The following is a 124,882-nucleotide window of genomic DNA, read 5'->3' as shown; positions in this document are numbered from 1 at the left end:
CCCTCCCCCTTTTCACCCAGGCCCCCAACCTCTTCACATCTGGCGACTATCAGTTTGTTCTCTGTACCTATGAGTCTGTTTCTGTTTTGTTTGTTCATTCACTCTGTTCTTTAGATTCCACGTATAAGTGAAGTCATATTGTCTACCCTAATCTTGAAGTTAGTTTTAGTCAATCTACATGGTGCGGTACTGACATGAATCACCTTTTTCTAAATCTTGAGTAATAAGGAAAATGAACAAGTTGGGTGGAGCTCAGAAATAAACAGAAAATACTTAGCATGTACAGGCTTGATTGAGACTGGTATCAGCTTTGAAGGAGGAGGGGACATATTTGTAAACAATTTGCAAAATGGCTGTTGCAAACAATTTGCAAGCAAAGCAGAATGAAAGGTGTGCTGTAAGTATACAAGTAAGCAGAGTAGAATTAATGTTTTTATTTTAAAGAAAAAAGAAAGCAGAATTGCTTGATTTCTTATGCTTCGAAGTTCTCTCTTGTCTCTCTACAGTAGTTCATTATCTATCCAGCCCAGAATTCTATATACTAAGGGTGGAGTGTAGACTTTGTGCTTTGTAGAGTACTTTACTGGGCTGTCTTCTTGACATGATATTTTGACTCACTATGTGAATTCTGACTAATTGCTCAGTACCTTCAGGCCACTGGTTTCCCCCAGCAGTATAGTAAGTGCTTACTTGCAAAAATGTTCATGTATGAAAATTTGTGTGAAAAGACCCACTTAAAGATAATTCATAAACATACCTTAGAATTATAAATATTCTTTATATTAAGAGATAAATTTTAAAAGTTTTGGTTTTCACATAAACTGTTAAAGTATCTTCATTACCCCTTCCCTTTTGTTTCCTCCACTTCTTCTCAGGGATTAAATTTATGATAATTACCTATAGGGTTGCATTCAGAATTTGAATAGATTTCTGCAAACCCTTTAATGGTTCCTGCAGGGTAGGATAAACTCTCTCTCACATTTACAGCACTATGATGTTTTCACTGATCTGTTTGGTGATTCCAGGTTTATTACCCTAATTATGAGCTAATGAGCATAGAGCTTTGCAAGGAAATTTGCATTACTTACTTAAGCAGGACAAATTATCAGCTTAACCAGGATGAAACAACCCTTGTTGTTTGAGACCCTTTAGCTCACCGAAAGAGGTGCCTATCATCTAGCCAAGTTAAATCAGCTTTCAAAGAGTGCTGACTGCTACCTTGAAAACAGTAACTCTAAGGCAATTTTAAGGAATTTGCTCAGCAGGGTCTGAACGTCTTTAGAATCCCTTTCAATTCGGGTTCTCTTTTAGCCACCTCTATACCTATCTCCTGCTACTAATACAAAACATGAAGGAAGCTATTGAGAGGTCTCTTCACAACCAAAACAGGAGTGCAGGAATAATTTAGCAAAAAGAAAATATAGCCAAAGTGCAGACATTTTACACCAAATATGAAGCTTTCTTCTCTGAAAGTGCAAATCATTACATTTTTATATTTTTCCTGTTGGAGCCAGAAAAAAATAGAGCTGTATGTTTTACTTCCATATCTCTTCCCTTCATACTTTCTCATACAGAGAAACAACTTTGGGATTTGTTTTGGAATTCATCATCACTTTAATTAATCAGTTAAAGGCCTCAATTTTCCATTCATTTCTTCTTTTCAAGTGTATCCTTCTTATATTAAGTATTATCTTGAGAATTCTCTGAAAAATAATGCAAAGTATAATATAAGGGGACCACCAGGATGTCCCTAAGAGATTGACGAGAAAAGGTGAGTAAGAAAATTAGTCAGCTAAATTAACTAGTTGTTTTAGAAGACATGCGACCTTGAGTGCCATCGTTAGCACCATTCGTTATTTGACATTGTCATTATTCTACCACCTTCTTTCTGTGCAGTTTCACCGTGTCAGCTTTGATTTCCCCTGTACTTATTTTTTTCCCCACTTACAGCTATTATATCACCTCCCAGGAGCATTGATTTTTAGTCAGGTGTCACAAAATTCCCACTCATCATTTCCTTGCAAGCATAAAACTGACTCTTGCTGCTAATGCTGCACCCTTTCATTATTTCAGAATTAATCACTTATTCCTAATGGCCAGTTCTAGCATCTTCCTTCCCTGTTAAACTCAATGTTTAATTCTTAAATTTGTTCATTGACAAACACTGAAATAACTTCCTATCAGTGTGCTTGGGCAAAAATAAATCATTAAGAGGGCGAGGGAGAGGTAGATGATATAAGCATTTGTTTTAAACAATCAGGCATTTGTAGACCATCTATTATTTGTCCAGAATTGTAGTAGATGATGTTGAGGGGGTGACAGAAATATAAGATATCATCACTCCTAACCTTTATACTACTTAAAATCTTGCAATGTAAAGCAATTCTGAAGGGAGATTTAGCACCTCCACTATAAAGTCCACTGTCTTTATGTTTAGCTTAGTTTTAACTTGCCTCGATTACTTTAATAATTTAGAAAAATTCAGTAAATCAGTAACCAGTGGAGGAGGTTTTTTGTTTTGTTTTTTAACAATGTAGGTAGCAATGATTTTTAAGGCTTCAAACAATAAGTTGACTTTCAGAAACAGAAATAACAAGTGTTGCAAGGTGAAATTTTAGTATAACTCTCACTAGAGGATCTTACACACCCATATAAAAGATACAACACATCTCTTAAAAATTGGTATATATATACCACTGCCTCACCAATTTTAGATTAAGATTTTTTTAAAGAACAAATCATATTTTTTAATCTAAAATGACCTTTAGCAAAAATTCCTAGAAAGGAACTATTTTACAATAGTATCTGTCTTAATAGGCATAAAGTCCATGACTGTTTAAGATGGTCATATAAATTCACAGGACACAAACACATAGAAGGCATAACATATATACGGGCAGAAAATTAAGTTCGCAAACTCATTCTAGAAAAAGTGCTGCATACCTCATTGCTGAATATCACTATAGTCACTTTTGAAGTACTCCCCTTGGGAAGCTATACACTGATCCCAGCACCTAGTCCAGCCTTCAAAGCAATTCTGGAACTCTTTTTCTGGGATGGCCATCAGAGCTGTCGTCATATTACCCTTAATGTACTGAATGTCATCTGAATCTCTATCTTTCAATATTTCCTTTCTCTTCAGATAAAGAAACAAGTCATTGGGGCCAGATCAGGTGAGTAGGGAGGGTGTTCCTATAGAGTTATTTTTTTACTGGCTAAAAACTCCCTCACAGACAGTGCTGTGTGAGCTGGTGCATTTTTGTGATGCAAGAGCCATGGATTGTTGGCGAAAAGTTCAGGTCATCTAACTTTTTCACTCAGCCTTTTCAGCACTTCCAAATAGTAAACTTGGTTAACTGTTTGTCCAGTTGGTACAAATTCATAATGAATAATCCCTCTGATATCAAAAAAGGTTGACGAAACCATTGCAACAAGTTCATGAATGTAATTGTCCGACCTCGTAGACAATCTTTTTAAGAAGGACATAGCAGATAGTCCAAATATAGCCAGTCACTTCATTTTGTCAAATGTTATACACCTCCAGGTTGGAAGTGATAAAAACAGTGATTTTAGGTGGAAAGACTAACTATAAGGGTTAAGAGGACTTTGTGTCATGATTTATTGCCATTCAGATATTTTTAAGCTTCTTTTTGAAATACATACTAAAGAATAATTTTCAAAGCATGTAACATGTATAAAAAAAGTACTCTAAGAGAAAATGTTATTTCTCCAAAAGAATAAGTGAAGGGTTGGATTACAAATGATAACCAAACCAACCCAAATGATTATAAAACTGTATGACCTTCACCTGGCAAGCTGCCTACCTGTCTCTTTCTTTTTAAAATAATTTGTTCTTTCAGGGTCGTTTCTAAGTTTTCCTGAAGTTCATCTGGCTTCTACTTCTGAAAGGCAGCAAGTGTTATTGGAAAGAACACCAAAGTGATGGAGTTATGGTCGGAATACAAATTCATATTGCTCTCCTTGGGCAGGTTGCAAGCTCATTTTCTATAGTAAGATGTGAATAATTCTGAAGGCCATGTTGATCCTATCATATGAATATTGTTAAAATAAACCAAGGTAATGGATTTGAAAGTACACTTAAAGAGACACTTCATCCAAATGCCAAATGATATTCTGTTCTCGCCATAATTCGTGAACTTCTGCTTCCCTACGTTTCCAATTCATGAATTCTGTGTTTACATATGGTATATGTAAGCTCAATTAAACTTGAAAGCACTGTGGGAAATATCATTGAAATGGTAGTGGGATGCATTATAAGAAAGAAAAGCTTGAAGAAAGGACTTTTCATTTTGACTGCTAAGCATTCGTAATGCTTGATCAGATTTTTCAGAAGTTTTCTAGATAGCTGTTGCTGTGTCAGATGCCATTTATAGTTTTGAGTATCCTGAGTTTAGGGTTTGACTGAATTATATTGGTTTTCATATATTTTTTTGACTGAATTATATTGACTCTTATAAATATGTCCTGTAATTCTCAACATACTATATTCTTTGATATTACCAGAAATTAATACAAAGTTTTCCTGTATTTTTTTCTATTGATTCTAGTACACAATATAGAGTACTTTGGTACGTACCCATCCCTGTGCAGCCTTCCCTTAGGGGAATTTCCTGCTTATTTAGCTATTACTATATTATTTATTCTGTTATATAAAATGGGCAGCATATAAAACCTACTCTACAAATAGTAATACAATACCAGAATGCCATATACCTAGGATAGATTTTATTTTATTTTCCTTATTCTGCAATTACTCTTAGCAATTTTAAAAATTCCAATTTAGTTTGCGCTATTACTTAACACAGAATAAAACATAATATTGGGCAGAAATTGATATATTCAGTAATTTTTTTCACCTGCAATATCTGTGCTTGGCAACTGCGATTCTACTATTTAACTTGAAAAACAGCAAACGTTTCTTACTTGATTAATGTGACTTAGAATTACTGTTTTATCCTATGAACTAGAGAGACCTACCCCACCTCCGTTAAAAGGGCCAGAGAATATAGAGTAATTGACATATGTATTAGCATTTTTTTCCTGGAATACTTATTATTTTCAATCTTAATGTGAAGCATCATAGAGAAAAATGCATCTTCAGGGCTTTCAATCTGGTGTTTCTTTGGGACTGTGCATCATGACCAACACGCTTATGTACTCAATATGTGCTTGTGGGCTCAAAATAAAATTCCTTTATAAATAATGAATCTTCCAATCAAGATATCTTAAAATAAAGACCTAGCTTTTCCAGTTACATAGAGAAATAGGAGTCTTGCTTAAGATTACCTTGCATCTATGCTAATATTGCTCAAGATTTCCTAATCGCACAAAAATGTATGCTTCAGCCCCATGGAAACAGAAGTAGATTAACATGATTGCAGTAAAACCTCAGAACTGCAGCAAATTATTCAAAATATTAGTTTCCCTGTATTTCTAAAATCGAACCACACATGTCTACAGAATTTCTAGTTCTAATAGTATAAGGTTCTTCCTTTGTGCGATCCTTTCCTTTCTTTTTTTAAAAATGAAATTGCTAACTAAATATTTACCTATATATTTTAATGTTAAACGCATCCAAAATACTTCAATTGCCTAATTTTTCAGAAGACCTCCTTTCTTGTGTGGCGGCCATTTCACACTGGTTTTTGCCCTCAGTCATTCCTTCTTTCAAACAATTAAGCTGATTAACAATATTATATATAATGTTCAGTAAAGTTTTTTTTAATTTAAAACACAACATGAGATGAACTGGAATATCTATAAAGAACAATAATTGTATATATAGGAAAATATATGAAAAGCCCCTTGCATAGTAACCAACTTTGGAGATGCCACAATAATTGTTAAACATTATTATTCAACAGTCTCCCCACTCATTCCTGTCAACATCTTTAATAATAAATTTAAGTCATTATAAGAATTTGAAGTTCCTTTTGAATAAAAAATAGGATACATCATATAATTCAATTTTTATGTCATACTTATTTAAAATCAGAATAAAATCCATTTCCAAAGGTATAGAGGAAAACAAGAAATAGAGAGAATACTTCATTTTGTTAACTGTCGACAGAGCCAAACTTTTCCTGTTGCCAGGAAATTCAGAGATGCCATTTGAATCCCTTTCCCTAATAATGTCAGAGCTTACTATATGTATTATATTTTGCTAGCCTATATTGTTTTAGCTGCATTTCTCATCTGGGTTTTGATTATCTTTGTTCTAGGCTATTGTTTCTTGGTTCAGCATTCACATTCAAGACCCTCTTCTCTACAGATACATTCATCTAAATGCTACTAACTGGTTTCCATTGCTGAGAGCACATAATTCTTTTCTGAAAATCCCTTAAGTGCCTGAATTGGGTTTTGAGGTCACCTATCAACATTCCTGTTGTTATACCTAGCTGTTGCTCTATTTTTCCTTCCTGCTTCTCCATGACCAGGTCGTTAGCCACAGTCTCATCTACATTCATTGCTAAACTTTTTTCAATACTCAACTCAAAACCCACTTTATTCCTAAAGACTTTCTCATTTTTGTAAAGGCAAATGGAGCCCAAAGGCCATTTTCAGAGATATCATTGCATACCTGTTTCCAACTTGACCCACGCACCCTTTTCCCTACCTAACATGAGTTTAGAGATGTGTTATGTACAATCATGTGAGCTTGATCCTATGTATTTAATGTGACTTTTTTCTTTTATCAGATTACCTCAAATATAGAGACTGCCCTATAACACATACCTTAGGATTCTCCCACAGCTCAAACGCATTTTGTTATAAGCAATGCACACTTTTCAGATGGTTCATAAATAAAACCTACGTGGCTCTATGACCAAGTGCATAGATCCATGGCTAAGATGGCAAACACTAACCTTCTCCTGTGTGTCTACAGCTTTCCAGCGTCCACAACTCACATTAATTCTGTCTCCTATCTTTTTAAATGACTGATAGGATTGCCAGATGTGTAGGAATATGATACTGAGCATTGGCAAGTGGGGCAGTGAAAATACAATCTTTGGGATAACTGTTTTTCTACGTTCTTTCATATTATTTTAGTTATTTCTGTACTCAGTTGCATTGTTCCTGCTTGTAGTATTTGCTTTACTTTTTCCATAGTCTTCCTAATCTTTAGTAACAAAGACATATCTGCTGGATCGCCAGTTTATTAGTTTAGCCAAAAGCATCGTGGCACCAGAGGCCAACTTAGGATACAACCATAAGTCTAAAGTCTTATTAGAAGATATCACCAGAGTTCACAGAGAGGCATGCTAGTCACAAGCTACTAATAGAGATGACATCTTGTTACCAGTTTGCCTTTGTACACAAGGCAGTCTCTATAACCTTTGCACACAATGAGGTGGGTGCTTTGGATCCCAGGTTAATTTTTCTAGGTGGGAAATAATTTCAAATAAGGTAACCTCAAGTGTTCACATAAACAGGCAGGCAAGATAACTGTGGAATTAGGAAATAAGATGCCGAAGTGGAGTAATTCGAAATGGCATGAAGTCCCAGGATAAGATCAGAGAAAGTTCCCTTTTCGGTTGATACCACTTCTGGGATGGGAAATGGCACCTTGCTGTGGTCAGTATTTATTGTCTGTGCAAGCCAGAGACAACTCTTATCTCTGGTTCCACAGTGCGAAAGCCTTTGAAATAGACTTGGGTTACCCAAGAGAGTGCTGGAGCAGAGGAGATGGCAGAGGACAGTGGCAGCCCTGCCAATTGGGTAGCTCTAGTTAGGGGTATGTCAGGATTATCTACAGGTGGCATTTTCCATAGTAGGAAAGCTGGTTCTGGCTCAGGCTTCTGAATTGGGAAATTATTCCTAATATTTTCTTTTTAATTGAATGTCCAGAGAATGGTATATTTATTTACTAAAACTGGGGTGCAATTGCTTAGCAGAATTAAAAGTCTCCTTCATAGATATAGTTCAGAACTTCATGTATATGGACTTATTTCTCCATTCAGTCAGTTGTAGTTCTTAAAAATACAATTCCCTTACTTTGGAGATTTTTACATGCAGCGTCCTAGCTAAAATACCTTTCCTCCTCCTTTCTTCACCATAGGTCCATTTCATGCTTTGCAAACTTTCTGTAAAACTCACTCCAGAATTTTCTTCCCTATTCTTATGTCTTTATTCTGTAAAAATAGACACTGAGCAAACAAATAGATGCTGAAGACAACAAAGCACCTCGTGTCTGTAAAGATAAAGAACTACAGGCAAGAAATGGGAGGCATAGAGCTTTGCTATTCATGAAAAGAGAAAATAATGCCCTTCTGAAGAAAAAAAAAAAAGACATCCAACGTGATGTTCATCAAAAATCCACAGAACAACAACAAACAGGTGATGTCTATGTCATGGATTTAGATTTTATAGAAACCCAAAGTGTCTTAGATTTTAGAACTAGAGGCAAACTTCCAGATCAAATACGCCAATCTCTTCACTTGACAAATGAGAGAACTGAGGGTCATAAATGCCAAAGGTTCACCTCCAGGCCACACATTTAGTGAGAGCTGCCTCCTCGCCCTGCTCTCCTTTTACCGTATTTGCCGGCGTATAAGACGATTTTTTGGCCCTGAAAAATATGCCTCCAAGTGGGGGGTCATCTTATACGCCAGGTACACTTCAGATAGACTGCCCATAGTGCTTGCCCCATGCCATAGTGGCCTCCCAATGCCGGCCCACTTCATTCCACATACCGTTCAGGCATCAGCAGCGCTGCTGGGTGTATGCTCGGCTGTTATGCGATTTTGCTGTTATGCGATTTTACCACACTCACAAAATCGCACACAGCCGACCATATAACAAACTCTGTATTTTGAGTGGAAATGTTAGGGGGTCGTCTTATACGCCGAGTCGTCTTATACGCCGGCAAATACGGTACTTCTCTTTCTAAACCGCAATATCTCCCTCAGAAAAGTTTAAGCATGAAAAGAAATAGCTGTGCTTAAAGGTATGTATATATACCAGCTGGTCATTTTGGAATGTAAAAAACAAGGATAAAAACAGTAAAAAAAAAAAAAAAATTGGAGGATGAAGATATGTATAATTTAACCTAGATGCTAGTTATCCCAATCATATCACTTTTTAGAAGCATATTATAGAACGTTTTTAAATAAATAAAACAGACCCACTGCTGTGATTTACCACAATCATATACAGTGAAAACCTCCTAGGAAGGCAATAGAGAGTAGAAACTACTTAACCAGTTTTCCAATACATTCTTTACTCATGTAGTATTTTCCTGAAATGATTTTTTTTTCACTGCTCATAGCCTACTTTTAGACCATTTGAAAATTAGGGCTTCATTTTTATCTTTGAAAATATAATTCCAATATAATCTGTCTTCGGAATCAAGCTATGATACTTAGGAGACTGATGCGCCCCACAGAAAACTTTTTGCATGGCATCTGATAAGGAGGTCAGTTGCTATCTGCAGATGTGAAATCGCCTGGGAATCTCCCAACCTCACTTAATAAATGACCTACAGACCTGGCAAGGAACACGACTGTATTCCTCATTAACCAGCCAGGGCCATTTGGTAATTGGAATATCATCTGGAAAGGACAGACACCCAGGATGCCTTCAATGTAAAGTATATTCAGGCTTGCTTGCCTGGACAAATCCCCAGTAGAAGAAAATGTGTAGCGTAGTTACTTGGATGCCATGTAAGGAGTTATTAGCCAGCTGAGCAGAGTGAGTGATGTTTAGTTGAGACACCGTATGGGCACAGAACCCCGGGCAATTTGGCTTTCATGTTCTCTACTATTTATTTGGCAAACTCAGCCATCGTTCCTCACTTCTCCCTGTCGTATCTGAAGCAGTCATCCTGGGGTGAGATGATTTATTATGTTTCACATAGTATGAAAGAGCTTTCCAAGGGAAACCAGTCCTCTTGTCAAACATGACGAGGTCAAAGAGGAGTGGATGGCAGCACCAACTCTGACCTGGCCTGACTGACCTCGAGTTCTGGCTTCCTTGTGTTCCCGAGACCTTCCTTTGTACGTTTAGATGAGCCCTCATCAAGTTGCAACCTCTTTAGATAGGGGAGAGAGAGAACGCCATGAGACAGAAGCTTCATTTTCCTCAATAAGCTGAGAAGCTATGAGGGTTCCAAGGAAGAATGGCACTCAGTCATCTTCTTTGTTTACTGCTTCTATTTAGGGGAAAGTCAGGGTTTCCTCATCCTGATAAAGGCTGGTGAGGCGAGTGAGTATTCCCAGATGACTCCTTGGTTTTTAGGTTTCTTTGTTCCTCCTGTGTCTGATCTGCTTTATTCAGGTCAAAGTTAGGGAATCGGCTGGAAAGAACTTCTCTAGTGCAGCAGAGGTCAAAGGAGGAAAGACACATGTGTGCGCGCACACACACATATGCACACAAATAAGTGGGCTGTTTTGTTCTTCCCGGTGTCATAGTCAGTCTTTGTGATTTCCTTTGTGCTTTTAATCAGGACCAGAAGTAGGGCATGGGACTAGGACAAGGAGGTTACCATTTGAAGGTGGTAATGGAATGGGTTACATTTGTTCCATTTCCTATGTTCTTTACATTTATGAGATCATTATCACGAAAACGGATTTGTGCTGTGCCATTTCCTGTTCTTGTTACAATCTTTATTGTGACAAGAAGGTACCAGGTTTGAATGCCTGGTGTTATATTTAACTGTTTCCAATAACTGCTGTGTAGCATGCCTTTTCTTCCCATATTGTGCTGTCTGCACAACTAAAGGTAGTGTTGCCTGGGTGTTTGAATGATGGTGTCCCGAGTTGTCTTGAGGCTCTGAAATGTCAGCGTAGGGATGCACACCTTCTTCCCTCTGTATCCCAATCTAACCAACTGGAAAACTTTCACAAGAGGCCCTGATGTGCTACTGTCCTCTCTGCATAGACTCCAGATGCCCATGTTTCCTATCCCTGACTCTTCATTGCCCAAGTGACACTCCTAGTGACAGTCAGGTTGTATAACTTAAGGGGCACAGCAGCACAGTTTCCAATTATCATCAAAGAATTTCCCCAGCATTACCATGCTGAGACTTCAGGCTGTTGATACGGATTAGATCAAAAATAGAACATGGTATAATAAGAACCTTTGCTTCCTGGCATGGACTAGAATCAGAATAGCTAATGGTACCACACTTTCAAGCTCTCCTTTTTTTTTTTTTTTTTAAGTAGGTTTAGTTTTTGTGAAAGCTGCTGAATTGACAGCTCAGGATACTATGGATAGAAAAATCATAAGTGTTCCTTCTTCGCTCTTCCCAGTATACCTTTGGCCTGCCCTGGAGGAAATGTCTCAAGAAAAGAGAGGTTAGTTCTTTCTCCAGATACTTTTAATCTTTGAATTCAGGAGTAGGAGTATTATCCAAGCTGCTTATTATGAAAAATGTATCAAGACGTGGCTCTGTGTTCCCTAAGATGAAAGCTCAAATTGACAGATCACTTCATACAGGCAACTGCAAAACCACCCAGCTAGAGCCGATTTTGAAATTATGTGCGTCTTCTCATAAGTGAATTCCTGAGCACTCCAAGTGAGTTTTGCAGTGCATTGTTTGTGGCTTAAGTTTTTAGGAACTCAGCTTTTAGAGGAAGAGAGGGTAGAGCATTTGCTTCATAACCAGCACTTAGGAAGAATCTGGTCATTGCTACTGATGACCGATGTGTATTTCTTGATAGCAGAGTTCAGAGCAGTGGGGCTGCCCAAAATGACCTAAAGACTTCAGCCACAACTTGAGGGATGGTGGACATCCAAAGTCTTCCAAAACTTGGCAGTGGTAAAAATTCCCACCTTTCACGATACTGTACTTATCTAGTATTCATAAACTTTGGGGTGAGGGTCCATCATACATGTTAGGGAAGTTCTGAAACTCCTGAGATTCTAAATAAAATTTTTTGTGAGCATAAAAACTTTTTTTTTCTCAACTGTACCTTCCTACTTTTTATCAAATTTTCAAGGAAATCTGTGACATCCCACATTTTGAGAGCCACTGCTTTAGACGGTCAAGTCTCATTCCTCACTTTTCTCTAGTTCTGGGACCAACTGTCACTAAGTGCCACTCAGAAACCACCTAGAGAAAAAAGGCACTAGATCACTAACAACATAATAATGTCTTCTTAAAAGTAAGCTATTAGAGTACATCTCTAATAATGTGCATACTCATCTATGAGCACCGTTCACTTTAAGGAAAGAAAGAATTCCCTTTAATGAACACTATCATTTTAAGAAAAGGAAGCTAAGAAATAGATCATCCAAGCTATAAGGGATGGAAACCCATAATCAAATGTAACAATTCCCTCTGAGAAATAACCTCTGAGTGCCAATACAAACATAGCCACAATGCCTGCTCTAATTTGACGAGAGAGAGAGAGAGAGAGAGAGGCTAAAGAGAACGCCTCCTCCTTTTCCACCTAATATTGTTCTAGGGAGTTCATAAGGTCAGGAACTTGACACTGGTTTCGAGTGGAAGCCAGTCAAGCAGGATTTCTTTGCCCTCTGGACAAATGGTTGGCCTACTTCAGGAATTTTGAATAATTATTGCTGTTCTCTTCAGCCAGAAGTTTACCTTTCACAAAGAGAAGAGCTTGTGGCATTAATTTAATCCCATTGCCTGAGTGCACAAAATCAGTTTTGCTCTCAGAGTTATTATTCCTAATTTATAAATCTGAGACCTGGTTTGTCTCACTCTTTGGGTCCTCATGAAAATGAAGCACTCATGGTGTTGCTTGGAGCCTGACTTAATGCCCAGCACCCTGGAAGGAAATCCGTTCACAAATATGAGGCATAGGAGGAGCATATTGTTGCTCCTGCTATGTGATACGTCATTTTTCTCTAAGGGGCTTGGAGGCAGCGATTTTGTACCCGCAACCATGACACTTAGGAGTTTTCCATCCTTGCTCTTTTCCCACTTAAACTACTACTAATAATTCCCAGATAACCTTGTAGTAGCTGAACAGTCTGTAACACCACAGAGAGTAAGACGTCAGTCGTTTGTGCTGAGATCATTATTGTGTTGTGATGAAGCAAGTAGTTGAATAAGCTAAACCTTCCATAGTCAGATGCTTAAACAAAATTAGTATTTAAGTTGATTTGTAGTGTTGACAACTACTGGCCAAAATTGCCAGCAGCTCTATTTTCATCAGAAAAGCAAGGTTCCCTTCATTTTTTAACTCCCTCTTACTATTCCTTGGTGATTTCTATTGTTTTGGAATCATTCTGTACCATACATAACGAGTACCATTAACCATATGGGATTACCCATCTAAATTCCCAGGGAACAGAGTCGCTGTGGATATTTTTATGTCTCCTATATTATTGCCTTAATGCTGCCTCAGATTACTAGAATGATTTTCATCAAGAATCCCCAAGCAATTGATATTACAGAAATTATTCTACTTCTAATGGGAAGCTCATTACCTCTGAGGAAGAATATATTATTGTTGCACAAGTTCCGTATTGACTTAAAAATGTGTATTATACTTTGATCTAGTATAGAAAAATCTTGTCTGTCTTTTGGTAATCTGTGAGGATTTTTAAATTTTGGAATGTGTGTGTGCGTGTGTGTGTGTGTGTGTGTGTGTGTGTGTGTGTGTGTGTGTTTCATAACATCAATTAATACAAGGTATTCTGTCTTTTAGCCCAGTGAAAACATACACAGCACAAATTGCTAATTTTTTTGCAACTTATGCAATTGACCTTGTATCCAATTAAGGCTAGTGTTTCACACAGGTAATTTCTCAGTACTTTTGACTCGTGTTTAATGATTGCTTTATCATCGTTTCAGTACCAAAAAGGGTTTCTAGATTCATTAAAATATAGTTTAATTCAGTGAACTCATACAATTTGCCTTGGTGTCTTATAACTCAAAGTTTTCATTTGCATCTTTATATTACCATTTCATGAATGTGGTAAGAAAAAAGTTTTAATGACATTTACTGATTTGCCAAGTGTTTTGAACTCAGATAAAATTAAATATTGACAAGAAACATCAAATTAGTATTTGATTATGTGATTTAGTTTAACTTTTGAGATGTGACAGAGTTAAGTTTGGGGGCATGCTCTACTTCAGATTTTTTTTTTCTCACAGCATGTATGCTAGCCCACGTGAATTGAAGTTGCCTCAAATTGAGAAAAATCTGATTTATAAACTTTCACTTTATTTGCTCAAGAGAATCTAGATATTTTTTTTTAATTGAGGAACAGTGTGTTTTTTCAGGACCCATCAGCTCCAAGTCAAGTAGTTCTTTCAATCTAGTTGTGGAGGGCGCAGCTCAGTGGCCCATGTGGGGATCGAACCAGCAACCTTGGTGTTAGGATCACTGTGCTCTAACCAACTGAGCCTACCAGCCACCTCCCTTTTTTTTTTTTAACTTTTTTTTAACTTATGGTAAGAACACTTAACATGAGATCTACCGTCTTAACAAAAATGTAACTGTACAATACAGTAGTGTTGACTATAGGGTACTCTGCTGTGCAGATCTCCAGAACATATTTTTCTTGCATAACTGACACTTTATACCCTTGGAATAGCAACTTGCAATTTCCCCCTTCCTCCAGCCCCTGGCAACCATCATTCTACTCCTTGTTTCTGTGAGTTTGACTCTTTTATATTCCTTATATAAGTAGCATCATGAAGTATTTGTCTCGCTGTGATGGCTTATTTCACTTAGCATAATGTCCTCCAAGTGTATGTGTTGTCCCATATGGCAGGATTTCCTTCTTTAAGGCTGAATAGCATTCCGTTTTATGGATGGATATACCACAATTTCTTTTTCCGCTCATCCATTGATGGGCATTTAGGTTGTGACCACATCTTGACTATTTGTGAGTAACACTGCACTGAACGCAGGAGTGTAAATATCTTATGGAGGTACGTATTTCAATTATTTTAGGTAATTACCCGAAGTGGGGTTACTGGATTACAGAGCAGTTCTAGTTTTAATTTTTGAGGAATCTCCATACTAGTTTCCATAGTGGCTGCACCATTTTTATATTCTCACCAATGGTACACAAGGGTTCCAATTTCTCCACTTTTTTCGCCAACACTTTTTTTTTTTTTAAATAGCCATTGTAACAAGTGTGAGGCGATATCCCATTGTGGTTTTTATTTGAATGTCCCTGATATTAAAAATATTTTCATATGCTTGTTGGCCATTGATGCCTTCTTTAGAGAAATGTCTACTCAAGTCGTTTGCCTATGTTTGTTTGTTTGCTATTAAGCTCTAGGAGTTGAATATCCAAATTTGACATTTTATAAAATAGCTCCTAGGATAATAATGATTTTTATATAGTTAAAAATACTTTTGTTAGTGGCATTTAAATGAACACTGGGAAAAAATTTATTTTTCCCAGAACGTTGGTATTAGAGGCCTCAATAAGACAAAGTTAAGTCCTATGCTAATTTTTAAGTAGTTGTGTTATCTCTGTTATATCTTAATTCCCATCAGCATACAAACACCTTAAAGCCCATATACAAAACAAATAACCCTCCTGTGATGGCCATGGAAGTTTGCCATTCAGTTCTGCCTTTAAGAAAGCTCTCGCTGATCAACTTCAAGGAGCTCAGTTAGCTGAGAGCCTCCAGGGGCAACACCTTTGGGATCCACTAGAACATTTAAACCAATGCAGGGCTTGTCCCAGATAACCCTAGCCAATCACAGCATGGCAGGGCTCCTAAACCCTGGAGATTCTGCCTCATGAAGGATTCCTCTAAGAGTAACCTTTATGACAGAGCTCCCTGACTGAGCTGAGACTTTCTCAGACCTGTGCCATAGTCTCTTCCCACCTAATCCCCTTCCTGTCCCCTCTCCTTTCTCCAAAGATGCATAAATGCAAACAGATGTCAGACCTGCTTCATTATCTAACTGAATTCCCTGCCTAGCCCTGTTCCCCCTCTATCTTTCAAAAACACTGTCCCCCCAAAACCTCTTGTACTTCTATATGCATTTTGTGATCTGCTTCCCAGACGAGCTAACTAGCACACCTCCCTTGAGTCCCAAATCCCTCTCTAGCTACAGCCCCATTTCTTTGTTCTGCTCTGCAGTAGACCTTTGCACAAGAGCTATCTAATGCTGTGGTTTCCACTTCCTGTTTCCTGCTTACTTGTTAACTCCCATCTGTCTGTATTCTATTACCAGTGTTCCTCTGAAAAAGCAATCGCCACTGAAACAACCCTTCTCCATGGTACAAATCCAGTGGATACTTCCCTGTCCTCTTATGTTGTCTCTCAGTGAAATTTGACATAATATTTTTGAAGGGGAAGGAAAAGTTACTTTTCATTTGCAAATCAGAGACAACACCAAGTTCTACTTAAAAATATGGCCTTTAAAATTAGATGCCTTTGATTTTTAGCCTAAGATCCACCACGTATGAGCTTTGTAAACTTGGAAAAAAATGGCTATTTCACTGTGCCTTGGTTTCCCTGCCTGTCAAATAGGGTAATAATAACACCTACCTCTTGAAATTTTGAAGATTAAATTAGTTTTTTTGAAGATTCAATTAAGGTAGTTAAAGCATTATTTGGCACAGAAGTTGCTGGCAATCATTGTTATTATTCAATGACACATTCTTTTCTGGTTTTTTTTTCTCCTACTTCTGGATGTTCCATCTGCATTCTTCTTTGTTCCTTCTTATAAATGAGACTTCTAAATGTTGGAGCACTCCAGAGCATGGTCACTTTTCTAGCTATACTTCCTCCTAGCCCAGTGTAGTTGCATGTCACCCAGATGCCATTAGCTCCTTGTTTAGACTTGATCCTTATCCAACAGTGTATTTGACATTTCTACTTGTATATTATAAACATATCAAGTTTAATATATGAAAAACAGAACTCTTGATAACTCCCCATCTTGTCAAAACGTGTGCCAACCTTCCCCCGCCACCATTTTTTTTTTCATTTGCTCAAGTTGAATATCTGAGTCTATGGTTTCTCCCTTTCTCTTCTCTACTATGACCACCTGGGCCTAAACCCCATTACCTCTAGCCTGGATTATGGAAATAGTCATCAACCTGGGCTCCTAGCTTTCACTGTTGTTCCCCTCTACAGTGGATTAAGCACACAGCTGCCAAGTTGATCATTTTAATGTTGTAAAATTATGTCACTCCCCTCCTTTTTAAAACCCTTTTTTGGCTTCGGAGTAAATTTGGAATAAAATCTCAATATTCTCCTTTGGACTACATAACACTATATGATCTGGTCCCTGCTTCCTTTACCTACCACGTCCTCCCAGATTTATTTGTTCATTATGCTTCCAACTCTACTGGTCTACTCGTTGCTCTTTGAACACGCTAAACTCTTATCTGCTTCAGAGGCCTTGGATCTGCTCTGCCTTCTCAACACAATGTTCTTCGTTGGCTTTTTACCTGGCTGGTTACTTCAGTTCAGATTTCAGGTTTCGGCTCAGATGGCACCACCCCTGGAAACCGCCCCTGACCAGCTATCTAAAGGAACACATACTACCCTTGTTCCTTATTTTTCAGCCTTTTCTAGCACTTTTGAAAATTTTCTATCATTTGTTTGCTTATTATCTGTCATCATTCCACACTAGAATTTCATCAGTTTCAGTGGAGAGACCTTATCTGTCTTATTCACTTCTATATGCCCATCACCTAGAACACTGCCTGGTACACAGCAGGTGCTTCATAAATATTGCCTCAATTGATAGATGACAATCTTGGCAGACAGTGAACATTTTAGCAAAAGAGTGACATAACAATGATTAACATTTTAAAGGGACCACTCTTGATACTAGAATATAGATACTCATAGTTCTTAATGTCTGCACTAAAATTGTAGAAGTCAGGCAGATGAACAAAGTGATAATATAAAAAAGGTTAAAAATAGAAATATTAAAAAAATAAAAAGTTAACATGTTTCTCATGGACTTCTACATAACATTTAGGTTATGTTAAAGTATATGTAGATATTGGGGTAAGGGGAAGTTAACATTTTTTTAAGCATTTACCTCGTAGCTAAAGCTTAGCTAGGCTCTTCAAATAAATAAAAGAAAAATAATATATATTTGTCAAAACATGTTTACATTCTACTTCCATATTAGATTAATTAAATTCAGCTGTAGTATTTATGTTTAAGTGTAAAATAGAATTTTTAGAATGTAATACTTTATTTCCTTTTGTTGTAAAATAATACTTGATAAATTTCTTACATAATTAAAAAATGTGCCTCTTAAAATAAGAGCTTAGGAACCTATAAAACATTTTCCATTCAGGGGCTGATGCATTTTACATTTTAATACATTATAAATCAGAAATAAAAATTATGCCATGTTTCATTATAAGTAGACTACATTCCTGAATATTTGCAGTGACTGCATAAGGTAAAGGGAGGCATTAAAAAGATAAAAATGACAGCTATCATCTAAACATTTGCTATACAGAAATGATTTGCTAAGGGCTTTTTACCAATAAGACTTCAGTGCAAACTGTCCCTTTTACAGATTTTAAAGATCGAGGCTTAGAAAAGTTGGGTAACTTGACTAAATGCACTCAGTTAGTAACTCTCTCAACCAAGATTTGAATCCAGATCACTGACTTCAAAGCTCTTAATCACTGTTATGGGCTGAATGTTTGTGCCTTTCCCCGCAAATTCTTATATTGAAACCTTAACCCCCAATGTGATGGCATTTGGGCAGTAATTAGCTTTAAATTTGTTCATGAGTGTGGGGTGTTCATGATGAGATTAGTGGCTTAACAAGAAGAGGAAGACAGAAGTTTTTTAGTTTGGTATAGTCCCATTCATCTGATAGACGATTGGATAAAGATCTGGTACATATACACAATGGAATACTATTCTGCCATCAGAAAAGATGAAATAGTGCCATTTGCAATAACTCAGACAACAAAAAGTCAAGAGCCATATGATGTGGGATGTAAAACTGAAAGCAACAAAGGAACAAGCAAACAAAAAAAGAAACAAAAACTGATAGAATAGTGTAGTGGTTACCAGAGGGTAAAGGGGGAGGGGGTGGTAAAAGAGTGTAAAGGGGTGCAAATATATGGTGATGCAAGGAGAACTCCAGGGGGTGAACACACACTGTGATATATACATGACGTATTACAGAATTATACACTTGAAACCTATGCAACTTTACTGACCATTATCACCTCCAATAAACTTTAATAAAAAAAAATAAAAAAGAAAGAGGAACACAAATCTCTTTTTCTCTCCTCATGGGCATGCGCTGAAGAAAAGCCATATGAGCTTGTAGCCAGAGGGTGACTATCTACAAGCCAGGAAGTGGGCTTTCATCAGGAACTGAATCTGTAAGCACCTTGATCTTGGACTACCCAGTCTCCAGAACTGTAAGAAATAAATTTTTCTTATTTGTGCCACCCTGTATATGGTATGGGTCACAGAGCCCCAGCAGACCAAGACCACCACATTGCTAGGTAATCATTATTTTTGGTTCCCCAGCATGAAAAGGGAAGTCACCTTTATGAGAAAAAGCTGAGGTGTTTTTTTTTGTGTTTGTTTGTTTGTTTTCTGCTCCAGCTCTAATAGTCAAACCCACAATGGATTTTTCTCTTGGTTCAAATAATATTTTATTAGAAATTAAGTTGTAAAAGTATATGATAAGCTTCGTCACCAGAGAGACCTAGATTTGTCTCTGCAGAGTTGTGGTTGAAGCTCTGTGGGATCCTTCAGTATATCAGACTACAGCCAACTCTCTGGGGTACCTTGCTTTCATGAGCACTAAAACTCTGCACAAGTATTGAGGGGAGGACTTGAAAGGCCCTCTGAGCTGACCCAGCCTCTGACTGTTCCTTGTCTGTGCTCTCTAGTAGGAGATTTTCTCAGATTTTCACTTACAGCCAGAAGCAACTGTACATGCTGCCCAGGCAGTACTTTCAGTTCCCGGAGGGATGAAATGCCTCATCATCACTCAGCAACCACTTTGGCAGGCTAAAGGGTGACATTGATTGGCTCTGAACAAGTGAGTAAGAGAAACAGTATCCAAACCTCAGGAGGAAAATATGATAGGGGAAAAGAAAAAAAAAAGGCAAGCCCCTTTTAACCCAGTCTTAAAATCTTTCACAGACCCATAAAATAAATGCAGATCCATTTGCAGTGGGAAATCCAGTTACTCAAATGAGGGTTCCAACAAAGTCATCCTTAGAAAGTGACACATTCGTTATTTTATTCATTCATTCAATGTTTAGCGAGCCCCTATTATGTGCCGAAAGCTGTTCTAGGCTCTGGGGATACAGCCTGAACAAAAAGTCCCTGATCTCAAGGAGAAAGACAAAAAAATAGGTAATATATCAGGTGGCCATAAGTACAAGGAAGAAAAGTAAAGTGAAGTAAGAAACGGAGTGTACCGTGAGGAGGGAGATGCATGCTGTTTCCACATGGTGGTTCGGGAAGGAAGGCCAAATTGATAAAAGACCTGTGGGAAAGAAAGGGGCAAGTCTTCCTGATGTTTGTGGAAAGACAAACTAGCAAGAGCAGGAAGGTGCATGAGCCTTTTGAAGACATCCAAGTGGTTGGAAGTAAATGAAGCAGGGAAAGAGATGCAAGGGCTAGTGTGGGGCCAGATTAGGTGCCCACCTGAGAGGCGTGTGGGACTTAAGCTTTACACTGAGCAAGATGGAAACTGATTGCAGGGTCTTGTGCGAAGGAGGCACATAATAATGGATCACAATTTAAAGGGACCGCTCTGGATAAAATAATCAAGGAAGGATGCTGAGAAATCAGTAGGAAGCTATTCCAGTTGTTCAGAAAGAGTTGGTAGTTTGAACCAGAGTAAATGCAGGGGAGGTCATGAAAAATGGTCAAATCTGGATATATTCTGAGGGCAAAACTCACAGGCTTTGTTGATACCTTGGATATGGGGTGTGATAGATCAAGAGAGTGGCTTACGGCTCATCTAGGGCCATGTATGGAGATCAGAAAAATTGGAGGAGGAATAATTTGATGATCAATAAATCAAGAGTTCTTCTGTAGATACCTAGAGTTCAGGGGAAAAGGCCATACTGAAGATATAGTTTTAGGAGTTGTCCCTAATAAGGGACATAGTTAAATGTATGAGCCCGGAGAGACCACCAAGGAAGTGAGTCACAGTGGTAACAGATTAAAGTTGAGGGTGTTTAGTGTATGTCCCTCATAATGCTATGAGGTAGATGCCTTTATTCACCACTTAAAGAAACCGAGGCACAGAGAGGTTTAAGTAATTTGTCCCAGATCACACAGCTAGATAAGTGCAAGAGACAGGATTCAAACATAGGCAGATAAGTTCCAGAGTGTTCTACAGAAAAAGCTAAGGTTATGCATCACCAGTTTCACACATTGCTTCTGCTTCAGTGCCTGCACTCCTCAGGGATGGTCATAACAAGGAATAAAAGTTAGGTCAGAGTTTTGCACCATTGAAATTCTAGGCTCAAACAAGCATTAATACTAGGAAACAGAAGAGCCATAAACAAGTGCTTCAAAACAAAGCGTGTGCGCACGTACACACACACACACACACACACATGCACATACACATGCACACACACATACACACGCACACACACACACACACAATCAAACAAACCATCTCTTAAGAGAAAGGCAAACAACCCCAGGGAAAAAACAATGAAACTTTTTATGTTATTCTGTTTATCCAATTTTATCTATAGATTGTAAGATGCCTTTCAATTTTAGAAATCTAAAAGGAGAAAAAAAGTGTGTGTCTTAGAGTTGGTGAAATACAGTATTTTAACTTTTACAGCAATGTGGCTTATTTTGTTCGGTTCTAAACATTATTTCACCAGAAATGTATCGTTCTTAATACATACTCTCCATTATATTAAACCACAATGCCTCCTCGTTAATAGGAATGACTTTCTTCTCTAGGAAAAATATTCATTGAAGGCACCAGTAAATCCTTTATTTTTAATCCTTCACTTATCTTATTGTATGTATCTCATAGTGATGTTCGTAATAATGGATGATGACCAGCCTAAGAAACAGATACATATTTCACATTGTTTTTACCGAGGACAGGTTCTTTATCACATTCTCTTGATATCTCTAATATAGCAGGGACTTGGTACATCTTTGCTAGAATAATAGAAGTTTATGTTTAATAGTCATTCCTAGTGTCAAAATATTACCATTTACATAACTGAAACACATACATAAAGCTCTCTTTTTGTCACTCTGAATTTTGCTGATCTGGTCAAGTGCTAATGTTTCTGAAAGCAAACATATTCCTATTGCTCGGTTAATCTGTGTATTGACCACGTTTCTTCATCTCAGCTCAAACCAAGCATTTCCCCCTAGAGAAATTGCTGCCACTATCCAGGGACAGCAAAGAGAAGCTACATTTCATAGTTTAATTACAATAGTAGGGTAGACCTTGAAGACATTACGCTAAATGAAACAAGCCCAACACCAAAGGACAAATATGGTATCACTCCACTTATAGGAAGTACTTCGAAGTGTCTAATTCATAGAGACAGAAAGTAGTGCAGTGGTTACCAGAGGCTGAAAGATGGGAGGAATGGGGAGTTATTGTTTAATGTGTGTGGAGTTTCAGTTTGGGACAATGAAAAATTCCTGAATAGCTAAAACCCATTCCTGAATGGTTGTACCACTATGTGACAAGACTTCATGTGGCTGAATTGTGCATTTAAAATTTAGCTTTTTAACAATTTTTATGATATGTGTGTGTGTGTGTGTGTATTTTACCACAACAAACAAAAAAACCTCATGCACACAAACTGTATATCAGCTACATTGCTTCATCCTTCTTTAAGTGGTTTTCTAAAGGCTTGGCAGCAAACGTGGGGATGCCTGTATTAAAGATAGATGCATGCGTGCACACATTTGCCACCAGATCATGCTTCTTGTCCCCAAACAAATGATCCTCTCACCTCCTACAAACCTGTCATCAATCCCAAAATTTAGTTTTCCATATATTTCAAACATGAAATTAGCAATTGACTTTAGAGTCTGCCTTAACTCAGTATGTGTTGACTCCTGACATGAAGGCCCACATTTGCCCTGGCTTGAGATCCAGAGGGCTCCTTTGGACTCAGTCTATTTCCCTGTGGGTGGTTTACAATGAGACCTAATCACCTGCTGGGAGAACCTGAGAGGCTGTTTGAGAAAGCCACAGGAACAAAGTTCCCCAGGGTTGGTGGGTTAAATACTGGATAATTTAGGAACCCCTCCCCCTTACCTGTGGTTTCACTTTCCATGGTTTCCGTGTTCCACTGTTATCCATGGTCAACAGCAAATTGAAAATATTAAATGGAAAATTCCAGAAATAAGTGATTCAATAAATAATGTGTAAGTTTTCAAGTGTGTGCCTTTCTGTAGCATGATGAAGTCTCGCTCTGTCCTACCCAGGATGTGAACCATCCCTTTGCCTAACACATCCGCTCCGTATACGCTACCCACTTAGCGGCCATCTCAGCTATCAGATCAGCTGTCATAGGACGCAAATGCTTGTGTTCGAGCAATCCTTGTTTTACTTCACAGTGGCCCCAAATCACAAAAGTGGTTATGCTGGCAATTTGAGTCTGCCAAAGAGATGCTGTAAAGTGTGTCCTCTCAGTGAAAAGCTGAAAGTTCTCAGTTTAAGAAAATTCAATGGTATGCTGAGGTTGCTTAAATCTACAGTAAAAGCGAAGTCTTCTATCCACGAAATTGTAAAGAAGGATAAAGAAATCCATGCTAGTTTTGGTGTTGCACCTCAAATTGCAAAAGTTACAGCCTCAGTACATAGTAAGTACTTAGTTTAGTGGAAAGGCATTACATTGGTGGAAGACATGAACAGAAAATGGACTCCAATGGACGGCAATGTGTTGCACTAGAAAGCATCGCACCTGTCCGAAGACTTCAGCAAGGAGTCCCCTGAAATAAGTGCCCACATTCACATAACTTTCATGACAGTATATTGTTATAATTGTTCTATTTTATTATGGTTGTTAATCTCTTGCTGTAGTTAATTTATAAATTAAACTTTCTCATAGGTATGTATGCATACGAAAAAAAACGTAACATGCATAGGGTTTGGTACAATCCATGGTTTCAGGCATCTACTGTGGAATCAGATAATGTATTCCCCTTGAATAAGGGGATGACTGTACAATTTAACATCTTTTTCTCCTAGCACTGGAATATGATGAAACGGCACATAACTTTGCTGCCTGGAAGATCTGGGTTCAGTCCCTGCCCCTGCCCCATTAACCATGTGGTTTCGTGCAAGTTCTTCCTTTTAGGACATCAATTAGGGGGCAATCTCAGCCTCCTAATCTAACGTTGGATACATCAGTACTTATTTTACTCCTTGTTGTGAATATAGACCTGCCATGCTGGGCACAGAGTAGATATTAACACTTAAGTTCCTGTCTTGGCACGACCAATAAGAGTTTGGATCTTGAGATTACAATTATGGGCAATCAATAGCTAATCCATAGCCAGTCTGTATGGAGAAGGCTTTGCCCGTCAATCCTGTGGCAGAAAAAAATGAATCTATAATACTGAGGACCATCTATTATAATGAAGAAAAAGCAAATTGTTATGTAAAACCCAAACTATAGGTACTTTGGCTCTTATGGGGAGTGACCAAACTCATCAGTAGAAATCAATCAACCTTGTTCCCTTTCCTGAAGAATCTAGTGAGCGACGGGGGGTTGGGGGGTGGCCAGAATAAAGCGAAGTCTAGAATTTCAATGCATCTCTGTGGGACTGCTGAAAGGACCGATCAGGAGTACATGGCCCATTGTTTAGGCTGACATATTGATGTGTCTTTTGGTTATGAAAGGGTGGCAAGCATCACTGCTCTGCATAAAGGGAGGGGGATAGAAATTTGAGGAAAGGTGAAGAAAAGACACTGTAAGGCTAACTACAAAACCCCCCTTGTTATCTCTAAACCTTTAATTAATTAGAAAGTGCTACACATTCACATGAGCGGTGTGAATGATATTTGAGGGGGAAATCAAGGAGGAAGTTCTATATTCTGTTTCAGGGGTGACATGGTACAGTCCAGACAGCTCTTGGGGAGAGCATCATAATCCATAACAAATTTGAAGCAGCAATTCAGAGCCAAAGTTGACCAGCAAAGGCACACACCATCCTTTCGCTCTCTTTCTTTCCCCTCCAGAATTTCTGGGAAAACTATGGAAAGTGTTGGACTCCCACCATATGTGGGGATAAGGTTCAAGTCCATCCCATTTGAATTGGGCCACCAAACCTCAGTCAATGCCTGCGATAGCCTAGTAGTAACGGATGGGATTTTGGTGGGAAGGGTGCTCATGCAAGCTCTGATATCATCGTATTCCCCTGAGCAAAACTCAGGATGGCAAAGCAGGGATATCACTCTACTGTCTACGTATTGCAAAGGAAAGATCAAGTCACCTCTGAAGATGTTTATGTTTTTCTATCGAGTTCTTGTTATAGACACACATACACTGTAATTCCCGTTTCTTAAAGGAAACTGGCTTCAAAAGAGAAAATTCATCAAAATTCCCTTCCAAAGTATTGGTCAGCTGCCAATTTGTGTATTTCAGATCTGAGCTCCCAGTTTGGATAGGAACAAGATATTCATAATTGCATTAAAGACCCCATTTTATTTCTTGGAGGCAGAGGAAAGGTGTGCAAGGAGACAGGTGCTTGCTTTTAAATACAGTTTCATTGGAAAGTTAGATAAATCTCCCTTATTCATTGTATTCTCTTTCACAGTTTGCTCCCCCCACGCTTTGACTGCATAGAAGTGTGTTCCTATGTTACAATTTAATCACTAACTGTTAATTTAAGACTAATAGACCTCTAGATGGATATCTAATTTAGATACTATTTTTGTTTCAGTACTCAGACTTTTCCTTTTTATTTATTTTTCACAAGTTATTTTGATATTAGTGAAATAAACTTAAGTGTATTTGAGTTATTTCCTCTATAGACTTTCAGTAACTCATTTTATAGCCTGACAGTTTTTTGAAAGAATAGCTATGCTAAGGACAATGCTTGGAATATGGTAGGTTCACAGTAAATATTTCATTTTGAAGGAAACAAAGATTGACCAAATGAGTGAACAAACTAATAAATATACTCATATTGAGAGCTGGACACATTTCCAGGGAATTGGCCAAATGCTCTCAGCTTATGCACATATAAGTAACAATTCCTCTCTCTGCCTAACCACTGTATCACGTCCCCTTCAACAACATTCCCAGGGCCGGCCGAGTGGCTCAGTTGGTTAAGAGCTCGCTCAAGAGTTTGAGCTCTGAGCAACAGCGGTTCGAGTCCAGCCCGAGCTGAGCAGCCGCTGAGCTGCCAACAGGTAGCAGGATGGCTCAGCTAAAACAAACAAACAAACAACATTCCCGACGACAATGTGCATGCACACACACATGCACACATACACGGGCATCAGTGTGTCTGTATAAATGTTTGTCTCGGTAAGTGGGTACCTAAAAATTTTAGAGTTTTAGTCTTAGATTTAAGGGTTGAAGTCTAAGAAAGGGAAAGGAAACTCTTCCTTCAAATGCCTCCCTCCTTGCTTAGTGAGCACTGATTGAGTGAATGAATGAATGAATGAATGAATGAATGTTTAACTCAGGCTACTACTTTCTTCCATCTGAGCTCTCTTGCCTACCCCAAAGGATTTTTATAAATGGGTATGAAATTGAGATTGATTTTTAATGACACGTGCTTTTATCTATATTACTCTTTTCTCACAAAGCGATGGTAAAGATTATATTTATGCAACTTTATTAGAGATCAAATGGAAGTTCTTTTTCTTCTCTCCCTCATTCCCTCCTTTCTTTCAACAAACTATTTTCTTTGTGGGTCTGTGTGCTTGTGATTAAATAATTATAGCACTGCATCCAAATCTTGAATGTACATTGTATTGTCAATGTGTAATATTTCTTCATTTTGTGATTAGAAAAAGATACTATATACATAGCACTAAGGGAATTATAATGGGTATAACCTGAATACAATGTTAAGGTTATTAATACATGGAGATTACTGAGATTTCTATTAAAGTTTATACTTTAAACCCTGAGTGGCTTAGCCCTTTTCTTGGTACCAGGGAAATATACTCGTATACTATTAGGCCATGCGCCATCAAGACAAACAAGTAAAGAGCAGAGGGTGCCGAACCTGCCGCTGGTATGTGGGACACCAGCAGAAGACTCAAAGTAGCCTATAATACGTAAGGCTCTAATGTATGCCAGAAATACAGGCTGGAGTTGCATTCACCAAATAAAAATAAAAAAATCCTAAATACTTGTGTGAATTTAAAGAGACTAAATCTATGTTCAAAGGATTGGTGCAGATTAATATACTTTCTTTCTTTTTTTAACCAGGAGAACAAAAGAAAAAGTGTTGGCATTTGTAGTTTGGCTTAAGTTCCAGGAACCAGAAACTGAAGGTGAACTCTGATTCTTTCCTGGCTTTTCTGCGTTGTTTGGAGTAAAAATGGACTAAATACCATGAGTAATATGGAAGTTCTCTGAAGGGTAAGTTAGTGCTCTGATTAGGACTTCTTTTTTGATAATTCAACTGGAAACATAATGGAGAAACTTTGCCAGGGCAGTTTCTCAGAGATGGAAGTGATATGCAGAGTCACTCTGCTTGGAACTTCATCAATTTATTCCTAAATCCTGGCAGAACAAATTCAACACTTGCTTGGTCATTGCTGTTGCCTTTTCATGCTTAGGAAACAAGGCCTATTCCTTAAATAGCCACTCTCACCGTCCTTCACTCCACAACACACCTTCCTCTTTCTCTGTGCTTCCCAGTTCAAGCTCTGTAGAATATTCTACTCACAGGATTTCTAAAAAAATAAGTGATACAGCATGTTGTGCTTTTCTCTGAGAATATGCTTGAAGTTTTGAGTTTATGACTTATAAAGTTTCCATTGCTATTTCTTTACATTCCATTTTTTATGAAGATAGTATTTGGATAAGGTTTTATCCTATGAGCTTTGGTGATTAACAGTAATACAGATTACATTGGTATAACACACACTAGTTGTCATATTCCTCATCAGAGGAGTTCAAAATATTATACTTTAGACATCTTGGCCAAAATCCTTTTTGTGTACTAATGCTGGCTTATATTCAACTAGTTTATTTTCATTATTGAAATACCTAGAGAGCTGTGTAAACTTAAATTTCCCTTATAAAGAAAAGTATGAAAATAGAAAGGACAGGGTTTGCTTCTTTTATACATTTTCTTTGGAATCACCTAAAAGAGTGCTATGCTTTTGGGCTCTGGCAAATTCTATCAGGGCCTTGCATCCTCGCATTACATGGTCAGATGGATATTGTGTTTTAAACCAAGACTAAGAAAAGTCAATTGTAGATAAACAATTGATGCTACAAATTAATGAGAAGAGCACCACGTTTTAACCATGGTTTAGAACTAACTTTATGGCTCTTCAGTTTTTCCTTGAGTTAGGATCCATATTTTATTAAAATATATCTTAATCACTCTTTCTGTATCCAGAGTATCAAAAATAATAGTAATTGCAGAGGGGCTTTACTTCTACAAATTTCAAGATAAACACATCTGATATAACAATTTAAGGTGAATTTTGCATGTATAGAGCAGAGACATTTTGGTCAATTTTTCCTGATTCAGTAATAATAATAACATTCCAATTGATGGAGTTCCTTAATAAGCCACAGAAAACTTCCTAGAAGTCTTTTCCCTACTTTTGTGTGATATGATATTAAAAAGCTTAGGGAAAAGTTCTAGGACAGTTTTAAATATATATATCTTAACAACGAAATCAAGGTATCCTTTCTTTTTTTACTTCAGGTTTTAAAATCTTTAGCTCCTTAGATAAAGCCCATGTGGATTTTAGAATCTAATAATGTCATCTATTGTAGATTAAAATTTGTTTTCACTTTTATAGCTAGAAATAATTAAAAGTCTCCATTTTAAATCATTCACAATATGGACAAATCATTGAATGACATTTCTAAGAATTTCCTATTTAAGTAGGAAGAACAATATAGACCACATAATTTTCTTGATGTTTGTAGTGGTAAAACCCCTTCACTATAGTGATTGTTTGTTTTCTGTAGGCATAGTTACAGAAAAATTGATTAGGATCAAAATAAGGATCCTAACCTACTGAACGTTTTCAAGAACCACAAAAAAGCACTGAAATCCATTGTAAATTATGCTAACACCTGGTTACAATTTGATGTCTTCTCACCAATTTGTAACTTCTTCAGTTGTTGTTAATCAACAGTTGGTTTTCCACTGTACTACCTCTTGCATTTGTTTCCAGGGCCTCTGAACTAGTCCTCAGGGACTTTGGAGCCTCTTAGGTTTGCCACTAACATAGGACCTTAGGTATGCCTACAGCGACATGGAAACCCTGTGAAGCCCCTCAGATGTAACACGTGACAGTGAGAGGGGATAAAATTATATCTAATATATAATATGACTCTGTCCTTAAAATTTCATTATACAATTCCAATTTTGGCTCCTTTTTCCTTACACCAGGAACCTGTTCTAGATGACCTGTCTACCTCCAGTCTTGGCTCTGGCATTTAAGGCTGTTTCTAGCCATTTTAATCAGTTTTGACTTTGGGAAATCTTGTCTAGTGTCTTCATTTGCCATTCACAGTTCACACCGTCACCCGAATGTTTTCCGAGATTCCCACGTGTTTCCAAACTTGAGTAAAACCTCTGTGAAAGCTGGAACTATTCTTATACTTCTTGGCAGAATTCTATGCGGGCAACTGGACTTGTTGGCCATAGGTCTCTTAGTCACAGCCACAGGTAATCCGTTTCCTTCTTGGCTGTTAGGGAAGGGCCTGATTAGCCAATCCAACAAATTCCACACCCCACCCCCTGCTTCCCTGGGTTAGCTCTCTGCTCCTGCCTCAGGCTTCTTGCCAGGTTGCACAGAGTATCAAATTAAACGATTAAGTTTTACCTTTGCAGTGGAGCCAGCAGGGGCACAATGCTGTTTATCTGCCGTCCACTCCATAATTGTCTTTTCTACATCAAAAGTTCTGCTTCCTTTGACTTGGAGTCGCTCTTTTTCTTCCCCGAGAAATTTACCACTCCTCCCATTTGTTTATAATGAATTGATGAATGTGGTGATTTCAGTCAAACAGTTTTAACTCCTTGTTCCCAGTCACATAACACATCATTGAGTTTCACAGTTGCGGGAGATTTAACTTCAGCAAATGAAAATAAAAATCTTTTCACCTGTCCAAAGAGTCATGTGCTAAACCTATTAGAGCAATATGAACTGGATGGTTAAGAAAAGTTAGATGTTTACCATTTTCACAAATATGGGAACTTTATTAATTTCCTTTTAGTCATAGAGTTTCACTTAAAGTGGATGCTTTTTTTATAACCATCTTTGCCGAGATTAGAAAATATCTAATGAAGAAGTAAAATGTATACTATGTCAAGTTACGTTTGGTAAGAATGACTCATCTTCATGACTTCTGTCTTAAAGAGTTCAGTTGGGCGGCCAGGTGATTAGTAGGAGTGGGTTATTTACCTGGGAGGACCTGGAAAGCTTTTTACACAGTGTCAACAGGATTGTTGTTAAGCAGAAAGTTGGCAAACATGGGAAGGTTGTCATTAAACAATGTTGGGATTCAGAACTGTTGACGTTTATTTGCTTTTCAACTCTTCAACAGCTCATGGAGAGATCCAAGCTATCTAAAAAGAAAAGGCACATGCATCATTGCACTTCTCCCTCTCCCTTTTTAAAGCTTTGGCAACCCTAAAACAGGGTGAAACAATCCTTTAAGGCAAGGGCTTTTTCACGTGGGCTTTTCCACAAATAGGCTTTGGGGGGGGTTCATGAACTCCTGCAACTATACGTGGCATGTGGTGTATAATTATGTGAATACGTACAGTCTTCTGTTTGGGTGGTGTGGGAGGGTGGCCCATCTTTTATTAGATTTTTTACAGGGATCTGTGAAACAATACGCTTTACAGGCTATTACTGTAGGGCCTCACTTGAGCAGCTTTAATAATGGGGGTGGGGAAGGTGAAAGAGGACACTGGTATGGTGCATGCTTCTTCCATACGCAACCTTTAAAAGCCTAGCCAGCTCGGTAGGTGGGAGTAAGAGATGGAGAACCCTGGCCACTGCTGCAAAGGGAGAATGGTGTGCTGGGAGCAACTCAGCAGAGACAGACACAGCTAATATAGCCCCCCACCCCACCCCCTCAAGACAGAGCATCAAGAGACCCTTATCCTATTTACCTAGACAAGAGATTTTAGCTTTTGGTACTCATTGAAAAACTGACAGCAAATGCTGCTTTTCTTAGAATCTCATGCACCAATTCCACCAGGTGCAAGTGGGTTTAGGTCCTATTTACTGCTGTGCTTGGCTCGTCACACAGCTCTGAGGCCTATATCCAGAGACCGCCCCCCACTACACAGCCCTCTATTTGCTAAATAAAGAGAAATTAATGGATCAGGGCTTGTGCTCCTCCATTCTCAAATCTGGATAGTTTTCCCAAATACAATCAAGGTAGCAGCCTTCAGAAATGGCAGGCCAGCATCGAAGATTTTATCTTATTTCACAGTAAGTGAACATCAGAGATGCGTCTTTCCAAGCTGGGTTGCCATGTTGGACTCTTTCTACCTCATTCATCCGGGTGGACCCACAGCCAAGCCCCCGATGAAAACAGGAACAACACCCAGTTTTGTTCCAGGAGGCCGGCTCCAGCATCTTTCTCTGCAAGGTAGACCTCTTCCTCACAGAGCTTCCTTTTTTCTTTCTTTTTTTTTTTTGGTCTTATGGTTTCTTAGGTCAGAGACAAGTTAGTTGAAACCTATATTCTTCTTTGGGGTTCTGGCTCACGTGTAAATTGTTCTTCATTTGCTTCGTTTCCTCAGGAGATGACTCTGCTGGTGCCTTATCAGCTTCACTCCTTGCAGCTTATAAGCCAGGGACTGTTGGGTTATTCCCTCCCACATGTACCTTGGCACTTGCCCCGCTTTTTTTTTTTTTTAAAGTGGGGTGAATCAAACTTACTTACCATTGAAGTTTTAATAACATTCTTAAAATGGGTTCTTTGGCTTCCCACAACCCTTCTAGCTAAAATGCATGCACACAGACACTGTTTCCACAGAAAGTGAGATTTTACTCATCAAAAGGTCAAGTTATCACAATTCACTGGCGACTAATCTGCTTCAGCAGGGCTGGATCTGTGCTTGCATTTTAAATAGACCTATGACTGCTGATGCTATCAGAGGTTTTTCCTTAACTCTAAAAATTATCCTTTAATATTAAAATAAAAACAGTTTTGTTGAAATACAAACACCTTGGGTGTAAAAATCTGGATAGTCATTTGGATATAATTGTGACAGTGACAGTGTGTTGTGAAAGGTAATCGTACGGTCTCTGATTTTTGTGAACTTCAGATAACAAGTTGCCCTGTAAAAGGTGAACAGATTTTTTACTTTTGCTGGGTAAATATATTAGCTTCCTAGCATTGCGATAATAAATCAGTGGTTTAAAAAAACGCGAATTTATTTGCTTAACAGTTCTGGAGATCTGAAGTCCACAGTGGCTTCCATTGGGCTAAAATCGAGGAGTCAGCATGGCTGCATTCTTCCTGGAGGCTCTGTGGAAGAACCCATCTCCTTGCCTTTTTCAACATAGAGACTACCCATAATCCTTGGTCCTAGACCCCTTGCTCTGCCTTCAAATACCACGGCACGATATTCAAATCTCTGCAACCCGCCTCTCTCCTTCTTGTAAGGACCCTTGTGATTGCATGGGCCCACCTGGACAATACAACACATCGTCCCCATTTTAAGATCCTTAACTCAGTCACACCTGCAAAGTCCCTTTAATCATGTAACATCACATTCACTGGTTCTAGAGATTAGGATGTGGTCATTTTGAGGGGCCATTATTAAGCTTACCACAGTAATTTAATTGGGGAGGTGGTGGGGAAGGAATCCACAACATAATGCTTGCTCTAAAGAAGGTATTTCTTTAAAATTTCAATAGAAATAAAAAATATCTACTTTTCATTAGAAAAATGAACCCCAGCCAGGTCAGAACTGTGAAAGTCAATTCAAATGAGAAACTTTCCCATCCAACTCCACAAATGTATAGACTAGAGCCAGTGTAGACTAGAACATTGAGAAAATACAACAGCTCTTGGGGTAAAAGAAGGTGTCGAGGTCATTTCTTCCTAGTCTGTGATTTTCTTTGCAGATGTTGCAAATAAATCAGAACTAGGATGCAGGCATGGCACATGTGTTTAGTATTCTCCAAGCTGTGCTGAAAGCTAACACGCCATAAAAACTGTTCTCTATCCTTCTTCCCGGTAAAGGAGTTAGGTAGCTGGTTTGCCCTGCAGTTCTGACTTTTCCAAGTTGTGTAACTTTATGCTTTCAGACATATAAAACAATCGAGGCCGTGCCCAGTTCTTCAGGTGGCTGACGATCGTCCTTTCCCTGTTCCCTCTCAGTGCCTTCCTTCCCGCTGATGATGAGTGACGTGCGACAAAGGTGGAGCAGGTGTGCGGTGTCTGCCCTTGGCGGCGTGTTCAAGCATGACTTGAAGAAGGAAACTTGACTTTATTTTTTTTTATTTCTTACAGGAGAGGGAAACCAAAGGGATGACAGGCTCCCATAGGAAATGCACACACACCTGGTTTTTTTGGATTTGGTGCTTTAGGCAGTTTCAGAAACAAGCCCCAGAGTAAAACCGTCAACATGAGAACACCTTTGTGCTGTTCAAAATTATTCTCAAAAACGAAGTCGCACTTTCTGACCAGGTGCAGGATAATTTTTCCCCCCTTTTTCCTAAATGTAGGACTAATTTTTATTACCTTTCTGAGCAATAAATCATTCTTTTAAAAATCACATTTGGATAAAAAATTGGATAAAAATCACATTATTTGGATAAAATAATCGGGGAGAGAACACTGATCATTTTTAAACACTGATATTTCTCATAATCTTTAAAGACAGAATGGAAGGCATTTTGGACAAATCTATTGAAGCAAGATTTAGATAGAAGTATATAAATTATGTTGGCCTGTATGATAAACACCTGTTCAGAAATTAGCATCACTACACAAGAGAGCCACTTATCTGATATTTTTGCCCGCTTTAGGCCTAGATACAATTGTGTGCTGGTAAATTTATAGAAAAAGGCTCTTCAGGGGGAAGAAACCCCTGATTTGTAGTGTTTGCTGATTTCTATGGTGTTAGACAATACTCCCACCGAGGTCAATTTCTAGGAACCACCCTGAAGTCATCGATGGCGGGGATGAGAAGAGATGGGTGCAACAGGCTCTCCTGAGCGGGTGTAAATGTCTATAAATAATATAACTGAGAAGATTCAGATAGATTACAGCAGGATATAGTCAGAATGATTGAACCCCAACTTTGAAAGGAGAACTATGTGTAATTTTGCTATTTGATAAACCTTAAGGATATATTATAGGATCTGAAACCAAGAACATAATTTCTGCCTTTGGATGGTCTGGATTTTTCTTTGTCTAAATTCTGGCAATTGTCTTTCCCCATGTCCTATCCTGGTCATTCTGGGAGTCTGCATCTTGCTTCAGGGGCTTTAGTAAAAAAACACAGGAAGGCCTGAATTCTTATTTATACATTGGACCCAAGTACAGTTTTTATATATGGATTTTTTTTCTCAATTGCTCTGTGTGAAGGACTTGAGTTCCTTCCAATATCAGCTGAAAATGCCAGATGCCTATTTGTTTGTGTGGAAATTTCCCCAGACTGTAGCATTTAACTCTCTGACCTGAGTAGTATGTGTGCGAATTTTCCATTGTGTTGCATTCTCTGCTGAGCAGTGGCAAATTTTTTAAATTTTATTTTTATTTTATTTTGTTTTACTAATAATGCACAAGAGCCCCTGTCTGCCTCCCACCCTCAGGACTGCCTGAGACCTGGGGCAGAGAATTCCCAGCTCCGGGCTCCTGCATTAGAGATGTTACTCTAGTTCTCTGCTGGCTGTGCCCTTTTTCACTGAGTCTGTGCCCCCTCTGGTATGACTACTGTCTGAATTCCAGAGACCCCAGAATTCTACACCCAATAGGCACTGAGTTTATTGGACCTACAGTAGCCCCTTGGTTTTGTCATCATCCAAAGGGTAGACTGTTCTATCTCCCATGATTTTGATGATGGGTAGCTGTTTTTGTTGTGGACATAAGCATACTATGATGCCTCCTAAATGTGAACCTGGCTTTCTAGGTCAAGGACATAGGTTGGAACATATTAATATTTCATTTAAGTGGTCGTTGGCTTAAAGTTTTAAATATTAAGGCATATAGTATATCGACCTCCATTTGTACTTTTGATCCAGATCCTGTGACTGTTAGGGCAGAGCTCCCCAAACCACAGGAAAAAAGACAAGTGTTACCTTTTCTCCTTTAATTGTAGACAATCTAGGTAAGTAAGGATGAGGTTTTAAAGAGGGTTAAGTTCCAAGGAAAGAGGCATGGGCATGGGAGTTAGTTTATCAAAAAATAGAGAGCTACTGATTAGTGTCATTGTCAGAAAGAATGTGGCCAACCTAGCCCTGGGAGCTACCATGAGGACACACATCGATGCCTAGACCAGCAGCAAGACTCGTCCATGGCAGCAGTCTGGTCTTAAGGACAGAGACCCCTTGGCTCCTCCTCATGTACCTCCTAACGCTTCCTGTACATGCCCATTATCTCCTCCCGATGTGCTCAAGAGAGCTAATGACTGTCCTGGGGGAGGCGTTGCAGGCTCCTTGGCGTTGTGGAGTCTTGTGTCACTAGTCTCATCTCGTCTACCATGGTCAGTCTGTGATTTGCTGAGCTCCACCAACCCATGGGCATTTAAAACTCCTTTGGGTGGAAAGAGTCATTTTCTGCATGCACCTTAGGCTGAATGTAAACTTTCTGATTGTATAAGCACTGTGGTCCTTTCTGTGTCATGTCATTAAACTCCTTCTCCCAACTGCCCAGCTACAGCAGCTCTAGGACATTACAGTATAATTGCTGCCTTCTCAATATTATGTAGGTTACATATATGAACATACCATTTCCTGAGGCTTTTTCAGCAAAGCGTATGTCAGGGTGGGAATCTAAAATAAGACAAACTCTAAATCATTTTGTTCTCAAAAACTGGTACTATGAAAATTCAACATCAGAGCTATCTCCAAGAAGACCTTAGTGTCTGTGCAAATATTAACAATATTCACTTCAGGGGCGAATGCTTCTTGTCAAAAGGATATCCTAGTATTTTTAAATTAGTAACATTAGTAAGAAAAAAATGTATGACCTTAACTGTGAAAATAAATAAAAAATCAATTAGCCAGGATTTGGGGAGCACCTGAGTCCTGTGAGGTTGGCAGTCAAATATGACAACATCCCTGCTTTTATGAAGTTACTCGTTAGGGAGAGACAAATCTAATACACCAAATCAAGAGTGGAAAATGAAAGATAGTAAATTGCACTGGACTAGCATGTGGCATTTGAGTGCTATAGGCAGTTGAGACAAGGAGGAAATCCAAGGAAGGCTTTTTGGAAAATGTAGGCTGTCAGCTATGTCTTGGAAGCTGTGTAGTGGAAGAGAGAGAATTCCAGAGGATGGGAACATGATAAGTGTGATAGTTAATTTTATGTGTCACATTCACTGGGCCAAGGGGTGCCCAGATATTTGGCCAGGCATCATTCTGGGTGTTTCTAGATAAGATTGACATTTAAACCAGTAGACTGAATAAAGAAGAGGGCCCTCCCTAATGTGGGTGGACCTTGTCCAAACATTTGAAGGCCAAACTATTGGGTTGTCGGAAAAGTCATGACACAGTTTTTTGCAACGAAAACCAGAAAAAATACGTCATGACTTTACCGACAACCCAATAGAGCAAAAAGACTGACCTTTCCCCGAGGAAGAGAGAATCCTTCCTTTCTGACTGCCTTCAAACTGCAGCATATGCTTTTTTTCTGCCTTCAGACTCAAACTGAGACATCGGCTCTTCCTGGGTCTTGAGCTTGTCAACATTTAGACTGGAACTTCCGCCATCAGCTCTCCTGGTTCTCAGGCCTTCAGACTCAGACTCAGACTGAAACTGCTGACTCACCCTGCAGACCGTGGATGATTTGCCAGCTCCATAATCACATGAGCCAATTCCTTTATATATATGTGTATATTTTCTCATCCTATGGGTTCTGTTTCCTCGGAGAACCCTATATAACACAATAAGTAAAGCCACACCACTTTTGCAAGACAATGGAAAGTGTGGTCTGCCAAAATTAGAAAGAGGAAAGATGTGTGTGGAAAACTTCAAGATATAGTAGATTCGATAGAGCAGAAGATGAAGTGTTAACAAGAAGGGCTTGACTGGCAATGCAATTAACATACCCTACGCCTAAGGTAATCACACTCTCACTTGTCAGTGTTGTCACTCTTTCCACTGAGCCCAAATTTGAATGAGAATTTCATCTCAGTACTGTATCCCCAGGGACTCATTTCGCATAGGTGCACTAGATTCAACATTGTAAAATGAGCTGGGGATCTGGCTGAAATGCAGATTCCGATCCAGTAGGCCCAGGGCGGATGGAGCCTGAGTTCTGCATTTCCAAGTGGTGCAAACGCTGCTTGAGGACTCCACTTTGAGGTGGGGAACATCCCTTGTTTAGTTAATGCTGCTTGAACTAAGGAGTAACTGAAGAAACACTACCTAGCCTCTGAAGAAATAAGGCCTGGCCTGGGGGGCGGGGGAGAGGGGGGAGAGTACAGTACATTCTGGAATTGTTTTTGAATGGTTCTATGTGTATTGTCCTGTGAATGGGTTACCAAGAATTTACAAAATCATAGAACAAAAGTTAAGAGGACCTCAGTAGTCATCCAGACAATGTCATTTGAGGTAAGCTACAATTTGAACAGCCGTTTTGCTCATATTAAAAGAAATAGCATTTTAAAAAATTTGAACGCTGAGACACATTTGATGTAATTATTTATAAAATGCTAATATTAGTTGTAATTAGCCTAGGAAAAAGCTTGATAGGAAAGAGATCAGGGGATTTAGGTGATTCACCCAGAACCTCTCAATTAGATTTTCTCCAGGGCAAGGTTAGCATAGAGATGGAAATTCCAAGGAAACTAAGTGGCAAGCCTTTTGAAATCAAGAGCTGCGGCTCTCTTGTCAAGACACTGGGTAGAAAAGAGTAAAGCACAAGTGCATGATACATCCAGTAGGGATTGTCTATTTGGAAATAAATAAAAGGAATAAATAATCTGTCATTGCCCGTAACATTTCCAGAAAAAGGATATTATAAGAAAGAAGGTGAAAATTAAATACAAAGAAATAAAAATGAGGCAAAAATCCAATGTATGCTCACATGAAAATATTCAGAACATTGTGATATATATACTGTGACACTCAAAAGAAATGGAGGCCAAGAATAATTTGGACAATTAATAGGAGTTTCCAGTAAATAAGGCACACATATGCATGTACACAGACATGTGCTCACCTCACTCCCCTATATATTTATGAATTTTGTTGTTGTAGTTCAGGGTTGAGCTATGCTAAACAAGGGATGATAAAGTACAATTAATTGTGCCTGTGCTTGTGCTGTGAGTTGTTTCAAGTGATGGGTTTAATGGAAAGAATTAACAGGAAGTTAACTTGAATTTCCATGTTAACACTTACTAGATTGGAGGCATTCTGTCTGGATTTAGTTAAAATACCCTTTCCTACAAACTTCTGAACATTTGAAATATACCAAACACTGTGCTGGCTGCTTCAGAAACAACCTATCAAAGAGAAGGACTCAATCCTATTTAATTATTTAAGAGCTCTGACTTAGATTTCAGACCTGGGTTCACCTATATAGGATACATCACCTACTTGCTGTATGACCTTGAGAGACTTATTTAATCTTCCTAAGTTTTGGTATAATAGAATGGGATTAATAACAGTGTCTACCATTGTAATGCAAGCAACAGAAACTGACTAACTTAAAGAAGAGTGGGATTTAGTGGGAGAAAGTGGGGTAGCTCCCAATACCTAAGAAATGGAAGCACAAACAAACCTCCAAAGACACAGAAGCAGAACAGTGACAGAGATCTAGGTGAAGACACAGGGACAATCTCTTTGGGGAGCTGTACCCAAAAGAATCAGCTCCAACTATGTTCTGTCCTTGGGCCAGATTTCTAGGATTTCTAGCTGATTGGTCTTGCCAAGTGAGAGTAGGGAAGGGGAGAAGTGCCAAACCACCCCTTTGCACTTAGAGCCATCGTTTGATGGTCCCACCAGAATGGTACATGACTGGGATGGGCAGATTTCCCCCAAAATCAGTGACGTGCTATCAAACAATTGGAAAAGGATGCTGGACTGGCAAAAACAACAGCTGTTTACCACCGGTACTTTTTTTTATTAAAGGATAACAAAAAAGTGTTCTTTCTATGTTAGTTTACTGATCCAATGCTGCTGACATCTTTCTGCACACCTACATCAGGGGCTCAAATATTAACCATTTTCAATTAAAGGCCAGGACACATTTTATTATACAAACATTAGTGACAATTTTAGAAGTCTTAGCTGTTCATTCTAAGTCATTTTGCAGTTTCACAGGGATGTAGAAAGGCAGCTAATTTTAAGTAGATGCTTCCTTGCTGATCATTTCATTTGCTAGAATGATCACATTAAAATCTTTTTTGGGGGGTATGTAAAAAGCATACACTTTGTATCATGAAATTTGTGGAAAAAACAAACATTAAACATTAAGAACATGCACTTAATGTTCTTTTTTACCTCATAAAATGTAAGAATTTTTTTTTTTTTTACGTAGTGGGATGTTGAAGCTATTCAATTTTCACTTGAAATCACTAATGATCCATTATAATTTGAACTGTAATCTGGGTTTGGCTTGTTGTATTTTCTCCTTGGTATTCATTGATGTGGAAAAGGGGTAAAGAAGATGTCAGGTGTTAAATATAATTAATGTTAAAAACAGATCTGATGAATCAGGGTGTTATTTCTGAAGAGAATGACTCAACAGAGGCTTGCCGGTCACAATTACTAAAAATTAGTCATTCTGTGAGATGCTTTTGCTGATACTAATAGATAAAACACCTTTGAGGGAAACCCTTTTGAAAGTGTTACAATACGACCTCAGAAAAACATGCCTTTCCAGATACAAAACTAGTTATCAATTCATCCAAGAAGATGTGAGCAAAGCTTTCTTAGAAATTAAGTATCACTGAAAAGTTCATTTATGAGCAGACTTTGTCCCCTAGCTAGGTTCTGAGTAAGCGATTTTTGCTCTGTACTTGGCAGTCCATAATGTTACTAAAGACGAAGGACTTGAGCTGTGTTAACCTCAGCTTCCCAGTCTGTTTAATGGGAACAATATTGGTGCCTACTTCTTAAGGGTACAATATTAACTGAAGTGAAGCATGGGAAGTACTGAGCATAGTACTGGATACATTCCAGATGCTTAATAAACATTAATTAATAAAATTATTTTGCAACAATTTTGCAAGCATCTAAAGATTCCAGTAATTTTCCCAATGCGTTTGGGAAGTCTCTTTAATTTTATCACACCAGTGAATCTCATCTTCCTCTTAATTGACGTTGCAACCCCTCTCCCCTAAGACTGTCAAGTTCCTTTTCCAAGTCATCTTTAGTGAGCAATCAGCTGAATCCTTCCCTGTCAGCTTTTTATGAGGCAATGAACTGGCACCTCCCCCTCGTCTTCAGGCCCTAGGTGCTAAGAAGATAGATCAATTACCTTGACACTTGTCCCTGTTCCTCAGGGGCATTGGCTTTCCCGTTTTGCCTCATCACCTTTCCAAAAATCTTTTGTTCTCACAATTGCCAACTAATATTGCTCTCACAGTTTGCCCGAAGATGTACAGGCATGCCCAGTGATGATGGGTTCCTAAGAAAGGACTTGGAGTCCTTGACATCAAATTTATACTGACCTGGATAAAGTAATGACAAAAATGGCCTGTTTTGGAAACATTACGTAAATTGCAGAGAATAATGAATTCTTAGTCTATGATACATCCATGAAACAATGCTAAGAGATGTCCCTGTGGACTTTTTTTTTCCACACTACTTGAACTATAACTTTTTTTAATATTTACTTTCTTAAGATCTTAGAAATAAACTTAGGTTTGCAAGGGAACACTCATGTCTGAAAGGAAGCGTTCTTAAGTGACCATATTATTTTGCTAGATATGTCAGTTGTAATACCCTCCACCTCATGCTCAATAGAGCCTAAGGGGTCATGGGGCAAAGTTTGGGTGATTGATTTTTTTAAGCTATCAGGACAGGACAGTTTTTATACCCAGGAAGAAAAAAAAAGAAAAAAAATCTATTCTTTGAAATATTTTTAGCTAGTCATTTGTTGAGTTTCTACACCTTGTTAAATACAGTAGAACATTCTTCATTTAAATAAAATAAATAAAACATGTGACTTAGGTGTTATTTTTATCTCACATTTTACAGAATGGGAAACTAAGATTTAAAGAGTGTAGATACTTGCCAAAGGTCACAGCCAACTTAGTTCCAGAGACAGAAATTGAATCAAACTCTTTTTAAATCCAAATTCAGTGTACTTAATTCCCAGGCCATGCATGGCATGACATCTCTTCTCCATGAAAGCTAATTTCTTTTTCCACAGAGGTCCTATATGTGGCTCTACTAATGTTCTTTGTGGAGTTTTATTTTGCTTTCTCTTCGTGACATGTCATGGATTAGCATTCTCATAATGTGAGTGATTTAGCTTCAGATTACTCTTCTCCAAATGGAGGGAGTGGACAAACCTTAAACTGAAGGCAGGGTTGGAATGTCAAAGCCTCAGAGCTTTAAGGGACCAGAGAAAATCCCCCCAAGAATCCCATGGTCTCCGGGCTTTTTTCCAGGTTCAGCCTGCGTGCGGGACTTCATTGCTCCATCTTGCCTGCTTCTCAATGGAATAATCTTTGTTTTGGATCCTGTTCTTGTATGCTGCTCAGTGGACCTGAAAATTGGAGATTTCCTTGCTTCCTGGTCCTTCCTGTGCCTGAGAAACAGACTTGGAATTCTCCTTTTTTTTTTTTTTTTTTCTCTTCATTCAGCAAAAGGACTGCCCCACCAACTACCATCCCTTGTTTCAGTTCTTGGAACCCAGCCTGGGCCAACAGGCCCCTTGAGAAAAGAAATTTAACTTCCCTGGCCTATTTCCTTCCTCAGTAGATTGAAGAACTGAATAGAGAAAAGCTTCTTAATATATACTATATAATACTAAAATTTACTTAAAAAAAAAAAGACAACCCCTGCATTACTATCATTTGAGACAATTTATATAAGCTAACATATAGGATAATTATAAGAAAATAAACTATTTTATTTGTTTCCCCTCTCCCCTACTGAGATTAAGCATAAATAGTTGCTTGTATGAAATGAATCTTTACTGTTCACATGTGTGAATGCTTGTGACAACACTATAGGCCCATGATCGTTACTCACGTGTATACTGTCACCTTCGATTTTTCTAAGGCAGAAATTGTATATAATGCATGTGGCAAAGACTGCTAGCCGTTCACCAAGATCCCTCTCCTCTTCTTCCTGAGTACACAGCTACCCTGTATTTCCCAGTTTCTCTTGAAGTTTAGGTGTGGCCACGTACTAGAGTTTTTGCACCGGAGTACTCTTCCGTGCCTTTGCACCTTTGGCTTTCTGAGAAGGGGCTGAGCCCAGCTACCACTGAAGGACTGCACAGAGCTGAGTGCCGCTGACCTGAAACTGTCACCCTGGCTTGTCACCTGAAAGAGAAATAAAGTCCTTGTGCCCAGAGATGCTGAATTTGGAGGTCTATTTGTTATCACAGCATAGTCTGTCCTAACGAAAGCAATGTAGGTGTGGTCTTGAATACAAGTTTCTTAGCTAGGGAGCATGCTTAGTAGAAGCAAAGTGTCTGCCATGTCTTGCTGTCACCTACTCATCTTCGTGTAAGCAATAACTCTTGCAAAGTGGCCAGTCTTTTGAATATTGGTAGAACATGAAAACATAAAGTAAACCACTAAATGTTGGTAGAAAAAATAAAGTGAAATTGAGTGTGTCTAAGAAGCTAATCGTTCTTAGCTTAGAAGGTGAATGTTTTTTTATAATTTAATAGTAAAATGCCAATTTAATATCAGTATATGAATAATTCCACCTAATGATCTATATAAATGAAGAACAGAAGACTTAATTCTTGAAGTGTTCCAGCAAATGCTTCAACCAGGATTTTAAAGATAGCTTTACAGCTAACTGTGGTCCTGAACTTACAATATCAGTCATATATGTAGGGATTATTTACATTATTTAAATTTATACTTTGCCACAGTTCAGGTAGAAAATTATATATGTATCTGAAACCTTGGTGATTTACACACATGTATAGAAAAAGCAATCGCTTTATGATGTATTCCTGCTAAATATTCTTTGATTGGTCCAAGTCTGGGATGAATTTATCTGCTTGACTCTCTAATACTGTGATATTAGACCACATATTTTGGTATCTTACATTGCAAAATTCTAGAATATAGAGCAAGGAGCAAAATAAATAAATGATATTATTTCTGACTGTTAAATTCTTCTGATAGGCCAAAAAATGGTCTCAAAATATCAGGCCCTAATCCTTAGAATCTGTAAATATTACCTTAAATAGAAAAAAAAATGGGCTTTGTAAGTGTGTAAGTGAGGAGATTGTCTCAAATTATCAGAGTGGACCATAAATGCAGTCACATAGATTCCTTTAAGCGGGAGGCAGAGAGCTTTGACACAGAGGAGGAGGAGGCAGTGTGATCACAGAAGCAACTTGGAGAGATGAAGCCACAAGCCAAGGAAAGCTGGAAGACGCCAGGACCAGATTCTCCCTGCGAGCCTCCGGAGGGAGAATGGCCCTGCCAACTCCTAATTTAGGCCCAGTGAAACTGATTTTGGACTTCTTTCCATTAGAACCATAAGATAAATTTTTATAATTTTTAGTCACTGAGTTTGTAGTCATCTGTTACAGCAGCCACAGGAAAAACACTCACGTTCATTTTTCAATGGCTGAGTTTATATCTATGGTATTTTATTCCAAGCCTTGGGAGACCTAGGTGTGTATTCCTTTCCTTTGGCCTAGAAAAGGCAGGTGTGCCTTCCATTATATTGTGGATTGTTGGGATCTTTAGGGGGCACAAGGCAAAGGGCTTCTCCCTTCTCCAGCTGAGTTTAAGCCATTGAAAATAAGAGAGCATGCTAGATAGAGAACAAATTGCCAATTTTCTCACTGCTAAAGCCCATTTGGAGAATGGGTTTACTAATAATGAACGTCAGGTGCAGAGAGACACCTGCCCTATTCTAAGCAATGGGTAATGTCGTCCTCCTCTAAAACTTGGGGTTTGAAATAGGAGAGTGGAATGTATGCTGTTTGTAGTCACCGAGCTCTCAGGAGAATGAGAAGATAAAAGGGCTGAATAAAATTACATGACTCCTTCTCCTGAGGGCAGAAATATCAGGACTGCTGTGCTACTGGAGATCCCTCTGCATGACAGGAAATATCAGGAGTGAGGATGAGACATTTCTGATGATCCCAACCCAAGATTATAGGCTATCCATGGGCAGAAAAGGTAGAATACTAGCCTTTAGAAGCTGATTGGAAGATAGCTTAAAGGCAGATGAACAGCCATAGCTGTTCACAGTCCAAATTTATATATATATATATATATATATATATATATATATATATATATATATATAATGTTTAATAATTATCCATTTTAATAAAATGTTTAATAAATTAAATATTATATATTACTTTTTGGACATTGACTGTGTCTAAGATCCTAAATGAATCTGCTGAAGTCTGGTTAAGTCTTGGGTATTTCCTGAGTTTGCACATGGACGTTTCATTACATATCCCTTTTTCAGACTTCTGCTTAATATAGTCTTTCAATAGAAACTGTCTTTGTAAATATATTTGTTAATATGCCCCTAGAAATGTCACTCTTTCATAAACAGATACTAAATTGCCTATTTTTCTTCCCAAAATGATTCTTCCTTTAAAATTAAAAGAACATTGGTTTTAGTGTTAAAAGCTTACAACCTCAACATGTGGTCTCAATAATCCAGCTGATATCTATTTGTCTTTGTAGATTCATTTATTCTTTTTCCTAAGGTGATTTCAGCAAATTGTGTTATTTGTAATAGAAGTTGCTTGTGTTTCTACCTTGGGCCCGAACAGATTGAGTAATAACATTGACAAATACCTTGAACTCACATAGCACCTTTCACCCTAAATCCTTTACAAATGCCAACTTATTGTCTCCGCAATATTCCAACTCTATCTGGTAGGTTGCTGATCTCCATTTCATCTAGTTCTTTTCCTGGAGTTTTCTCCTATTCTTTCATTTGGGACATAGTTCTTTGTTTCCTCACTTTTGGCTGTCTCTCTCTGTTTGTTTCTATGTATTAAATACGTCTGCTGAGTGGCCTTATGTACTAGGTGCCCTATGGGGCCCTGGCACAGTCTCCTTGGTTACCTTCTCCAGGTGCTCCAGGAGTGTCCCTTGTGTGCATGGTGTGTGCCCTCCTGTTATAGTTGAGCCTTAGTTGCTATTGGCACATCAGTGTGCAATATTGACCCTCAGGCTAACTGGCTGTGGGGTTTGGCCACATCTACAGTTTATGGGCTGCTGTGTGTGGGACTTCCTCCACTGAGTAGGACTCAGCCCAGCAGGCTCTGGTGCTTGTTGAGACCACCCTTTGTGTTTGTGGCTTTTGGGGCTAATTAGGTGGTGCTGTGCTGTGGTTGAAGCCAATCTCCAAGTATGTTGGTTCTGAGGCCTCTTGGGAAGGGCTCCAGTGCAGGCCCAGGTCACCCACTGTTTGTGACTGGCCAGGGACTACCTGATAGGAGTTACGAAGTGATCTGCAGTTGTTCACTGCCTGTGCTAAACCTGGAGGCACATGGGAGAGGCCACATTGTGAACAGAGCTCCCCTGCCACCAGTACCAGGTGTGGGGTAACTCCTGAAAAAGCAGGACACCCCAAGGGGTGCTGCCACCTGCTGGCTCACTTAAGGTGCAGCCACTGATAAAACCTCGTGTGGCATGCAAATTGGGTGAATTAGGGTCTCAGGGAGTCACTACAGTGGGAAGAGTTGTGGTCACCAGGTTAATGTAGATTTTGGTTTGGTGCCAGTGTTGAGCCTGGAGCTACTCAGGAAAAGTCTCAGAGCACACTGAGGCCAGTCACCACCAGCCCGGGGCCCACGGACTCTGATAGTTTTCCAAGAAACAATGTAATTCAGTTGGGCTGGCTTCTCCCTGGGAAACTGCCTTCAGCGTTAGGGACATTGGGTGACGTGGCATCCCAGGGAGTTAGCAGGGTGGAGCAAGCGGAGCTCACCAGACCAATCAGATTCGGATTTGGTGGTGTGGGGGCAGGCTCAACATAAGAAAGATGGCGCCAGCCTGCTGGCTGCATGGGAGGATGACTCCTCACACAGAAAATGGTGACTGTCCGCCAGCCATCCCCCCAAAGTCACACACCTCATGGTGCCCCCTCCCATCTGCCTCAGACACCCCTCAAGTCACAGTCCCTCCGCTGGAGCCCAGGGTGAGTGCCTGCAAATGAATGAGTCTGTGCGTTGGCCCTTTAAGAGAATGCCTAGGTTTCCCACAGCCTTCCGTCCCACCTGGAAGATCGGAATACCCACTGTTTTTCACAGCTAGATGTTGTGGGGGGGCTCCTCTTCCTGAGGCCAGTACTCTGGGCTGGGGAGCCTGGTGTCAGGGGGCTTGAGTCTCTGGCTTCTGTGGGGTGGGGCTGGAAACTCCATGGTGGAGATATCCCTCCCAGTTCTTAACTGCCACACGGAGGTTTGGGACACGCCCATTTTGCGTCTCCACCCCACCTACCAGTCTTGATGCGGCTTCTTCATATCCTTAGTTATGAAACTTCTGTTCAGCTAGACTTCAGATGGTTCCCCAAGTTGATTGTTCTGTAATTTAGTTGTAATTTTAATGTGTTCATGAAGGAAGCAGGCACAGTGTTTATTTACTCTGCCATCTTGGATCTTAAAATTCAATAGTTTAAAATTTTGTCGTTTACTGCACTTGATAAAAGAACATACTTGAGTTCCAAATCCCCATATTGGCCTAAAAAGTCAGGAACTGATCACCTACATCCCAGGAATTGGCAGACCTGCACTCTTACTTGCTAATGTGTTCTAGAATGCATCTTCTTATGCAATATTCATTAAATCAGTAATATTTGGAAGACTCCTCTGTGTGTCGAGTGCCATCCTCAAAGTCATGAAATCTGTGAAAAGCAAGCTCCTAACTTTAGGGAGCAAGAAATATAATTGGGAAATTATAAAAGCCCCCTAAGAAAACAATAAAGTAAATCTCAGAGTAAGTACTTAAAGACCTGAAAAAGAAAGACCTTTCTCATTGGACAAGTGTCTTATTTGGGAATACTTTGTAAAGAAAGTAAATCCTGAAGACATAGTGAAATGTAGATTGCCCAAGAGGGGTTCTAGGCAGAGGAAGTAGTGTAAAGTCTGGGCGAGTCTAACATCTGGGGGAAATGGTAACTGAAGCAAGTAACAGATACAGATTAAAAAAAAAAAATCAGTGGTTTCTCAGAACTCTCTTCTTGTGCCTGACACATATAAAAACTTGAGTTTTCTTTAAAATATTTTATCATTATTATTATTATTATTAATTATGTCCTTAATGCATGGGCATTGTAACATGGTTGACTGTACAGAAAAGCATGAGGAAGAAAAATAAAAAACAAACAAAAACACCTAGAGATGCCTAATTCAAATTTTCCTTATTCGTTTCCAGTATTTTCCTCTGTATACGTACACATACATATATTTATGTAATTGTAATCATACCATATATACACTACATATTTTTAATAATTAAGTTTATAAAAATCACCTCTTTCTACTGATCAAGCTTATTTTCCACAATTGACCTGTTGGAAGAGAATATCTTCACCAGTTTTCTGCCACTCTGCAGAATTCCCCTTAACAATTAAGCATTCTGCCTAATCCACATGCCCCTTTCCTCTTAGAACAGGGAGTGGTCAGCAGGGAATAAACAGGAAGCTCAGATCTTTCTCACGGCTACCTGAAGTCATGGAGAAATTGAAATTGGAGACTACGCATTCATTTATTTGTGTGCTATGACTTATTTAGTGATTGCATAGTATGTGTTAGGCGTGTTGCTAGGCTATGATGAGATAAGAAGACAGACGCAACCCAGCTCTCAATGAATTTACAGTGTAAGGGAGATGTGGACACCTGACTAGCAAATCCTAGAATGGTGTGGTAAGTACTATGACAGAAGAAATGCAGGATGTCATGGTAACTCATAATCTAGGCTGGTTCAGGAAGTCTATTGAAGGCATTGAATATAATAGTGACTAAATGAAGCCAACAGGTGACAAGGAATTAGTTGTAGGCCAAGGAGAGAAGGCATGAGTTTCAGGAAGAAGGGAAGAGCATGAATGAATTGTCTCTGAGCATGATATAACAACCACAACAAAGCCCTCAGTATGTATGGTTGGAGCATAGAGTGCAATGAAACGTGTGGGGACAGATAACATGACTGCAGAGGTCAGGATGGGAGCAGAAAGATACTGCAAACTGTGTGAAGAAGATTGGGATTTTCAGAACAAGGGGGACTCATTAAAATTGTAAAGTAGGATGTGACATGATCAGATTATATGTTCACCCAAAAATCCTATTAAAGGTAGTTACTTCTTAATTCTAGCTAGCTTAATTGATCAAATGTCATTAATGATGCTAAATACTTAAATTAAATTAATGATTATTCACAATAACTCTGCAAGATGTTAGTATTCCAGTTATGTAGAGGAGAAACTGAGCTCAGAGAGGGTAAATTATTTGTCCAAAGTCACCTAGCTAGTAAATGGTAGAGAACTCAAAGGAAGATCTATTTTACTACAAAGCCCATGTTCTTTCCACTAGACCAGGATGCTTTCCAATTATGCTCAGTACTAGTTGTTGGGTCAGGATGCCAAATTTTATTTGAAACCTAATTAGAACTGGAGGAGCTTCAAAAAAGGTGAAAAGGTATGGCAAGCGTAGGAGGTGAACTGGGCGGGGGTGAAAGAGTTGAGTGAACCAATTCCTTTTAGCAGTAGACTCCATTCTATTTAGGTTTGCTTAAGTGGGTTTTTATGCTCAAGAACTTGTCAGCCAACTGATATAATCTTTTCAGAATATGCAAGTTTTCTTTTACCAAGGGGAGTTTGATTATGTTGGCAATTCCAAGTAGTCCTCATTTCTTAGATTGTTTGAGTTTCTAAGCTCCTCTTAGAGGAAATAAAAGTGTTTTACTGGAAATAAGTGATGATTATGATCTTTCTTATAGGTAGTCTGTAATTTATATGGGAACTTCTAAAGGCTAAATAGCATTAAGAAAATTCTAGTAAGGCAGATGGGCAAATTAGGAGTGCTTCATCAAAAGTTTTGGTGTCTATCTTTCATTGCCCATATACTGTTGTGCTCAAAATCGCTGATTCCTGTATTCTGTCTACAGACCTAGGATAGATTGTCAAAGCAACTTTAGTAAAATATAAATAATACCATTTAATTGCTTTTGCTCACAGTGACTAAATATATAGTATATGCTTATGAATTAAGGAACACCCAGATATAGTCAAAGAGTTTTCAGCACAATGATTGTTCTTAGAGATAATTTTGTTCTTAGAGATAATTTAGTCCAGACCCCTATTTTGTAGATTAGAGAACTGAGACTCAGATTGGCTTAGTAGTTATTCAGTGACATCACGTGATTTCCTAAACAGTTGTTTTTCCACCAAATATGTGGTAGTTGACTGTCTACCATGAATGGTTGTTAAATCAATCTGATTTAAACAAACAACAACAACAAAACCCTAAAAGCTCATCCATGTTCTTTATTAGACTAAGCTACACATCTCTAACTCACTCAAGTATAGATAGTGTACTGTGAATTATCTCTTTTATAGACAGCATGAAATATCATTATTATTTTGTTTCTTTGCCAGTTTGTTTTTTGGAGGTGTTTTGACTACCTCTGACCCCCTATTATTGGCAGTAGCAAAGAATACTCCATCAGGGAATAGGAGTTGTTGAGGAAGTGTTTGATACAAATGTCTTAGCTCCATGGAGAAGCATATCCAGTTATTTCAGCTCACCTGGTTTGACTGCAGAGTGTTACTTCTCAGGAAATGGAGCATTTAACATCTTGTTCACCTTCTACCTGACCCCTTCATACCACGCCTCTGTTGGGAGACAAAAACAAACACCACAGAACTGAGTATTCCCAAGGGTTGAGGGCCAAGTCATCCTTTCAGAACTACTCTAACCTGATACTCCCTGACTAACGTGGGACTTTGTTAGTCTTTGAGAAAATGAAAATCTCCCTTTCTTTACTTCTTTGTTTTCCCTGTTCTTTTTGCTTAAAAATAACCACCACACAATCCCAAATATTTTATGTGCTCTTATGATAACTACCTCACCCACTTTCTTTTGGAAATCACTCTCTTCAAAGAAAAACAAATGACAATCAAAGATTTTGTAATGGGACAGAGTTCCTGATCTGGGGATAAACAAATGACTTTAAAGTAAAATGACTGCCTTGCATTCACTCACAAGGAAGATTCAAATGAGGCTCTCAAAGCCTGTAACAATCATGGCAATGTTTTTCTAATTGTCCCACAAAGGGGGCATGGTAGATGAGACAAGGAGTATGATGCCTTAAAATTCAGGGTGTGAATGAGGCTTCCTGGTAGAATCTGAAACCACCTGGGCCCTCCTACCTGGAGAACACCATATGCACTTTGACTCACCCTACTTTTGTGTGTGTGTGTATGCTGGGGACAAGAAGCACGCCAGTCCTTAAGAGAGTTCCCAATTCTCAGCACTTAAATAGAAAGACTTTATGGCTCTGGATGGAATAGAACTATCATAAAGAGCCAAGATGTTTTGTCCCTGGTTTCCCAGAATGCCAGGTTGGGTATTAAAAAGGATTAACCTCCAGTTTTTCTGAATTTGTTCAGTGAGTGGCTATTTGGAGCTCTCTGTAGCAGTCAGGCACCCCCATAGTCTTTGGGAACAAGGAATCTCTTGTGTCATTCTCTCTAAAATTCTAATAAAAAGGCTCATGCTCAGTCAACCCAGGCAGGAAATGTTAGCATCAATCCCAAAGGCCACACATACCATGGGTCCTGGCATGTACCTGAGCTTGATAAGTCAGGCAGCATTCTAGAACTCCAGACTAGAGCCTGACCACATGTATTGGAACCCAAGCTCCACTGCTTGCTAGTTGTATAATCTTGGATGAGTTACTTTTCTGGCTTCGGTTTTCTCATCTGTAAAATGGGCATAAGAGTACCTATCTCATGGCTTTTTTTTTTAATCAAGTAAATTAATATGTCAAAACTGCTTAGGCTAGTGCTGGGCACATAGTACTCAAACAATACTAGTTCTTATTTTAAATGTGATCACCTCAGGTGAATACTGAGACACAGAAAAATGAATGAATTATTTGTGACCATAAAGCAAGTTGCTTAAAATTGTAAACACCAAAGGTATTTTTGAAGGCGCTCTTTTTAACAATCCTAGAGGAGATTTCATGTTTTGTGCAAATGGTCCTCCTGGAATTGTGCACCTTGATGATGATACTGGTATGCTTTAACTTTCTCTCTGTGGTTCCCAGCACACTTTTTTTTTTGGTTGTTTTTTGTGTTTTTCGTCTTTCTGTTTCACAAATAATAAATATTTTTACTATTATGATCTGTACTAATGTCTTCAGGCACCCGTGAACAGAATACAATTTATCCTAAGACACTGGAAAATGAGAACAAGTATATTCTTTTCTCACCCGTTACTCCCAGATCTAAGACTCCTATGTGGTTAGAAGTGCAACAAATTAACATACAAACCCAACTGATTAAGTCCCTCCAGAATTGGATAAAAAACCCTATCTAAATTGCTGCTGTTGCTGCTGCTATGTGGAAGTTGGCAGTCTTTTAAAACACATCTTTTGGTGTTTTTGTTGTTTGTTTGTTTTGTAGAATAAAAATCAAACCAACTGGTAATTATTGGGCATGTACTATACGCAAGGCACCATACGCATATGAGATTACAAGAGAGGCATTCTTCAGATAGATAGTGAGCAAGCCCTATTTTAAGCATATGAATTAATTCATTTTATTTTTTTCCCTCAGAGATTTTTAAGTGCATTTTGTTTAGAAAATGAAGGACTATTATTCAACAGGAATAGAAATTTATTTCAATTGAAACTGGGGTCAGTGTCTGTAAAAATACCCAAATTCACTCACACAAAAAGGCCTGTTTATTAAAATAAATAATAAATAAAAAGCCCAGATGTGAAATCCTAAAGATAGAAAGACCCCTAAGGATTATGCAGGATTTCAACCTACAAAGGTTTACAGCCAAAAAGCCTGCCAAAAGGACTAATTCCTGAGTGGAGTTTTCCAAGCTCTTACAGTAGCAACATCAACCATCTCTTCTATCTCCCATGGGGAAAACTTGTGCCAAACAATCTCTGTTGCTGTCTGTCTGTGCTCTGCCCGGCCTTTCTCTAGCCTTTTGTCATTTGGCCAAGTTAAAACAAAACCAGCTCACACTTACAGGTGCCAAGCATTTTCAAAATGTTCCATATACATAATAACTGACTTAGTTAACAAGGTGGGTTCTACTGCTTTACAGATGAAGAAACTGAGGCAACTAGAGATTGAAGAATTGTCCCAGGTGGCACAGCAGAAAGAGCAGAGCCAGAATTCAGACTTGGACCATGCAGTGCAATACTTCTGATCTCTAACCCCCCTCACCTCCCTTGCCCTGCTGCTACAAGGCAGTGAGAGGTCTGAGCGGGGATAATAGATCCACTTGTGAGGCATGTTTTTGTATCCTAATTTTCTTATCCAACTCTATAAAGTTTCAAAATTTTAGAATAGATAAAGACTCACTCCAATCGAACACCTGCATTGGATGAATAACTTTTCACAAAGTACATCTCTAAGTGGCATTGCCCCTTCACAAGAAGAAGCACTAAGTGGCCCTGGACAAAACGGTGACACGAGTGACATTCTATCTGTAAAGAGGTGGCCCCAGAATCCCACTGTTTAGGGAAAATCTGTTCTTGGCTGCTTGGGGTAGAAGGCAAGACCCTGAGAGCATGGGCATCTATGAAAGGGCTCTACCCCTCAGCTTGAGAAAATAAAAAGTGATTGTTACTGCTGGTGAGAAGGGGACAGGTAGTGGGATAAGAGTGGCACAAAAAAGGAAAATAATAACATAGTTAGTGTCTGAGAACTACATGGCTGAAAGGACAAAGGAAAATGCCTCCATGATTTCTGGGGTAGGGCAGGGCAGAGGGGAGGAGGTTGTCTGTGTGAAAAAGTGTTTAGTATTTAAGAATGGGGCTTATTAAACTTTGATTTGAAGGTATTTGTATTGCTTCAGTGCAAACGCCATTAACCCCCTCCCAAGGCCTACTGCATATACTGGTCCCATCCATACATCTCTTATGATGGGAGCGGGTGTTTGGTGGACATCCGGGAAGGGGAGAGTAATACCTCTGTGCTTTAGCAGAGGCTGTAGTAGAGACACAGGAGCTCAGAAGCAGAGGAGCTAATGGGAGCGTTTGCCCCTGGAAATTTGCAGAAATCACAGGAGCAGCCCTGGGTATCGCAAGCCTTGGAATTGGCAGAGTTTTCACAAGCATCTCAATTTCAGCCCCAGCTGCCATCGTGATGGTAGGACTCCCAATCTTGGTATACTTCCTCTCCCTAAGCATCCAGATTTCTCATGAAGCCACTTATTCAATGTAAAGCTTTACCACTTTTTGATTACGTGTAGAATTGATTCATCATCTATATTTGATATTCAATATTCTCTTGAGCCTTTTTCTTAGTTGCTTGTTTAAAAATCTTGTCAGAGAGAAAGGGAGAGAGAGAGATCATTTTTGTTGGTAAAGTTCTCAGAATCTTTCATTTTTTTCTTGAAATGACCTGGGGCTCCCTGTACACAAACACCGAAACCAAATAGTCATATTATCACTGTGTTCCTAACCCTAGAGTCTCTTAGCATGGGTGTGGGTTTACATAACAGGGAAACTAGCATTGACCTGGTACAAATGCTAATTAAACGTTTTAAAAAAAATTCATGGATAATGCTGCAATGATGCAAAGGTGTGTGTGTGTGTGTGTGTATGTGTGTGTGTGTGTGTGTGTGTAAATCATATAAATATGCTTGATAAGGGATACGAAGTTCAGGGCAAATACAGGCGAAAAGTTTGCATGAATGGATAGAGAAAATGACTCCCTCCCTCTCCCAGGGAAATTGGTGACTCACTATGTGACAATGTATAAGTCACCTAGTCTCTGTGTTCTGTCCTCTACATTTAAAATGGGGACTGGAACACTTGAGAATGTCACTACTCAACTAATGATATCTCCAAGATACGTGAGAATCAAAATAAAGTGCGTGCATCCTTGGAAGGAAGGATTTCCATTTGGGGGAGGGAAATTTATGTGAAAATGTGCCTTTCAAGACTTTCTGTGACTCTCTGATCCTATCTGAAAAAGTGAAACCAAAATCATACTTAATAGCAAAACTAAAAGAGAAACTCAAGTTATACTAAAAAAGGGAAGAGAACAGAAAGGGGGGAAGGATGGGAAGAAGAAAAAAAAAGCTAATATTTATCAAGGAAAGTATCTATGAACTTTATGTACTTGTCATTTTTTTAAAGAGAATTGCTAGACCACATTCCAGCTTCTGCTGCCTAAATTCACTGTTAATTCACATCTCCAGAGACACCTGTAAGGTTGGGACAGTTCAGCATTCAAAGCACAGGGACTTGCAGAGAAACATGATAAACAGATAAGAAACCTCACCATCTTTGTCTTTTTTTGTCTTTGGCAGATGTTCTTTAAACAGAATACATAAAGATAAAGGAAAAAAATAATCTAACCCACATTTTCCTTTTGCACTTTGGGATAATCTTTATTGTAGAAATAGACATTTCTAAGGCTGGTATGCTCTGATTCAATTAAATACATTTTTTCTGCTTGCTCACCATCAAAATGAGGAAGCTGCGTGCCCACAAATTCTCTAAAGGAAGATTCAGAAGAAAAAGGAATTGCAGTTAATCCTTTCCCAGGTCACACCTAAAATAGGTCTCTGCTGATAGGGAAGTTATTTGTATTTAAAATACAAATATACATTTTAGAATATGTTGAAGGAATCAAAGATGAAAGAGTATAGTCAGAAGTTGAAACCCACATTAGGGGGATTGAAAAATTAAGCATAGAATAGTATTCTCCTAACTGTGTCAAAGGATCTGAACACTCCCATTAGATACTCTCAGAAAAATAAAAATATAGAAGGTATACCTTGGTTAAGTAATTCTGGGGAAGGCTGAGTTAAAGAAAGCTATTGCATTCTACATTACTTTGGAGTAATTAGTAGGCTTACATACAGTATGAATTTCCAAGAGAGGGTGTGTGAAGTAAGCAGTCATTTTCAAACCTAAATCTTTTTGACAGTACAAAATAATACCTCACGTATTTTAAGAAAAGCAGGTTGGAAAATACTGGCATAGAGTAAAATTGCTTTTGAAGCTTGGTCTTGGTTTTCTGAGTGGGTTACATCATGTTGTCAATATCTAAATACCTTGATAGTGTGCCTAGTACACTTCCATCCAGTTTTATTTACTTCTAGTCACATGTGGATTTAATATTTATGCTCAGATGTCCATACTTCTTGACACATAAACGTGAACATTAATGGTCCTGCTCTGATGTGCAGCAGAGGAGAGTGAAACCAAGAAACAAATCCAAGTTTAGTTTTCCAGAGGAGGCCAGTCACCGAGCGCTGAAAGCAATGGCATTAAATCAAAGCCCAATGCAAAATCAGACAGCATGCTTTTATGTTGACAGTGAGTACATGGTGTTGGAGAAAAGTCACGATATTTTTTTTTTCTCTTCTTGAGGTATTTACATTTGGAAAACTATGCCTTGTTTTCATCATGTAAAATCTTAATTTACTTTCTAAATAGTCACATGTCTCTCCACTGCTTCTCAATTTGGGGCTCTGTTTTTGTCTGGTTGTGCGTGAGAAACCCATTTGGGTTTTTTGATGTCAACCCTATGCCAGTTCTGGAGACAGGAGGCCTTGAGCCAAAGTGGGGAGTCACGCAATTTGATCCTGCCTTCTCGTTGTCTCTTTGTGGTGATAGCATTGTATCACCAACAAGTTAAGGTATATTGGAGTTTGCCTGTTAAAAGTAAAGCTCCCTATCTGCAATAGATGATTGAGAAGAAAGCCATTTGAAGTGACAGTCTTTAGTTTAATGAACTGTAATGATTGCCAACGGTGGGAATAATGGGGACCCATTGATAGGTCAAGCAACAGATCTTGGAAGATCCTGGGCTAACAATCACAGATAACTATACTTTGAAAAAACCAACCAACCAACCAACCAGCAAAAAAGCCAAACTTCTAAGGAGGGTAAGAAGATAATAAGCAAAGCACAAGAGAGGACACGTACATCACGCGCACGCCTTCCCTAAATCATGGCATCCAGAAGATGAGGGGAAGCAGAAGGCTTGCGTATTGAGGCAGGAAGACTGCAAATTAAATTGGCTTATTCGTAATATTAGTCATCTTCTCCAGAATCAAAATTCGAGGAGAGAGCTTATTCCCACCGTGTGGATCGTTTCCCTTCTGCTGAGTTTTGTCTTCCTTGACAACCATGCAGAAATCACCCTGGCAGAGGCGGCCGGTGCAGGCTGCGTGATGCGCCTCATCAGTCATGTTGGACACACCCCACAGCGATTACCATTCTGATTCAGGGCAGGATAAAAAGAGTTCAGTGCACAATGCAGTGTTTAGGGAGGTGATCTGGAAGCATTAAGCATACAACTTGGGCAGAAACTGTTTTGTGAATGTGTCAGTGATATCTCAAGTACATGAAAAACCAGCTTTACTGTCCCTTGATATGAGATTAGTTGTTTTTTTTTTTCTTTCTATTTCTAGAGCATTTACCATTGTCAGGTGGACAAATATTATCCCTGTTTTTCAGCTGTAGAAACTGAAATGCTAAAGGGTTAGGCAACGTTCACAAAGTTGCATAGTGAGTCATTTTCTGAATCAGGAAATAAATTGGAGACTCTGATTCCCTTTTCCCTCATTCTACCAGCCGGCAGGAGTCATTTAACACTATTTACAGAAGTACGTTTCTTTACTGTCTTGCAATGGGCACGGAACAGATTTTCCAAGACTTAAAAATTACAAAATGTGACATATTTTAGGGAGCAGCAGAAATCAACCAATGACATTAATTCGTGCAATAAGTTTTATTGAGCATGGATAGAGTATAAGAGCCAAAAGTTTTCAGTCCTAATTTAAACTCTACTTATGATTTGCAAATATGTACATAATGTCTCTTTGCTTCCGGTAAAATAGGAATAATTATCCCTACCACAGATGTCATAGAAAATATGTGATTATATTGCATGATATATTTTGAGCTGAATGGATGGAATTACTAAATGCAATTTTTTTAAATGATCATATCACTCTCCCCTTTTCTATTAGAATTTTAATAAGTTTCTTATGAAAAGGTTTAAAAAATATTACCTAATTTTAACATGTGTTTATACTTGTAAAATACTCCAGAAAGATGTGCTGTATTACTGTACGAAACACTTTTACATATATTGTCATATACAGTCCTTGTGACAACCACGTCGATACTCTTCCTAGTAGGGAATTATATCTAACCAAATAATTGAACTCTGCCTCCTGTAGCTTCTTGGGTGCTGCTCATTAACATGGCTGTCCTCAATACTCTGTGTAACCTCTATCTCCAGCTGTACCGCTTTACATGGTCAGAAATCCCAAATTAGGTTCATTAGCACAACTGGAACTTGGTTGTTTTTCTAGGCTGCTGATTTTAAAAGGACTTTACCAAATAGTACGGGGAAAAATAATATAAAAAGCGCACAATATAAAAAAGACAAAAAGCAAAACAGAAGCCTACTTAACACTGCAGATTTCTGACTCAACTACTGCTAACTAGAACTCAACCCTGACAAGAATCCCATCGCCGTTTTGAAGAATCTGCAGTACAGGTCACATGCTTACCCCATATCCCTGTATTTTTTCTGGTTCCTGCCTTGTTCCATGTGGGGGAAGCCATCAAATGAGCCACCAGAGAGGCACCCCCCTGGATGTTCTAGCCCTTTGTTTCCCTGGGTAGTTAGTGAAGTCTCTTGGCAGATTTACACTTGTCTCAGTTGTCTTAAAGGGAAATAGGAGGCTGTAACCACCTTTGGATCAGTTAAGGAGAACCGCAAGCCTGGGAGGGCCCCTCACAATGCTAGCTGTGGTGGTAAAAATGAGACAACCTCACACAGGAAGTTAAACTGGGGGAAATGCCAGAGCAGCGTGGTTCCCCACCCATCTCATCCCCAAGCTTCTACTAGGGCTGTGGGTTTCTAGATTTGGTTTTAGTAAAGGAAAAGTTTTCCTTTGTCAGTGGATACCATTATCTTTATTTAACAAATGAAGAGAGAGAACCTCAGAAAGGTAAATCACGTGCAGATAAGCCTGAATTGGTAGAGCTTGAATTGGGATCCATTTATGTTGAATGTGAATGCTCCTCTCTCTGCTACATGTAGTAGTGCTCTTGTTAAATAAGTGGCGTGGCCATGTGGAAACCTGCAGAGCAGTCCCGTGGGGTCAAGTGGACACAGCCACCAGCTCACTTCCAGGGAACTCTGAACAAGTCACTCATCGATGAGCTATAGATTAGAAATTATCTTCAGTGAAGCGCTATCCATAAAATTAATTGAAATCTGGCTTTTATAAAAAGAAATTCGAAATTATAGTAATAGAAAAGGATATGATGAGCACGAGACATGGTAAAACAAAACACCTCATTTTAAAAACCCTACATGGGGGATATATATATATATATATATATATATATATATATATATATGACATTTTCATCATCATCATATATATTGTCAGCTCTTCTTATTCACGGTAGTTCTGTCCCATAAAATTTCCCGGAATACTAAACCATTGCTCGTAGGGGAAATACCGGGTTAGGTTCCTATAATCCTCACCACATTTTCATCAACCAATGAGATACAGCCTTGTTTCATGTATGTTTCTTCTTAATGGCACCTTATTTAATATGATTGTTGATTGGTTCGCATTGAACTCACAGCCAGCAGCGCTATCACCCCTGTTTGAATGAGGCTTACCTAACACACGGATGAGCATTTTCTCCAGAAGACACATCACAGCCAGCTTGTGCTTAGGGATGGTAGGTAGACAGCACTTCATCTCTGTGCTTGGGGTTCATTTTAAACATTGAATCACAACAAAAAAGCACAAAATGCAAAAAATGTGACACTAAATACACACAAAAAAACATTTATAGTATGAGAGCTGATAAAAGTAGGCAAAGCATCGATTTGTTCTAGGTTAACTGGGGATATGCTTTCTGGGTGACTCACATTTGTGCTTCTCTGCACACATTCCTGAAGGACTGCAAAGCACTGTGAGTATTGATTTGGGGTTTACGAATAAATTTTAGTGAGTAGGTGAATTCACGAACATGGATTCTGTGACACAATGAGAATCAACTGGAAATGCAAACAAAGAACACAAAGCAGTTTTAATCCTGTGGTCAGTTTCATTCCAATCCACATTGAGAAGTCAATGGACTTAATCTTTATACTGGGAAGTTTGGTGGCCAATGATTAACATAATGATTAACCCTGCTTCAGTCTGTACCGTTTCAAATCTGATGATGCATTTTCTACTAAAGTTCTAAGGATAAACCAATTGAAATATGATTTTTTAAAAAAATATTGTGTCACAAAATTAAATCACTCTGAGGGATAACAAAATAAATGTTAATAATAATACATGATAGTAGAGCCAAAACTGGAAACAGGAAGGACTTGGAAGATGATTTGGCATGTATGCCAGGCTTTCATTTCAACATAACTGTTGCTGTGATGTCCTCCCTCTAGCTTTTTTCATACCAAGTGCTATAATCCCACGCAGCCCACATGATGCTCAGTGCTATTAAGTGAAGTGACAGAAAAATAGGTGAGAGAATAGCATATCTCCCAATGACTTGGAATTCATACTTAGAAAATAAGTGGTGAAAATAACAAAGTGGAGAAGTTTGGAGCACAGTAAACACTAGTGAGTTGATAAATGGTGGCCTTCACAATATATAGTAAAACCTCGGATTGTGAGTAACTTGGTTTGTGAGTGTTCAGCAAGACAAGCAAACATTCTAATCCATTTTAATGTAAATGAGTGATGTCTTGCAATACTAGTAGTTTGTTTCCAGAACGAATTATGCTTGCAAATCAAGGTATTATTGTGTGTGTGTGTGTGTGTGTGTGTGTGTGTGATAAATATATTTATTTATCAAATGGGATTTTTTTCATCAAAAGTCCGTGTAAAATGAACATTGACACAGATACATTTGGCTCTCTGATATTCTATAGATTGTAGCATGCTTGATTTATCTTGCAGAGTTTTGTTATCAGTTTAAAGGATCATGAGTGTGTATTAAAGGGTATGTAGGGGAAGGTGGTGACAAAGTTAAATATATTGTGTGACACAAACTGATTGCAATGTAAGTTAATAATACTTGAAACAGTTCAGATTAACATTGGGATTGTAGTCTACTCTGTTTGAGTTTCTTAAGATCAAACAGCAATCAGTCTACCTTCAAGCCCATGAAATTTGAAGTTTGAGAAAATTGAATTCATGTATAGCAAAGCTATTTTTCTCACATTTTTTTAACCAATGAATATTGTGTGGGAAATTGATTCCATATGTTTTGTAGTTATTTATGCAAGTTGAATAATTAAAAATGTTCATTGGTAAGAACTGCATAGTATCTGCAAAGCCAGGAAATTATTTTATGCCAAAAGTAGACAAACTCAAACATCAAAAGGTCAAGCTCAGTTAGAAATTTTGCAACATCCCAAAATGTATTTATTCTAAAAGCACTTAAATGTTTGCTCATCCCTCCAGCTTATATATGGTAAAAAAAAATAAGGAATTCCTTTGTTCTCTTTTATTTTTGAAAAATCTTTGCCTATGTGTCTTCCTAAAGTTACCTCCAAGTTATGTTGGATAAGAGCCTAGACTATTAATGACATTTGCAATAAAATCTTGTCAGCTCTTAAAAAATATTAAATTAATAAATACTTGTGATGCATTTCTAATTAAAAACACCCCATAATGATGAAGATATTTTGCTTCCATCTTATCTAAATAGAATTCTAAGAGTTGCAATTATAATTCCCATTTTGTAGATTAGAAATCAAGGTCCAGACAGATTAAGTAGCGTATGAAAGCACATCCTAACTGAATAAGCTAAACTTTGCCTGACACACTTTAGAAATACTTGATGAGAAACAGGTATTAAAGAGATAGCTAATAAATCTAGCCCTAATGAAATATCTAAGGTTAATCTGTTTACTTTTGTTTATGGTGGCAAGAGGATGGGACTTGGGGAAAAATATGAAAATGAGGAATACTGAAAATATTATAGCGTTTGTAGTGTAAAGATGACTAAATTTGGAGCTGGAAGTCCTACATGCAAATTCTAACTCTTCTACTTATTATTAGCTCTATGACCTTGGGCAAATCACTTGATCTCTGAATCTCTGTTCCCTTATTAAGTGGGGATAATGATACCTTATAGGTTTATGAAGATAAAATAAGATATTAACATAAGGATATTTTATTAAAAATTACTGTACACATGTAAAATAATAATAATAATTGCAATAATATAGAATTAATTGGGAAGTTCCTACCTATAATGAAATTGAAAATCATTGAACTTGAAGCTGTTTTTGTTTATTGCACTTGTTTAATATTGGTTTAATTTTTCCTCATCCTTAATATTATAAATTATCAAAATACAAAATGAAAATTAATTCAATAATTTAATTTTGAAAAAGTATAAAAATCTTTACTTATTTCTCCATATTTGCATCATTTTTACAAAAGGGATAACCCTTGCTTTACCTTATTTGCTCTAAATTTAGAACTCCTTTAATACCTTAGAAAAGTAGTAATTCATTTAATAAAATGGACAATGGCCTTTCATATAAGATATTCCTTCAGGGAAAAAAAGCGGTGGGAGGAAGAAAGGAAGAGAATTAGTCATTCAGTTGGAAACAGGCTGATACCTGCCAGAACAATCCATGGAAATCACCCCATTGCTGTATGCATTGTGTTTATGCTATAATTAAAAACGGATTAAAAAAGAACTAGAGCATAGCAATTCTGATTGCTATTCATCGTCACACTCAAGAACAAGAAAGCCACCACGTTAAATTTAGCCGCTGGCACTCAACTAAGCCTAAGCTGTCTAGCCTGGCCTGTGGGCTAGGAGTGCTTTGACAAAAAGGTGGACAGTTAGTTTCTTTCTCTGAGATGGTTCCAATAAAATTCCGAGGGGGGGGGGAATGCGGCGGTGATTTTTTTTTTTTTTAAAGCCAGAAGTGCCATATATAACCAAGGAACTTGAGATATTCCCTTCCTCCTTCTGTTAATGTGATGGCTTGAGCTTTGGAATTGGTAATTCAGAATATACTGTTGGGTCTTTTTACATGCCCTGTTGAGGTTTCAGGTATGAGATTTTCACTCTATGAAAGAACAAATGATAGTGTGCAGGGGCCCTGCTAAACCTTAAGTCCTGAGGAATTTAAACCTTTTTCCCAGCTGATGACGTGCTAGTTATCTACCATTTTCCCTGACTAGGGAGGCTACTTCTCTGTTCTTTGTCCCCTCCTGCCACCTCCTTTCAAAATGAGTTCCATTGTGTTTACCCAGAAATGAGGCTTTGTGGCAATTAAAAGATTCCAAAGTGGCAGAGGCTAACACACCAGTAGAGCAGGATTCCAGCTTTCCATGGTAACACCCAACTTCCCTTCTCTCCCACCTCCTTCTAGCCTACCCAGACAATTCTAATCCTACCTCTGTGGTTACTCTGAAAAGGCATCCAGTTCAGTTATCAAAAAGAATCTTTCTTAAACAAATATTTACCCACGTCTATTTCACTCTTTAGGGGAGTGAGCAAAGGAAGGGCTGAGTCTCTTAATCCCTTGGATCACACATTGTGGAGATGATAGAATGTACTCAAGGCTGGTAGCGCCGGAGCCCAACCTGTGCGGAAACTGACACTTCATTGCCTTGATGATCTCAAACCTTAAGTGGCTTGATTGGCTACTCATCACATGGGTGACTAGTATTCCTCTTTGCCATCTACTGCAAGTCCCTTCCTCTGCATGGCAGAAATCCAGGAACATTCCATGAGGGTTACGACATTTTCCTTTTACAATAATGGGCTTTACCTTTCTGTAGGTTCCATGAACTCTTTAAATGTCAAAGTGATTCACAGAGGAGGAACTGATCCTCCACTCCTCATTGAAAAGCTCAGAGATATAAGATCTTTTCTCTCATGAAATGGCACGATGTTTATCTTTATTGGTAATAATGCATGGCATGCTTATCACCCTCACTTCATCAGTACACTTGTAGCCAAGCAGTCTGTTGGATAAAAAGGCATAAGGAATGTATCATATTTGGAGAAATGATTTTCTACAGCCCTCACTTTTCCTACCAGCTTCAGGATCCCCTGAACTATTGTGAAGACTATCCCAAGAAAGAGTTAATTCTCTGTGTCCTTATGCTGCTAGATATTTCACCAACCATGTCTTAATTTGAGGAGTTTGCAGCAGTATCAGACCAAAAGTAATTTGCCTTTCACATAGTCTGACTATATTTCCCAGAAACGTTAATGTGTGAAAGTACATTACTTTGAGATGCTCATTTATCCCACCTGAATTCTGAGCTACATTTTAAATTACAAAACAACAAGTCAGAATATATACACACATATGAAAAAGAATAGTGAGACACTAACATCCTGAGAAAGAACACACTAAGCATTTTAAAATCCATTCACAGCTATTTACTGAGAGCTTTCTCTGCTAACACTGTCAGGGCTCCTAGCATGAGCCCATTCCCACTTAGGACCTAGATCCTATCCTCTCCTGCCTATTTAGGGATATCATCTCAGCAATTTCTCTTGCCTGCATCATCAGTACTTCCCTCTCTTCTGGATCTTTCTCATCTACATACAAACATGCTAGGATTCTCCCATCTTAATAAGTCCTCTTTGGACCCGAGGTACTCCAGCTAACACCCCATTTCTCTCCCCTTTTTAGACAAAGTCCTTGGAAATGTTGAATACATTTGCAGCTTCTAACTTCTCCCACTCTCCCTTGAACTTACTCCAATCAGTCTTTTGCCCACCCCACCCCGACTCCAATGAAATGACAGCTCTTTTCAAAGTCGCTGATGATCCTCATGTCACTAAATCCAAAGGTCAATTCTCAGGCCTCATTTCATGTAACCTATTAGTAGCATTTAACCATAGTGCATCTGAAATTTATGAGTTGAAATCGTGGTGCACCCCTTCTAGGATCCACAGCTTCAATTACCTCTGATTGGCTGATGACCCCCAAATTTATTTCTACAGTCCAGACCTGATATTTGTTGGAGGTATGGATAAATAAATGAATTTCCTTTTCTACACTTTATCTTAGGTGTTCTACCAATGGTATTATTAAGTGTGAGGGAAAAGTAGAGCATATGTCTTTGCTCATTTAATTACCTTCATAAGTATTTTCTTGTTACAATTTATTGATAAGATTCTGAAAAGTGGTCTTCTTTTTCCATGTGAAGTTACCTTATTCACAATAATAAAACTCTACAGTTTTATCCTTATGCTTCAGAAACAGTGAAAGTTGTACCATACAGATAGTCTGCCATGCCAATTCTGTGTTTTTTAATCTACGACAAGAATAAACTTTGCTGCCAATCATCAGCAATATATTTCTAGCCCATGCCTAAAAGTGTTTAATTAATTTGAGTTATTGATCTAGAGAGGCTACTTAATACATAGTAGTCAAAATTCATCAGGTTTATGACCTCTTTGTCTCTGTGGCCTCATGAGAGAATCAAGATTAAAATATTTCTCTCATGTATTTATTTTCCAGCATGGCCCCTGCCTCTCCCACCCATCATCCTGTTCTCGGCCTGACACTAAGCTCATATGATTGACCTGTATTCTAACAACCAGGAAGCATGATGCCCAGCAGGTTCCCAACCTGTCTGATCCTGCCTCGATGCTTGGTAACCAAGCACTGCTTTACTGATTGTGGTCTACTTTACTCCATGCTTCCTGGTTCCTGATCCTAGCTGCAGACTGATGTTTAAAATATCCCTAATAAGTGTTTGCTCTAATAAGTTAACTGCCTGTAATAAGGGGACTCTAACAGTAAGATTTCAATGTTTTTATTAATGCAGACATGAAACTATCAACCATAGTCATAGTATGGATTCTTCCAATGGCTATGAATGTATATGTCAGGAAAACAGACAGTATCCTATGTCTTTTATCATAATAGATCCCCCTGTACCACATGGAATTTACATTGGCCTAGAGTGACTTAGACTGGTATTGGTAATCCCTGCATTATAGAATTATTATGTGACACGATGCACTTGTTTCTTGGTTAAGAATAAGAAGGCAGGAAGAGTATGAGCAGGGGTGTGAGAAAAGGAATCTGTATTACTGTGTACAGAGTAATTTATAATAATGTGGTAATTTGATATGACAACCACTTTTTATAAATGTAATGAGATTTCTTGTCTCGATCAGCAATAAGGCCAAAAAGAAGAAAGAGGATGAGGAGAAGGAGAAGGAAGGGAAAAAAGGAAGGAAGAAAAGAGGGAGGGAGAGAGGGAAGGAAGACAGGATAGATAGATGGAAGAAGACACACCCCCCCACACACACACAAACAGAGGGGCGGCGGGGGGGGGGAGAGAGAGAGAGGGAGAGGGAGAGAGAGATTATTTTCTTTCCACAAGACCCATTAATCAAATATTTCAGACAATTTAGAAACTTATTTAGAGAATTTAGTATTCTCCTTGTAGAGATTTTTTTTTTTACTCCAGTAGGTCCTAATGGAATATCAATTAAAAATTACCTTCAGTTTGTTACATAGAGTATAGAGAGGCTTAAACTGAGAAAAAATGATTAAGCTCCTACGAACTCTTAATATGATAAAGAAATCACATCAGACCTTGAGTTCAAGTCCTATTTTATGACTATTTTCCAAAAAAGATAGTTTATTGTGGTCAGATTAAAATAATAGGGTAGAGATTGCTTTCTTACTGGTTCTGCCTGCTGGTAAACTGTATGACCTTACGCTCTCTATCTGTGCTCTTATTTCCACTTATAGAAAACAGAAATCCTATAACTTATTTTATACACTCTTGGGGTACTTTTGAGGCACCACATTTATGACAATTTATAAATATTAATGACATTAAGACCAGGAAAGTTGCTCATTTAAAGAAAAAAATATTTTAATACTTTTACTAGTGTCTACCAGCAAGATGTACACATAACCAAAGCTATGATTGTATACAGCTCTCATTGATGCATACATATCAGAATTCTCAGAAGAGAAGCCAACATTTGACTCAGCAGAGAGATTGATCCCTATTGCAGGATCCTCCCTTCTGGAATAATGTTCCAGACAGTTTGTACTACCACTCCCTATGCTGAATAAATACACGAATTCCCTTTTAATCATATGTCAATCTTTCCTTACTAGGTAATTCCAAGATATGGAGGAGAGAAGGTATTTGAGAATTATTTTAGAGGAGACAAGGATTAGTCTCCACAGTTTAATTCTTGAAAAACCACACTTGCACCTGACTTTTCCCATGAACAACACAACATGTTCCCTGTAATACACAGCTGATAGTATAAAAAAAGTTAGACAAAAGAAATACTTGTCAGCAATAGGCCTAAACTATACTTGTTTCAGCCTTCAAGCATCTGCCTGCCAGGATTGATTTACGCCTGGGGATGGGGTGGAAATGCTGGCATGGTGGTGCCATGCTCTATAAAATGTGGAAGGATCAAGGACCCATCAAAATGTTTTGTTACTGAATGCTCGTGCGTGTGTGTGTATACAAACCTCTTGATAACGTTTGATTCTGAATCAGCAGACTTTTTGTGTTAAGAGGTATTTAAAACATTAGCGTCTGTGAGTTACATTTATATTAATTCTCCCTCCTCAATCTTGGAATAAGTTCTTATATTTAATGCTCAGTTAAGAAACATACCCTTGGACTCCTAATGGTGACATAGTAACTCCTTGATCAATCCGGATTGTGGTGACCCTTGTTTTAATAGGTTCACATGTGTACTACATGGATTTCCATGTCTCTGTTGTCTTTCATGGTGTTTTGGATCCACTACTGAAAAGAATCCATGCTTCCAAAACAGAGCTTCAGTAATCATGTGCCTAGATTAATCTGTCATCAAAGCATCAACACTCTTTGCATCAAAAAGTTCAGAAATTCAGTTTTCCTGGCTTCTGAACAACTCTTTGGATACAGGAAAGACAGGCAGCCAAGGTTAGGCCCCTACGTCACATATTGCTGAGCAGAAATACAAGTTTATTAGATAAACTAAAATCAGAGAAAATTAAAATTATTTTGAACAAAACACACCTTGGGTCGTTTTTATAAGAATAACAAGGAGCTCTGTCATCAACAAGGTGTAAGTCATTCATAATTAGGATTCTGTGAGAGATGACTCATGTCTCTTGGATAAATGAACATAAAAGCAATTAGCAGGGTGTGAGTTATTTGGTTTCTAAATGTCCTGACAGTTATGACAACCAAATTTAGATTTTTATCTGTCCAATGCTGGTTTAATGTATTCAGCATTAAATTAACTCTTTTTTTTTTCTTTGAGTTAGTCAGAAACTTTCTTTAAAACTTTTTTTTAAGTACTTGTGATTACACTTTCTGTTTAGGGAAAGAAAACATGACACAACGATGTGATTCCAATAAGAAGCCACCAAATTGCATGTGTCACCCCGGTGAGCATGTCCAATACAACACGAAACTTCAAGTCTCATGATGGACAGCCACGCACCTGCTCAGCATACACCACACACATGATAAACTGAGAGAGCTGGTAAATTTAATTGCTCTGAATTCTGCAAAGGACACTCCACATACCCAAGGCTATCTGATTTCCTTGCTCAAGTGAAATTTATAACCTAAGGGGTACACATTGACACAGGCATAGAGAATTGAGGACCATGAAGAAAGAGATTAAGAAATTAATCATATTCCGGTGATTTATTCCTTGTGTTTATCTGAGTGTTTATATAACAGTATGGGAAGCAGATAGACCACTGCTTAAAAGGACAGTTTGGGGAATATGACTGAGCAGGGTCCAAATACCAGGTCTGTAAATTTCTAGTTGGATAACCTCAGGCAATTTAATTTAGTGCTTCCCTCCTGTGCCTCAGCTAGTTATCTCATAGGAAGGTCGTGAGGATCAAATGCAACAATGCTTACTAGATCACAAACTTCTCGAAAAGAAGGTCCATCTTCAAGTATCTTGTTCGCTGTTGAATCTCTGGTATCCAGCATTGTGTCTAGTGCATAGCAGATGCTCAGTAAATGTTAGCTGAATAATTGTGCAAAATGTTTATCATCATCCCTGGCACAAAGTAAGTAAATATGATGCTAGTGATCAAGGTCACATTTATTAGGAATCCTTTAATGGTTTCCCAGTGCATTTAGAATAACTTGCAAATTCCTATATGGCCCTACATGATTTGACTTCTTCCTATCTTTACAACATCATCTTGAATTAACCTTCTACTCTTTTCTTGTACCTCCAGCCACACCTCTCTCTTTTGCTGTTTTACAGAAACCAAACGGTTTCCTGCATCAGGACCTTTCCACATACTTCTTTCACTGTGTTTTTGCCTTTTCCCATTCTGCAGCCAATTCTCCTTTCCAACTCTCAGTGCTTCTGATCAAGAGCTATGCTGAGCCCTCCACCAGATGCTTTGCTGTGAAATCACAGAGGCAATATCCAAGAAGGACCACAAACCTCCCATAGATTTCTACATCAGCCTCCTTCATGGTCCACGCCAGCAGGTGGCCATGCTTAGCTTCCTGAAACCTCAACTGGCTCACTCATGCCAGGGCTCATCAGTGACTTTTTGCCTAATCATTTTCAAACCTTTATTACCACAGGTTCTTCCACAGTTGTGTAAGGTGTAATTACTAAAATAAATCATTTATCCTATTATATCATAGGCGTTCTGCATCCCTGGTTAAACACTAATTGCTGAAGTGATTGGTAATGGAACCTTCAAGGTTCCAGGGCAACAGTACGTTAAACATGGGTATCTATCTGGAATTGGTTCTCTGATCTTATTGGATGTTGCAACCAGTAACAGGGACACCAGTAATCCGTCAATAAACAGTTATTTAAATTCTCATTTTGAGACTTTTTCAAGAACCTATAGGAGGCAAGCCTTTAGGATAATCAAGTTTCTGCTAGGGAACATCCTTGTGAAAATAAGGTGTATAATGGGGTAGATTGCTTGCTTTTAAATGCACTGGAAAACTTGGAAAAAGAAAGCAATGTAGCTGACATTTTAAATTACCAGCCAAGCCAGTTAGATTAGGGTAGTGGAAATAATGTTGAATCAAGCTGAATTTGTTGATAAGGGTTCACTATGTAGAGATTCTGGGTTTATGGTGACACCCTGAGCAGTGAAGAGAGAGTCTAATAATTTGGTTGACTGGTTAACTGAAACCTAGACCCAAAGTTAATGTACACTAAATAAAATTGTAATGCTAGAGCTTTCTTAATGTATTGTAGAGAAAGGAATCTAAAGGCTTAGGGAGGCTAAAATGCTGGAGTAGATTTACTATATAGGATCTGTTTGCAGACTTCTTAACCTTGTGAAGGTCCAGAGAACATTTCTCCTACCAAAGCTGTCCAAGGCTGCAAGAAATATATGCATGAGGAGAACTCTCGCATCCTTGAAGAGATTTCCGGTAGATACTCTCTATAAGCCAGGAATGGAAGGGGCATTCTTACCATAAAACTTAACTCCTGGAATTCTGTGGCCATAATGGGAATTACTGGAGAGCAACTGATAAGTGGCTGCAATTAATTACCAAAGACAATGGGGATGTGATGATCACTATGGGCAGCGGGAACAAGGTAGCAATTAGCATGATGTAAGCAACATAGATCTTTGACATTGGCCTGATGATAATGATGATCCTAAAAATGAAATCAAGTATCAGCTACTAAAGTCTTACCTAATAAAGTAGAAAAGCTCTAGATCTTGTAAACAGAAGTCTGTCTTGAGTTGCCACAACAAAGAGCTATGCTCAGTCCTTCAACTAATTCCCAGACTTGAGCCAGTTAACAGACTCAGAATTCCTTGAACAAAGGGGAGACCAGACTCCATTGAGGAAAAACTATGCTATATAGCCAAAAATGTATAGACTATTCTCCCTCCCAGCATTCTTTGAAGGAAACTAAGAATAATCATTGTGAAAGAGAAAATAACCAGATTGTTTAGGGATTATGAGACACTGGCTCTGAAATGACATTAATTCCTGGAAACCCAAATATTTACTATAGATCATCACTCAGCATAGGGGCTTAGGCAGGTCAGGTAACTGATAGAGTAATAGATGGGCCCCAAGTGGCCCCAAATGCAATGAGCTCAACATGTCCTCAATTTCTCCCTGTGAAGTTTTCTCCCAGTTTCAGGATCTGTAGTTGGAATGGAAGTACTCAGTGAGTATGGAGTCCTCATATTTCCTGCCTCATATTAAGGCAGGAAAGGCCTTGTGGAAGTTACTACAACCAGCTCTGTATATAGGTAGTAAACCAAGGAAAACCACAGGCTTGGAGGGATTGCAGAGATTCGTAACACCACCAGGTACTTAAAAGATGCAGAGGTGGTGATTCCTCCCATATTCCCACTCAGCCTGTCTATTTTCCCTGTGCAGAAGATAGATGAACCTTGAAGAATGACAGTGGATTATAATAAATTTAATTGGCCCATGACTACAATTGTAGCTGCTATTCCAGATGTGATTTTTGTTGCTGGAGTAAATGTACAGATCCCATGATGTGTGTGTGTGTGTGTGTGTGTGTGTGTGTGTGTGTGTGTGAGTGTGAACCTGATAAGTGTTATATTCTCTGACCATACATCCTGCTATCAACAGAAGTAGTTTGCATTCAATGGGTAGGGTGAACAATATTTTGCCACTGTTCTATTTCGCGGCTGTATCAGCTTTATAATTCTTGTTCATAATTTCACCTCCAGACATTGATTACCTTTAATCCTAGGAAACATCATACTAGTTCATCACGCTGATGAAATCACACTCTTTGGACCTGGAAAGTATGACGTACTTAAGACCCTTTGATCTATTTAAGACACTTTGATAAGACATATGTATGCCAGAACATGGCAAATCCCCCCAAAATTCAGATCTCTGCCATCTTAGAGATTGGTCTGGGGCATATCCATATTATGTTTCCCAAGATGCAGGACAAGTTAGTGTATCTAGCACCCCTAACAATAAGAAACATGTACAATCCCTATTGGGTATGCTACTCCAACCCATTGACTGAGAAAGCTGAAAGGTTGCCAGTTTTGAATGGGGTGCAGAACAAGAGAAATCTGTGCCACAGGTCTAGGATACTGTGTGAGCTGCTCAGCCTTTTAACCCATCTGAGCAGAAGATCCAGTGGTATTTATAGTGTCTGTGCAGACAGGGCATTTTGTAAGCCTGTACAGCTGTATCATGGTGCAGATCTTTAGGATTTTGGAACGAAGCAGTGCCATCCTCTGAAACAGCTTTTTTCATTTTCTTTTCCTTTTTGGTTTTTTAGAAACAACTATCTTGGTTTGAGCCTCAGTAGAGACTGAACTTCTGAGCCACTCAGTGAATCACGGGACACTAACTGAATTGTGTGTTTTGTGACTCAGCAAGCCCTAACCCAAGTGTTCACAGCAGTACACACCACTATATAGAAGTGTATATACTGTATCAGGCTCAAGCAGGTCCTGAATGAGTAAATAAGTGGTGTAGATGCCCATGGCCTCTACATGGGCTACACTGGGTCTCCTCTTAACTTACACCTATGACCTCATGGGGAGTGCCCTATGAGCAGCTCACAAACAAAGAAAAAATGGGGCTCATTTTACAGATGGTTGAGCACAATATATTGGCATTCCTCACAAGCGGACAGTAGGAACACTATTACCTCATCCTGGGGTGAACCCAAAAAGCAGTAGAGAAAAGAAATCTTCCCGGTGAGCTGAGCACGAAACAGTGAACTTTGTTCTTCATTTTGCCTGGAAGGAGAGATCGTCAGAGATGTGGATCTATGCTGCCTCATGGGTAGTGGCTAGTATTGGGTTGTCAGAAAAGTCATGACACATGTTTGTGACAGATGGCACTAGTTCATTTTTGGAAGTACTAGAGTTATTCGCATCTATGTTATTGCTATGTCATTTGACAGCTGACAGTTCTAGCTTCATTCTAAAAAAAATTGAGCGATCTGGTTGAGTTTTGGAAATTTTATAACAAGTTGAAGATGGAAGAAAAAACTGTGCATTTTTGGCATATTTTACTGCTTTACTTCCATAAAGGGAAGAACATGCATCGAGCTTGTGAAAAGTTGCATAGAGTTTATGGTGACAATGCTCTACAAGAACATCAGTGCTAATGATGGTTCACGAAATTCCATGCTGGTGATTTTGATCTCAACGATGCTCCTCGGTCAGGGAGGCCCACTGAGGTTGATGCCGACAAAATAAAGGCATTGATCGAGTCAAACCCATGTTACATGACATGAAAGATTGCAGAAACATTGAACATTCATCATTCAAGTGTTCACAATTACCTAAAGAAGCTGGGATATGAAGCAAGCTCTATATTTGGGTTCCGCATGAAGAAGAAGAAGTTCATTTGACGGCACATATAAACATCTGCAATAATGCTCATTAAACGTGAGAAAAATGATCCTTTTTTGAAGCAACTGATAACTGGTGATGAGAACTGGATTGTTTACAACAATGTGGTGCACAAACGGTCTTGGTCCCAGCATGATGATTCACTTCAAACTGACATCGAAAGCAGACATTCATCAGAGGAAGGTTATGTTCTCAGTGTGGTGGGATTTTAAAGGTGTTGTGTTTTTTTAGCTCCTACCAAGGAATTAATCAATCAATTCGAATGTGTACTGTTGGCAATTGGATAGTTTGAATGAATCCATAATCTAGAAATGTTCAGAGCTTGTTAATTGTAAAGGAGTTGTGTTCCATCATCACAATGTGAGACCACACACAAGTTTGATCACCCATCTACAATTATTGGAGCTTGGATGGGATGTGTTGCCACACCCACCATACTCGCCTGACCTTGTGCCATCAGACTTCCACTTGTTTTGCTCTCTTCAAAACTCCTTGCATGGTATAACGTTCAATTCAGATGAGGCTGTAAATCAGCACCTTGTTCAGTTTTTTGCAAATAAAGACAGGTCCTTCAATAAATGAGGAATTATGAAGCTCACTGAAAGATGGCAAAAAGTGATGAAACAAAATGGGCAATATAGCATTGATTGATCTTTGTTCTTCATATAAATAAATGACTTTTGAAAAACATAGACAAAATATGTCATGACTTCTCTGACAACCCAATAGTTTATAGTTTATTGGTCACAGATTTGGAAGGAATACAATGCAAGGATTTTGAAAACTGGAGATTTGGAGAACTTGGGAAGATATATGTAGATAGACAACTGTGAATGGGCACAGGGTGTGAAGAATTTGTATCTGATGTATATAATTACCAAGGGACATTCCCAGCAGGGGAGGGTGGACAAGGTGATCTACTCTGTGGATATCAGTCAACCTCTTTCTCTAGCCATTCCTGTACTTGTCCAGTGGGTTCATAAACAAAGTGACCACAGCAGTAGAGTGAATGCTATGAATGGAGTTAGCAACAGGAACTTCCATTCACCAAGGCTCATCTGGCTCTGGCCACTGCTAAATGTCCAACTAGCCAAGAGCAGAAACCAACGCTGAGCCTTGAGATGGCATCATTCCCCAGAAGAACCATCTAGCCACACAGTGGCAGGTAGCTTATACTGGATTACTTCCATCATGGGAGAAATAATGCTTTGTTCTCAATGGAATCTGCACTTACCCTAGATATGGATGTACCTTACCTGCCTGCAGTCCCTCAGCAAAGACCACCATCCATGTACTTACAGAATGCACTATTCATAATCATGGCATTTCACACAGCATTGCCTCTTACCAAGCAACCCCTCACTTTATAGTAAAAGAAGTGCAGTCATGGGCTTATGCCCTATCATGTTCCCTATCGTCTGAAGCACCTGACTTTATAGAAGGGTGGACTGATCAGTCAGTTATGGCACTAACTGGGTAGCACATTGTGAGGTTAGGGAAATGCCTTTGAGGATGTAGAACATGCTGTAAATCACTGACAAATGTTGCTCTTTTCCTCATAGCCAGGAGTCTTGGCTCTGGGAACCAAAGGGTAGAAATGGGAATAATTCCTCTCACTGTTACCTCTTATGATTCACTAGCAAAATTTTTGCTCCATGTCTACAACTTTGGGCTTTGTTGGTTTAGAGATCTTTGTTTCCAAAGGAGACATGCTTCAACCAGGGAACAGAACAAGGGTTTCATTAAACTAGAAGTTGAAAATGCCACTTTTCTACCTTGGGATCCCCATGCCAGTGAACAAAAAAGCAAAAAATAAGGTTATGCTATGTTGGCTGGAGTGATTGATTATGGCTATCAGGGGAAATTGGGCCACTGTTACACAAGACAGGTAAGAAGTATGCCTGGAATTCAGGAGATTCCTTGTGGAATTCCTTAGGACCTCCATCTTATGATAAAAATTAATGAAACAATGCAACAATGAAAAAAAGACAAGCCTGCTTATAGCCCACACATTCCCATTTACCTACCAAATAAGATGTGTTAATAGTAGTTAACTTTATCAGTGTATGAGTTTAAATTACAAGATATTAATAGGTGACTCAGAAGAAGAATGGACATCATCTAAATAAGGACAAAGTGATTTTGTGTTCTCTTTTGGAGGGAAGTTTAGCGTGTTTTTGGTCACATAAGTAAGCAGTGGTCACATTATGTTAGATGGAAGCATGATTTTGCTATTATCTTTACTTAGAAATCAAATGTGGTTAAAAGGGGAGTATATACATGTTACATTGACACAAAGTAGATCACAGTGCTTTCATATTGTCAGTTTGGATAAACTGAAATTATATCTCTGTATGTTTTAGATTAGGATTGGCTACTAGAGACATTTTATGTGAAATTTGGGAGACAGAAGTGAAGCAACCACTATATTCTGCAAATTGTTGCTTAAAGGTGATAAAGAAAAGATGCGGAGATCCCAAGAGGTTCAAGCTTGTTGCAAACCCACTCTGAGTCCCTCTGTCTTCTTTCCAAATGCGTGTTCTCTTCCGAGGCGCACATGTACAAATAGGGCAAGCTCCTTGAAGGCAAGATGTAGGTGCGATTCACTGGTAAAGCACAGGGCCAGACAGTCCATAAGTGCTTGTTGATTGTCTTATGTTTTTCCTTTCTGTTGTCACCTAGTAATGTGCTAAGAATTAAATTAATTTTGGACTGGAATGAATCAAGAGATTTTAATTCTCTTATTTTACAGATAAGCAGAAGTTTAGTACTTACTTAAATTTAAACAACTGGTTTATGGAAGAGAAGTAGTAGAATTCAGGTCTCTTGGCTCATAGCCCCCTGCTTTTTCTTTTCCAGTATATGGCTTAATTGCAGTGAAAATAACTTGCCTTTGCGAAATAACTTATATATTTTGACATGTCACATATGTTACCTTTGTTAATCCTTTCAATAACTCTCTGAGGTAAGCATGGAAAATATTTCATTTTTCAAATTATTTCATTTGTAGAGAAAAAAAATCAAGTTATTTATCCAAGGTATATATTTTTTATTATATAAAAAACAATTTTTTCTTTTATATTTTTAAAAGGATAGTTTAACAAGGCTAAAACAAAGTAAAAACACTGATTGATTTTTATTCTTTTTGTCTTGCACATGGCTGAATTAGTAGAATGTGTGAACTAGTGTATTTGTGAAGAATAGACTAAGAATCACTTATTTCACTATATTCATGATGAATGTGTATCATCAAACAATCCACTTGACTGGTGGCCAGTGTAGATGGTGAGGTCAGTTGCTCAAGGGTCATTATTGTGAAATGCTTTTGAAATGGACAAGACAAAGATTATTGAGTATTCTTTTAGTGGAATATTGAGTATTGTCTAGATACTTGACAATCTCTGGGGTTCTGTCTGATTCCATGGGGCTGTGAATATTTCATTGTCTTTGGTTAGTCTATTTAATAATTCTGTAGAGATGGAAGTTGGCTTTTGGAAGGCTGATGATGTGCATAGTGAAGCAAATGAGTCCTGTTCTTTACCAAATACATGTATTTTGTCCAGTAAAGAATATCAATCTCATTTCAGCACACACACACACACTATAAGAGGGCAGGCCATCTTGATCAATAGTGCCATAAAATTATCAAATGAGAAAGAGAAAACCAGGCCATTTTCCTAAAATATGTGGGATGAATGTTAGCCAAAAGCAACCAAGCGAACACAAGAAATATCCAGCACAGCTGTCTAAAAATCTACAACACAGCTGTAGTACAAAACCAACTACATGACATTAAAACACAACTGACAGATTGGGAAATTTATTTTCAACATGAACATTATACACAGACATAAACATATCTAAAATTATGAAAAGGCCCTTCAAATCAATAAGAAATAAAAAGCCATACAAAACAATCCAAACATATTGACAGAAAAGTTGGCAAAGTCTACAAAGAGGAAAAAAATACAGAGATAATAATAATAATAAAAATAATTCTATGATAGGGCGCTAATCAGGTGATGAAAATTAAATGACAATTGATTTGTCATTAGATTACAAATATTAAAAAGGGTGGCATTCCCATGTTCATTGCAGCATTATTCACAATAGCCAAGTTATAGAAACAATCAGCAATGGATGAATCAAGAAAATATAGTATAGATACACAATGCGATATTATTCTGCTTTAAAAAAAGAAGGAAATCCTATCATTTGCAACAGCATGTATGAACCTGGAGGGAATCATGCTAAATCAAGTAAGCCAGACCAACCAAATACTACATGGTATCACTTATATGTGTAATCTTAAAATAAAACAAAACCAAGCAAACAAAAAACACCCAAAACAAAGTCAAATTCATAGAAACAGAGAGTAAACAAAGTGGTTCCCAGAGGCTGGAGGGTGAGGGAAATAAGCACAGGTTGGGCACAAACTTTCAGTTTTAAGATGAATAACAGCTGAGGATCTAGTTATAACATGGATGGTGACTGTAGTTGATAACACTTGATTATATAAATGAAATTTGCTGAGAGAGTAGAACTTAAATGTTCTCACCAAAAAGAAGGGTAAATATGTAGTATAACGGATGTATTAATGAACTATAATTAACTAATGGGATGAATCCTTTCACAATATATAGGTACACATAAATATCTTACAATGTTGTCTATTGTACCTCAACAAAGCTGAATAAAAATAAGATGGCAGACACGTGCAAAGCTTTGGTAATGTAAGATGCTACTGAATTTTGGGAGGACAATTTCAGTACTCAAAAAGCTATGTGCATAAATATTGACCTTCAATTTTACTCCTAGACATCCATTGTGGAATAATGCTTATGTGGTACATAAAAAATATGAACAAATACATTTGTTACAGCATTGTTGATATTACTGGGAATTTGTAAAGTAAGATTAACACATAAAACATACTTCTGAAATAATCTGCACTAAAAGTGCAGTTCAGCAGTATTAACAGTGTTTAATTTACCTCTGGTGAAGGAAGTGGGCCAGGCGAGACAGTCATGTTTTTCTTATATCCTTTTCCATTGTTTGAATTTGTTACAAAAATATCAGGTATGTGTTTATTACTTTTATAATATAAGAATTTAAAAAGGAGAACATAAAACTGCCTGTTCCTAGCCCAAATTTGATACAATGGAATTTTTCAGCTCTGCTCATAATATTTAACCAATGTGATTATTTCCATGTTTTTCCATTTTGGGGAAAGAAAGGAGCAAAAAAACTCAGGAGTTATTTCTTATTCAAGTGTTAGTTATGGAGACCTTTTAAAATTCTGAAGTAGGGAGACTTTTATATCTAAAGTGCCATTATTTTTAGTTGAAAAGAACTGGGTAACTGGGCCTGTGGATTAAATATAAAAAAATCCTATGTTATAAGAAGTGCTGTTTCTGTTGTATGGGACAACCAACAAAATTGACAACTTCCTCAAATGTGTCACTTTCAAAAATGGCTCCATTAAAATAGCAGTGTGATATGAGGAAAAGAATGCTGAAAGACCTGAGCCCTACTGTAGTCCTTGTGTTCCACTAGCCACTCGACCTTGTGAAATACACTTAACCTCAGAGCCTCCAGTCCTTCATCTGTACTGTGATATTAATAACCACTGTCCCTTCCTCACGGGGTTGTCCTTTGGGCTCAACGACATTTCATATGTGAAAACATTTTATAAACTGTAAAAAAAATGGAAGATGTTACCACATCAGGGCCTGCTTCATATACTTACTTCTCACCCAGTAGTTTTCCTTCTTCCTTTTTTTTTGAATTAAAGTTTATTAGGGTGACAATGGTTAGTAACGTTACATAGGTTTCAGGTGTCCAATTCTGTAGTACTTTTCCTTCTTAGAACTTAAGCCAATGTAGAATTAATGACTCTGCAATATCTGTGCAATGTTTAAAGTCTGCTCAATCTCTGCATTATAGACTCCGTGATAGCAGAGACCATGCCTGCCTTTCTTTCTTTCTTTTTTTTGTCTTTTTATAATTAATTTTCTATTACCTAGCAAAGTACCTGGCATTTCGTATCTGTTCAATAAATAGTTGAATGAGAAAATTGAGTGAATGAATAAATGAATGAATAAATAAAATTAGGTTGCTTTTCCCTCTGTAGTTCCCACATGCTTTTTCTAGTACTGTAAAAATGAACTGAAACAGGTAAAAGAGTTTGTTTAGGAAGACAAAAATCATCACATTTCCCAGATTTTAGAGCGGTAATTTCCCGGGGGTCGAGAATCTTTCTCCCACTCCCACTTAGGTAGAGGCATTCCAGTAGGGCAGCGAGACCATAATCCACCAAAGGCACTGTGCCTCTGCTGTTCAGTGTGAGCTCAGCCCTTGAGCTGATGCGCTTCTGGAGTCAGGAGTATCTCCTGCACAAGTTTTTATTTAGGGTCAGCCAGAAACTTTAGAAAAGCTATTGATTTTCAGAATGCCAAGCAAACAGCCTTGTTTGAAGCATGGGCTTCATTGTTCTTTTATCATAACAACAAACGTTTAAGTACCAATAGAATAATGGGACAATTTGCATTAACAAACCAAACCAGACTAAAACCAAAAAGGTTTTTCTTGCCCTTCCTTCATGTTGATGGAATGAATTTTGTGGTGAACTGATCTATACTCTACTCACAACTGCCCTTGGTGTCTTTGAAAAGAAGTTTGACCCTTAGTTATTCTCCGATATCCTTTCATTAGATTCCTTTGACTTTATAAACATCTTTCTCTGTACTTCACATTAAGGATATATAGGCAATAAAAAAAATCTCAGGCCGGGAATCGAACCGCTGTTGCTTGGAGCTCAAACTCTTGAGCGAGCTCTTAACCAACTGAGCCACTCAGCCAGCCCTAGGTAGTATATAATTAAATCATAAAGAGGCTATAAACCAAGTTCTAGCTCCAAGTGTTAAAATCTTAAGAATATTGGATTTTATCTTTCTTTCCTTCTTTCTCTCTTTCTCCCTCCCTTCCTCTTTCTTCCTCTCTCCCCCCAAACTCAACAAACGGGAAATAATGGCCCTTTGAGTCCTAAGAGATAGTGAAGACATCTTGAGAAACGTCCCAAGCTTAAGCACTCACTCAAAATGCATCTATTTCTCCTGCAAAAGGTAAACACACCTGAGTTTTCTTCATTTGGATCTTCGATAATTCTGGTGGTAAAAAGAAAGTTAATTTGGAGGACAGCTGTTAGGATTAAATGTGAGAGAATGCCAGAGAAAGAAGCATGAGGGAACGTAACCACCTTTACCTCAATTCCTTGCTTCCTCCTCCCCTATCTTTGGGTATGAAATTCATGCAGATTTAATCAGCTCTGTGCCTTTCATTGGTTCTGTCACCAGACGGTGCCACTTGGCATGATGGTTCTGTGTGTAGCCCTCCTCTCCTGGCCATCAGAGCTGTGGTCTTGCTAGAGCTCACAGTTAAGAGCATGACAGAGCTAGTGAGTAGAAGCTGGGTGTTTAGTTCCCATCAGCCTGTCTCTATTATGCCTCTCTTTGCAGTGTAGTGTTGTTTTCTCAGTCCTCTCCGGTAGTTGCCTTTTATTTTGTCCCAGTGAATTATCAACTATTACTTCTGTGATAAAAAATATTTTAACTTTTTTTCCAAACTTTTTTGTGATTTTTTTCCATCACTTTTTTCATGATTTTTTCTACATAACAGTAATATGCAGGCTCTAATTCTTTTCACCTTGCGAAAATATGGTTTAATAACCAATACCAAACTGAAATTTATGCCATATTGGATGTGTCATGGGAATTCTGATGATCTCTACCTGCATAGCTTTTAAGGACAACTATGGGGAAATAAAACCTACATAAGATCATGACACATAGGAGTTTATTAGGGCTGTCAAAACGTTTTTAAAGGAGTCATTATACCAGCAATTTTTGTTGACATCATAGAATGTAAGGTACACTTATTAGGAGAAATATAAGTATAAAATCAATTAAACTAAATTAAGCAAAACAACCCCAAATTTATTTTATTTTACAAAATAAATTGCAAAGACAATAGTCTACACAAAATAAATTATGGTATTTTGATGTAAGGCCTTTTTTTTCTTTTACCCGTATCAACTTTATATTGTGTGTGTGTGTGTGTGTGTGTGTGTTTGCTGTACAATTTAAGTTTTATTCTTCATGAAGAGACTTCAAGTACTTCAGGTATAAGATAATCATCTAAGAAAATAAGCAATATTTACCTAAAAGTAAATACATATTCAAATTCCCCCGTTATTCCCAGTTGTCTTCTAAAGCTCATTTTATCTTGCAAACTAGGATCTAATCAAAGTTCACACAATACCTTTTCTTGCAGTCTCTACTCAGTGTCTTAAAAAAACAGCTTAATTTGTGTATAATTGATATATTGGGTTGTCGGAAAAGTCATGATGTATTTTTTCTGTTTTTTTGTTGCAAAAATGTGTCATACTTTTACAACAATCCAATACAATAAATTGTACACACTTATACTGTGTAAGTTTTTACTTAAGGTGTACACCTGTGAAACCAACACCACAGCCAAGATACTGAACATATTCACTACTCCCCAAACTTTATATCCCCTCCCCTTGACCCTCTTCACCTCCTCATCCTCAGGCAATCACTTATTTCTCTATAACTATTGTAAGGCCTTTCTTAATGCACATAAGGGAAGAAAATACATCAAGGGACACTTTGGTCTCTGAACGATTGTAGTCTAATAGTCTAATTCCTTTCTCAAAGCTATAAATCATTAGCAGTAACCATAGATCCCAAATGGGTTAGGCCAATTCTTATTTTAGATATGATGCCTCATAGTCTCCTAAGCACATACACTTGTAAACCAGTAAGCCATCTGTCCATATTTTATTTTTCATCCAAAAGCCTTCTTGATAAGGCCGTTTTTTTTTTTATTGCCTTACATCTTCTCGTGTTCTCTTTCTTTTCTCAGCAAGAATCCTGTACACCCGCTAAAGCACAGGTCTTGCATTTCTACTTTCCGTGACTGATTTTTCTCACTGTCAGTTTTCCTCTCCCTTTGCCTCTCATGGTCATGAATTCTAGGGGAAAACTTTCTAGCAACAACTTAGACTGTGTTAGAACTTCCCTTTCTTCACATAGATTCATATACATCAGGAGCTAGGAATTATCAAACCTTCCGAGTATCTGATGATCCGTAGTCATTACCTGGCTGACTTCCTACCTTTCAGCAGCTGGACTCTCAACCCTCAGTCCAATCCCCCTGTAACATCCTGTTCCAGCAGCTACATTTTGATATCATTTTTATTTGTAGTCATCCAAACTTTATTGAATTCTGAATTTGTGAAAGGTACGGAATATCAGTGTGGCTACTTCTTTTTGTGAAAACTTTTATCGTACTGGATCCACATAGAGAAAATCAGTACAAGACAAGAAATAGTAACTGCTCATTAATTTTCCTTCTTTAGGAGGAGAGTGGTTTCTGTGAGTAAGCATAATATATAGATAGATGATAGATAGATAGATAGATAGATAGAGATTTAGCTGAGCCATCCTGCCACCTGTTGGCAGCTCAGCGGCAGCTCAGCTTGGGCCAGGAATTGAACCAGCGACCCTGTTGCTCAGAGCTCGCACTCTTGAGCAATATATTATATTTTAAGGTCACAAGGTATTCTAAGATAACCTATATAATAATGGTTTATGTAGTATAAGAACTTACCCTTTGTAATATAGATTAACTACATCAATGGCTAGTGAAGAAATCGTTAAACCTTGAGTATATTTTAAATACGTACCAAGTGCTGATTACATTACCAAGGTCTCTCTATAGGAGTGAGATAAAAATGAACAACAAATTTAAAAAAAAAGTTTCAGGATACGTTATTTTTAATCTTTCTCAATGAATAAAAGGGCAAGAGAAAGTTTGGTGAAGTTGTCTATGTATTAATTTAAAAGTAACAAGAGTGAATGTGTGTTTGGTAGTATTGATGTACAAAAATCACTCGTGCGTGAAACAATTGTAATGAATAACTTAACTTGGTTTACAGGATTAGACAGTTTTATAAGCATTAAGGAAATAGGTAACCTGTTGTTGATAGAGGCAAAACAAAAAAATATGGAGCACATATGTTCCCTTATGAGTTTCTGTCATTTTGACATATTATTCCAAGTGTGTGTGTGTGTGTGTGTGTGTGTGTGTGTGTGTGTGTAGGATGTCCTTTTTAAAAAGGTTTTTATTAAAATATAGCTAACATATAATATTAATTAGTTTCAGGTATATGCTATAGGCTATAGTTATTCAACATTTATATACCTAAAGAAGTTATCACCATGCCACCATCTGATAACATCCCACACTATCACAATATTATTGACCATATTCTTTATGCTGTATTATACATTAAATTAGGCATACAGCATATTGGTTAGACATTTATGTAATTTTAGAAGTGATTCTCCTGACTACTAGTACCCACCTGGCACTACACAGTTATTACCATGTTATTGACTATGTTACTTATACTTTGCTTTACATCCCCATGACTATTTCATAACTACCAATTTGTACTTCTTAATCCCTTCACCTTTTCCATCCTGCCCCCAACCTCCACTCCCATCTGGCAACCATCAAAATATTCTCTGTACCTATTTGTTTCTGTTTGTTTATTTTGTTCTTTAGATTCCACTTATAAGTGAAATCATATGACATTTGTCTTCTGCTGTCTGATTTACTACACTCAACATAATACCCTCTAGGTCAATCCATGCTGCAGATGGCAAGATTTCATTCTTTCTGATGGTTGAGTAATATTCCATTGTATACGAGTATATATATAACCTCTTCTTTATCCATTCATCCATTCAGGTATACCCAGATTGCCTCATATCTTGACGATTGTAAATAATGCTGCAATGAACTTATACATGAACATGTCCCCTCGAATTAGCATTTTGGATTTCTTTGGATAAACACCCAGAAGTGGGATTACTGGACCTTTCTTTGTCTCTTGTTATATAGTCTTTGTTTTAAAATCTGTTTTGTCTGATATAAGTATTGATTCCCCAGCTTTTTTTGTTTGTTTCCATTTTCATGAAGTAACATTTTGTATGCCTTTACTTTCAGTCTGTGTGTTTCTTTTGATCTGAAATGAGTCTCTTGTAGGCAGCATGTGTAAGGGTCTTGTTTTCTTTTCCTTTCAGCCACCCTATCTTTTAATTTGAACATCTAATCCATTCACATCTAAAGTAATTGTTGATAGATATGTTGTTATTGACATTTTATAATAAATAAATGTTTGTTTGTTTGTTTGTTTGTTTATTTTTCATTTTAAAGAAGTCCCTATAAGATTCCTTATAATACTGGTTTATTGGGGATGAACTCCTTTAGCTTTTTCTTGCCTGGGAAGCTCTTTATCTGTCTTGCATTCTAAATGATAGCTTTGCTGGGTAAAGTAATCTTCATTATAGGTCCTTGCTTTTCATCACTTTGAATATTTCCTGCCAATTCCCTCTGGCCTGCAAAGTTTCTGTTGAGACATCAGCTGACAATTTTATGGAAACTCCTTCAAGGTAACTAGCTGCTTTTCTCTTTCTTCCTGCCTTTAAGATTCTCTCTTTGTCTTTCATTGTTGGCATTTAAACTATAATGTGTCTGGGTGTTGGCCTCTTTGGGTTCATCTTGTTTGGGACTCTCTGTACTTCATGGGCTTGCATATCCATTTCCTTCACCAGGTTAGGGAAGTTTTCTATCATTATTTCTTCAAAATAGGTTTTCAATTCCATGGTCTGTCTTCTTTTCCTTCTGGTACTCCTATGATGCAAATGTTGGTATACTTGATATCGTCCCAGAGGTCCCTTAAATTCTCCTTATATATATTTTTTTATTCTTTTCTTCTTTTTGCTGTTCTGTTTGGGTATTTTCTGCAACCTTATCTTCTAAATTGCTGATCTGATCCTCTGCTGCATCTTATCTACTGTTGATTCCCTGTAATGTATTCTTCATTTCTGTTATTGTATTCTTTATTTCTGACTGGTTCTTTTTTATGTTATCTTTCTCAAAATTATGTTTCCTAACTCTGTTGAAGTTCTCCCTGAGATCACTGAGCACCCTTATAACCAGTGTTTGGAACTCTGCAGCTGGTAGATTGCTTATCTACATTTTGTTTAGTTCTTTTTCTAGAGCTTTGTTCTGTTATTTGGGACATATTTCTTTGCCTTCCCATTTTGGCTGCCTCCCTGTGTTTGTTTCTACATTAGGCAGGGCTGCTATGTCTCCCAGTCTTAGTAGAGTGGCCTTATGTGGTAGATGTCCTGTGAGGCCCAGTGGCACAGTCTCCCTGGTCACTAGATCCAGGTGGTCCAGGTGTGTCCATTGTGTGGGTTGTGTGTTCTCCTGTTATAGTTGAGCTTTGGTTGCTATTTGCATTCACCCTTGGGGTCATTGGTTGCGAGGACCAGCCATGACTACAGTGAAGGAGCTGTTGTGCAGGGGCTGACCCTATGGAGCAGGATTTGCTTTAGCAGGGCCCTGGTGCCTAACCAGTGTGCTCTTTGGGTGTGTTGTCTTTAGAGGTGGCTGGGTGATGCTCCTACTCATTGCAAAGTTGGCCACTAGGCATGCTAGCCTTAGGGCCACATGGGAGGGGACCCGTTGGAGGCCAAATTCAGCTGCAGCCTGTATCCTGCTAGGGGCCACCTGCCACGAGCCACAAAGCAATCTATAGATGGCTGCTGTCCGTGCTGTGCTTGGAAGCGCCTTGAGAGGCCAAGTCACAAACCAAGGCTGCCTGCCATTAGTGCCAGGCTTAGGGCTGCTCAGCCAGAGGTGTTGGAGAGGCTGAAGCCAGGTGCTGATTGTTTGGGTTTTGTGAACCTTTGATAGATTTAGGAAAGTCTGCAGCATGAGCCAAGGTAGGTGGTTTGTATGAAAAAGCCACTGGAGGCGGCTTGGGTGCACCTGAAAGTTGAATGGGGTATAGTCGCAGAATCACCAGGACGTGGAGAACAAATGGCATTAGCCAGCTTGATGGAGGCTCAGATATGGTAGCAGCCTGCATCTGCATGCCGGGAAGGGGGAGGGCTCAATAAAGAAAAATGGCCTCCACCAGCTCCTCTGTGCAGGAGAAAGCTGCCTTTCCAGCCCTCACTCTATAGCCAGACAGCTCAGTTCCTCCCACTGTGTTCCTGCCGTCTTTGAAGCTGATGCCCCAATGCTGGAACTCAAAGCAAGTGAGTCCACCAGTAAGTAAGTTCGTAGACGGGCCCTCCAAGAGGAGCGTCTGGGACACCAGCCACACTGTGTTCTACTCAGCCACAATCTCCGCTGTTTTTCACAATAAGTAATTATGGGGACTTCTTTCCCTGGCACTGGAACCCTGTCCTGGGTGGCCTGATGTGACTCTGGGACCCCTCCTACCAGAATTTGGGGTCATCTCCGCAGCCAAGATATCCTTCCCAAGTTTTAATGGTCACACGCAGGTGTGGGACCAGCCCGTTCTGCATCTCTGGCTCTCCTACCAATCTCGAGGTGGCTTCTTCTGTATGTCCGTAGTTGTAGGGCTTTGGTTTAGCAAGATGTCAGGTGATTCTCAATGATGGTTGTTCTGTACTTTAGTTGTAATTTTGATGTGATAGTGAGAGAAGGTAAGTGCTGCGTTTACCTACTCTGCCATCTTGACCTGAATCCTGTAGGATGTCCTTCTGACACAGGAACATTTTTTGAGAACCCAAGTGTCATTAAATAGTAGCTTCCCTATGGCCTCTTCAGTGTAGGCCCATTTAGGCCAATAAGGTCACATAAGGTGACACCATGGGGAGAGGCACAGAAGAATTAAATAAATCTAAATAACCTGTCTATTCTCAAACTACACATCTGTGTGTGTGTGTGTATGTGTGTGTATGTGTGTGTGTATACACACACCATTAATTAATCTCCCAGCTTTTTTTTTTAAGATTTTATTGGGGAATTGGGGAAGGGAAACAGCCAAGTTTTTGTCCTTCAATCTTAGTTGTGGAGGGTGCAGCTAGCTCAGCTCCCAAGTCCAGTTGCCAATCAACTGCCGGTCAGCAGCTCACAGCCGCTCAGCCCAAGGTGCCATGTTTATTCTTAGTTGCAAGTGGGCATAGCCCACTATCCCATGCGGGAGTTACACCAGAAACCTTGTTGCTAAGAGTGCACGCTCTAACCACTGAGCCATCTGGCCTCCCTAATCTCCTAACATTTGAATAAAGCTAAATTTCTCCATTTAAAAATTTAAGTGTCATTTTATTACTTGAGTTATGAGTTTTGAAGCCTTGTTTTATCCAGTTACAATCTGGATTTGTCATCTCTAGGCCTTTAATGCCATTATCATCCTGAGGCTTTTTTTAATATCCTAAAACTTTGCTTCACCTTTTCTTGGGTTTCCTCCTCATATTTGTGAGAAATATGATCAAATAACTTCCTGATGAATATTCATAAGAGACACATTTAAGTTCATGTCTAAATAATATTTCTAGTCTACTGTCACACTTGATTAATGGTTAAGTATAGGCTTACTCATTGGAAATTATTTTTTATTCAAAACTTTAAAGGTATTGGGCCATCACTTCTAGCTTCCACTGTTGCTGTTAAGAAGTTTTATGTTCATATGTTCTGATTATTTTTTTCTGCCTCTGAAAGCTTTTTGGATTTTCTCGTTATCCACAGTGTTCTGACATTTCATAGGATGCCCTTAGTATAGATCTTTTAAAAAATCATTGTAGGGAATCTTGAGAGTCATTTCAGTCTGGGAATTCACATTATTTAGTTCTGGGAAATTTTCTACACTTTTAATGTATTCTCTCTCATCAAAACTACATGCATATATCCTAGACTTTTTAATCCAATTTTAAAATCCTTTTCCCCTTAACTTTATTTTCACAAACTGTTAGTTGTTGAAATAATATTTTTCATTTTTAATATTTCTTTCATGATCTCTGGTTGTTGTCTTTAAAAATTATAAGATATTGTTCTTACTTCATGGATATTGCTAATGTTTTTTTTGTATGTTTTATCTTATTTCATCTGTTTCTTATTTTGTTTGTTTTACATTCTGCTTTTCATTTTTGAGACTTTTCTCTAATGTCTAATGAGTCTTTGTGCTAGGTTTATTAATATGAAATTGCTATTTTTATAGGTTAAAAATAGTTGAGTATTGGCACTTTCATATGGTTGAATTAAGAGTAAGGTCTTAAAAAGCTGAAGCACTAGATGCAGAGCGGGAGGCGTTGCGAGTTTGATAATTTAGTATGGAGGTTCTTATTTATTGCTCTTGGCACCTTACTTCCACTATCAGTTGTGCCCGATTCATTCAGTATAGAGCCTGTCTTGAAAATTTCTCCAGAATGCAAGTCTCCAGTCTACTGCTGGAATGAAAAAGTGTCAGTAGCTTGAGAAACCAACAAAGAAAAATGATCCAGATGTATAACTATTTCTTTAAAAATCTCAACCAATGCTATTTTCCACTCTGCCCTGCAGTTTTAAAAGTCCCTGGAGTGGGTGATTCCTAAGCCTTTACAACATTCTGTGGCAGGTATCAGCTTGCTTCTTATTCACCTTCCCTGCACCTTCTTTGTATTTTGGTAAGTTGGTTACCATTCATCCATTCACTTTCCAAAATTTTGATTTCTATAGTTTTCTGTTGTTTCTTCATCTGTCTTATGTGTGTATATGTAGGGAGGTGACTTATGTTTTATTTTGGGGGCGGCGAGGGAAGGAACAGAGATAATAAATGCATGTGAGCAATCTCCACAGTTTTGGGTTAAAAATTGAGAACATTTAGTTTCACCACTCATTTAATAAGAACACAAAATCCTAGAAAAAATGTTTGGCCAAGTCACTGAGAATTCAGTTACAGAACTAAGAGTAAATGCCAGATTCCTGATTCTCTGTATAATTTCTGCTATGATATTATCTCTCATTAAAGATCATTATTCTTTTCTCTTCATTACATAAATGATTAGATTTTTTCAAGACTTACATCTACTTCCTTAAATAATCCAATAGCCACAAGATTATAGCAAATTTATTCTCTGGCTCACTATTTTTATAAAGTACTTTTCCATATATCTGTATATATATATATATATATATATATATATATATATATATATATATATATATTCCCCATTAGTGAATGACGAAGTATTTAAATTTTCACAAATAGTGCAGCTAAAAGTAGGCAGCTATTATTTTTATTTATGGAAGTAACATTTGTAACCTAGAGAAGATGTTTGTTCTGGGTTGGAGATGACAGTGTTTAAACAATTGTAAAAACAGAATAAATGATCCAGATTAATAGTACATGCTTCTTATCCCATCCCTATTTCATCATATTTGTATTACAATAATAATGACTTTATAGTTTATTGAAATGACACAAATTCCATAATTTAAAATCAATAAATCAATCAATATGGAAAAGTCTAAAGAAAAATGCCAACAAATCATTGGAAACACCAAATACAAACGTAATCACTGTTACCATTTTGTAAGCCTAATTCCAAGCATCCCACATACTTATATAGAAAAAGCAGATATGCTGAGAGGAAAGGGTATTTGTCAAAATAATTTTAGAACAATAGAGCATTTAAATAAAATGTTTTTGATTTCATTGTACTTCAAAGGGATTTAATAGAAAAAAAGGAAATCGGATTAAAATTGTAGTAGTTACTGAACTTCAGCTAAACATGGCTTCATCATGTAAAGAAAGCATTAAGATGGAGCTTTTTTAAACGTATGCTTCAGTTTCAGTCAGTATAAACTAACTCCCTGTTATCAAAGATTCTTGTCCTCTTTAGAGACTAGCTCTATAAATAATGGTTAAAAGTTGTGGACTCTGAAATCAAAATGCTTCATTCAAATCCTATCTCTATCACTCAATAGCTGTAATTTGGGCATATTTCTTAAGCTCTCCATGCCTCAGTTTCCTCAACTGTTTTATAGCAAGGGTAATGGCAGATACCTCAAAAGTGCTTTGTGAGGTCTGAATTTTTAGAACACTTAAGGAAAAACTAATGACCTCTGCAAGTATTCGATATTCTTCACTCTTGCCCTTCAAACACCTTTAATCTGATTCTTGATGGTTATATAGTTGTCATATTTGTGTAATTTTTACATTGTATTTTGTAACATTAATTATATACTCGTCTCTTAGTTTGGAGATGTATGTGTAAATTAATTAAATATGCATAACCAATTCTTTAGCTGCAGCTTCTTCATTTCTGAGTTTTTTGTTTTATAGAAGGCTAGTTGCTCTATAGCTCTGCATGGCTCATAATACCTCTCCAACCTAAAGGATCAAGTCCAGTCTTAGCAATCTAGCTTGTGGCAATGTCTATAACCTCATCTGTCAACCTGCCCTACCCTCACTCCATACTCTCTCTGTCCTCCATTTCGAACATGTTCTCCTTCCATGGATATGTCAGGCTCTTTAAAACATTTATGCCTTGGCACATGATGTTACCTTCTTTTGGAATTCTGTTTTTCTCCCAACTGCTTGACAAATATCTACTTCACTCATAACATAAATGTTCCCCACTTTGATAAGTGGCATCACAATCCTTCCAATAGCTCAGCCCCTAAACCTAGGAGTTATCCTCTAGTTCTCTTTCTACCCCATTACTAATACATCAGTGACTTCCATCACCTTGCTTCCACACTGTATCCTAAATCCAACCACTTCTCATAATATTTAGTGCTAAGACCTTAGTATAAGCCATCATCATGTCTTGCATCGATACCCCAAGAAATTTCTAAATTGTCTCCCTTCTTCTAACTTTGCCCCTTTATGGACTCCTCTTTATACGACTGGAACAATTTTGTTGTCTTCTCTATTAAAAACTTGTGTTGGTTTAATTGGTTTAATGAGATTCCTGAGTTTTTTTACGTGTTATTTTTGTTGCATAATGCTATATTTCTAAAAGTTATAATGTACAGTAAGTATGCATTGAAAGTTAGAGATAATCTTAGAGATTAAGTTTCATTATCTAATCACATACACACACACACACACACACACAATCTTCATTTTTTAATCAGGAAATACTGTCCTTTTTTGTATTAGAAAGCAACTTCTCTACTTTTATTTCCAAAATTTAAGGTATATTTAAAATCAAATTTTTATACTCATGATATTTTGAAAATTTGGGGCCTATGAATCAATGAATGTGAGTTGGGAGATATACTTTAGATCCTTAGATGTGTGAGTCATTTTAAATAGCTACATTTCTGAAATTTTTTTTGGCACTTGAAAGTTGTCTTGCCTTTGTTTTTTTGCGATATAAAGGCAGCTTTTCCTATCAAACATAAGGTTTCTCCTAGGGCAGTTGCTTCTGAACTCACAAGAAAGGAAGATAGAAAAATAAAGGAAAGAAAAAAAGAAGGAAAAAAAGGAAAGAAAGGAAAAAATATATAATTTATGCAAAAATTCCCATCACTGAATCCAAAGTAAAAGGTTAATACTCTACTAGTAGTAATACGACATTTCCTAGTGTTGCTACCCAAAATAGTAGCAACAACAGCCATTTATTGAACACTCTGTATGTGCCAGGCTCAGAAAGAAACATTGTACAAGTATCTTCTCTTTTAATATCTGCACTACAAGATGTTAAGTAATGTGCTCTAGGTCACCCAGCTAGTAGCAGGCATTGCCAAAACCTGAACCCAGGTCTCCTACTTTGGTGTTCTGACACTATCTGACACTCTTTTGCAGCATCTCTCATCATTAAATAATGAATAAAAATGCAAAAATATCCTTCAAGGTTGAGTTAAGAAACTGGAAATATGTGTGGTTTTAGTGTTTGTTTCCTTCATTGAAAAACAGATTGTGTTTCACAATTTTAAATCACAACAATTCCATTAGCATTCAGCTTTTGCTGTGAAAGGGTTTGGATTTTTGCCATAAAGTGCCCTTTACAGTGAAATTTGGCCAAGTTGTAGCATAGCAGTAATAGTGGGGTAGAATTGATCTACTAAAATGAAATCGCCAGACTTGAGTGGTCTAGCAACCATAATGCATTATGCTGACTATAGCTTCCAAAGTTCTTTTGAATGCCATTAAAGCACTAATTTTTCATGTTCAGAGATGTTCACGAATAGGTTACCTAATTTCTTTCAGTTATTTTGGAAGCATGCAATAACACCAGCTTATAAACCACAGCTGGAAGAAGATGCTTACTTCACATCCCCAATTCTCTACCCAATCCAAATTTACAATTTCTGGTAGGGAATACATAGCCTGAACTATAGCTTATGGAATTATTGACTTATTTGACAATGCAGAACCCATGGTTGTAAGTGACAGATGCAAAAAGAGTTTAGGCACAAAATGAATTTATTGATTCCTATAAGTGTGAATTTTGGGGGTATGTGTCTTGAGGTATGCCTAGATCTAGATCATTTAAATCTAACAATGTTGTCAGGAACCGGACTCATTTAATTTCTCAACTTTGCTTCCTCTGTGTTTTCTTAATTCGTAGGCAGGCAACATTCAAATGATGGCAAAGATGTCAAATATTCTGAATTTATCTTAATAACGTCATAAGAATACAAGTTCTTCTGTGCTTGTCACTTTGGCCAAAGTTCCTGGAATGGCTACCATTAGCTCTTTTTTGTAATATGTACCCATCCCTGAGTAATTACCAAGGCCAAGGGTGGGAGGCTGGGGGATGGGGGAGTGGAATGCTCTGAATCACCACTTGAGCCTGGCAATTTAATTTTAATAGATACATGTGCTCCACTATTGCCCTCAGGCTACAACTTGGCCAAATTTCACTTTCAAGGGCATCTGTCCACTCCTGAGGCTGAGTACTTGATTCTGTCCCACTCAGACTCCAGTGGTGGAGAAGCGGAAGAGGTGGTGTTCCTGTAACTAGAAGGGAAAATAGGTGTTGGTCAGACAAAACAAAAGAAATCTAGTATACCCTGACTTTTTTGGTCACGTGACAGAGAAATATAGTGATCTCTCACCAACATCTCATTTTATTGGCATGAAATTCTACTTTATAGTAATTTATTTCAGTTTAAGTTTTCCATATTTGGGCATATTTAGGTCCTCACAGAAAGCATGGATTTCCAATTGTTACCCTTGGGAATAATTAGAAAGAGAACTAAATATCAGCATAGAAAAAGGAGGAAAAGCCAGCTATAGAACAGCAATAGAACTGTTTAGGACAAACTTAGGAAGCATATGAGATGCTATATGCTGTGTTAGAGGTCTTTCAACTTCAGTTACAAGTGGTACGTCAAGAGGACTGATGACATCTGCATTGGAGTGACTTTATTTTGGATAGAACCAACACTTTATGCCTCTGTATTAAGAAAGAGTTAAAAAAACCTAGGAACTCAGCTAAGTTTTTTTTCTGTCACAAGTATCAAAGCTACTCTTTGTTGTCGGGGACTGTGGTGAAATGTAGGTGAGACTAAATAAATCATAATATCAGCAAGTAGTAAACATTTACTTGAAGGAATAGAACTAGAGAGTAAATTTTAGGATTCATATTATATGCAGCCAAGAAAAGTTACTCAATGAGTGCCTCGTTGAAATTGTAAAGAAAAGGTAAATTCTTAAATGTTTATGATCAAGAATAAAATTCAATTGGAAATTAATTGTACAGTGCAAATTATTATTATTATTATTATTATTAACCAGGAATAATAATAGTATCCAACTTTGTAAGGCTATTGTGAGGACTAAATGAAATGATAATATGCAGTGCTAGGCTCAGAGCAAGTCCTCAATACTTGTTAGATATATGAAATGTAAATGAATGTCTTCCCATACAGTTTTAATTACAGTTAAAAAGAAATGATAACTTCACTTGTGACGTTGGTACTTAGCTGTAATTTTTCCAGAAGGTATTGATTTTCTCAATCATGCATTTTACAATGCAAGTAGTTTTCGTGAACCAAGTCCGTAAGGCCAGCGTGGAGAATGCATTGAGTGGATGCCATGGACTCTGGAGGAAAATCGTAGAGGAGTCTAGGCCGAGAGGGAACTTTCCCTCCGTGTAGCCACAGAGAGCTCGAGAAGGGCGAGAGAAGGAGGCTTTGGCCTCTGTGATGCTGCAGCTCTGCACAGATGGCAGTCTACAGCCTAGAAAAGTTAATCCGTCAGTCCCTGTGAGGCTTAAACTCGTTTACAGAGCTGCACTGGGTGCCCGGGGAAGCCTCTCTACTTTACAGAAAACACACTGCCAGCAGCCTTCTAGTCTCTCAGCTCCTTTTTGGCCCCACTCCAATCCATTCTTAGTTTTGTAGCCTCATCTCTTTCAAATGCATTTTCTGGTAGTCCTGATTGATGGGCTGCTTAAGCAAGAAGAGCTGGCATTTGAGGCGGTCTGGGTTTCTCTCTCTCCCTGTGTCTGATCCTTCACCTCCCATCAGACCTGTTAATTCTTGCTCCTGACTATTCTAAGCATCGCTGTACTTTCCATCCTCACTTCCATGGCCCAGTGGCAGACGCTGATTGTCAACCTCTGGGACTATGACGGGGATATTTTATTGTCACTGCTTCTTTTCTTTTTCAAAACTTTCCAGAACATAGAGCAACCAGGAGTAATCTTCACCACAGGTAAATTGGGCATTTCACTTCTCTGTTCAGCGTTCCTCAGGGGCTACCCTTTAACCTACAGGACAAAATTTACAATCCTTCCTGCGACCTTCAAGTATCTCAGTGATGTTTCCTGCCAGCTGTCCCTCCCAGAGGTTGGATCTTTAGCTTCCAGCAATCTAAAAAGTATCTGTAGTTCCCTGAACTGGCCATGCTGTCTACCCTCTGAATTTATACCTACCTTCCTCTCTTCATAGGACCCTCCCCTCCCACTGCATTTAAAAACCTCTTGCTTTTCTCAACTTTCAGTTCAAATGTTATTTTTTCCTGTGACACTGAAGATCTTCAACTCATTTACTCATTTGTTTATGCTTTTCTTCAATATTTATTGAGTCTCTAATACGCACTGGTCCCTTAAATGCTCCTGTTATGTTCCCACTGAAAGTTTCTACTTATTTATAGGAATGCTCCTATTATACCGTACAGTTTTTTGTTTTCTACCTCTTTCTAAAAATACTTGAAGACTCTAAAAGACAAAAGCTACGTCTTTTAATCTAATGTCTACAGCATAGCATAGTGCTGGCCTATAACAGGTACACACTCAAATAATTATTGAATCAAGGAACTTACTTGGAAGAGTAGGGAAATTAAAGAGAGATTTGGGTTGTGGTAGGAAAATGGAAATCATCCTAATGGGAGTTACCTGGGGAGATCCTGCCATGATCCAACCCTGTGTTCTCCTTCCCTTTTTCAGAGAAGCACTGGGCAATCGTACTGGGTAGTTGTTGTTTTGAACTACCCACTTCCTTTTGTTTTCCTTCCTGATTCTGTGAGACATAGTTGTGAACTCAAATTGACAGGTACTGCCCACTTAATACACAGAAGAGTGAATGGGTTAATAGGACCCTTATCAGTAAAGAGAAATTTGTGATAAAATAACATCAGGAGATATAGAGCAATAGTGTACAAGCCCAAAGAATGTTTGAGAGCCTTATTTCTCTTTCCATTCTTGGGAAAATAATATTTAATCCACATTTTGCATCATTATTTTGCCCTCCCACAGCCAATAAGTAGGCAACTGGTTGCCGTGAGGAATAATTATTTTCCTGATTAATTTGATGCATTAGGAGATGGGCATGCTGATGTGCAATGGAAATCGTGAAATATATTATGTAGTCCTAGTTCCAAAATATTCTCTTGGTTTACTTTATTGTGAAGGAATCTCTGAATACTGAAGCACATGTGAAATTTTACATACTAATTTCATTCATTTCACAACTATGGTTGGGGGAACCAGCAGCCATTTTGGATATAGTGTGGACCTGTGGGGGCAGCCACTATTGTGCTTCAGACAATATATGAGACTTTAACAATTTAAAGTCTTCCAAAGCTTGCTTGAGCCCCAGTGAGTGGGCACATGAAGAATAACAAAACACCAATGGGGTTCTAGCTTCTAAGGATGAGAAGAATTAGAAAAACTCAGGAAATATGTCCTGATGAAATCTAATGGGATAGATGATAGAAAAAAAATAGCAACTTGAACAACTTTAAAACACACAACAGCATTTAAGGAGATTTAATACAATATAAATGAAGGCTTTCTACTTTACAAAAATGATTGTCAAACTATACATACACACACACACACACACATACATATATATGGTGCCAAAAATATGTATACACCCTTTAGGAAAAGAAAATTGTGTTAAAATTGTAATAATATATACCAATAACAAAAGGTAGATACAAGTCACATTTGACTTCTGCAATTCCAAGAGGTGCTCAAAATGGTTACCATCAGCATCCAGAAACTTCTGATTATGGCGAACTACTGCTTGAGCAATGTTGACCAACATGTCCATTTGTATACATTTTTTGGCACCCCGGTATATGTATATATATGATCAGTGGATGACATGGAAAGTGTTGAGATCTAAATTTGTGATCTTCAGGATTAAGGGGAAGAAATACCATAAAACACAGAGCAAATAATACAAGAGATTAAAATAATGAGGAAAAAGATTTTGGGTGGGTGGTGAGTAAAAACCAAAATAACTTGTAGAATTGATACTAGGGATTTACTTCGTGAATAATGGGCATTATAGAGGGAGACAAAACACGGGCAGGCTAGAGAAGGAGGGAGCAGTATACAGGTAGAGGTGAGGAAAGGATGGGAGTGGAGCAAAGGATAAAGAAAGACTTCCTTGGAAAGTATATAGTATGCTTTAATCCTGTTTACAGATAATTTCATATGTGACTGCATGTAAGGGTATACTACTTTGTGTTTACGTATTTATTAGGAAAGTTAATGTCTACAGATTTTTGGGTGGCCATCATATATTGTTAGCTTGAAAAAAGGACACAGAGTAATGTGTAGAATATGGGCTATTTTTTTTTTCATGTTTAAGAACTACTGCATAATTTATTTGGGCTGGGAAAAACTTATTGAGTCACTAGACTTTGACAAGTGTCTGAAATCCATATTTAACTAAAAGGGGCATTATATAGAAAAATCTCATGGTAGCTGAAATTGAAAGACGAGTAGCTATTTTGATTTTTTTTTTAAATCCAAGCTCTGTGTGTGCACATGTGTTGTGTGTGAATGTGTGTGTATAGGGGTATATATGGGAGTGGTGTGTTTGTTTGTAGATTGGAGAGGAAATTAAATGAGAGAAGAAAGAAATTGTTTTTATAGTCATCCTTATATTGTTTAACTTGTTACCAGGGTTATGTGTTGCTTTTGCAATTTGAAAACATCAAATTAATAAATTAGAATAAAACCATTTAAGGTGCTAACATCTGTGTAATCTAACAATAGGAATGAAGTTCAATGTATGATAGAAATTATATTTGGGGCATATTAACAATGTATTCTTATTCTCAGAAATCACTAACTATAGTTTCCCAATGGGCTCCCAAATCAAGAGCCACACCAGATAATGCAGACCACAGGTAATTCTTCTTATTGGAACAGAGGAGCAGATATGTACTCTGCAGTGGCAGCTGCACCGTGAGCATGTGAAGTGAAGAAGGAGGAAATGGTGCAGAGAAGGAATTCTGACAAGAGGTGGAAAATCGCCCTTTAGGGAGCATCTTGGAAAATCATGGGCCTCTTTTGTTACTGTTTTCACACAATGCTTGGAGGCCACATGTTGTATTTAATGAGTGGAGTCCAGGGATTCTAGACAGCTAGAACAAGTGGCCCAGCTCACTGAAATAAAGTAGCATCATAAGCCATGCATAGACATAAAACTTGTTTGAAGTCATCCGAGCCTGGAACTTAATTCCATCTCACATAAAAACAGAAAGTATTTTTTTGTCCAGTTTACTATGAACTAAATTTTCCATGAATGTACTATGGTATAAACTGTAGGAAAATCATACGTTTTCACTTGCATGTTTATTGAGGCTTGGTCAAATTTTCAGAATGTCATCAACAAAATGCTCATGGAGTTTGGGTCTCCACTACAGAATTCATAATAGTCACATTCAGGTGATTCTGCATATAGACTTAACCATCAGACCAGTTCAGTATGTCTTTCCTTATAGTTATAACAAAGCATTTGTTTTCATTTTGAAATACATAAAGGGTAAATTACTTTTGCTTTTTTCTCTTTTTATTACAGTTAGAATATGATATTGATTTTTTGAAGTTATGTGGGGAGATTTATATTATCTATGATGTTCATTTCAGAGTAGCAAAAGCAGTGACAAAAATTATTTATTATTAACAGGGCATATAAAGTCTGATAGGATGGGAATGACTCCAGCCCATGGAGTGTGGGAATGAAAGGGGAACAGAGAGTAAGGAAAGAAGATGTCAGAGTCCTTGATTTCCCTACTTCCGGGCTCACATTTTTAGTGTAGGGGACCATAGGTACACGCAGCCAGGGTGGGGGGGCCTGGCATCACCCAAAGGGGCATGTTTCCCTGGGTGTATGGAGGAGAAGCTGCCCATATCCAGGAGAATTCTCATACCCAGCATGGCCCTGGAGCAGGGAGCTGAAATGGTGGTAGGAGATGGATAGAGAGAGGCGCTGGAGGCAGCATTTCTGTTTCCTACTCAAGGACTCCCAGGATGAAGAAACGTAGAACCACTGAGAGGAGCCATTAACCAGCAGAGGGCTAATCTTAGAGCAAAGAGGAGCAGCAGGCTGGAAGTTGAGAAAGAGATCCCAGCATTGGGTCCCACCTGTCCTCTCCAGCAAGAGGCAAATGGGCCTATGAAACTCAACAGTCACTAATCCAAGAAACAACACCTGAGTTACACTGAAGCCAGAAGCTGTGAAAATGCAGAGGAAAATGTTAGGAGCAGGCACCCTTTCTGCCCTTCTACTGTGGCACATCTACATGCCAAGAGGAGGAAAATGTGATACTGGGGATTTTACCTAGAGACACTCAGTATTTACATGAAAATATGCTTGAAGAGGCTGGGTTGGCCTAAGCTTCCTGGAGGCGATTAAGTCTAATCTTTTGTCCTGCTATCCAGTGGAAGATCAGATCAGTTATTAGGAAAATTCAAAATCTACATTGTCTTTATTATTTAAATGCAGTAAAAGTGAAATTGGAATCTGGCTATAAATGTCCAAGACATTCTTTTTATTTTTTGATACAAGGAAGATTTTAAAAGCAAGAGGGGACTGGCACTAGAGGTGAAGGGAGGATATCTCCAAGTTGGGAGGGAGCAGAGAAAGGGGAATTTTGATATAAGCCAAGTTTTTCCACTTGACAGTTTTGCCTTGGGCCTATCCTGTTTGTCTTTATCTGGGCTCAGATAACTAGAAAGTGAGGCCAAAAGGCTTGTCCTTTGTTCTGCATGACAGAGCACAGTCCAGCCTGAGCAAGAATGATATTAGTTAGAGTCTACTACAGAGAAAGGGAGGAAGCGAGAGAACATGCTTTTGTGGTGGCGTTTTCTTCCAAAATTCTTCCTCTTCATGATATTTGATTCCCAAATACGGCTCTAAGGTGTTTATGAGTTCCTTTAAAATGTTTTCCCCTTTTATTATCTCTTTTTTTCTACTTTCCTGCTCTAAGAATTCTTATTTTTATTGATTTTGGACTGTAACCACTCGGCATTTTATAGGAAATGGAGAGAGTTTTAAGATTGAGTCAATAAATTTAGTGCTAGGACAGAAGAAAGGCACTCAACAGACAGTTATCGCCAAACTATTTGCCTAAATTCTCAATTTGCTGTGCTAGGGATTTAGTTTAAGTTCTGGATAAAGATTTTGAATGATTTCAGGAAAGCAGAACACAGGAATACAGACATTCAAAAAAAGAGTTTTATTTAGTCATTCAACAATATTTATTGCATAATAAATACTGTTGTCTGCTGGTGATATAGCAGTGAAAAGAAGAAAAGAAAAACAATACTGTTCCTGGTCGCACGGGGCTTTAGTTTTATATGGGGAAGGGAAACAGGAAAGAAAGAAAGAAAAAGAAAGAAAGAAAGAAAGTAAGTTAGTTATATGTCAGGTGGTATTAAGTGCTATGAAGAAAAACATAGCAGGTTAATGTATTAGACAGTGACCACCAAGGAGGGAGAAAGGGTAGCCATGTTTAAGAAGTCTTCTGAGAAGGCAGCATTTGGAAAGAGGCCTAAATGAAGTGGGGAGCCAACCACTTTGATCTTTAGAAGATTGCCTTTTCTGGCAGAGACCAGCAAGTACAAAGGCCCTGAAGCAAAAGAGAGTGTACCTGGCACATTCAAGGACAGCAAGGGGTCTATGTGGCTGGAGCAGAGTGACCAGGGAAGAGGATGATGACTAAGTTAGTTGGCAGTAACCAAGTCAGGGTAGAACCTTAGAAACCACTGGGAGGCCTTTGTTTTTTCTGAGAGTTATAGGTTGCCAGGGAGTTTCGTTGAGCTGAGCAGTGAAATAACCTTATCTATGGTTTAATCAAATCAATGTGGCTGCTGTGTTAAGAATATACTAACAGGAAAAATCCAGAAGTTAGGAGGCCATTGAAATGGGAACAGAATGAGAATTGATATTTTAGAAGCTGAGAATATAGTATACTTCAAGTAGGAAGTAGTGGTCAACTATGTTCAGTGTGGCTCTGAGGGCAAATAGGTTTGTACATTAGATATGGCAATGTTGGAAGAGAGTGCTTTCTTTCCATGGAGCTGGGGATTGAAGGACTGATTGGAGTGCTTTCAGGAAAGTGCAGGAAGTGGAGACATTAGTATAGAAAAAGTTTTGTGGTTTTTTTTTTATTGGTTTTATGTAAAAGAGAGTAGCAATGGAAAATTGAGAAGAAAAATAGAGGATGGGGATATGAAATCAAAGAAAGGCTGTTTTGATTTGTTGTTTTAAGATGGGAGTTTATAGCATACCTATATGTTGATTACCCCAGTAGATAAGGGCCAAGTGATGATTCAAGAGAGGCTGGGGACATTTATAGAAACAAAACCCTTGATTAAGGTGAGTGGGAATGGAGTCTAGTGGATACACTCTGGACAGGTTGTATGAAAGAGTTGACTTCATTTTTCTTTTCAGGTTTGTTGGGGTATAATTGACAAATAGAGATCGTATATAGTTAAGGTATACAACTTGAGGCTTTGATATATGCGTACACTGTGAAATGAGCACCACAATCAAGCTAGTTAACACATCTACCACCTCACATGGTTACTGTTTTTTCTGTGTGTTTGGTGAGAACACTTAATATCTACCCTCTTAGCAAATTTCAGGTATACAATACAGTATTATTAACTGTTGTCACCATACTGTGCATTAGATCTGCAGGACTTACTCATCTTGCATAACAAAAACTTGGTACCATTTGACTAACATCTCAATCTCTCCCCCTAACTCCCGGCAGCCATCATTGTACTCAGTGATTCTGTGAGTTTAACTATTTTAGATTCCATATATAAGTTAGATCATACAGAATTTGTCTTTCTGTGTCTGGTTTATTTCCCTTAGCATAATGCCCCCCAGATTCATCCTTGTTATCACAAATGGCAGCATTTCCTTCCATTTTATGGCTGAATGATATTCCTTTGAATGTGTATGTGTGGGTATGCGTGTGTGTGTATGAGGTGCAATAAAATAATACAGTGAATGTTTAAATGAAAAAAAATATTACAGTAAAAGATTCACTACCATTAATCCCCTTCAAAATAATACTTCCTCTGTCTTTGAACACGCTTATCCCATCATTCTTGCCACTTTCTGAAGCAGTTCTGGAAGTCCTCTTTTGTGAGTGTCTTTAATTGCGCTGTCGTGGCTGCCTCAATGTTCTGAATCATTTTGACTTTGGGGAAGAGCCAGAAGTCGCGCAGTGCCAGATCCCATGAGTAAGGTGGATTAGGACACACCATAATGTGTTAATTTGACAGAAATTGCTGTATACCAGAAGCGATGTGTGACATGAAGTGTTGTCATGATGGAGGATGACGTATAGCACACTTTAAAACACACCTTCTCTCAACCACAGCTCACACCCAACTGACTGCACTGAACAAGATCAAACTTGTCACACATTTTACTAAGGTTTGTCCTGCCACTTCCCATATTGAACATCCCTGCCTTTCTTTTGGATGGCACTCGGCAGCAGCATTCACAATATTTGTTGATCATACCTCACACATTTAATATATACCACATTTTCTTTATCCATTCATGTGTGGACAGACATTTAAGTGGTTTCTATAGTTTTGCTATTGAGAACAATGCTGCAGTGAACATGAGAATGCAGACATCTCTTTGAGATAACTGATTTCATTTCCTTTGCATATATACCCAGAAGAGGCCTTGCTGAACCAAGGTAGTTCTATTTTTAATACTTTGAGGAACTTCCATACTGTTTTCCATAATGGCTGTACCAATTTACATGACCACAAATAGTGTACAAGTGTTACCTTGTCTCCACACCTTCTCTTGTTATCTCCTATCTTTTTTCCCCTTTTTTTGTAATGTTTTCCTTCGTCTAAACTTTTTTAAATTTTATTTTTTTATTTTTCTGTAACAGATGGGAGGTGATGGATTGACTTTAGATATGAGTACATCCATTGCAACAAGAGGGAAGGAAAAGTATTTGGTAGAGATACAGTGAAGTATACACTGGGTGGTGGGAACACATGGATGTTATTTTCTGATTGTTGCTATGTTTGCAGTAAAATATAAAATAAGAGCATTGGCTGAAATAAAGAAGAACAGAGAGTGTGTTAGAGATTCTGAGTAGAAAGGATAAGTAATGAAGTAGTCATTTTAGAGAGTGGGGAGGTAAACTGAATTGGGAAAGGAGACAGGATTGCTGAGCGACATGGGTCCATTGTAGGCAGTAGTCAGACATTTTAAATGATACAGGTCAACACAGTCATATGTTTTGTCAAATCATGTCCAGCTTCTCAGAGTCAAGCCCAGAATAAGTAGAAGTTGTATTCAACCAGGGTGGAGTTTTTTCAGGAGACTATACAGTAAAGGAAGAGAGGGGGCTATATTGTCAAGGGGTTGTGTGAGGAGTGATTATAATGATGGGCCATGTCTTTTTTGCTGGGTTAGGAGGGAAGTGAGGATGAAAGGCAAAAGTTGATAAGTTCAGTCTCCTCGTGAAATTGAAGAATCTTTGGATCGTATATGAAAGGGGTTAACTGGACATGAATAAAAAGAGGTGATCACAAAGTAGGATATTGCAAATAGAGGTTGTTGATATCTGTGGTTGATGGCACAACAAGATAATACCTGGCAGCAGATGGCTGAGGAGGCGAGGAATGACCACTGGACATGAGGACGTCAAGGCACTGAGCACTAGTGTATTAAAAGGATTCACCAGAATGTGAGTTACATGGATATCAAAATTACTAAGGATGATTGAAGAGTAGTGGTGGATAGTCAGGGAGCTACTTGCTATTTTTTTTTTAAATATGGAGGGTGATCTTGGTGTCTGCACATGATGGAACAAGGGTAGGGAGGCTATGATAGGAGGTTGCCATGTGGCATGACCTTCAAAGGAGCTGGGATTTTTTAAAGGAAGGAGGTAGTACTGATTTGGAAGTACCAACAAGAAACAAAAGAGACCATTTATCACACCCTCTAGATTTATGGGATATAAGAGAAAAAAACATACCATAATTTTGGAGGCTACAGGGGATGCAGTGTCCACAAGGGTAACCAGGTTTCAGTTAGAGTAGGGAAGTGAAGGAAACATTTAAAGAAGAATTTGAGAATCCCGGGGATTAAGCTGATGAGTTACAAGGAATTGGAAGGATTTGAGGGAGACGGAGGAGTGAAAGATTGTTCCAGATTAGGTGATGTGAAATTCCATGTGGGGATGAGAGTTCAAGTAATGAGAGATGACTTGTGGTTTTGGGGGGTGACTACAGCAAACAGGAATGTAGGGCATGATGGGATTAGCCCAGGAACAAGGCTGTGTTATCTACAGAAAGATTACTCAGCCTCCTCATCATTTCCAGAAGTGTCCAAGAAAGAACAGAAGGTGAGATGAGAGATTTAAGAGTTTGTGATAGAAATACCAAAAAAAGAAAGGTTTAGATTTACTCAACATGTGCGACTACTTACCAGAGAACTGCATTTTCAGTACTACAATTTATTAGCAAAATACTGTAGTCCAAAACAAAACAAAACTGCACCAGAATCATGATGACCACCACATTATCAGCAATTATTGAGTACTTGTTTTGGATACTTACTGTGCAGAGCTATGTATTATGTCCATTATTTCATTTAGTTTTATAAACAACACTATATGTAGGCGTACTAATCTCTATTTCACAGTTAAAAACAAAAACAAAAACAAAACAAGGGCCAGCAATGATTTGAATTTCAGGCTCTTTGACTCTAAAGTTAATGTTGAATAATGGTGGGGGTATGGAGTTTGGGAAGATTGAAAGGAAAGGTGGAGTGAAAATCTGGTCCAGGAGCAATTTAGTTCCACAAATATCAAGTATACACACTTCAGCCTTGCGCTTAGCCCTGAGATATGAAAAGATTAATACAATTTGATCTTTGCCTTAGAGGAGCTCAAAATCTACTAGACAGAACTTGTAAACCAAAATTGCAGTCCATTATGACAAGTGCAAAGATAAAAATTCCTGCGTCCAGATAGAGGTGGTATAGAGGGGACATGACAAAGCCTGTGTTAGGAGGGTCTTAAGGGACCAGAGTTTTCCATGCAGACCAAGAATGTAGCACATTCTAGAAGGGGCCAATGTGATTAAAGACACAGGTGGATTGGTTAAGCTTGAATCAGAAAAAAGAGCCAACATTTTCTGAGACTGTGGGAAAAAATATAATGAAGATAAAGTCACATTAAGACAGTGGGACCAGTGAGAAAGTTAGCTAAAGAAAGACTATGCCTTGGATGTATATAAATTATATAGTTTTTTCTCATAGGAACAGACACTCTTGACAATGAAATAAATTAAAATTTCTGGCCAGAGCTTCTCTTATCTTCAATAATCAAAATTATGTCTTATCCCCATTGTACTAAGAAGAAGAAAAGAGACAGAAGTCGAAATCTATTTGACTCTAATTCACACGCTCTATTCCTCCCACAAAGGGGCTTTCAAAAATATTCCATAACACACACACAAGTCATTTGGCCAAGTTGGAACCAATGCCAAGAGAAAGGAAACTGGGAACTAAAAGAACAAAAATAGGAATCACATAATAATACAGAGGATATTATAGGTAAAAATACAGATGGCAGAAAATTTTCATTCATCATTATGAACACTAGCCTAATTTATATAAGTGCAAATAATACAAAAAATGTAAAACACCGTCTACATTTTGTGTTAGAAACAGAATATATATATAAAATAATTTAATTGTTTATTCATTATTTCACAAATATACACATATATTTAAGAATTAATATAGACTAGATAATTTGTTGGCTCATATAAAAGTCATACTAAAATGAATAAGACAGAATCTCTGCCCTGCAGGAATGCACAGTCAAATAAAGGAGACACAAACAAACAAGTAATTGATGTTTGGAAAGTGCTCTACCAGCACATAGGAGGAAGCGCTTAGCTTGAGGGTCATCCCACACTAGAAAGTAAATGTGAATTATCCAGCATAGTAGATGCTCCAAAAGGTTACAGCTATAAGTGCCACCCAATAGATGTTAGTGAAAGGCAGAGTCTCTGGTTGCTTTTTGGTTTCTGAATTTTGGCCTCTTCAACTAGAATGTCAAGGAGGCAGGGTCTCGGTACATTTATGTTTAACAACTGCCCCAGGTGATTCCTCTGAAGAGACAAAATTGAGAAGCATTTAAGGCAGTGGTTTTTAACCTCAGGTACACATTAGAATCATTTGAGAAGCTTGAGAAATAGTGCTGCCTGGGCTCCATTCCAGTTCTATTGAACTAGAATCTCTGGAGGTGGGTCTCATGCATTAGTATTTTTAAAATACTGTCCAGGCGATTCTAGTGGTCAGCCAGGATTGACAGCCACTGAGTTAAGGAATTTGCATAGGTGGGTTAGCCTCAAAAAGGAACTAAGAAAAAGTGTAAGGGAGAAAGCAATGCTAGATAGAGGAGGAGGCGCAAGAAAAAGTCCTGCTGTGGCATTACCGGGCCTCTCAAAAAGGAGGGAAGGTGTGGTCAACTGTTAAAGATCACAGATACGTCAACGTGGTCACTGGATTTGATTATTATAAGGTGTCTGGTGACCCTGAAGAGAGGGGATTCAAAGGATGGTGAACAGAGACCTGATTATATTGGGTTGAGGACTGAATGGAGAAAAAGTGAAGAGAGAGAGAGAGAGAGAGTACAGTCGTTCAAGAAACTTGCTTTGAACAAAAAAGAGGGTGACAATGTGAGAAGGAACTAGAGTCAGTTAAGAAAGGATAGTTGTTAAAGGTGAGAGAATCTGGGACTTAGGGCACAGAAATTAATTAACAGAAAAGAAAGTCCTTCTTCTAGGAAAATCTTTAAGATGGGTGTGAACATAGAGAGGTTTCTACCTTTAGGGCTGCAGGGAAAGTTGAAGGAATTCCCACCAAAGGAAATCATTCCTGCTGATTAAGCCAAAAGCTGGGGTGTGGGGGATGGTGAGCTGAGGTGGAAAGGTGGTGTTGAAAAACCAGTGGATAATTTACAGTTGGGGAGAATGGGACGGAGTTACGGAAGAGGTACGGGAGAGTACAAAGGCCTGCACAGTGCAGTAAGGGGTGTTGCCTTGGTAGGAGACATTAAAAGAAACCAGTTATGCAACTTTATTCAGCAAAGTTCTGAATTCTGGCTATAGAAACCCACATTGGATAAATGAATTGATTTGGGGTAGGTGAATTACGGGATACAGAAAGCAGGCAGATCTTAGCATTTATCAGCATTCCTTCCCTAGTGATACTAGGTACCATATGAATGATATCAGAAGCAGTCTTCCCAGAGCCAGTGCAAGAAGAAATGGCTTCCCGGGAAAACATTATATGGATGAAGGGGCAGTTATTAAACATTAGGCTTAAGGAAGAGAATGGAGGGTGTTAAGAGAAGTTGAATGGCAATGGTGCTGAGACCAAAAACGTGCCAGGAAGGTTAATGGGCCCTCCATTGTTCATGGATTGAAGTCCAAAGCTTAAGCTTCTTAGCTCCTGTTATCTGTTCCTATCTATCTCTCAAATCATTTGCTCTTTAGTACCAGTAATATTCATGTTGATCTTTATGGTTTTCTGTACTGTTTCTGTTTCCTCAACTGAGTTATATTAAGCCTTCAACTTCATTTCATGTGTTTATTAATTTAATAAGGAAGCATCTCCCAACATCTCCTGCATTCTGGCAGGAGGTAAGTGCTTCACAGCCGATAATTACCTGCCCTACAGTTTTCCCTCTCTACTCCAAACACAAAGTGTTCCACGCTCAGCTCCCAAATGTGTTTTCTGAAGGTGACTGTGTCCTTGCTTATACAAAGTACACTTCTTTCTACTTATCATCAGATTTTAAAAAAATACATTCTACTAGCACTTTTGGGTCTGCTGGGGTTTTTTTTTCTTCTTCTTCCTTTCTTTAAAATAAGCTTTCTAGATGAGTAATCTGTGAGGCAGACTTCCATCCTTGTTACTACCTTCTTAAACAAATTATCGCCCAGATAGCGAATGATATCCTCTAGGGCCTCTTCTGGCCCATTAGCCTTTCTGGTTGCACAATAGTTCAGTCTCCACGTTTCTTAAAGGACTTCTTTATGTGTACCTCCATTTGATACCGACGGTCCTATTCTTTAGCTGGGATTTCAAAGCTGGCTCACGCTTCTGTGTTATGTGAAGAAATGAGTAAGGATGCACCCGAGAGGGTTTTGTCCTCTGCAGGGTCCAGAGAGAAAGGAAGCTCGCCAATCGAAGCCCTCCTGGTTCTGGATACCTTTCTTTGTGCCACGGCTGCTTTCCTCTAGGGGTATTTTATTGAGTTTTCTTTTAGTCCGCTCCCTCAGTTGCTTTTCTAATCATCTGAGTTTTAATACATAGAATTTCAATAGTTTGTTCTGCCTGTAAATTATATTTTAAACAGTCGCTTAAGCTCTATAGTTTAAATGCTACAGAGGCCTATTCTTTCTGCCAGTTTTAAAGTGTTGTTTTCGTTATCACCTTTTCAAGAAGTTACATGTTGCTTCTTGAGGATTTTAGAAAAGAATAAGAACGTGGGAAATACAGACTAATTCGCAGAATACTAGTTTGTATTGTAACTTTTTGGCATCATATTATTTCCTTTATAACATGATTATAAGCTTCAGGTGGATAATAATCAATCATATCGTATAGCTCTTTGTATCCATCACCAGCACCTAATAAGACCACATAGGTAGTAAACACTCAGGACTCATTTGTTGGCTTTTTGGTTCAGGAGTACAATTGCCAGTGTTGAAAAGGGACTTTTCATAACCAGCAACTTCAAGTCAATCATGCTAATTCACTGAACTTAGAATTTAACCAAATCTTATTTTTAAAAAATCATTTCCTAGAACAAACCCCTTGTTTGTTTCTCTTCACCTCCCACAATTTGTAAGGAAGTCTGTTACTTTGATCTTGGCTGTTACCTAGATTTCAGCATGTTAACAGGGATAATGTATTAACTTGTCTCACCTATTATTAATAATGATTTCATCTTGTGCCATACAGCAAGGAAATCAAGAAGAGTCGTGTTGCTTGAATTTATAATAAGTAGATTAAGACAACTTTATTCTGAATATAATGTTTGGAGATTAGACTCAAGCTGTAGGCTCTTTGGAACATGTGTAGGTAGACTTTTAAATTTTTTAAAATTAGAAAAGATACTCAAAACAGCATACCCTTTTGCTAATAAATAAAAGTATAATAATGGATCCTAGAAAGAAAAAATAGAAATTTCTTTAGAATTTTGTATTTGCATATGCACTAAGACTCTTGAGTTAATAATTTAGGTAGGATTATGGAAAATCACTTGAAAAGTCCACATGAAATCTGTCAAATGTTTTTTAGAAAATAGAAAAGCTGATCAATAGACATGATTCTGCAGAATCTGAAGATAATTTTTTAAAAGCAAAAAAAAAATATTTTAAATATGGGTTAGTTTAGGAAATATTTTACACTAAAGTTTTTCCTTAATTTAAATTTGAACTCAAATGGGAAATAATTAGTTGCAAGTAAATCATCAAGTCATAAATATTTTAAAGCCTCTGCTATCCCTGTGCTTGCTGCCATGAGGTGTACGTGAAAAAAAAAATCTGTTCTCATAGTTTATTCCTATTAGAGAAAAAAAATTAAAAGGATTAAAAGATAAATAATAAAAGACTTACAAATCACCTTGAGATTAAAAACAGAAGAGATAGATAGCACAGGCAACATTTTTTCACAAACATATTCTTTGGTCTAGTTCTGTGTTTAAACACGTGCCCTTCTATCCTTTTCTCCTTTCCTTCATTCTGTCCCAAAGCATGACTGAGCATCTTCTGCATGTCAAGCCCTGTGCTGGTTACAAAGAAGAATGAAGCACAGTTTTTGCCCTCAATTGAGACGGATAATTGGAATCTTCAGGAATCATCATTTGACAGCTCAAACATCAGAGATGTGTGTGGGAGAGAGGGCTCTGCTATACCCACAACCTTTGGATTCTTAGAGGCCTTTAGCTCCACCCTGGGTGTCTTATAGTTATAAGACCTGGTGAGTAGAGATGGTAGCCTGCCCTATACAACTATACTGAGGCATCTTCATGGAACCCAGGCAATTTTTCAGATTCAATCTAAGCTTAAAAGTGGGGATAGAATCTAAATTAACTTAACTATTTAATAGAGGCAATAGGGAACCTGTACTTATTGCTGAATGACAAGGAGGTGATAGGACTCAAACTCTGGGCTATGTTGTCTCTCCAAGTCATTGTAATTAGAGTCTGACATATTCTGAACTTCACTGATCACTGACTTTGTTACTCCTGGACATCCAGAGTTGGATCTTTACAGAATACTTAATTATCCACTTCCCCACCTGAAAACCTGACTCTCTCCTGCAGATTCCCTTTACCACTCAGCTGCTGAGTGTCAGACCTGGGTAAAGGCCCCTCTCCCTTTTATTCTGAAGTCTTTCCCAGTTGCTAGAAGGTTTAAGGTTTTCTCCAAACCCTTCCCCCCTCAAATGAATACCCTTTTTGAGGTGAAACTCCTCCATGTCCTGTATGATCCCTTTCTGCTTTCCAGGGACCCTTAGGCATATTCCTAACATGGTACAGAAGGAACCAGCATGCCTCTCTTCTTCCTACTTAAATGAAGGTGTGGCATTCCTTTGATTAATACTCTTTCCAAGCTGAAACTCCTCCATGAAGTACAATGTGGATGAGCAGAGATTTAGAATTAGGTGAAGGAATGTCTACTGTGGATAAGGAATGCATATCTTAAGGGAAATAAGGGCACTCCCTCAAGTTACCATGAACTATAAGCAATTGTGTAGTCCCTGGAACATAATAAGTGATCAATAAAAATTAGTAAGGGAAATATCTATGTCAGAATGATGAATAGATGTCAGAGGCCAGTTGCACAGTCTACTATCAAAGATCTTCCCCTGCCAGTGTCTGTGACTCAGTTTGAGGAGGGTGTTAGGTATCCCTTTATTGTCACAAACAGGTCAGAGTTTGTATGTAGGAGAGGTGGCAATAGATTATTGTGTTTCCATTTTCTGACTTCTTTTTCAGGAATGGTTATGTCTGGCTGCCTTGCTTCGCTTGACCCTTTGGGTTCTGGAATTAATTCCATGAAAAGGATCTAGGGACTTTTTTCTCCCCCAACTACCTTAATATAAGGATTTACTAGTCACTAAGAGAGAGGCGACATCCCAGGCAGGCTGAATGGCTTCATTTTTTTTCTCGCATTTAAAGTGCTTTTAACTCTCTCATCAGGTACAGATTTTGAGACTATGTCCATGGGAAGTTGGGCATGGATACTAGACTCTAAGGCAGCGGTTCTCAACCTTCCTAGTGCCGCGACCCCTTCATACAGTTCCTCATGTAGTGGTGACCCCCAACCATCAAATTATTTTCATTGCTACTCTATAACTGTGATTTTGCTACTGTTATGAATCGTAACGTAAATATCTTTCTGTTTTCCGATGGTCTTTAGGCGACCCCTGTGAAAGGGTTGTTCGACCCCCAAAGGGGTCGCGACCCACAGGTTGAGAACCGCTGCAGTAAGGCATTTCCATTCTTCTACTTCTAGTTCTTCAAATCTTGTAGGACAGATGAAATTACACAGTGCTTTCTGAGCCTCTCCTAAGGGGAAACGTACAGGGCTTCAGCAAATCCTATGCTGAAATAATAAAGAATTCAGCACAAACGATGTCAGTCTGGTTTGGTGCCTAACCAGGAAGCTCATATTAGAAACTATTTGAAAAGATTTGTAACCTTATTGCTGATGACTTTAAATTCTGAGGATACCTGTGAAGAGTGTGGAAGCCTGGATGAACTTGACTGCTTGTTAATCCCTTATGAAAACATTAGGTGTCAGGGCTATGGCTCAAATCAAAAGACTATCACACCTTCCTTTAAGTAGGAAGAAGAGAGGCACACTGGTTTCTTCTGTACCATGTTAGGAATATGCCTAAGGGTCCCTGGAAAGCAGAAAGGGGTCATATAGGACATGGAGGAGTTTCACCTCAAAAAGCATATTAATTTGAGGGAGAAAGGGTTGGGAGAAAAACTTAAATCTTATAGCAACCTGGAGAGACTTCAGAATAAAAGGGTGGGACCCTTTACCCAGGTCTGACACTCAGCAGCTGAGTGGTAAAGGGAATCCGCAGGAGAGAGTCAGGTTTTCAGGTGGGGAAGTGGATAATTAAGTATTCTTTAAGGATTCAACTCTGGAGAATGACTGCTCTGTCTCACTCTGGTGTGTTTGTCCCTGATGCACTTTTGGGCAGATATTGGCCTGCTTTAGCAAATTGTGTTAACTCTGGATTTGTGAAGTGGGGCTTCAATAACTATTAAAGTTCTGGTGGAGCCTCTAAGAGAACATCTCTCTTGATTTGAAGTTTTTTATTCAAGTATTTTAGCTTGTTCTTTCCATGACACACAAAAAATAGGGAATATTTTTGGATGTCTTCTAGTTCTACTTGTTCATGTTTTTATTTCCATTCCAACTCTTTGGCTTTATTTAGGATTTAATATTTTAAATGACCTCAACACTTCTTAGGAAGTGGGAGGCAAATATAATTCAGTAAGAATTCTTTTTCTTTGTGTGTGTGTGTGTGTGATGATAGTTGTGTGGTGACACACCTATGCTGAAAGTTAAACAGATTACTTTGAGGAAACAAAATTAATGTTATACTGTTACCACTTAGTTAATATTCTGGTTGCTCGGGGGAAATTCTTGCCTCCTTGCTTTTCATCACACCTTGCATCCAATCAGCAGCAAAACCTGAGGCTTTAACCTCCAAGTATCTACTGAATCTTTTCTCATCACCTCCATCAAAACCATTCTTGCCCAAACCTTGAGAGGAAGTTTAGATTTGCAGTTGTCTCCTGGTTCTATTTTGCTCAACTCTATTTTGGTCCTCCTTATGCTCAACTCAGCATTAGAATGGCCCTCCTAAACCTAAATGACACCATATCATTTTCCCATGTGTTTCATCTCACTTGCAATAAAAACCCGAAGTCCTCACTGTAAGAATGAGTGAATGAATGTAGATAGATAGATAGATAGATAGATAGATAGATAGATAGATAGATAGATAGACAGATAGATGGAGCCACTTTAAAATGGAGTTGGAGCTGCCATCCAGAGGAACTCCCTTGCAGGTCTTACTCTTCAACTCTTTGGAATGTTACAACAGGACAAAATCACCTTTGGACTGGGCCTAAAGCAACATTTCCCAAAGAGCTGTTTGCAAAGATGACAAGAAAGTAGATATTATGCATATTGGACTGATGTCTACCTGACTGAAAATGAAAAACGTTGTTTAGAATTAGTGTCACTAAGTTAGCTTATCTGGGGCAATGGAAATGCCTTCCTTCTATTGATGAAATGGTTCCCCTTCCCTTTCTCATAAATACCCATTGCCTTTGTCTCCTAATGGGAACACTATTTGGGCTTCTGTTTTGTTTTTTTATTTCAAATAAATGCCTGTTGCCTCTCACTTGGTCTTTCATTTTTAGGTTAAGATTAGTGTGCTCTACAAGGTAGGGCTGTAAGTCCAGTTTCCTCCAAGCTAACGGGCTACCACTCCCCAATTTGTTCCTTCCATCCCTTACTACTCATTGGCTACGATGGCGCGCACCTTTAGTACACAATTCTGAACTTTAGGATTTCTCACTTTTCACCAAATACCTGCATGGCTTGGACCTTTACCTCCTTCAGTCCTATGATAAATATAATTTCTAGAATGCCTTCCATGACCAGCTGATGTAATCGCACTTCCCTCCCCAAACCACTTAGCCTACTTTACATTTGTCCATAGCACTTATCAGTGCTTCACTGTATATTTGTTCATCTTTCCAGTTAACAAGGTTTGTAGAGACCTTTTCCATTAATTTATTCCCAGAGCCTAAATCAGTGCCTGAAACATGGACTAAACACTGACTCTGATAGTAATCAGGGTTGGTCTTTCACATAGGTGAAGTACACGGCACTAGCTAAATACGATTAGACGGCTCAAAAGTCAAGTTCACTCTTCTCTTGTTTACGCAACTGTTTTCCCCAAATCTTAATATGAGTTTGCATTCCACAATTAAAAGGAAGAATTAAAATAAACTAGCAGCCATGGCTGCCTTTCAGGATGGGGACAGAAGCCTCTGTCAGGACAGCCATGGATATCGGTGCAGGTGTGAGCTGCACACAAGTGTTGGCTGTGGGGACCCCAGTGAACTCCTGCCAGGGTTAACTGGGTAAATTCTGGGCCTGACCTGGAATTGCACTGCCTTGGAGGTCTTCCCAGAGGAGATTTCCACTTTGCAGAAAGGCACTACATGTGATGGGAGCAGAAGAGGTGTGGGAGTGAGGGGGAGAGGCTGGACAGTAGGGGTGAGGTGTGCAAGGAAAACCTTTTACTAAGAAAGCTTTTATTCTCTTTGAGGTTGTTTGCTTCTTTTATGTACTCTACATGTATGCATTGTCTATTTTTAAGAAAGCAAAAATGGTACATGTGACATCTCCAACACATTAACATAATTTACCCTGCAATACAGTATAATAGATGGCTCACTAGTGGAGCCTTCCTGGAGTCTGCTGCGTATCTTCCATCTGCCCTCCAGATCTATTGCTTACCCTCTGCTCCGTTTTGTACCCTGTGTGATTAATCGAGGGGAATCAAATCAACATGTTTCCTCTCTTTTTTGTGTCCAGTTGGAATCATCCTATGTGGAGCCCTAGTAGGATATCAGGAGAAAGAAGGATAATATGACTTTTGGTTATGTATTCCCTTGATTCCGAAGTCACAGCTTTTTTCTATACATCTCTTTCCTTTTGGGTCTTAACTGTTCCCTTATCCAAGGAATTGACTGTGTCTTCTATATATTATACCTTCCCTACACCTTTGTTCCTGGTCCATTTACTAAATATTCTTGGGTTTTCTTTGTTTGAATGTGCCATGTTTCCTGCTGGAACCCTCACTAATACACAGCCCATAAGAAAGAGAACTATAAGGAGACTATAACGGAGGACCAGATGCACTGGGCCAGGGATAGGTCAGAAATAGATCCAGGGAACACAGAATTTGGGCCCAGAAGGACACAAAGATAAACCAACCATCCAAGACATGGACTTGGAGTTAGAAGGAGCCTTTGAGTTTAGTTTGCCCATGTCCTTCATTTATCATCCAAGGGAAACTAAGACTTCAATTTAGTGACCTTGTCCAAGGTCACATGACCAGTTGGTAATAGAATCACAGTGTGTACCCAGATCTGAAACATAAGCCCATTTTTCCATTATAGTCAACAATTTCGTCTAGTGGCAGCCACGGGAAAAAAATATGCACTTTTGTATACATACATGCTAGTAATTGCTGGCCTCTTTCTTTTTCTAATGCATCGAAAGATATGACTATGTACATACCCTGTTCACTGGGATTATACTCACTGAGATCATACTCAACAAGACAGAGAAAATCTTTCTCCAGTTGTGGCTATAGTAATTGTTTCTTTTCCTGGCCACATCATTTTGACTTCTGGTTGGCTGAGTCATTTCCTGTGTTTCATATTGTTCTTTTCTGTGATGCTTTCTCACATCATGGAATTTTACATTAACTGAATATTTTTATTTGAATAATGATTAACCACTAGATGTTTGCATTTTAAATACAGAGCTATCTATAATGACTACTGCTATCAATTCATCATCTCTCTTCTGAGTTGTCCAGACTTTGAGGTTCTTCAAAAATACTGGTGCTCTTTTTCCTGATCTATAAAATGGTAATAACAATGTCTACCTAATAAGTCTGGACTGGTATTTAAATGAGATAATACATAGCTCTTAGAATAGTAAGTGGCACATCGTATGCCATCAATCAAGGCTAATTACTCTTGCTTTAGTAGTAAGGTGAAACTCCATGCTACAACTTTCTGATCTGTTTCTGTTTCTCTCTCCTGTATTTTGGGATGTATGAGTTTGGGAGGAGGGGTGAGACCTTAACTCTGCTTTTTGGCTAGAAAAGTAGTTTCTAAATTAAACCCATTCCGCAAAATGATTCCTTCTTTGGACCATTATGATTTTCATGTTTCTCTTGCAACACTATTGAATAGAGAGCTTATATTGAGTGATAGCTTGAGTTTTCTTGGTTTTTTCATTTTAGACATTTTACATTTCTGTCTGATAGGCTGCATTTGCTTAAGGGATTCCGTTTAGCTCCACAAATGTTTACTGAGCAAATACAAATACCCTCGCATATTGACTAGATGCTAGGGATAAAATGGTGACTCAGACAACACCCTCACCCCAGAGAGCTTACAGTCTCTTGCAAATGTTTTAACCTTGGCCACATCTTGGCTGAAGCTTATGAAACAGGAGACCATACCAGTTTAATGTGGATTACTAAGTGCCGGCTCATCACTGGGTTTGGCCCCAAATCAGCAGTCTGTCCTCATTTTATCCCATAGAGTTTCCAGGGAACTGTCACTGGGAACTGACATGAGTGGGAATTTTGAGGGCGTATCTGAGAATTTTATTCACTACTTGCATTCTTTCTAAGTATAAGCGCATGTCCCAGGAAGTCTGATGCTTATCTGCTGGTCCTCAGACTTCAACATGCCAGTCACCTACTGCTGGGGAACTGGCAGGCACTTTGAGACACGTGGTTCTTCAAAATGTAATGAGGAGCTAGAAGGAAATTTAAATTATTAGATTTAAAAGGAGCTCATGGGGATTATCCAGCAGCCAGATTCTACAATCTAGCTCAAACCATTTTACAGATGAGATCACATTGACAACATTACCACAGATTACTCAAGGAGGCTCTGTGACATCTCAAGGGTCACCAATCTGTCTATGGTTTAGGCAGAACTAAGAGTTGAGTCTTCTGTAATGCTGTTTCCTGCAATTAGGGAGTATCTGGTTATTTTAGCTCTCAAGTTTTGGAATGCTATGAGATATTACTGTATCTGTCTGGAGGGTCTTGGCATTGGCAATTTGATTTTCTTACAGGCCAGGCAGAGTTTATAAAGAATTGGGAAAAAGGTGTAATTTACCCTGAAGATATGTCACTATTACCACCTCTTAGGGAATGCCTTTCCCTTATTAGGCTTTCACAAATGCAAAATGCATCCATTGCTCAGATGCACTGTGTGAAGGTGCTTGGAAATTAGTACTCTTAACTTCTATGTCATTCTCATAGGTCGCTCCCTGCAGTCCTGCTCTTGAGGGGAGAGAAAGATGGGGAGCTAAGGAATAGACCGTGAGTGAAGAACTACTTCTTTTAAAATGAATATTCAAAAAGGTGAGATGAAACTTTTGTTTTATATTTTACACAGTCAGTTACATATATGCCCAAGTGAAATTATAGTCCAACAGAACCTATAGAATTTTCTAGCAAGCAGAGAGAACCTTAGAGATCATTCAGTCCAAAGCTGGGAGAAAGGAGGCTAACTGAAAAGCATCCCCTGTAGGAAGATAAGATGCTAATTTTTAGAGGCACTCAGCAGTTAGAAAATCAATTTTTCTTAACATTGAGAATTATTGAGTGGCTGAAAAAGCATCTTACTCTATGAAATATAGTCACTGTTTAGTGCCTTTCCATTTTATTTACTATTTAAAGCACACAACAGCTAGTTAACCAACTACTTATAAAATATATTTAATGTTTAGAGGCACTCAGTGTGGTTATAAAATGATTTTAAGGGTATACAAATATGGTACGTTAACCACATTTCATGAACTATGGTTCCCTCTGGAAAAACAAAAACGTTTTCCCTGGCATCCTGCGGCATTTCATCCTGAAGTTTGTAAATGACCCACACTGCTCAAACTGGCTGCCTCACTGGCTTTTGATGCCAGCCACTTTAGAGCACACACCAGAAAGATCAATATAACCCCCTGCATAAGTGATAGCGCACCATGCACTCAAAGGCTGTTAGACTCTCTGATAAAGAACGGCTTGACAGGCGCAGTGAAATTAAGCAGCATGCACAAAACCCTAGTAAAGAGGTTGCAGGGCTGTAGTCTGTTCTCCGTGTGTGGATTGATGGATGCACTGTGACACAAGATGCACTGAGATGCGACTTGGTCTGTCACAGGTATGCATTAATAAGTTTGTGGGCCTATGAAAATGTGGGGAGTCTAACAAAGGATGGGAAAAGAATGGGGCCTTTCTCAAAGGAACCCGCTATAGAGAATTATGACACGAGACATTAGGGGCCCAGCATAAACTTCACAGCAAGAGAATGTTCAACCATATTTATTCTCAGGAAATATCCTAGTTCCCTGAAAACACTCAACATCACAATATGTTACTCTCCCTCTTCTATTATTGAAACTGCACTGCATTGATTATTGAGGAAATGTGATGGAAATGTTGCTTTTAATTTCCTGTTCGTGTAATAAGGCTGAATGTGCAATGACGTTCACTTTGGCGTTTACTTTGCCATCCTGCAGCAGGAAGCCTGGTAGAAGGGCTTCTAACCCAAGATGATGGCCACATATAAACCGGGGAAAGAATGCAAGGACAGAGATTGAGGCCAGGCTGGTGTGTCACATCATATAGGGGGTAGTATTTCTAACCAGGGTAACCAGTAGTAAAATTCTAACCAAGGATAGTTGATGTGGATGTACATCAATTTTTAAACGGAAGTTTAAAAAAATGCATAAACTATGAAAGGAGGAGACAGTGTTAAAGAATACAAAAGCACACAAGAAGGTTATGAGAGATTGTTTAGTGAGGACTCTTGCTTACACTGCAATATGCTTCAGTTCTCTGAGCCATTTCAATATGTGCTAGACCGGACTTCTGCATTCCAGGGCAGCATGGAAGGAGGTTGGAAGCCATCATTCCATTCTGACAAGCAAAAATGTGAACAAACGGAAAATCAACAACTCTCCTTAGATCTGTCAGAGAATTGAGGACAAACTGTTGTCCCCAAAATTGAAGAGACAGGCAGATACAGAGGATCACAACTTATTAGACCCAAACCCACAAGCAGAACCTTTGTGGGAACCAGTACTAAGGTAGAAAAACCTAAATTGTAATTGAAAATTTGCTGGGAGCTCTGTATGGACAAATCCGAAAGCAAGAAACTCTAGGGGAGCCTTCCACTTACTTGTGTGAGTTTTATCTCCAGGAGCCCTACCAGGTTCTCACAGTGAAGATGAGAGAAAAATTTTCTCATGATTCTGGGAGGGGGGCACGAAAAGTAGCAACACTGAAATATGTTGGAGCACTCTGTCTATAACAAAGCCTGCCCTCATGAGAAAATGTTTTATCAGAGTCTAATCTGAGATTTTTCAGAGCCTAAGCCACTTTGTAGAAGGGAAATATCCAACTCTAGCCCCCTCTAGTCATCCTGTCCCATCCATCTAAGGTGGCAATGGAATGCAAAGCATTTATGAAGGTCACAGTCCAGCAGCTCAGGTTCACTAAAAGACTGAGATCTAATTATAGGACTATAGAATGCTTCCTCTCCCCACCCCCCACCCGTATCACTAAAGGCTTATTTATCACAGTTCCTTTTACCTGATATATCATGTCTTTCAACAAAAAAATTACAATGCATACTAAAAGTAAAAAATCAGTTTAAAGACACAGAGCAAGCATCAAGATGAGAGAGATAGCAGGGATGTTGGAATTTAAAACAACTGTGATTAATATGCTAAGGGCTCCAAAGGAAAAAGCGGACAACATGCAAGAATACATGGGTAATATAAGCATAGAGACGGAAATTCTACAAAAGAATAAAAAAGAATTGTAGAAATGAAAAATGTTGTAACAGAAATAAAGACTGTCTTTGATGGTCTCATAAGTAGACTGACACAGCTGAGGAAAGAATCAGTGAGTTTAAGGATATATCAATAGAAATTCCAGAGCTAAAAAGCAAAGAGAATAAAGTCTGAAAAAATGTAACAGACTATCCAAGAACTGTGGGACAAATGCAGAAGTTTAGTGTAGGCAGAATGGGAATACCAGAGAAGAGCAAAAGAAACAACAAAACATTTTTTGAAGCAATAAATATTGAGATTTTCCTTAAATTAATGTCAGACACTAAACCACAGATTCAGTAAGCTCAGAGAACATCAAGTAAGATAAATGTAAAAAAACAAAACAAAAACAAAAACAAAAAAACTACATCAAGGCATATCATATATAAACTCCATAAAATCAAAGACAAAAAAATCTTGAAAGAAACCAGAGGAAACACCTTATCTATAGAAGAACAAGGATACGAATTACATCAAACTTCTCAGAAATCACGCAAACAAGAAGAGGGTACAGTGAAATATATAGAGTCAACAGGAAAAACAAACACTAACCTAGAATTCTGTACTCTACAATTTTCCTTCAAAGTGAAGGAGACATACTTTCTCAAACAAAAATTGAGGGAATTTGTTACTACTAGCTTTACTTTGCAAGAAATTTTAAAGTTTTTCAGAGAAAGGGAAATGATATGTCAGAAACTTCATATATAAAGAAGAGTCTTACACAAGGAATATGTTAAAGTAAAATAAAAACTTTTATTTTTTATTAATAATTGATTGAACATATATAACATTGGTTCATAATAATAATGGCAACAACGTGTAACATACGGATAACCTTGCTTTAACAATGAGGTAGTATAGTGTTATTTCAAAATAAACTTGGATAAGCTGTAATGTATACTGAAAACTCTAGAGCAGCAACTTAAAAAAAAACAGAAAACAAAACAAACAAAAGAACCCCCAAACAGTAACTGCTATGCTAAGGAGAAAAATAGAATCACACAAATGCTCAATTAAAACCTGTATTTTGTCTTTTACTCTTTTCCCACCTTTTGTGGTTTTAATTCAATAATCTAAGCTTACACATTAGAGACCTAGAAAAAGAAAAATAGATTAAATTTAAAGCACAGAAAATAAATAATAAAAATTAAAGCAGAAAACAAAGAAATTGAATACAGAATCCATGGAGAAAAATCAATAAAACCAAAAGCTGGTTCTTCGAAAATTATCAATAATAGCCAGGAAAACTAAGAAGAGAGAGGACACAAATTACTAATATCAAAAATGAAAGCGGGGACATCACTGTAGATCTTATGGACATTAAGAAAATAATAAGAATTAAAGAACATCAACAACCCTGCCCACAATTTTTTTAATCTAGATAAAGTGGACCAAGTCCTTGAAAGACACAATCTGCCAAAACTGATACAAGAAGAAACAATCTCAATAAGCTTATATTTATTAAAGAAATTGAATCAATAATTAATAACCTTCCAAAACACAAAGCACCAGGCCCAAATGGGTTCACTGTTGAATGCTACCAAAGTATACCAAATTGTCTGTAATTTTTTCTGGAAAATAAAAACAGAGGGAATAATTCCTAATTCATTCTATAAAGCCAGTATACTCTAATATCAACACCAGAGAAAAACATTACGAGAAAATAAAATTACAGACTAATATCTTTCAAGAACATAGATGCAATAATCCAGAAAAGAATATTAGCAAATCAAATCCAAAGATGTATAAAAAATTATGCACCATGACCAAGTGGGATTTATGTCAGATAGGCAAAGCGGGTTCACATCTGAAAATCAAATTAATGTAATCCATCACATCAACAAACTATAGAAGAAACAACACATACTCATACCAACCACCATCTATGATAAAAACTTAGTAAACCATAAACTGAAGGGAACATCCTTAACCTGGTTAAAAAACATAAGCAAAAACCTATGATTAACATTTCCTTAACAGTAAAAAACTATAAACTTTCTCACTAAGTTCAGGAGGGAAGCAAGGATATCCCCTCTCACCATTCCTTTTCAACATTATACCAGAAGCCCTAGCTAATACAGTAAGACCAATAAAGAAAATAAAAGGTATACAGATTGGGCAAAAAGAAATAAAACTTTACTTGTTAGCAGATGACATGACTGTCTGTTTAGAAAATCTGAGAGAATCAACAAAAATACTTCCGGCACCAATAAGCGATTACATTGAGGTTGCATGATACATGGTAAATACACGAACATCAAAATTAGAGAACTGACATTATCCCACTTCAGGCAACAAATGGTGCTAGAACAACTGGACATTACATGCAAAAAGTTGAATCCAGACTGACTTTACACCGTTCTACAAATAGTAGCTCAAAATGGATCATGAACCTAAATGAAAAATGAAAAACTAAAAAACTCCTAGAAGATAACACAGGAGAAAATCTAGAAGATCTTGGGTTTGGTGATAACTTTTTAGATACACCATAAACGGCCTGATTCATGAAAGAAACTACTGATAAACTGGACTTCACTAAAATTGAAAATTTATGCTCTGCAAAAGACACTGTCAAGAAACCAAGAAGAAAACCACAGACTAAGAAAAAAATATCTCTAAAAGGTATATCTGATAAAATACTGTTATCCAAAATATGCAATGAGCCCCTAAGAATCAACAATAAGAAATCAAACAACTAATGAAAAATAGGCAAAAGATCTTAACAGGCACCTCACCCAAGGAGATATACAGTTGGCAAATAAGCATATGAAAAGATGCTCAATATCCTATGTCATTAGGGAACTGAAGATTTAACAATGAGATACCACCACATACCGATAAGGATGGTGAAAATCCAAAACACTGACAACACCAAATCTGAATGTGGAGCAACAGGAACTTGCATTCATTACTGACTGGAATGAAACAATGGTGCAGTCATTTTGGGAGATAGTTTTTGTAAGTTTCTTACAAAACCAACATAGTTAGTTTTGCCATACAATCCAGCAATCACATTTCTTGGTATTTGCCCAAAGCTGAAAACACACAAAAACCTGACGTGAATGTTTAAAGCAGCTTTATTCATAATTACCAAAACCTGGAAGCAACTAAGATGTCCCTCAGTAGGTGAATGCATAAACAGTGGTACATAAAAACAATGGAATAGTATTCAGCACTAAAAAGAAATAAGTTATCAAGCTATGAAAAGACATGGAAGAACCTTAAATGCACATTATTAAGTGAAAGAAGTCTACAATCTGAAAAGCCTACTTATTGTATCGTTCCAACCATATGACATTCTAGAAAAAGCAAACAATGGAGACAGTTAACCAAAACTAACAGTTATGATTAGGTGGTTGCTAGGGTTTCGGTAAGGGATGGATGACAACAAGGAGCAGAGAGGAATTTCATGGCAGTGAAACTATTCTATACACTATAATGACAGATATAAATCATTATACATCCATCAAAACCCATAGCACACACCAAGAATGAACTCTAATGTAAAAAATAAACTTTAGGTGGTAATGATATAACATCGTAGTGTCATTGGAAGTAACAAATGCACCATCTTCCTGTAGGATGTTGACAGCGAGGGTCTCTCAAATTTGCCGTAAATCCAAAATTGTACTTAATAAAGTCTATTTTTCAAAATATGCGAGGCATTTGATGAGAGTAGAGATTTTTGTTTCTAACAGGAAAAAAATCTTAGTGAATAGAATAATTTTTTAAGGATAAATGATATGTTGTCACACAAATACACTTAAAAAGAACCTGCAACTTATGGTGAAAGCTTTGAGGATGACGTTCTACAAATGTACGCAAAACCTAATGGTGATATTGAAGTCGTAACAGAAATGTTTTGATAAGTTTTAAGGATCAAAATTATTATTTATCTATTTTTAAGGAAGAATGTCTACGGAGAATCCTGTCCGAAGGCTTCTATTCAGGTAAGACTTAACCTTGTGTATTTTCTTCACTTAAGAGTTTATTTCTGTATAAAAGCTAAGAGGACAATGGCGTGGTGGTCTGAGCTCTAGCCCCCTGGGGTGGAGGCTCAGCAACAAAGAATGCACGCGACTGTGCACTGGTGAGAGCAAGACGCCTAAGGAGTCCTTACCATGGCAGGGTTGCTGAAGACTAGGCCTGAGTGAGACAGGTCGGGCAGTCTGTCCAGCCTGTCCAGCCTACTGACCCTGCTGGGAGGGCGCCTTAGGTGTTAGGTCTGGCTCCTGAGGCCTTGCCACTCGTGGGTCTGTCTGTCTGTGTGCCTTCGCCGGTGTCTGCGTGGCCTGTTGGGGCTCCGGGGAGGGTACGGAGGGTTCCCTCTGCTTCGGTGCTGGGTAGCGGGTCTGCGGACGGAGTCCGGATGCGGCTCGGGGCCAGTCCTCACGTTCGCTTCGCGATATCGCACGTGGCGCGGTGGAGAGTGCCTGGAGAACTGCCGGTGCTGGACCGGTGAGTGCGAGGGCACATGGACGCCCTGTCTGTAGTTCGGACACAAAGGTTGGTCCTGGGGGTACGGCGCAGATGGTCGCCGCGAGTTGCGGTAGCTCGTGGACGTGGGCGGAGACGAAGGCAAGGCCTGCTCGTCCGGGTCACCTCTGTGGTCCCTGGGCTGCCTACCCTCTGCCGGGCGTCGACTCTCACGGGCGCGGGCATCCCTGACCCGCCTGCCCGCCGGGTGGCGGCGCGGGAGGTCCACGCCCCAGGCGTCCGCCACGTGTGCCAGGAGCAGCTGGGAGAGGTGGCGGTGCGCGCGCTCGTCCCAGTGCACGCCGTCGCGCTGCCGGTGCTGCTCCGCGTGCCGGAAGTGGAAGTGGAGGTCCAGCACGTCGAAGCCGTGCCTGCTGGCCTCGGCCGCGCCGTAGAAGTTGGCCTCCAGCATGTCTTCCCACAGGCGGGAGCACTGCAGCTGGTGCTCGGCCGGCAGGAAGCTGTCGGAGACGACCTCGGCCACCGGCATGGCCGTGTTCCACACCAGGAGGCAGGACACGGGCAGCACCCGGTCCAGGAGGCTGAACAGCCTCTGCAGGTTCTCGCGGTAGCCTCTGTGGAAGCCGTACCTCGCGAGGTCCCAGATGCAGGAGTTCATGATGACTAAGTCCGGGGGGTGCTCGCCCCGCCGCAGCTCCCCGAGGATCTCCGCGAGGTAGTTGGAGTACACGCGCGTGAGGAAGTAGAAACGCACCAGGTGGTGGCCCGAGCAGAACTGGCGGACCTCGCGGTAGTGGGAGCCATGGTGCGTGCGGCGCCGCCGGCCGCCCTCCAGCAGCACGTCCTGCTCGAAACTGGGCTCGCCATGGGCATTCAGCTGGCTGGACGACAGCAGGCGGTCCTTCTGCAGCAGGAGCACCAGGTCCTTGTACACGGCCCTCTGGACCGAGTCGCCCATGACCACCACGAACTTGTTGTGCAGCAGCTGCCGGACCTCGCAGGCGCGCAGGTGGACCATGGCGGCTGAAGACAGGATCGGAGACGGAGCGCGTGGCTTTCCTCAGGGGCGGCCGGAAGAGCGCTCGGAGGGAGGGCAGCGGACAGGCGGGG

General features: G+C 38.5%; 1 protein-coding gene and 1 long non-coding RNA gene across 5 annotated transcripts; one reads left to right on the top strand and one right to left on the bottom strand.

The window, feature by feature from the left end:
• Positions 1-19,242: 19,242 nt before the first annotated feature.
• On the top strand, positions 19,243-116,858 carry LOC109396777 (uncharacterized). Of its 4 annotated transcripts, none has more exons than XR_002126915.1 (3): positions 19,243-19,323; positions 27,325-27,477; positions 116,763-116,858. It is a non-coding gene; the product is annotated as an uncharacterized LOC109396777 (long non-coding RNA). The 4 variants fall into 4 exon arrangements; XR_002126912.1 differs by lacking the exon at positions 116,763-116,858 and adding an exon at positions 36,929-40,285; XR_002126913.1 differs by lacking the exon at positions 116,763-116,858 and adding an exon at positions 33,439-33,753.
• A 6,696-nt stretch (positions 116,859-123,554) lies between these two features.
• Positions 123,555-124,790, bottom strand: LOC109396778 (PC-esterase domain-containing protein 1B-like). Its single transcript, XM_019668907.1, has one exon. The coding sequence runs from the start codon at positions 124,788-124,790 to the stop codon at positions 123,555-123,557; it is 1,236 nt and encodes a 411-aa protein (XP_019524452.1).
• Between the last annotated feature and the right edge of the window lie 92 nt (positions 124,791-124,882).

Source organism: Hipposideros armiger, unplaced genomic scaffold (genome assembly GCF_001890085.2).
Source record: "Hipposideros armiger isolate ML-2016 unplaced genomic scaffold, ASM189008v1 scaffold_543, whole genome shotgun sequence".
NCBI lineage: Eukaryota > Metazoa > Chordata > Mammalia > Chiroptera > Hipposideridae > Hipposideros > Hipposideros armiger.
The sequence above is the reverse complement of the archived record's forward strand: the minus strand, read 5'-3'. Positions and strand labels throughout refer to the sequence as shown.

What these genes read in the sequence shown, in the direction of transcription:
- LOC109396778 (XM_019668907.1), bottom strand. Translation starts at nt 124,790, where the DNA reads ATGGTCCACCTGCGCGCCTGCGAGGTCCGGCAGCTGCTGCACAACAAG.